Source organism: Lotus japonicus, chromosome 4 (genome assembly GCF_012489685.1).
Source record: "Lotus japonicus ecotype B-129 chromosome 4, LjGifu_v1.2".
NCBI lineage: Eukaryota > Viridiplantae > Streptophyta > Magnoliopsida > Fabales > Fabaceae > Lotus > Lotus japonicus.
In genome coordinates this window covers 82,261,516-82,380,344 of record NC_080044.1, presented here as the reverse complement: position 1 = coordinate 82,380,344, position 118,829 = coordinate 82,261,516, and the positions used below count along the sequence as shown (strand labels likewise).

General features: G+C 34.5%; 15 protein-coding genes and 3 long non-coding RNA genes across 42 annotated transcripts; 8 read left to right on the top strand and 10 right to left on the bottom strand.

The window, feature by feature from the left end:
- Positions 1-13,302: 13,302 nt before the first annotated feature.
- LOC130713614 (sugar transport protein 14-like) lies at positions 13,303-16,226 on the bottom strand. Its single transcript, XM_057563392.1, has 4 exons — positions 16,043-16,226; positions 15,479-15,801; positions 14,311-14,940; positions 13,303-14,003 (listed from the first exon to the last, which is right to left on the bottom strand). Exons 1-4 carry the CDS (start codon positions 16,182-16,184, stop codon positions 13,491-13,493), a joined length of 1,608 nt encoding a protein of 535 aa, XP_057419375.1. The 5' UTR covers positions 16,185-16,226; the 3' UTR covers positions 13,303-13,490.
- Positions 16,227-18,676: 2,450 nt separating this feature from the next.
- Positions 18,677-21,331, top strand: LOC130713463 (uncharacterized). Its single transcript, XM_057563229.1, has 11 exons — positions 18,677-18,817; positions 18,902-19,169; positions 19,257-19,341; positions 19,497-19,567; positions 19,667-19,757; positions 19,876-20,014; positions 20,114-20,271; positions 20,361-20,481; positions 20,563-20,733; positions 20,803-20,871; positions 20,965-21,331. Exons 1-11 carry the CDS (start codon positions 18,677-18,679, stop codon positions 21,127-21,129), a joined length of 1,479 nt encoding a protein of 492 aa, XP_057419212.1. The 3' UTR covers positions 21,130-21,331.
- Positions 21,332-22,221: 890 nt separating this feature from the next.
- On the top strand, positions 22,222-23,773 carry LOC130713462 (uncharacterized). Its single transcript, XM_057563227.1, has 4 exons — positions 22,222-22,427; positions 22,844-22,981; positions 23,076-23,531; positions 23,661-23,773. Exons 2-4 carry the CDS (start codon positions 22,846-22,848, stop codon positions 23,771-23,773), a joined length of 705 nt encoding a protein of 234 aa, XP_057419210.1. The 5' UTR covers positions 22,222-22,427; positions 22,844-22,845.
- A 119-nt stretch (positions 23,774-23,892) lies between these two features.
- On the top strand, positions 23,893-29,287 carry LOC130713954 (uncharacterized). Its single transcript, XM_057563781.1, has 9 exons — positions 23,893-23,932; positions 24,093-24,167; positions 24,239-24,680; positions 24,795-25,711; positions 25,809-27,029; positions 27,144-27,362; positions 27,454-28,892; positions 28,986-29,020; positions 29,235-29,287. The coding sequence occupies exons 1-7, from the start codon at positions 23,914-23,916 to the stop codon at positions 28,890-28,892; spliced, it is 4,332 nt and encodes a 1,443-aa protein (XP_057419764.1). The 5' UTR covers positions 23,893-23,913; the 3' UTR covers positions 28,986-29,020; positions 29,235-29,287.
- Positions 29,288-29,498: 211 nt separating this feature from the next.
- LOC130711980 (uncharacterized) lies at positions 29,499-29,941 on the top strand. The gene is made up of 3 exons (XR_009010843.1): positions 29,499-29,569; positions 29,651-29,715; positions 29,868-29,941. It is a non-coding gene; the product is annotated as an uncharacterized LOC130711980 (long non-coding RNA).
- Positions 29,942-31,615: 1,674 nt separating this feature from the next.
- Positions 31,616-32,449, top strand: LOC130713461 (F-box/kelch-repeat protein At3g06240-like). The gene has a single exon (XM_057563226.1). It carries the CDS (start codon positions 31,616-31,618, stop codon positions 32,447-32,449), a length of 834 nt encoding a protein of 277 aa, XP_057419209.1.
- Positions 32,450-32,882: 433 nt separating this feature from the next.
- Positions 32,883-34,901, bottom strand: LOC130709874 (protein ASPARTIC PROTEASE IN GUARD CELL 1-like). The gene has a single exon (XM_057559005.1). It carries the CDS (start codon positions 34,498-34,500, stop codon positions 33,010-33,012), a length of 1,491 nt encoding a protein of 496 aa, XP_057414988.1. The 5' UTR covers positions 34,501-34,901; the 3' UTR covers positions 32,883-33,009.
- Positions 34,902-36,602: 1,701 nt separating this feature from the next.
- On the top strand, positions 36,603-45,269 carry LOC130716118 (carbon catabolite repressor protein 4 homolog 3). Its single transcript, XM_057566315.1, has 12 exons — positions 36,603-37,046; positions 37,137-37,202; positions 37,910-37,962; positions 38,055-38,136; positions 38,735-38,821; positions 39,277-39,369; positions 39,466-39,498; positions 39,656-39,768; positions 43,888-43,996; positions 44,103-44,188; positions 44,311-44,395; positions 44,991-45,269. The coding sequence occupies exons 1-12, from the start codon at positions 36,675-36,677 to the stop codon at positions 45,111-45,113; spliced, it is 1,302 nt and encodes a 433-aa protein (XP_057422298.1). The 5' UTR covers positions 36,603-36,674; the 3' UTR covers positions 45,114-45,269.
- On the bottom strand, positions 45,258-47,003 carry LOC130713460 (F-box/kelch-repeat protein At3g23880-like). Its single transcript, XM_057563225.1, has 2 exons — positions 45,936-47,003; positions 45,258-45,308 (listed from the first exon to the last, which is right to left on the bottom strand). The coding sequence occupies exons 1-2, from the start codon at positions 47,001-47,003 to the stop codon at positions 45,258-45,260; spliced, it is 1,119 nt and encodes a 372-aa protein (XP_057419208.1).
- On the top strand, positions 45,409-53,453 carry LOC130716117 (uncharacterized). 3 transcript variants are annotated; one of them, XM_057566313.1, is made up of 11 exons: positions 45,409-46,981; positions 47,795-47,877; positions 48,682-49,029; positions 49,136-49,309; positions 49,906-50,302; positions 50,390-50,673; positions 50,764-50,832; positions 51,347-51,403; positions 51,988-52,040; positions 52,131-52,206; positions 52,295-53,453. In XM_057566313.1, the coding sequence occupies exons 3-11, from the start codon at positions 48,989-48,991 to the stop codon at positions 53,235-53,237; spliced, it is 2,094 nt and encodes a 697-aa protein (XP_057422296.1). In that variant the 5' UTR covers positions 45,409-46,981; positions 47,795-47,877; positions 48,682-48,988; the 3' UTR covers positions 53,238-53,453. The 3 variants fall into 3 exon arrangements, with proteins under 3 accessions (XP_057422296.1, XP_057422295.1, XP_057422297.1); XM_057566312.1 differs by lacking the exon at positions 47,795-47,877; XM_057566314.1 differs by lacking the exons at positions 47,795-47,877; positions 48,682-49,029.
- A 2,844-nt stretch (positions 53,454-56,297) lies between these two features.
- LOC130711416 (3-hydroxyisobutyryl-CoA hydrolase-like protein 3, mitochondrial) lies at positions 56,298-61,984 on the bottom strand. Of its 3 annotated transcripts, XM_057561016.1 has the most exons (11): positions 61,736-61,972; positions 61,283-61,384; positions 61,036-61,080; positions 60,732-60,784; positions 58,802-58,936; positions 58,593-58,689; positions 58,170-58,299; positions 57,715-57,893; positions 57,420-57,547; positions 57,226-57,327; positions 56,298-56,721 (listed from the first exon to the last, which is right to left on the bottom strand). In XM_057561016.1, the coding sequence occupies exons 1-11, from the start codon at positions 61,941-61,943 to the stop codon at positions 56,620-56,622; spliced, it is 1,281 nt and encodes a 426-aa protein (XP_057416999.1). In that variant the 5' UTR covers positions 61,944-61,972; the 3' UTR covers positions 56,298-56,619. The 3 variants fall into 3 exon arrangements, with proteins under 3 accessions (XP_057416999.1, XP_057416998.1, XP_057416997.1); XM_057561015.1 differs by lacking the exon at positions 61,036-61,080 and having other exon boundaries at positions 61,736-61,984; XM_057561014.1 differs by lacking the exon at positions 60,732-60,784 and having other exon boundaries at positions 61,016-61,080; positions 61,736-61,982.
- A 1,058-nt stretch (positions 61,985-63,042) lies between these two features.
- Positions 63,043-69,521, bottom strand: LOC130711129 (VIN3-like protein 1). Of its 2 annotated transcripts, none has more exons than XM_057560624.1 (7): positions 69,314-69,521; positions 68,589-68,651; positions 67,403-67,511; positions 65,519-66,146; positions 64,874-65,184; positions 63,582-64,776; positions 63,043-63,434 (listed from the first exon to the last, which is right to left on the bottom strand). In XM_057560624.1, the coding sequence occupies exons 4-6, from the start codon at positions 65,965-65,967 to the stop codon at positions 63,584-63,586; spliced, it is 1,953 nt and encodes a 650-aa protein (XP_057416607.1). In that variant the 5' UTR covers positions 65,968-66,146; positions 67,403-67,511; positions 68,589-68,651; positions 69,314-69,521; the 3' UTR covers positions 63,043-63,434; positions 63,582-63,583. The 2 variants fall into 2 exon arrangements, with proteins under 2 accessions (XP_057416607.1, XP_057416606.1); XM_057560623.1 differs by having other exon boundaries at positions 63,043-63,480; positions 69,314-69,516.
- A 2,133-nt stretch (positions 69,522-71,654) lies between these two features.
- On the bottom strand, positions 71,655-80,572 carry LOC130714531 (uncharacterized). 16 transcript variants are annotated; one of them, XR_009011326.1, is made up of 11 exons: positions 80,185-80,572; positions 79,685-79,771; positions 79,484-79,588; positions 79,259-79,375; positions 78,486-78,561; positions 77,464-77,631; positions 76,565-76,713; positions 76,338-76,392; positions 76,023-76,257; positions 75,148-75,287; positions 71,655-73,142 (listed from the first exon to the last, which is right to left on the bottom strand). It is a non-coding gene; the product is annotated as an uncharacterized LOC130714531 (long non-coding RNA). The 16 variants fall into 16 exon arrangements; XR_009011330.1 differs by having other exon boundaries at positions 75,148-75,252; XR_009011333.1 differs by having other exon boundaries at positions 75,148-75,231.
- Positions 80,573-82,622: 2,050 nt separating this feature from the next.
- LOC130715883 (protein SODIUM POTASSIUM ROOT DEFECTIVE 2-like) lies at positions 82,623-84,480 on the bottom strand. The gene is made up of 3 exons (XM_057566033.1): positions 83,723-84,480; positions 83,424-83,499; positions 82,623-82,909 (listed from the first exon to the last, which is right to left on the bottom strand). The coding sequence occupies exons 1-3, from the start codon at positions 83,915-83,917 to the stop codon at positions 82,779-82,781; spliced, it is 402 nt and encodes a 133-aa protein (XP_057422016.1). The 5' UTR covers positions 83,918-84,480; the 3' UTR covers positions 82,623-82,778.
- Positions 84,481-86,737: 2,257 nt separating this feature from the next.
- Positions 86,738-93,525, top strand: LOC130711651 (probable ADP-ribosylation factor GTPase-activating protein AGD14). Of its 2 annotated transcripts, none has more exons than XM_057561354.1 (15): positions 86,738-86,951; positions 87,214-87,322; positions 88,204-88,265; positions 88,699-88,786; positions 88,885-88,946; positions 89,027-89,120; positions 89,658-90,092; positions 90,699-91,014; positions 91,096-91,325; positions 91,406-91,576; positions 91,673-91,777; positions 91,879-91,962; positions 92,317-92,488; positions 92,577-92,622; positions 92,916-93,525. In XM_057561354.1, exons 2-15 carry the CDS (start codon positions 87,224-87,226, stop codon positions 93,052-93,054), a joined length of 2,103 nt encoding a protein of 700 aa, XP_057417337.1. In that variant the 5' UTR covers positions 86,738-86,951; positions 87,214-87,223; the 3' UTR covers positions 93,055-93,525. The 2 variants fall into 2 exon arrangements, with proteins under 2 accessions (XP_057417337.1, XP_057417338.1); XM_057561355.1 differs by having other exon boundaries at positions 86,739-86,951; positions 89,027-89,114.
- Positions 93,526-93,990: 465 nt separating this feature from the next.
- On the bottom strand, positions 93,991-95,098 carry LOC130711652 (uncharacterized). The gene is made up of 4 exons (XM_057561356.1): positions 94,661-95,098; positions 94,479-94,575; positions 94,322-94,410; positions 93,991-94,235 (listed from the first exon to the last, which is right to left on the bottom strand). Exons 1-4 carry the CDS (start codon positions 94,704-94,706, stop codon positions 94,123-94,125), a joined length of 345 nt encoding a protein of 114 aa, XP_057417339.1. The 5' UTR covers positions 94,707-95,098; the 3' UTR covers positions 93,991-94,122.
- An 11,126-nt stretch (positions 95,099-106,224) lies between these two features.
- Positions 106,225-110,124, bottom strand: LOC130715336 (uncharacterized). Of its 2 annotated transcripts, XR_009011627.1 has the most exons (4): positions 109,298-110,124; positions 108,140-108,431; positions 107,437-107,554; positions 106,225-106,486 (listed from the first exon to the last, which is right to left on the bottom strand). It is a non-coding gene; the product is annotated as an uncharacterized LOC130715336 (long non-coding RNA). The 2 variants fall into 2 exon arrangements; XR_009011626.1 differs by lacking the exon at positions 106,225-106,486 and having other exon boundaries at positions 107,313-107,554.
- A 1,531-nt stretch (positions 110,125-111,655) lies between these two features.
- On the bottom strand, positions 111,656-117,812 carry LOC130715012 (uncharacterized). Of its 3 annotated transcripts, none has more exons than XM_057564998.1 (13): positions 117,543-117,808; positions 116,139-116,424; positions 115,095-115,168; positions 114,691-114,850; positions 114,557-114,581; positions 114,374-114,463; positions 113,759-113,930; positions 113,594-113,667; positions 113,379-113,448; positions 112,947-113,018; positions 112,735-112,871; positions 112,282-112,355; positions 111,656-112,071 (listed from the first exon to the last, which is right to left on the bottom strand). In XM_057564998.1, exons 2-13 carry the CDS (start codon positions 116,329-116,331, stop codon positions 112,016-112,018), a joined length of 1,197 nt encoding a protein of 398 aa, XP_057420981.1. In that variant the 5' UTR covers positions 116,332-116,424; positions 117,543-117,808; the 3' UTR covers positions 111,656-112,015. The 3 variants fall into 3 exon arrangements, 2 of the variants coding, with proteins under 2 accessions (XP_057420981.1, XP_057420982.1); XM_057564999.1 differs by lacking the exon at positions 117,543-117,808 and adding an exon at positions 116,577-116,715; XR_009011541.1 differs by lacking the exon at positions 111,656-112,071 and having other exon boundaries at positions 112,338-112,355; positions 112,735-112,866; positions 117,543-117,812.
- Between the last annotated feature and the right edge of the window lie 1,017 nt (positions 117,813-118,829).

The window sequence follows — 118,829 nt, the reverse complement described above, 5'->3', positions numbered from 1 at the left end:
AATCTAATAATCCTAAACTAAACAACCTAACAATCTAATAAACCTAATTTAAAAATCTAATCTTCAACACCATCATCTTCATCATTCTCATCTTCAACACCCAACACCTTCATCTTCTAAACCCAGCAACATCCACCCCACCTGCAACCTCAACATCCACCTCTAACACCATCCCCAAACCTCAACCTCAACCTCCAACCCCCACCCCCAAACGGCCAAACCAAAACTCCACCCAACCCCCAACTCCACCTGCAACCGAAACTCCATCCCCACCCCACCTGCAACTGAAACCTCCACCCCCACCCCCACCCGAAACCAAAACCCCAAATCCCCAAATCCACCACCAGGCGATGCAAGGAGAAGGAGTGATCGAGAGAGAGAAAGAAAATCCCAACCTCCATGAGTCCCAAAACCCCGATTTGGATCTGACGAAGGAAGGACAGACAGATCTGGATCGAAGAAGGAAGGTTCGACCTCCTCACTCTCGATGACTCTCGAATCAGATCGCCGTCAGAGTATGTTGGAGCGGCGTTGGAGAAAAGGGAGTGGGAAAGCAAACGTCGATGATGTCGGCGTAACAGGAGCGAGGGTGGGAGTAGTTGGTTCAGGGTTGGAGGCCCAGTTGAAGATGAAGATGGCATGGTGTGGGTTGCTGTGAATCACAGAGGAAATTGCTCGCTGTCTCGACCCTGAATCTGGCCCTCTGCACGGCGTACGTCGAGGATGGTCGTATTTCAGGGAGAGTGAGGGAGTCTGAAGAAGAGGATGAGGATGAGGATGAGGTGGAGGGTTGAATCTGGGTTCAGGCAAGATGTTGGTTGGCTGATTCTTTTTGCCAACCCTTCACTGGAAAAGTTTGAAGAAGAATTCTGGGTTTCTTTAAGTTTATGGGTTTTGGTTGTGGGTTGGTGATGAGGTTCTGGGTTTATAGTTCTTGAATGTGATATAAAGGAATGGTAGTAAAAAAGTTCGATTAAGGTGCTGATGTTATGAAATAAATGGGGAATGAATTGTGAAATTAGGAATTACGTTGTGTGAGGGAGGAGTTGGTGGAAAGTGAAGGATGAAGGAATGAATTTACTGGGTTTGGAGTGGATTGGATTAGAAGCTAGAATACAATTATACTGGGTTTAATTAGAAATTAAAGGGTAACCTACAGATCTGGAGATGAAGAATGGATGATGAATAAGATGGGTGAAGGATTTAATTAGGAATTTGTTTATTACTGATTTAATTTAATTTAGTAATTAAAGTTTTTTTGTATTAGAGGATGAAGATACAGATTAAGATTAGATTAGGTTTTTTTAATTAGATTTAGGTTTTTATTTACATTAGAGATTTTATTAAGTTTTTATTTTTTTATTTATGCTTAAATATATGAGTTGGATTTAAAAATTAAGTTTTAGAATTTTTCAATTAAAAAAAATTTAAAATGCCACGTGGAAAAGCTGAGTAGGCTAAAATTGAAGCCACTTCAGCATCAGACACATTTTGGCCTTAATTGAATTAAAAAAAATTTCTTAGGGACCCAATTTGATGCAAAAATTTTACAGGCCCTGGAACTGATTCCCTTTACAATTTCAGGGGCCTTCTGATGTATTAAGCCTTTTTTTATTTTAATTTTTAATTGGGGGATGGATGGTGTCATGCTATGAAACCAATTAAATATAGAATCTGAGTAATCTTGAAGATGAAACAGTCTAATAAAATAATACATGCGGTCATGCACATGCTATTTGATGGTGACAAAATATATATATATATATATCAAACGGTTAACATTTGAAAAAAATAGAGAAAAATATGAATGTCAAACATATATACATTGTATGTAGGGTCGGCAACGGCCCCGTGGGTGTGGGTTTAGTCATTCCCACACTCAAATTCGAACATAACACCCAAATTCGAATCCAAACTCAAACAGTCAAACCCAATGTGAGTGTAAAAGTTAAATTCAAACTCAAACTCAAACGCAAAACCCAATGTGAGCACCGAACTCGCAAAAAGTTTCAAAAATTAGACCCGGAAACAACTTGTGCATAAGAGAACAACATGAACATAAGCAGATTAAACTTCATCATCTTTCAAATACAAAGGAAAAATATAGTTCATGAACATAAGCTTATATACAACATAATTCATAAATTTATAAACATCGCAATTCTAAATGTCTAATTAAAAAAAAAACCCTACTTGTCCCCGTATGATAGCTCAAGTGGTAGGAGCTGGAGGACATATGGGTTGGGTAGGGGAGGTCTAGGAATCGATTCCTAGCTGACGCAATTTATCTTTCCGATGTACCAAAAAAAAAAAGAAAACCATACTTATTAGTAACTTTAATAATATATATAAGGGCTGGTAATTACATGCATAAGGCTTCGGGTTTGGGTTTGGGTGCGAGTTTAATCAATCTCACACCTGAACCTTGTACCGTTATGGACTTTGGACCGGATGGTCAAGTCCCTACCGGAAGGCTAGGCTGCCCTCTGAAGTTTGGGCTGGACATGTGAGGTCTGGGCTTACATGCTAGATGACTAATGAAGAGGCACACTCTATTACGAAGGCATCCAACCGTTGATGAGGAAGCAACCCGACCGTTGATCACGCGCTTGGTCAAGGGTCATGATTGTCGCTGACCAACACAGCCTGACACCAAGTCAGTCGACCAGGTGATGAAGGGATTCCTTGATGGACGTGATTGATCCACAAGTCAATCGACACAGTAGAGATTACGCCCCATCAGCGGGGATGGTTGGTCAATTGTAATAAATATATCGGTTAGGGTTCAGAGGTCGACCTGCTATAAAAGGAAGACCTCCTCCTTCTATGTAAATCATCTTTTACACACTAAAATAACACTCTAAGTATTTTGCTCATTTGTCTAGAACTTAGGGTTTATATCAGAACAAACCCAAATAAGTTTTATAATTCGGGTGAAACCCAAATCCAACTCACACCCAAAAAAAAATGAGTTTCGCGTGTAATTTCGGGTTGGGTTTGGGTCGGGCTCTGCGGGTGTGGTTTTTTTGTCATTTCTAATTATATGTCAACACAGGCGCGTGGTAGGAGGTTGATGCGCGAGTAGGGTGGGAAGGAAAGGATAGCACGTGGATAAGGAAGAGGATGATTCGAATAATAAAAAATAAAAAATATCACTGTCGAATAAGAGTTTGTTGTGGTTGTGAAAAGTGTCCGTTTTTCTCGGAATAGTGGAGGTTCCTTCGCAATCATTATTTTTTTTCCCTGATGGTTACATTAAGCTAAGAGCATCTCCAATGCATAGTTGCTAGTTGGGTTGCTTAAAAACTATTTCGGTGGGTCCAGACTGACACATAGGATTTAAGCAACCCAAGCAAAATTCGCTCCAACCACGGTTGCTTAATTTACTTTTAGTTGGGTCCCATTATACCTCTTATATTTATATTATTTCAAGGTAATGGCACTATACAAGTACATGAATGAAAGAGAAAATATGATTTTTTAGTCAAAAAGTAAGGAGAGAGAAAATAAGCAATCGTTGCTTAAATAAGCAGTCGTTGCTTAAATTTAAGCAACCCAGCTGCCACGTCATGTTGCACTGGGCTACCCAAATGGACATTTTTTAAATACCTTCACATATAGTTACGGTTGATACTAGTAATTTAATTTGACCCTTGGATTTATCAATTGGCTATCAATCAATTGAAATGGAAAAAGGGACCGTCACTTTGCTATGTCAATAAAATTAGATCAAGATAAAATAGCATATTTATTTTAAGTTTATATTTATTTGAATATATTAAAATTTGAAACTTATTTGAATACGTTTTTTTTTTGTTACCTAAGGAATGAATGACTTATTTATTTGAATACGTTAAAATAAAATTTATGCATAAATAATATATTTTTTTATTCGAACTTATCTTTATTTATGGGTCTCTAATATGCACCACTTTTAGAGTGGTGCAATTTTACACCACTTACTTTGACCGGTTATAACAGGTCAACACATTATTTTTTTTGAAAAAAATATCATTAAAAATTTGTTATATATTAAATTTCTTTAAAAAAAAGATGGGTTGACCTATTATAGCAGGTTAAAAATAGTTGTGTAAAATTGCACCACTCTAAAAGTGGTGTATATTAGAGGTCACCTTATTTATGTGGTAAATTTTTCTTTATTGAACGGTCCCTTTTTTTATTTCCATCAAAATGCCTAATTGATTGATGGCCAATTGATAAATTCAATCCAAGGGTGCAAAGGAAGCAGGGAGGAGGGTCATGTGGGTGGTCCCCACCTGCAACCAACTTCCATTGTATTTTTATTTTTTATTTTTTTTAGGTGCTTGCTATAGTACCTTAAGTCAGCTTAAGCGTGGTATCCAAAATGAGTTCGTTCGATAATAAAGACTTAATATACCGATTCAAAGTTGGATTTTATTCTATCGTATTAATGCAGCATTACATTTTTAGGAACGTGAGATTTGCAAGTTATGTTTTCTGAGTTTTATTCATCTATCAACTATGGTCATTTTACGCGCATCTTCATCATTCGTTTCCACCACTCATTCATTTTTCATTAAAATATGAATTTCATAAGATAAAGTTAATTGATAAGTAAAGTCAAATCTAAAGATGTAGTATTTACCTTGAATAACATGATAATAATCTATTAAATTACTCAATACGGGTATCATACCCAAAAAAATTCAGGGTACCACAGAATTTACCTTTTTCTAACAGCAAATTTGTAACATCCTGACTTGACGACTGGCCTCACGGTAACAACACGAGTCTTTTCAGCGCGCTTTGTCCTCACTCGCGCGCTTCCTGAGAAAACTTCCCAGGAGGTCACCCATCATAGTATTGCTCCAAGGCTAGCACACTTAACCATGGAGTTCTTATGAGTTGGGCTCCCGAAAACTAGTTATTGTAACATCCTGACTTGACGACTGGCCTCACGGTAACAACACGAGTCTTTTCAGCGCGCTTTGTCCTCACTCGCGCGCTTCCCGAGAAAATTTCCCAGGAGGTCACCCATCATAATATTGCTCCAAGGCTAGCACACTTAATCATGGAGTTCTTATGAGTTGGGCTCCCGAAAAGAAGTTGCAACTTATTGTTATGGGTGGTACAATCAAATCATATATGCCCTCCTCAACTATATAGTCCATCCCTACACATTCTCGGAATACCTCTAGTTCGGGTGTGAGATCGGTTCATTCATGTGCTCCTCCGCCTAGAAGCCTGCCAGGAGTCGCTCCTTGTCCGTGTGATCGAGGTCGTACCCGATACAAATAATTAATTTAGAAAACTGTAGTAACTAGGAAGTGACTCCTAGGTCGTTTCCCATGGATTATCGTTTCAACAAAGACTCAATATTAAAAACGCACAAACGCACACACTCAAAGGGGGGTTTTGTGATTCAGTTTCAAGGACTAGCAGAAAGTAAAACAGATTAATAAAATCAAGTAAAGACGGACGAATCCCTTTGTTCAGTATATCGCTGCTCAATCACGGGTATCTAAAGATCAATTCTTATTATTAGTTTCCTAGTTCATGAGAATTAATTAACTAAGCGATAACTAATTCACAGATTCCTAAACTAAGCGATTAAGAATCGTTTACGCCCTAATATGAACTAAGCGAACATACATCATCTTCTATTTATATTCATAAGGAATTAAGCAAACCTAAGCCAGAAGTAGAGATGAAGAAAACTAATCAGGCGAATTCTATTAAGCACTATACCTCAAGAGCGCGATATACTTTGTAAAGTAATTCGTTCGAAGGGAATTAGCCTTCCATGGATGGGGCGAATTCAGCAATTAATTTGGAGGAAGCAGGGAATAAAAGCATAAACCCTAGCAGAGCTCTAATAATTACTGAAAAACGAAATTATATTAAATAATAGCAGAAGGCAAAAGGTAATTGTTTCTCTTAGCACAAACCCTTAAATAAGAGCTGAGATCACAAATCCTAATCAAAATCAAATCCTAAAAGATAACAACAAATCCTAAAGATAGAGTTTTAAAATAACAACCTAAATAAGTTTGAATCCTAAAGATATCAAACTTAATTTATTCCGAAATTAAATCATAATATTTCCTAAAATACAATCTTCACTCCAGCACAATTAAATCTTCATTCCGCAAATCTCCAAAATGCCCTTGATGTCAAATAAGACATGAAAATAAGAATAAACGTAATTAGACCAAATAATATAAATCATTGTCAAGCAAGGTCAATTAATTACGAATAATCATTAATAATGGCAAATTAAGGCTATGTAAAATGGGTAAAATATTGCTCATCACCGTGACTCACTGCACCGGCGATCACTCCCCGCCCTCGTCAGCCCCTGGCGTCACAGGCAATTGTAACATCCTGACTTGACGACTGGCCTCACGGTAACAACACGAGTCTTTTCAGCGCGCTTTGTCCTCACTCGCGCGCTTCCCGGGAAAACTTCCCAGGAGGTCACCCATCATAATATTGCTCCAAGGCTAGCACACTTAACCATGGAGTTATTATGAGTTGGGCTCCCGAAAAAAGTTGCAACTTGTTGTTATAGGTAGTAAAATCAAATCATATACGCCCTCCTCAACTGTATAGTCCATCCCTACACACTCTCGAAATACCTCTAGTTCGGGTGTGAGATCGGTTCATTCATGTGCCCCTCCGCCTAGAAGTCTTCCAGGAGCCGCTCCTTGTCCGTGCCTCACTGCACCGGCGATCACTCCCCGCCCTCATCAGCCCCGGGCGTCACAGGCCCACCAACTTCCGCTTGGTTCGTCCCCGAACCACACCGTACTGTGAGAGGTCAGCTCTGATACCAATTGTAACATCCTGACTTCGCTGAAAAGACTCGTGTTGTTACCGTGAGGCCAGTCGTCAAGTCAGGATGTTACAATGCCTGTGACGCCCGGGGCTGACGAGGGCGGGGAGTGATCGCCGGTGCAGTGAGGCACGGACAAGGAGCGGCTCCTGGCAGGCTTCTAGGCGGAGGGGCACATGAATGAACCGATCTCACACCCGAACTAGAGGTATTCCGAGATTGTGTAGGGATGGACTATACAGTTGAGGAGGGCATATATGATTTGATTGTACTACCCATAACAACAAGTTGCAACTTCTTTTCGGGAGCCCAACTCATAAGAACTCCATGGTTAAGTGTGCTAGCCTTGGAGCAATATTATGATGGGTGACCTCCTGGGAAGTTTTCTCGGGAAGCGTGCGAGTGAGGACAAAGCGCGCTGAAAAGACTCGTGTTGGTACCGTGAGGCCAGTCGTCAAGTCAGGATGTTACAAAATTACCAACACGCATTCGGCATTCTTCCCTCGCTTTCTTTCTCTATATAGAACTATTCATTTTCCTTCTACTACTCACACTGACACATCACAGAGAAAACCTTCTTCTTCTCTTCTTCTGTCATCAATCAATCAATCATGGCCGCCATTAAATTTTACCAAAAAACCTACTTCTGCTCTTCTGTCATGCTTCTGATTGTGGTCATAGGTCTGAGTTCGTTGTACTGAGTACTCCATGTGAAAGCTGCTACCCTCAAATCAGCCTACACCATCAATGTTGTCGTCACCCTCGTCGTCTCTGCATTTTTGGTCTGGATCTCTTTGCTTTGGAGTAGATGCGCTGAGTTTAAGACTATGTTCAACAAACCTGCTTGGAAAATTATCGGTAAGCTGTACATCTTTGGTCTAACCTACTTTTTTAAAGTGAGCACTGGTTATCTGTCTCTCCCACCTCCAGTAAGGGCATCATCTCCATTCCCACATAAACCAACAAATTGGGAATCTGATGCCTTGGATGAAGCTGTGATGGCATTTTTGTTCTTTTATGTTCCCACTAAAATTAAATATTGTATTGATAAATCATAAATTCAATCCAAGGGTGCAAAGGAAGCAGGAGCAGGGTCACGTGGGTGGTCCCCACCCGCAACCAACTTACATTGTATTTTTATTTTTATTTTTTATTTATTTTTAACAGCAAATTACCGACACGCATTCGACATTCTCCCCTCGCTTTCTTTCTCTATATAGAGGAACTATTCATTTTCCTTGTGTCTTGTACTCACACTGACACATCACAGAGAAAACCTTCTTCTGTCATCAATCAATCATGGCCACCATTAAATTTTACCAAAAAAATCTTTTTCTGCTCTTCTGTCATGCTTCTGATTGTGGTCATAGGTATGGGTTCGTTGTACCAACTACTCAATGTGAAAGCTGCTACCCTCAAATCAGCCTACACCATCAATGTTGTCGTCACCCTCGTTGCATTTTTTGTCTGGATCTCTTTGTTTTGGAGTAGATGCGCTGAGTTTAAGACTATGTTCAACAAACCTGCTTGGAAAATTATCGGTAAGCTGTACATCTTTGGTCTAACCTACTTTTTCAATGTGAACACTCGTTATCTGTCTCTCCCACCTCCAGTAAGGGCATCATCTCCATTCCCACATAAGCCAACAAATTGGGAATCTGATGCCTTGGATGAAGCTGAAATATGTCCTTCTACAAACGGTCCAAGCCCTCATAACTTAATATCAACACATTAAAAATATCAACATTGGGAAGCACTTTCAACTTTTCCAACTCATCTTCCCATGTTTTCATCTCTTGACCACAAAGCAGTGAGCCTAAAACTTTGAGAGCTAATGGAACCCCTTGAGCATATTGTAATACCTTTTCTACCAAGTCTGCATAACTCTCCAGGGGACAGATTTGTTTAAAGGCATTTAAACTGAAGAGCTGTCTAGAATCTTGGTAATCCATCTTCTTGACTTCATATGTTTTATCAGCTCCAGCATTCCTAAACACCTGCATGTCTCTGCTAGTCACAATGATTCTACTGCCCTGGCCGAAGTTTCCACGCCCCCAATTAATTCTTGAATTTGACACGAATTTTTGATGTCATCAAGAATAAGGAGAACCTTTTCCCGTTTGACCATTTCAATTGCATACTTTAATCCATTTGAGTGAATATCTTCCCCTAGAAGTTCTGATAAGTATTTTTTACGTAGGGAGTCTATTCCATCTCTGTCTATTTCTTGTTGAGCATTCATAATCAAGCGTATGGAACTGAATTGGCTCCCCAGAATGTTATGTACTGCCTGAGCCAGTGTAGATTTACATATTCCTCCCATGCCCCAAATTCCAATGATCCGAACATTTTCTGACTCAAGTTGCAACAAGGTCTTGATTTGTGCCATATGCTTCTCAATTCCAACCATTCCTTGAGTATCACTTGGAAAAGAACGATTCAATTTACTTAAAATATCTTCCACAATACTGTGAATAACCTTGGTTTTTGGTCTGGAATATATAAAAGTAACTAAAGCATTAGTCTTCCATTCTACGATATGAATGAAGAATCGAACAACATTTGGTAGGGAAATATAATGGTGTCATATTTGTTGCTTTTAATTTGTAAAATATAGATCACAATACTACTATACACATCAAAACTGTTGTGATAGCAAGCAAAACAATATTCAGATACAAAAATCAAACTATAACATACAAAAATATTCATACAAATGAATGAATTGGAAATATTGGGTTATTTAACTTTTAAACCTTCAAGTTTATACATTTCCCTAACTCATCATTGTCCTAAAATATTTTAATAATATGTAAATAATATATTAAAATTGATTAAAAGTGCAATATTAACTCTAAGTTTAATCAAGGCCAAAATTAGTCACCTCTTGTCATCTACACCCGTGCCTTTGAGTCCAGCTGAACGGGCTAGAGCATCCTTCCACTTGTTTATTTCTTCCAGACCATACCACTCATCAACATAAAAATCGGAACACCAATTGAAAGTACCATTTACGTACTGGTTCTCTAGAATTCATGTACTGGTACTTTCAATTGGTGCTCTGACTTTTATGTTAAAATTGCTTTTGTTGGAATGCCAAACACATGAAATTGTTAGAATCTAGCACCGCCTACCCACATGGAAAAAGTAAAGTATTTATTGCAGCAACAAAAACACTTGATTGGCGTTTCAACTTTCAAGTCAATAATATATATTTAACCTTACCATATTGACATTTCAATGGTATGTTTTACAGAAAATGTTTAGTTAATTGAAAAATGTGTATAAGTTAATAAATCAAAATGTACCGCGAACCCAAATGGTGTACCAACTATGTATACCTCCTCGTACCGAATACTTTACAAGTTGTGTACCACGTACCCGTTCCCATACCACGTACCAGAGCGTATGGCGAACCAGTAACTATGAAACATACACAAACTTGGAGTATATAGGGAGAAGCCACCTCCCAACAAAGCTACAATGTGTATGTAATATGGTGAATATCCCTGAATCGTCAGCGCATTAGCATCAGTTAACTTTGGTGAGAACGAGAATTCATATCCCATAGCAGCAACATGAATGGGCCCAAAAACTCCTGTCTTGAGCTTCTTCTCCAGGAGCTCAATAGTGATACCAAGGTAGGTGATGAACACGAAAAACACGAATGACATCACATCTTCATCAATAACGTCAGATTCCCAATTTGTTGCTTTTCGTGGAGATGGTGCCCGTTCTGGAGGTGGCTGAGAGAAAAAGCCGGTGTTGACGTTGTAGAAGTAGGTGAGAGCGAAGAAGTACAATTTTCTGATAATTTTTCAGCCAGTTGGGGTGTTGAACATGGTCTTAAAATTATCACACCTACTCCAAAGTAGAGAAATCCACACCAAAAAGGCAGCCACTGCAAGCGTGATGTACGCAAATCCGAGCGTAACAGCTCTGACACTGAGTGATCGATACAATGAACCCAGACCGATGACCACGTCCATAACCATAGTAGATGCACATAAGAAAGTTTTCTTGTGGAATTTGATCGCCATGATTGATTGACTATTGAATGAAATGAACAGTTCTATATATATGAAATGAAATCAATACTTTTTTGTTTTCTTTTTTCTGTTCGATACAATGAACCCAGGCCGATGACCAAACCATAGCAGATGCAGTCGTCGCGCTTGTAGTGGCTCCATTTTTTGTGTGGATTTCTCTACTTTGGAGTAGGTGTGATGATTTTAAGACCATGTTCAACACCCCAACTAGCTGGAAAATTATCAGAAAATTGTACTTCTTCGCTATGACCTACTTCTACAATGTCAAGACCGGCTATTTCTCTCTGTCACCTCCAAAACGGGCATCATCTCCATTCCCACGAAAAGAAACAAATTGGGAATCTGACGTTTCTTCAACAAATCATGTTTTTCGTGTTCGTCCCCTACCTTGGTATCGCTATTGAGCTCCTGGAGAAGAAGTTGAAGACCGAATTTCTAGGGCCGGTTCATGTTGCTGTCGTGGGATACAGATTCTCCTCCTCACCGAAACTAACTGATGTCAATGCGCTGACGATTCAGGGATATTCACCATATTACGTACACATTATAGCTTTGCTGGTAGGTGGCTTCTCCCTATTTACTCCAAGTTTGTGTATGTTCCATAGTTACCGGATTCGCCATACGCTCCGGTACGTGGTACGGAAACGAGTACGTGGTACGCAACTTGTAAAGTATTCGGTACGAGGAGGTATACATAGTTGGTACATCATTTGGGTTCGCGGTACGTTTTGATTTATTATCTGATACACATTTTTCAATTAACTAAACATTTTCTGTAAAACATACCATTGAAATGTCAATATGGTCGGACGAATGTACTGAAAAGTATAGGTACGTGCGTAAATCATCAAGTTATGTTCTCATCAAGTTATGTGGTTAATTTAATTACGGATCTGTTTTTTATTTCACTTTTACACATTTTATTTTTAGTGTGGTGACTGGTGACTTAGTTCATGGCGGTGGTAACGAGCTTGAGCGAGGTGGCTGCGGATTCATGGAGTTTATTAGTATTTTGATACTGCTTAGTATTTTCATCTTCATTTCACTATCTTCATCCTTCATTTCACTTTTACTGCTTAGTATTTTCATCTTCATTTCACTATCTTCATCCTTCATTTCACTTTTACTGCTTAGTATTATTGTAGTAGCTTATTAGTATTTTGATGTAATTTCACTTTTACTGCTTAGCATCACATCCATGGAGTTTATTAGTATTTTGATGTAATTTCACTTTTACTGCTTGGTATCACTATCTTCATCTTTCACTGTAGTAGCTGGGGATACATGGAGTTTATTAGTATTTTGATGTAATTTCACTTTTACTGCTTAGTAAAGCTGTATTGTTGCTTATTATTTGAGTACTTTTATTTTTAACTAGTGTTTTTCCCTTAATTGTTCTTCCCTCTTTTTTTTTTCAAAGCTTAATTGTTAATAGATTGTAAGCCCACTTCTGATGTATAAAAAAAAAACAAATAGAAAGCCCACTTCTTAAATAATATAAATATAATGTTTAATTGTTATCTTCTTAACAAATTGAAAGCCCACTTCTGATGTATAAAAAACAAACAAATAGAAAGCCATTCTAGATCTACAAAACACTGGTAAAACACTGTGGAGTTTAATTCCTTATGCCATGGTGTGGTCCTTATGGCTTTCGCGCAATGACTCTTGCTTCAATCAGAAACAATTTTCGGCTACTGAGGTGTGGGATGCGCATATTCTCAAGATTGGTTGGTGGGCTCTCCCTCTCTTGCAGACTTGTTCTTATTCTATTGATCAGTTGTCCAGGAATTTCGAGTCCATTAGATTCCCTGCGAGGCCACAGAAAATTCGAACTGCTGTTTGGGTTCCTCCGGATGCTGGTATAATTAAAATAAATGTGGACGGGGCTGCTAGGGGAAGTCCTGGTATTTGCGGTATTGGTGGTGTGCTTTTCAATTCTTTGAATGAAGTGGTGGCTTTCTTCTCTAAGAATATAGGGGAAGGATTTGCATTCGAAGCTGAGGTTAAAGCTGTTCATGAGGCTTTACTGTTCTGTGTTTCCAGAAATCTGAGGAATTTGGTTCTTGAAAGTGACTCTTCGCTTGCCGTCGGTTGGGTCAATAACCATTCCAATAGACCTTGGAAGCTTCTTAATCTCCTAAATCAAATTGACTGTTGGGTTGTGGAGGTAAATTGTCTCAAAGTCTCTCACATTTTCCGTGAAGCAAACACTAGCGCAGACAGATTGACGAAATGTGGTGCTGCTTTCACAAAAGAGCTTGTTTATTTTAATTCTTCCATTGTTATGTAACAGCCCAGTTGGGGGGGGGTTTGTCTCCATCTTTTTTCCTATTCAATAAATCTGCTTTGTTCTCAAAAAAAAAAGATCTACAAAAAAAAAAGTATTCCATTCTATTATATTATAAATAATTCGAAGAGTAGTAGCTGTTAACTAGTATTTTATTCCATTGTTCCTTTTTCTATCAATTTAAACATAGCTTAAATGGTCTTTTTAGTATTAACAGGTTCTCGTTGTTGAGGAAAATAGAGTCAATAATCATTAAACCGACCATATTTAAAAGAAATGCCTATAAAGAAAACATACACAATTGACCAAAAACAAAAGGAGAAACTAAAAATGTTCAATCTATCTTGTTGGGAATGTTAAAAAGTTGTTGGCATTCCATTTGATGCTCAAGATCTTGGTCTGTTTGTTGGCTTCCCATTTGATGCTTAAGATCTTGGTCTGTCCTCACAATTTTCTTCCAGAACCAGTGGTCTTCAAAAAGAAGATAAATCTCCTCGATCGGAACTTGTTTTGTTTCCGGCAAAAGGAAGAAGATAAAGCAACTCATGACCACAATTAAGCCACCAAACAGCAAAAAGATCCCATATTTGAGGTGACAGAGTGACACGAGAAACAATTGTGCAACAAGAGCAGTGAAGATCATGTTGACACAGACCACAATACTCTGTCCAGCTGACCTTATCTCCAATGGAAACAGCTCACTTGGAACCAACCACCCTAGGGGACCCCAAGATCTTCCATATGCCAACACAAACAAGAAAATCACCACAACAAGGAAGGTACTGACTCCTTTAGAGAGCTCTTTACCATGTCCAAACTCCAGAGCCAAAACCACAGCAATACAAATCTGCAAATCAACAAAAATAAAGTCACATAAACAATTCAATATAAGCACTGGTTAGTATAGCATTTGTTGAATGAGACTAATAGCATGTTTAGATCAACTTTTAAATCAGAATAAATTCTACCGTTAAATTGATTCTAACTTTAGAATCAATTGTAGAAGAATTTCCAAACATGCACTTAAAATCAATTCTAAAGTCAAAATCGATTATGGGTTGAAGCTTGTTTCTGGGAGTCAAACTTGTTTATGATGAAAAATAAGCTGATCCAAACATGCTATATACTATATAGGACAAAATGTAGTTAGTTACCATGCAGCATATCATTTCAAAACCAGCTTCCATAAAGAATTTTCTTCTACCAAACTTGTCAACTAAAAACATGGAGATCACAGTGGCAACAAGTAGAGCTCCAATGGTAATGAAAGATAAAAAGAGAGCTGCATTGTTACCAAATCCAAGACTCTGGAAAATGACAGGGGCAAGGAAGAGGATGGAATTGTTCCCAGTTAGTTGCTGGAATGCTGGAATTCCCAAGGCACCTATTACTAGTTGAGGCGTGTACTTCCTCTGAAGGAGTGTCCTAAATGGACTAGTGATGGCTCTTGCTTGTTCACTTGCATCCTTAAGATCTTCAAATTCAGCATCAACATTCTTGGTTCCTCTAACGTTCTCCAATACCCTCCTTGCTTCCTCTAACCATCCTTGTTCCACAAGGCTGTTAGGCGTCTCAGCACAAAGAATACCTCCCTTAAGCATAATCATTGCTGGAAAAGCTGCAAAACCCATTGATATTCTCCATCCACCGGGGTAGATTGTTTCAGTGGAATAATTCATGAGGCTTGCTATTAGAATTCCAGCACAGGTTGTCAACTGAAACAGTTGGTTCACAGCTCCACGGGTTTTAGCTGGAGCCATTTCAGATAGGTACAAAGGAATAGCCTGCATAATTAGGTGTGTCTGTAAGAAAATAAGTAACGAGATGCATATGTGTTATCACAATTGATTTTGGGAAAAGTGAGTTGAGAGTGAAGTGATTTCTGTTTGGATACATCATACATCCATGAAAAAAGTGATTTTTGTAGGGTAAATACCGTAAAATCCTGTTGTAAAATCTCACAACTGATTCTATCTAACACAAAAGCTACTCTCTCTAGCTTCTATAAAGAATTGATTCTTCTCCAGGAAGACTCTCAAGCCAAATCACTGTGCAAAATCACGGCGAAGCCAAAATCACGCAGGACAGAAACAACTTTCCTTAGCTTTTTGCGACGGTTCCCCGTGATTTTGGCCTCACCACCGTGGTTTTCCACGGAATATCCAAACATGCATATATCATCCAAAAGTGATTTTACTCGGTGAAAATAATTGATTCTGAGGCGAGGAACCAAGCATACACATGTTTATCATTAATTGGTTCAAGTAATTATTATGTCAATATCAATGATGATCTATATGTATTTTGCATCAATTCACTTACTTGGTTGCCAAATCCAATGCCTACACCAAGAAGGATCCTAGCAATGATCAGCGTTGCAATGCTCTTTGCACATGTACTGAGGATAGCTCCAACCAAGAAGCCATGTGCTGCCACTATGATACTGGCCTTTCTGCCCTTCTTTCTTGTTAAGTAGGATGCAAAGAATGTTGTGAAAAGTGCTGAGAAATAAAGTGATGATGTAAACAGTGTCAGAACTTGATCATGAAATTTACAATAATCAGTCTCCTTCAGATGCATGTTCTTCCTCTCCAACACTGTTGGGAAGAATTCCTGGAGGAAATCATCCCTTGAAGTCACCCCATCTGAAAAATGAGCACACCAGGTAAAGTAAATTTCTGTGCAGCAACATGAATATGAATAATAACATTAACATTCATGCGTAAGACTTATGGTGAATTTTCTAATAACAATACAATACTAACCATTAATCAGTGATAGTGAATAAATAAAAAGAAAGAGACAATGCAGAAACAGGGTTTGGTTTATTTTATTACTTTGAAAAGAAAAAAAATCTATAACCGAGAGAGATCATAGAAAACAGACCTGAAACACGGAGATTATAACCGAAAAGAAAGCCACCAAGAGATCCAAAGAAGCAATTGACAGCGCAATAGGGAGTGAACTTGTGCGTATAAAGATGAGCCCTTTTCCTTGGCCCTCCATCTGCTATTCCTCCACCAGCCATTTATGTTTGCTTGTCAGTGTTTTCTGAATGGGGAAAAGCATATGCTGCTGCTGCATATTTATAATGACGAGATATTAACGGTTAAGAAGACTATCAAACCAAAAAAAGGAAAAGATATTGACTATTCACTGTTAAATTGATACAGATCTTGTTAAATTAAAACTGTATATTTAAAATATTCATTTTAAAAATACATATAGTCACTTGCAAAAAAATGTTCAAATTTTATTTTTTTTATTTAAATATTTTGGTGTTTATGATGATGGATTGTGAATATCATATAAATTTAAGTAAGAGTAAAATTATTTGAGAACTTAATTGTAACAATTAAGTGGAACAGGATTTACACAAATTGTAGCAATTTTTAAAATTAGAAAATAACTTTCTTAAATTATTTTATTTTATCATTTCAATCTAAATACTACAACCAAACTATTATTTTCTGGAATTTATTAGGATTTGAATTAGTTTTATCTTTTATTTATTTTCTTTTTTTTGCAATGTATCTTTTATTTATTTTCATTACAATTTAAGATAAGTTTATTTTAGGTATTATCTCATTTTTATCTTCTAATTATTTTCTTTTATGATCTTCTCATGATTTTATTTTATTTCTATTGTTATATTAGTAGAAGATTTGGAAAAAGAAAGAAAATCAAAATTTAATTAAAAATTATGAGTCTGTGATCCTGTGCTGCGAGCGCGCGAGTTTACATGTACCGTGTAGCATGATCGCGCCACTTGTCAACTCTCTGAAATTAAACATATCAGATTTCGCGCGACTAACGCTTATAGTGTGCGCGACCGCGCTAGATAAACTCTTGCAGTATAAAAGACAAAAAACGTGGGTTATGGCTCCCTGCTTCGCGCACAGGATCTTACGGTGGACCATCACCCATCTGCCGCACCTTACTCGTATCGGACGCGCAAGATTTGCGAGGGTGCATGCTCTTAAGCTGCACACATCCACACCAAATTACAACCCCACCAGAACGTGAAAATAGTGTTTTTAACCTATTTTAGTTTTAGCATCTTCTCACCTCTTGGACGAATTTGAGCAAGCCAAAGGTACAATTTTGGGTCTTGGGAGACTTTCTTCTTAGATTTTGAATTATTCCTCATATTTATGAGGAACTAATATTTCCTCGCATTTAGAATGTGAATCTTTTTATTTCTCTATATTAAGTTTCAATCTATGAATCTGTTTCAAAACCGTCCCACCAATCACACCTCAGAGGAAATAAACATCGAACTCCTATAAAGAACATAACATATACAAGAACCCTAGATTACATTCGCTCCATTTAAATGCATGTATTAGAACAATATTCATAACAAGATTCAATGCATAAAATTCTAAAATCCTCCAGAATTAATAGAAAGTTACTTAAATAGTTAAATCCAACTTAATCGAAAAATTCTATATAAATTAATATGAAAACACAAGATCTTAGGTGCAAACATATATCACAGTAAACTAGAGATTCCCACAGTCAACCTAGTGCATACCTTCTTTCTCAACGTTGGTATTAGGCATCATTGTCCACGACTCTATTACAAATTACAAATTAAAGGAGAGAAAAACAAAAAAACTAATAGGTTGATAACATATTTGAAAATCAATATACTCTAAGAAAATCCTACCCTAACTGGTGACGTGTCGTGCTCTCATTTTTTTAGATTATTTTAAGTTCTCTTCTCTCCTTCATTCTTTGTTACCTCTCTTATTTTTTGTCTTATTCATGTTGCTTTTCATTTCATAGGTTCTCTAATTTATTTTCAATTCAAACCAATTTGATGTACTCTGACACTTTAGAAAGAGAAATAATAATAAAAATATAGGCAAAATCTTATCTATTCCAGATTTCTCTCTAACTTTTTACTCTGGATTCTGCCATCTTCATCCTATCTCATCACTTTGCCGGTACCGTATTTGTTTTCTTCTTCTCATCACTTTTCTGCAGCACAAGTACGGTATTGCTTTTCTTCCTCTCATCACTTTTCTTCCTCCCATCACTTTACATATTTCACATTTTTCACAATCTATTCATCACTTCTCTCCTGTAAAGAACCGGTGAATGCATTTGTTCTTCTTCTTCCTTAGTCTTCTACAACTCATCAAGGTTTGATTTTTTCCCCCTTTTTTTCACATGTAAATAAAAAAAATTCAAATCTTTTTCTTTGAAGATTTGTTTTTTTTTATCAAGAAAGATGATAGGTTTCCTTCAATATGTTTCCCTCTTTTTCTACTCTCTAAAGATTTGACTTTGCTTTGCTTTACACTTTTGAGGTGTGCACATTGTTCACCGTTTCACCTCTTATATTTAAAAAAAAAATCCCTTCACAAAACATTGTTCACACTTTTGAGTCAGATTTTGAAGATTGTGAAGATTTGAAGCTAAATATGATTTCCAAAAAATATTATTCTTTTATTTGGTTTTAGATTTAGAAGCCTTATTTGTGTTGCCATTCTCCCTGCAACTCTGCAAGGTATGGCACGTAAGACTAGCTTGATTGCTGAAGTTGATGATTCAAAAGAAACATGGAAATTGGGAGTAAGAATAACTAATCTTTGGGTTGTTGAGAAGTCATCGAAAGTGAATGCTATGGAAATGATATTTATGGATCAAAAGGTAGTTTCTTTAACTGAGGCTTCATGTTCATTTTCTAATACTACACTTATTGACTATGAGATTTTTATGTTCCTACTTTTGCAGGGAGGAAAAATTACAGCTGTAGTGAAAAAATTCGATATTGACAAGTGGAAGTCAATGCTTAAGGAGGACAACACTTATATTGTTCAAAACTTTGAGGTTAACCACAATGATGGTCAATTTAGGACTTCAAATCATCCTTACAAATTAGTTTTCATGAAAGGGACAATAGTGCAAGCGCGTCAAATTCCTGAAATACCTCATAATATTTATCACTTCACTCCCTTTGATGACATCTTAGCGGGAGGTGCATCTACTGAAGTGTTAGTAGGTAATGTGATATTTGGTGTGACAAAAGTTACTTTTTTAGGATTCTTTTTTAATAGAAGTTATGTTGTAACTTATGTTTTATTTGTAGATGTGATCGGTGAATTGTCAGATGTCGTACAAATTCAAAAAGAGAGTGTGCCAAAAAGGGTGGTATTGGTCTTAAAGGATGAAAGGTTATAAATTTATAGGATTATTAACTCTATTTTTTAGCAACTTATGTAATTGATTAGTACAATTTTAAATTCATTTATTTTTCTCTATTCTCTTGTGAAGGAACAATACTCTTCATTGTACTTTGTGGGAGAACTATGCAGCTAGGATGATAAAGTTTTCTGGAAACACATGTAGAAGGTCATGTTGTCATATTGCTTTCTCTTGCAAAGATAAAAGAGACAAATGGTTTGTTCTGTTATTTTATATTTAATTTAAATTCTCTTATGCTTTTTGACTTTGTTGTACTAACTTTTGAAATATGGAAATCACTATTTTTTTTTGCAGGGAAATATCCAACAACCATCCAAAACTCAATGTATTGTTCGAAATTGTTCATTGATGAACCTCTTGCGGAGATTCAGGAGTATAAAAATAGGTACAATTTTGTCATCTTTTATTAGATTCAGGTTATAGTTTTATCAAGATGATTTTTTTGTTATATTTATATTTTTGAGTCTATTACACATCTCTTTAAATTGCTAATAATTTTATAGGTTGGGCTCAATATGTGTCAATGAATCTTACAGTCAAAAAATGTCTCAATTCTCTTCATGCTCTCAATTTACAAGTGAAGAGAAATTTGTGCAAAATGATATTGTTAAAAGTTTGTCTCAGCTTAATGAGGTTCAGAAGGTATCTGGTTCAAACATAATTTTTTTTGCATTGTTTTTATGTCATCTTCAATTTTTTTAATACACAACTACAAATTTGATCATGAATTGTATTTGATAGGAATGCTATGTAGTAACTGTTGCCAAAATAGATAAAATGTGTGTTGGAAATGGTTGGAGCTATGAAGCATGCTTTAAGTGCAATAGGAAGGCAGATTGTTCAAGTCTACCATTCACTTGTCCAAAATGTGGGAAAAAAAACACTGAAACAGTTCCAAGGTTATATACTTTAATCACTATCTATGTTTTGATGAATGCGTTTTTGCATATGATATGCTTTACTAATTGTTTAATGTATGTATTTCCAGATTTAGGGTTGAAGTTATGGTATCCTATAACAATAATAGTTCAAAATTTGTGCTGTGGGATCGAGAGTGTATCCAATTAGTGAAGCAAACTGCTATTGATCTTAAGAAGCAACTTCTTGATGTTAGTATATACAATTACACAACTTACACTAAAGTCTTATGCATGTTTCTTTTGGAGATTAATTGTTTCGTCATTATGTAGGAAGGTGAATTTGATGCAATGGTTGTTCCAGAACCAATTGATTGCATTCTTGGAAAACTGTTTGCCTTTAAAGTTAAGGTTCAACCCGGCTACAAACAGTTTTCTGTCACAGGAGTTTCTGATAATGAAAAGACCATTGAAAGCATAAGGGACAAATTGCAAGTTGATGAGGTATCTTTTGATCCATCTTATGAAAAAAGTTTGGATTTATAAACTTTTAACACATGATTTTATCTGTAGGATTCCCTAATGAGCAAGAAAGGGAAATCAATTAGCTCCTTCCTCAAAGAAGATGATGCATATGAGATTGTAAGTGTCTTACTAAGATATAAAGCAAGATTGAAACCTGCTCCAATAATTTGGAAGTGTGCTGATTGGTATTTATTTCTCTTAAATTTTCAGCAATCATTGTCTGCAACAGCTGATTCTGATACTACATCAATAGGACATTGTACTCCTGCTAAGAGATTGTCAAAGGATACACTAGATGATGATTTTGCATGCCAAGATTTGCCTTCTGTTCAACTCTCTTCTTCAAAAGTCACAAAGCACATCAAAACTGAATGATATGCTTCATTTATTATTATTAAGATGAAGCTTATGAGTGAAACTTCTTTTTGCATCTTTTGGCTAGAATAGAAACTAACCATAGTTGTTAGAAACAGTTGAATCAGTAACTGTGGCTTTTTTGTAATTAGATGCTATATAATCTTTTTGTAATTAGATGCTATCTAAACTGTTTAGCCAGTATTGACTTCACTATGTGGAAGATGTTTTCCAGCTCACTTTATTATATGGAGTGAATATATGTCTTGGAACCTTGTATTAATTTTAATTTTAAGTTTGTATTATTTAATCTATTTCTTGAAAACAGTAAGGATCTAGCATTGGTTTGATTGGATATGAAATCATTTGAAAAAATAGAATTGGGCAAATTTTCTGTTCAACGTAATAACACAGTGCCAGATTGATTATGCTCTCAATTTTATTTTTTGTATCTTTGGTTGTTTTGTAAATAAACTGTTTTTAAAATAATTTTTAAAATTCTTTGGTCAAATTAAAATAAGTTTTAATCAGTTTTCCGATGCATCAATTTTTTTTTATCTTAAATGAGTTTTGTCCTAGAGAGGTTTCAATATGACACATACTACAGACAAGAGGTGGGGTGTTTTATGTTTCATCAGAGTGTTACTCTCATCAAGTTTATTTATAGTATCAATAAAGTATACCTTTTTTTTCCTGTAAACAATAAAATAAAATAATTCAAATCCAATCAAATATACTTTTTTAAGAAATCATATAATTGACATTACGTTCAAAAAAAAAGTAACTGACAATATATTTTGATATTAACCAAAATAAGCTTATCTTTTTCTTCAAAGAAGAAAAAAAAAAGTATATAATCATGATAGTATATCCGTGAAAAAAAATCATGATATAATAAAATCATTCAAATGCAAGATCACTTTAAAATAGTGACGTGGCCACATACCCACCATATATTGGTGGTTTTTTTTTTGAACTCTTTGTTTTTTTATTCTAATTCTAATTTTATTTTATATTCTACTCATAATCTTATTCCAATTGTAACCTTGCCAGTACCATATTTGTTTTCTTCCTCTCATCACTTTTCTGCAGCACAAGTACGGTATTGCTTTTCTTCCCCCCATCACTTTTGATCAGCACAAGTGACCCACCATGCCAGTTATACTCTTCTCCCACTTTTGCTTTCTTCCTTTCCTATCTCAAACCCTAGATGACTATTGTTCTTTTTGGTTCCCTCTACAAGCATACTCCTGCTGCTGATTGGAGCTCTGTTTGGGTTCGGTGAAGCTCCTTCGACAAACTCCTTTTCCCTCTGCAAGGTTAGTGTTGTTTTGGTTATTTTCCTGGGATGTTGGTGCTCCTGTTTGTATCCTATAAAATCTTGCCTTGATTCCAAGATTTTAAGTCAGACATATTTTTTTAATATGTTGATTTTCTTTCATTTTACTATATTGTGGATGAGTCTTTTCATAACATATTTTCTTTTCTCAGTACTTTTTTGCCTGCCATTAAATTTTTAATCCCCTTTGAAAAAAATCTCACCATTAATAAGTTTCTTCTTCCATTACCAACTTTAACTTTCTTTTGTCACCAACACATTCTTCCATTAATCACAATGTATTTGGGTTTTTGATTTCAGGACCTATTTCCTGCTTTCATCTCTCAAATATGTTTCCTGAACTTTCTTTTTGGGTCTTGATTTAAATTGACAATAGTAAACTACTTTCTTTTGAAGCCATGGACAAAGGACCAAATAACAAAGGTCAACATGAGGAAGCACGTTTGAAAAGGAAGTTAATATTAGAGGAGAAGAGAAGAAAAAGAATGGCATTTAGTCAACGTAATGAACAAATCTTGCTTCGGGCTCATCATGGTATTTTAAACCTTGATTATTTTGATACAGTCGTTGTTGTGATCAGTCTACCTTTTTCACATTTTAATAAGTTTCAAATGTTTTTTTTTTGTAGATATTGAAAATCATATGTCAATCGAGACTAATTCTATGAAGGCAGATAGAGAATGTTCCCTAAGAGCACTGCATAGTACACCTTTAACAGATATCTCATCCGCGATTCTTAACAAGGCAAATGATAGTGTTGTCACTCCCGATATAACTTCAAGTTCTAAATCCAATAGATGGAGTCAACCAAGCAATCAGGTCAAGCATGTGCAAAGAAATGCAGTTGACATTAATTTGTTGGGTGTCAACCTTTTTACCAAGTTCTCTAAATTCAATGACAACATCAACAATATAGTAGATGCAGAAAATTCTACTATGGAGAGAAAGAAAAGGCCTCAACAAAGAAAAACAACCTCAAGTGTGAAGCAATCATTGATGTCAGATACACATTTAATAAGAGAAACACATGTGTGTGATCAAGAACCACAGATCCCTGAGACTTCTCATTGTCATCCAGTTGATGGTAAAGTCATTCTTTTACAAAGATTTAATGTATCATTAGACTAGATAAGGTGATTTTTGTGCAGTATGACAAATCTTAAGGAGACAAGTTGCACAACTAATTATATCTTAGTTTTTCACTTAATGACAGATGATGATTCAAGTTCTGATGAAGAATACGGTCTTCAAGACGAACTTTGGCACGTTGATGGTAAAGTCATTCTTTTACAGCGATTTAATAAATTTAATGTATTATTAGACTGAATAGTATGCTTTTTGTGCAATATCACAATCTTGAGGAGACAAGTTGCACAAATAACATGCCTCGGTTTTTTCACTTAATGTCAGATGATGATTCGAGTTCTAATGAAGATTTTGTTCTCGAAGAGGATCTTGGGCATGATATGGCGCTATCTAGCACAGGTAATAGTACAAACTTTTAGTGTATTATTATGATTATGATTATGATGAAGTTGATGTTTATGTTTATTACATTCTTTTACAAACTTTTAGTGTATTATTAAACTAATATTATGCTTTTCCTTCCACAACTAACTTTGTCTTCGTTTTTCCTTAATATCAGATGATGATTCAAGTTCTTATGAAGAATATGTTATTGAAGATGATCTTGGGCGAGATATTGGGACATCTAATACAAGTATGTGAGAATACTATTAGTTCAAATTTTGTGTTGGCATATTATGTGCTTATCATTATTTCGTATACTAGGATATGCTGATATTGGAAATCCTGACTTTGAATGTCGGCATTGTGGAGCATATATGTGGTACCAAGAAAGAACTCAAAAAGACAAAAAGACAAAGAACCCCAAATTTAAAAAGTGTTGTGGTGATGGGAAGATTCAACTTCCACTTTTGAAAAGCCCCCCAAATGTGTTGAAGCATCTTATGTTTGATTGTGATTCCCCTGATAGCAAGAATTTTCAACAGCATATACGTGCATATAACATGATGTTTGCTTTCACATCACCTGGAGCAAAACTAGATACGTCAATAAATGATGGCAAAGGGCCGCCTACCATTAGAATACAAGGACAAACATGTCATCTGATTGGTAGCCTATTGCCTAAGCCTGGTGATTCTCCAAAATTTGCACAACTTTATATATATGACACTGAGAATGAGGTGCAAAATAGACTATCTACATTCAGGTATGTAGATAATAATTTTTTTTGGAGATTAAATTTATTAAATTAGTCATTTTAGTTATGATAGAAGTACATTTTTGTGTAAATAATAACAATCATTTATATTTGGCATAATAGGAATCAGGATCATCTCAAGCCAGAAATTATGAGGAGGTTGTCTGCTATGCTTGATCACGATAATGCATATGCAAAATCATTTAGAATGGCAAAGGAGAGATTTAAAGCTTCACATATACATGACTGCAAGTTAAAACTCATTTCTGATAGAGCTACCGATGGAAGAATATATAACTTACCGTCTGTTTCTGAAGTTGCTGCTCTTATTGTTGGTGATGTTGACGTGGGGTCAAACAGAGACATAATACTTGAATGGCAAAGTGGAAAATTGAAAAGAATAAATGAGTTATATCCGGGCTATTTAGGTTTGCAATATCCACTTTTATTTCCTTATGGTGAAGATGGATATAGGCATGACGTGCTACATAGAAATAGACCTGGCTCTAAAAAATCCAAACGAAACAAAGTTACTATTAGAGAGTGGATATCTTTCAGACTTCAAATGCGTAGAGATGAAGGGCAAACTTTGTTGAGAGCCAGGAGACTGTTTCAACAGTTTATAGTCGATGCATACACTATGATGGAGTCTGATCGGTTGTCTTATATTAGGAATCATCAAAAAGAGTTGAGAGTTGATAAATATAGCAGTTTGCAAACTTCTCAAGTTGATCATACTCAAAATCAGGGATCAAATAGAGGGAAAAGAATCATATTGCCCTCAACATTTGTAGGAGGTCGTAGGTTCATGGATCAGTTGTATTTTGATGGCATGGCAATCTGTAGTGTCGTTGGCTTTCCTGATTTGTTCCTTACATTCACATGCAATCCAAATTGGCCAGAAATTAAAAGGTTGCTTAAACCAATGAAGTTAACAGCACAAGATCGTCCTGATATTGTCTCTAGAGTTTTCAAGATTAAATTTGAAGAACTAATGACAGATTTAAAGAAGGGAAAAATATTTGGTCGTGTGCTTGCATGTAAAGAATATACCTTTACGTTTTTTTATCCAATTTTTTTTATCTTACTAAAATATGTTTTGAAAACTTTCTAACTACCTCTTTTTTTTCTATGCAGATATATATACAATTGAGTTTCAAAAGAGAGGGTTGCCACATGCGCACATTCTGGTTTTCTTGCATCCAGATAACAAGTATCCAAATCCAGAGGATATTGACAAAATTATTTCAGCTGAAATAACTAACCAAGAACATGAGAGAGAGTTATATCAAATAGTCAGTTCTCATATGATACATGGTCCTTGTGGTTCAGCTAATAAATCATCACCATGCATGAAAAATGGGAAATGTTCCAAGTACTTTCCTAAGCAATATCAGAGTGGTACTATTGTTGACAAGGATGGTTATCCAATATACAGGAGAAGAAATAATAGCAACACCGTTGAAAAAGGAGGTATCATTCTTGACAACCGTTATGTTGTTCCCTATAATCCAACACTCTTATTGAAGTATCAGACACATATGAATGTTGAATGGTGTAATCAAAGTACTTCTATAAAGTACTTATTCAAATACATCAACAAAGGGTATGATCGAATCACTGCAGCTATTGTCCCTACTAAAGATCAAAATGGAAATCAAGTTGATGTAATTGATGAAATTAAACAATATCTTGATTGTCGATATATCTCATCATGTGAGGCATGTTGGAGAGTTTTGGCATTTCCAATACATGGTAGATCCCCTGCGGTTGAAAGATGTTATTTTCATCTTCCCGGTGAACATTGTGTGTATTTTAATGATGATGATGATATTGGTTCCGTACTCTCTAAAGCAACTGTTAAAGAATCAATGTTTACATCATGGTTGAATGCAAATAAGATCTATCATGAAGGTAGAAATTTGACTTATGCACAGTTTGTGTCAAAGTTTGTTTACAAGGCAAAAAAAAGATGTTGGCAACTTAGGAAGCGGGGTTACACTGTTGGACGACTTAATTGGGTTCCTCCAATTTCTGGTGAACTTTTTTACTTGAGAATGATGTTAGCTGTTGTTAAGGGACCATGTAGCTATGAAGACATCAGAACTGTGGGCGATATTCTACATCCTACCTTTCGCGAGGCATGCTTTGCAATGGGATTCTTGGAAGATGATAGAGAGTATATTGCAGCTATTAAGGAAGCGAAAGATTGGGGACCAGGTCACTATTTAAGAAAGTTATTTTTAAGATTGCTAATCTCCAACAGCATTACGAGACCTGAGAAAGTGTGGCAGCAAACATGGCAATGGCTATCAGAAGATGTTCTTTATCAACAAAGAAAGCTATCAAATATCCAAGGTAAACAATTAGTCCTTTTATACTTCATATACCATATTGTAACACAATTATTTGCTTAAAGTTCATTATAAAATCTGATATAATTCATATTTATTTTCTGTTCTTTTTTGTTAGACTTGCAGCTTAGTGATAATGAATTGCAAAATATAACTCTTATGCTGATTGAAGAGTTACTGCAATCAAATAGAAGAAGTCTGAAGGATTTCCCATCAATGCCTTATCCACAAGGATATGTCACAAATCGTTTGGGAAACAAGCTCATATATGCTGAACGTGATTATGATACAACTAAATTGAATGAGGAGTTCCAGAATTACTTCAAGTCTCTCACAGGTTGTGCAATTTTATATCATGTTAAACTATTTATTTTTTATCTTTCATATTTTCGTAACACATATTTTAATTTGTTGTTCATACGTTGCACATGAGCAAAGGACTATATTTGACACAATCATGAAAGCAGTTTCTGACGAGCAGGGTGGGATGTATTTCTTATATGGTCATGGTGGTACCGGAAAAACATTTATGTGGAAGACACTAGCTTCAGCTTTACGTGCAAAAGGAGATATTGTTTTGACTGTAGCATCCAGTAGGATAGCATCTTTATTGATGCCAGGAGGAAGAACAGCACACTCTAAATTTGCTATCCCAGTGCCTACATCAGAGAACTCAACTTGCAATATTCACCAAGGAAGTGAATTGGCAGGATTACTGAAAGTGGCTAAGCTAATTATATGGGATGAGGCTCCAATGTCACACAAGTTTTGCTTTGAAGCATTAGATAAAAGTCTTAGAGATATCATGAATTGCTCTAATAATGTAAATGCTCCTTTTGCAGGAAAAGTGATTGTCTTTGGGGGTGACTTCAGACAAATTCTTCCAGTTATACCAAAAGGTAGTCGTTCTGATATTGTCAATGCAACAATTAATGCTTCATATCTTTGGGACTATTGCCATGTATTGAAACTCACAAAGAATATGCGTTTACAAAATGATCCAAATAATTTGAATGCAAATGAACTTCAACAATTTTCACAATGGTTATTAGATGTTGGTGATGGAAAACTTGGTGAGCCAAATGATGGTTATGCAACTATAGAGATTCCTGAATCATTCCTCATTGTTAATTTTGATGATCCTATATGTGCTATAGTGCAAAGCACTTATCCATATTTGGCAAGAAATTACTTGAAAGAAGAATATTTAAATTCTAGAGCTATTCTTGCATCAACAATTGAGGTTGTGGACAAGCTTAATGATTATGTTCTATCATTAATACCAGGTAATGAAAGAGAATATTTGAGCTCTAATTCAATTGACAAATCAGAAGCACTTCAAAATCCAATACTTCAGACTCTTACACCTGAGTTTCTGAATTCACTTAGAACTTCTGGTCTCCCTAATCACAAGATCAAATTGAAAATTGGTACACCAATCATGTTGATGAGAAATTTAGACCAATGTGAAGGATTATGCAATGGCACAAGAATGATTGTTACACACCTTTCAGATCATGTTATTGGAGCTAAGGAAATCTCTGGAAAGAACAAGGGAGTTGTGACTTACATTACTAGAATGTGCATGTCCCCATCTCAATCACCATGGCCTTTTAAACTTGTAAGGAGACAATTCCCCATTATTGTCTCATATGCTATGACTATCAACAAGTCACAGGGTCAATCACTAGCTAATGTTGGAGTGTATTTGCCTAAGCCAGTGTTTAGTCATGGTCAATTGTATGTGGCCTTTTCTAGAGTTCAAAGTAAACAAGGTTTGAAGATCTTAATACATGATAGTGAAGGAAAACCCTTAAACACAACTACTAATGTTGTGTTCAAGGAGGTCTTTCAAAATTTACAGTAGGTGAGTCTTTTATATATATATATATATAATTTAATTATATATATTATATATCGTTAGGGAACTAACTATTCCATATGAATATTTTTTTTTCAGGTTTTTGATATATATCATAATAAAACTTCATTCCGGTATGAAAGTTGTGCTAATATAACAGCCATATTTGCTTTAGTTTAGAATGGTTAAATATTTACATGTCACAATTATTTACCTGTGCAAATGCATTTTTTTTTTGCAACATTATCTACCAAGTTTGCTACTTTTTTGCACCATTGAAATTTGGAGACAGCTTTATTTGTTATAACTTTCCATAGCAAGTAATATTCATGTTTTCAAAATATATAGGGTTTAGGTGCACTTACATGATTACATGACGCGGAAGAAGTATTTTGTCCTCATTTGGGAGTTCTCAACTTTCTAATCCTGTAAGTTTATCTAAATCCATTATAAGATAACATGTTTTCCATTAAGAGAGTCTTTAAGAAACTTTATTACTAAAATTTTCTCTCATGGAGCTAGACCTCATTAAGTTTGTTTGAACTTTCCAAAGCAACATTATACAAGTTGCACTTTCCCTATTATTAATATTTATATTTGAATATGATATAGGCTTTTTGGTATGTTTACATATTGTGGAAGAAGTTTTTTTTTCATCTGGGAGTTCTCAACTTCCTCATCATGTAAGTGATTCTAAACCCATTATAAACTAGCATATTAATATTGAATGGCAAATTAATAACCACATTTCATATTATTTGCAGGGCCGATGCACCATTTTTGTTGTCCAAATTTACAACTTGCTGAAGTGTTACTTTTTGGAGATTTGGTTTGTATTTTGAACTCATTACAGCAAATGTTTTGTAATTTAGACTAATCAGTAAAATATAAAATATTCTTGCTAAAAAGTTTATAAATATGAGCTGACATTAAGTTTAAAGCTACTCCTTCTGACTTAAATAATTTATCTTATGTATTTAGCTTGCAATGGAAATACAAGTTTCAGCTCTTGATTCTACAAAGTCACAACAAATCATGTGAAATTCAAAATATTGTGAGTTATTTACTATTTCACTCATTACTTTATATCACTTCAAATCTTCTACTCTTTCTTTTGATCTTCTTATACTAGAAGTGTACTAAGTACTAACTCATTAAACCATAAAAGCATTTCTTTTGTTATTGCTTAATCAATTCATGGTTGCTAGCATCAATTCTACTTTACAAGTATCACTTGACTTAGGAGATTTATGTTCTAACATTGTTCAATGTTATCCCTTAATTATCACTTGCTTTCTTCATATTGTTTTTACCTTAGTTTAATATTTCTTTGGTTATTGTAGGGGTTGTGGATGCTCCAATCATCTACCAAGGTTCAACCTTTGTGTCGTCACTACTCGATTCAAGAAAGGTTCTTCTCAACGATTCAAGTGGCCACCGTATGCATATGGTGTTTGGATTTATCAAATCTAAATCAAAATTACAATTATTTGTTCTTTCACACATGTTTGCCTGGATTTTTAGTTTACATGGATATAACTATTTGTAAGGTTATAATGTATAATGTATTCTGTCATCAAATTTGGATAACTGACCTCATGGGTGTTGTGATTCAATCACTTTTGTTTCACGCAATATTTATAGTAGTAAGGCTGAATACCATGCTTTTGCTTAGAAGCAATGATTGTTAGTTAAGCTATTCTAATTTATTATGCTCGCTTATATTCAAGAATATCATTAGAAATACATATTTTAACGTAAAATTTACTTATTTTTTACAAATAAATATTTACAAATAAATAAATTTATGTATATTAATAATTATTGTTGGTTAAAATCACAGTGATCGTCGTGCAGACCCATGCAACGGCACGGGTACCTTACTAGTATTTTTTTAAAGTAATAACTTCTCTCACGGTCAACGTACTTAATGATAGAGGTACAGTTGACCAAAATTTAAACTACTACTTACTATTAAATATAATTGATATATTAATAATGAAAATATTATAAGATATATTTTGATAGGACAACTTTAAATTACAACTAGGATGAGATTGAGTATATTAGATTTTAAACAGTTCAATGGGATAATAAAATTAGAAAAAAAGAAGAAGATAAGATTTAGTTAGATTTAACTTCAAATTAATCAAAACTTGGTGTGCCCCAAGTTTATTACTTCCTCCGTTCCTATTTATCTGTCCAGGAAGAGAAGGTTCACACAAATTAAGGAAAACAATTAATTGGGTTGATTTTCATAAAAGTATTATTTGTTTTCCTATATCCCCCTTTAGAATGTATTTTATCTTTCTTCATTTATTGCTTATGTAAGGACATTTCTTGGAAAAACATCAATTAATGCTCTCTTGAAACTCTAAGTAGACAGTTATATATGAACAAAAAAATTTCTTCAAAGTGGACCGTTAATAAGGAACGGAGAGAGTAAGAAATATAAAACAAAACAAAAGTGAAAAGGAGGCAATGGAGAATTTTCCTTATCTGCCTCAAGAGTTGGTGGAGAAGATCCTTGTGAGACTACCATGCAAGTCGTTGATGCGCTTCAAGTGTGTGTGCAAACATTGGTGTGCTCTTTTTCACAAAGACACTAAATTCTTGTTTCGCCACGTTTCACACTTCCTCAAAAACCAAAACTCTGCTGCCAATGACGTGCTTCTCACGGACTCACGCTTCCATCGAAACTATTTTCCTTGTCTGCCACAGGAATTGGCATGGAAGCCCCGATACCTTCATTCAAATCTCATTCAAAAAAATTCCAAATTTGTGGTCACTCTAATGGTATAGTGTGCTTGTCCACCGATGATCATGCGCGGGTTCTTTTGTATAACCCATTAACCAGAGAATTTAGAGACCTTCCTAACGATGGTGAGTGGTTGGGAGTTTGGTATTCATCACCTTCAGATGTAGCAGTTGGAATGGGGTATGATTCTTCCATTAATGATTTTAAGGTTATAAGGATTCGGGAAACTGGTAGAATGACTTGGGCTGAGCAATATACTTTAGGCTTAAATACAAATTCATGGACAGTGATGCCTAATAGCAATTCTGAGCTTTTTGATTTTGATAGTGATAGTTTTGCACTGTGCTTTAATAGAACTTTCTACTGGTGGGCTTGGTACTTTGAAGGCAGTTCCTTTGTTATTGTGGCATTGAATATGGATGATGATGGGGTTTTCCAAATTGTGCCAAAGCCACCACGTGCTTGTATTGGTGAACCTCATGATAGATCTCTAACTGTGTGGAATGACTCCATCTCACTGGTTTGCTATAATTATGATTTCGATGTTGACATATGGGTGATGGATGGGTTTTGTTCTTGGAAGCCCATGAGAACTATAAAACATCTAACGAAAGTACCTAAACCTTTGGTTTTCTGGAAGGGGAATGAACTTCTTATGGAGATGGTGTCTTGGGGAGAAATCAAGTCCTACAATGTTGATACAAAAGAAATTAAGGATGTCCTGCAGACAGATGGATTAATCTCAGATTTTCAAGCTGTAAATTATGTGGCAAGTCTAGTTCAACTTAAAGGAGAGTACCTTTGATTAAAGCATATAAATATGCACTCTCCTTTATCACTTCTCCAATGTCAAATATACTCTCATTTATCTTATATACTTTGCTTTGTGATTTTTATTATTTGGTGGAATTAGTAAATTTCTTCGTTCTTCCTTGCATTGCATCATGCTTCTGGAATAAAGTGTTAGTTTTGTCCCTAAAAGTATGAGATTAGTTATTTTTTTCTTAAAATACAAAGTACTTAAATTAACACACTATACTTATTAGAGAGCTAGGTAGAGAAAATAGAGTTTACAGGAAGCATGATCCATGATTTGGGGGTTGTTAATTTCAAGGATTTGGGTCCTTAACTCATTATTTTTATCAAAAATTTTGAAGAATGGAAAGAAAGTACTTCTAGTCTGTGGCTCAGTGACATGGATGGGTTAAAATTTCAACTAACTTTTAAAGTTATCTCATTCACATATGATGCATGCTACATAAATTTCACACTTAGAATATTCAGTAACTTTTTTATAGTATTATTCTAACACTGGGGTAAATTAGATATTCCCATGTGTTTATATGATGTTTAATACAGGTTTAGCTAGCTACACTTATCAGTAGAGAAACCAATAACAGAATTCACAAGATCAAAGCTGACACGTGTCCCTTGCTGTTGCACGTTCCCTATGATCGATACCGGCTCCACAGATGGGGCGAAAGCAAAGCAGAAAGTTCCCTTATCATCCACCGGAATCAGATACCCCAACACTGGCAACCTCCACGACCCGCCACCGCTCAACTCAAACGACACCGTAGGCACCGTCGCCACAGTCACCGATGAAAAATCATAGCACGTGTCTAGTATCAAGAATCCCTTGGCGCGTCGCAAGTGCCGAGTCAACTCCACGAACGCGTCGCGCATCGCGTTGAACGCCGGAGTCGGCAACCGAGTCACGGTGGTGCCCGAGTCCACGATGATTCCTCCCATCCCCGACGGTTTAATAGCGAACGTCGACGACGGAATAGAGACCCTCCTCCCTCCGACGCTAACTCCGGTAACCCCTACGTAGTAGAACGTTTTAAGCTTCGGGTTACTCAGCAACGGAGCAGTCACTGAGTCTCCGGGTCGGGGCGAGTTGAACTCAAGCGTCGACGATTTGTTCGTGTCGCGGTACACCAAGCAATACGAAAACGACGACGCTTTGATATGGGCCTGGAAAGACAAAGCCCCACGACCCAATCCGAGTATCCCCGCCGCACCGGCGAACGTGCCATGGTTCAAGTGCCCGCAACCTATCGGGACCCGTTTGACCGACCCGTTCTTTCCCAGCGACAACGTTTCCGTCACGAGAACCCCGCTTGAAAACGACCCATCACCGTAAAACACGTCGTACTCGCACCCGTTCTTATAACAACCCGTCAATTCAGAGTCCTTACACTGTTTTGCCTTGCAGGGGACGAGAGCGTAGGAAGATGATGTAGACGGGTCGAAAATCGGGTCGGATTGTTTGTAGCATTGGTTGCAGGGCTTGCACTGGATCCAGTTGATGTCGCTTCCTGTGTCGGGAACTATGTAGAAGTGTTGCGTGGGTTGGCCTACTCCGATTCTGGCAAAGTACTCGCCGGTTCCCTGTGAGACGCCGGAGGTCACCGGTGCTGATAGGTGTTCGGGTCGGAGGTTCGATTTGTTTAGATGGGAGGTGATCCAGCTGACACGGGCTGAGTCACGTCTGAGCCGAGTGAGGACTAAGCTGCGGTAGTTGTGGTGATGGGCATTGAAGAGAGATTCTCTGGGGTGCAATTGGAATGAGAAGGAAGAGGAGGAAGAAGGAGATAGGGTGTGTTGCGTTTGTTGTTGTTGTTGTTCATGGTTTTGGTGGAGGTGGAAAGAGGGTTTAAGGGAGAGGACATGGTGGACTTGGTTGAGTGCTGTTGTGACGTTGAGAACAGAGGTGGAGAATTCAGGGGAAGTTGTTGTTGCTGCAGTAATGTTAGCAGCATCATGAGGAAGAAAATTAAGGGAGAAGATCAGAATTGTGAAGGCAAGGTTCATGAGAATAAAGGATGAGTTGTTGTTGAGAATGAGAGGCATGTCGAAGTTGAAAGTTCATGAGCTGGGGCCTGGGGGAAGATGAACATTGAACACAGCATAGGAATGTATATATAGTTGCATGGAGCGTGAGAATTGAGGTAGTATATAGGAAGTAACATGTGAGGTTCTGGGGTTTCTCATGTGCACTCACGCAGGCCTTACTTCTACTTGGTGCATTGCATGTACTAAAGAGACAGAAAAGGCTACTTATAATATGCGTCAGTTATAATTCAAGGAGAGACAGAGAAATATAGAACTAAATCTCAAATTGAATTTTAGTTGCTAAGGTTATTTACTTTATTTCCATCCACATCTATAGTAAGAAAATAGGAAAATGAAAAGATATGATCGATGAGTGATGTAATGAAAAGAAATGAGAGATATTAAAAATATTGAATTAAGATAAAGAGAAAGTAAATATGAATTATGAGGTCTATCTCTTCTAAATGTAAAGCGGGTCATCTTTGTTATTGATTGAGTTAGTTTATTCACTTTTTAAAGTAGATAATCATTATTAATGATTTTCATGATTTATTTTATAGAGTAATGATATACCCTCTACTTCATCCTCCTAGATACTAAATGAAGCACAATTAAATTTTTTTTTACACTTCTAAAATACCACATGCAGTTTAAACTTTAAAGAGAGTCTCACATGTTAGAGAGGTGAAATTCAAATGTATGAATGTTATTTAGTTGTTTAATGTGAATTTGGTTGTTTATATGTAGCTAGAAGTGGCACCTAAATGTTCAAAAGATGGTCCTAAACACTTGCCCAACACGTGATCCTTCCTGACTATTACTAAATGGGTCAGGGCAGAAGCTCAATATCCTATCTTATGTGGGTAAAAAAAAAAAGCTCTAAAATACCATCCAAAGTCAAAGGCTAACCTAAATCCCTAACTAGGCTTGTATAAAAGCTCAAAACAAAAACATATTGAAAATAGGGGAATACTATCTATATTCGAGTCTAACACTCCGTTTGGATGAAGGAAATTTGTAAAGAGAGAGATAGAGAAGAGGGAGATTGCAAAGAGAGAAGTCAACCACCCTCGTTTGATAACTCCATCGATTTGTTGTGAAGAGAGAATTATTTGTCGCGCTCATTTTTCTCCTCTCTCCAATTTACGAAGAGATAGCATGTGGGTGGTGTTGACTTGTTTTCTCTTTTTGTCCTTGTTCGCTCTCTCTCTCCAAAGTCGTTGGAAGTTGAAAACTTTTATTTTTATTTTGTCGGCACTAAGGTCTTTTCTATAAATTTATTTTATTTTATATTATCCACTTCATTCTTTCTCTCCTCTTTCTCTTTCATCTCTATCATACCAAACAATTAAAAAATCTACTATATTTCCTACCTCTTTTTCTCTACTAATTTTCTCTCTTGTCTATCTCTCATTTATCTACCAAACAGACTGTAAGACTTAATAAAGTACTCTGAGAAACTCTCCATAAAAACTCTCATGTCCAAGTCTGACCTTCATAGATAATATTGCATCATTTTTCCCATACCAAAATTCCTATATAAATTGTGTCAATTCCAATTAGTGAAAGTGGTGGAAGAGATTTGAACGAGTTATGATGCATTCATACCTCATTATGGGCCTATTTGATTGCAATTTTAGTTTTCAGTTTTTAAAATAATTTTTAGAAACAATTTTTAAAAATAGTTTTCAAAAGAAGAAAATAATTTGAATGATGACATGTTTCCTACATTTAGAAAACTAATATATGAAAACTAAAAACTAAAAACATCTTTTTAGTTGTTTTGATTTTTTAGTTGTAAAAACTGAAAATGAGAAATGTTCTAGAAAACAGTTTCTAAAAACAAGTCGTATCAAAAAAACTGAAAACTGTTTTAAAGATTGCAAACAAACAGACCCTGACTCACTCATCTAATTTCTTATTCTTTTTTTTTCTTTCTATCTCTTACTTCTATTTCTATCACATTATTAATCATTATTAATCATATTACTCATTTCTCACCCTATTAAAGCTAGAAGTGTCCTTTTTAATTGTGAACAAATCTTATTGGATCAAGACATGTCACTAATTCACTACTACCACTCATTCAATTTTCTAGATAGAAATTGGACAAACAAAACAAGTTTTGCTATGTAGAAAGAAAAAAAAGAGGATGATTTGAAGCTCTTGATTGATTGCGTAATGTTAAACTAATGGCCTCTTCAACTTCAACTCGTTCCTCTTGCCTCATCGCCTCCTTCTCCTCCTTCACCAACACCGCAAACCGCCACGACCCCTTCTCCTCCTCCTTCAAATTCACCGCTTCACAACAACCTCACTTCCACCGCCGTCGTGGTCACCCTCCCCAATTCCAACGCCACTGGGTTGAAGCACTTGATCATCAATCCCTCGCATTTTCAGAGAGATTCACGGTGGCGTCATACAACATACTAGCAGATAGAAATGCTTTTCACCACCGCGATTTGTACCTCAACGTTCCTTACCCTTTCATCAAATGGGATCGCCGGAAAACCGTTATTTGCCATGAACTCTTTGGATGGAACCCTGATATTATCTGTTTACAAGTATGATGTAACTTTTCTTTCTCCTTTTGTTCCCTCAGCTATTTAGCTAGGATACTTGCTTCAATAATCAAAATGTTTTTCTGTTGACAGGAAGTGGACAAGTATCTTGAACTCTCAAACATTTTGGTCAAAGCAGGATACACTGGATACTATAAGGTATGATGATCTTTTCATTTTCTGAGGCTCATCATGCTGGTTTTGACAAATTATTATAATGTGCATTCAAATTATATGTAATGGCTGTATTTGGATATCCGTTCGCACCGGTGTTAGCACACAGTTTAAGATTTTTGCCCTGTTTGGAAGAACTTATTTAGCATAATTGCATAAGCGCTTGTGTAAGTGTTTGAGAGAGCTTATGCAAACAACTTATGGCCTACCATAAGCTGTTTTGAGCTTATTTTCATAAGCTACTCAGGATAGCTTATGAAAAAGAGTTTATGCTTATATAAAGCTTATTTTCAATTTATTTCAATAAATATTTTAAAATAGCTTATGAATAAGCGCTTATGTCATAAGCGATCCATAAGCGCTTAATTAAGCTGTTTTCCCAAACGGGGCCGTGAATGAAACTTTTCTTATGAATTGAGTTTTGATGAAAGTTTGTCCAAGTTGCACTCAACTGATATCAAAATACACACTAGGACTTCAACTTTTGGTTGATGGGTTTCTACTTTTCTCGATCAACTCTTGGTTCATTGAAGAAAATAACAATAATAATAACAATTCAACATTAAACATGCTGACTTATCTCTTCTAGTGTGAATTTTATTGTTAGCCTGTGCATGTTGGTGGTGGTAGTAGTAGTAGTAAACCATGCTATATGGGTCAGAACCTAATGGATTGTGTACTTGGAGCTGTAGAGGCGCACTGGAGATTCAGTTGATGGTTGTGCCATGTTTTGGAAAGCTGATAAGTAATCTACTAATTGCTCACCTTGCTTTGTTACATAAATATTGATAGATCTAAATCATTTACTTTTGTAAGTCTTTCCTTTCCATCTATCAGATTCAGGTTGTTAGATGGAGAGAGCATTCAATTTAAGGACATTGGTCTTCGTGATAATGTTGCTCAACTTCTAGTTTTTGAGGTATAAGTTCTTTGATGTCAGCTAATATCTTGTAATGATATATAAGTATATAACAATAGTTGTTAATCCTTTTTGGTGTTTTAAAGATTTCCTCATGTTCTTATATTCTATACTTTTGTTTAAAAAAATTATGCGGTTACTTATTAGACACAATTAAACAATATCAATGTCAGGAAATTCTTTGCCTACACCAAACAATTAGGAGCAAATATTGGAGATTATTTGTTCCATGGAACCCTGAAACAAGGAAATGCAAGATTCGCACATAACTTTTCCTGTTTCATAATTTATCCTCATTGGAGGACTGAAAACACCTCATGTTTGCACTCTCCTTACCGCAAGTCAAGGTCCAGAGCATGATCATTTCTTTGCATGACTTTCAATAAGTTATAAAGTTGCATGTACACACAGCATATTATATTATATGATAAGAGATATTGATTATCAGCGGCATTGCAAGAATATTTATTAAACATAAAAGTTTATGTAATATGATCCTCTTATTTTAGTTGGAATGTAACCTCTATTTAGTAAAAATTGTTATACTGTACATCTATTAGCCATCCTTTGCATTTCTAACTTCATTCTGTACAGGCAGATGTGTGAATCTGACTCGAGAAGATTGTTAGTTGGTAACATCCATGTACTTTATAATCCAAACAGGGGAGACGTTAAATTAGGTCAAGTAAGTCTTTTTAATCCCCCCGGCTTCTCCAATGAAGGCACTTTTATTGCACTATAGCTTCTAAATTTTTATAGCATATTCAATAATTCATTTAATATGAGAGGTTAAAAACAATAGTAGTAGGATGAAAATTAAGTATAAAAAGTAAAAAGCAAGTAATATCAGTGTTATGTGAATTGGGAATGGTGTTTGCACGTGGTGCTTTTTGTTATCTTTCCATGCGCTCTTCCTCCTTTTTTCATGAGAGTTCCATTCTATTACCTTCTCAGTTGACCGCTTTTTTGTCTAATATTAAACTCCTGGCTGATCTGTTGGGATAATAATGCCTGATCCGTAAAGAGTTTATGGGCTATGCATTTCATTTTACATTTCAACATTCATTATAAAATATTTAGTCACTTTCTTGCCCTTGCTGTACTCCTGAGTCCTGACAATTGAAATATTTAATATTCCAGATTCGGTTTCTCTTGTCAAGAGCACATACCCTCTCAGAGAAATGGGGTAATGCCCCTGTTGTCCTAGCTGGTGATTTTAATTGTACTCCTCAGGTGCCATTTTCCAGAAAATAGATAGCAGTTTGTCATTTATTTTGTGTTCTTCTTTTTTTTATGTATTGATTTCTCTTTATAATCGTTCATTAACAGAGTGGAATATACAAGTTCTTGTCATCATCGGAGGTGAATCACTTTGAAATTTGTATATCACATTCACGTGATCTTGGTATTGCAAATTCATTCTATACTGAAGACAGATAATAAGATTGATCATTCTAATAATCTAAGTGGTTTATGTTTAAGAATCTTACTTGAAATTGGATGTGTTTTTCGATTGCAGCTTAATATCATGCTATATGACAGAAAGGAGTTATCTGGACAGAAACGATGTCGTCCTGCTCAAGTTTTAGATGAGAAAAAAGATACAGTTGGTCCGCTTAGCTTACCAGATGGGTAATTTTCCATTTTTTTATGATTAATGATACTACTTATGTTCCTATTTATTTGTCAAGTCAAGAAAGAGAAGAAAACACGCCGACCAAGGAAACCAATTATTTTAGGGTTAATCGTCTACTTGGTCCCTGTCTTTGTCTCGCCGTCTGAAATTAGTCCCTCCCCGGAAAATTTACAAATCTAGGTCCTCTCGTTTGCAATAAGTCTGGAGCAGGTCCTCGTCGGAGCCCGGAGCTCCGGCGAGTGATGAAGTGGCACGCTGACTGTGTTAATAATGCTTACGTGGATTTAAACAAAATTAAAAAATAAATAACAAGTCATATTTATTAATCAAATTAACTAATAATAAATCTATTAACAAATCAAACCCTAATCTAATTAACAAAATCAATTTCCCCCAAATAAAAAAATTCCTAAATCAATTTGGGATTTATCAGAAGCATACCCACCCAGAAAATCAACCATAACCCAGAAAAACATACCCACCCATCAAGATTCTTCTTTATCAATTAATCTCTCCACTCACAAATATTTCTCCCTCCACCGTCCACCCCTTATTTTTCATTCTCTTCCTTCTTTCTCAAACCTCAAGATTGCCTCACCCACACATGCTCTTCTTTCATTGATTTTCCTTCTATCTCCAAGAAAACCGAGACATCTCCAACCTCCCTCACCCTTCATCTTCTTCCTCTCAACAAATCAGAAACCCAGAACCACCGAAACTCGCGCCTGCATGCCCACACCACCACCTCCGTCCTCCACCGCCAAGATCCACACACGGTTTCTAGATCTGAGCATCAATCTGCGAATCGTCTTTGTGTTTTTGTCCTAAGCGATTTGTTCTAGGTCCTTTCAGAGTTGCGAATCGTCTTCCACCGCCCAGTTCTGTTGCTGCATAATTTGGAGGAGCTCTTGGGGTGGCGGCGTTGGTTGTCCTGGGTGCGCATGATGGCGGACATGAGGGAGTTAGATACTGAAGGGTCGTAGTCTCCGCCGTTGCAAGGGAGACGCCGATCTGAGTCTCCTGAATTTTTCTCCTGAATCTGGGTTCGATACTGGGTACGGTTTTCTGAAATTGAAAGAAGAAGAAATAAATTTGGGTTTGTTGGCTTTATGAGTTTTTGGTTTGGGGTGAGGTTGGGGTTAAGGGTGGCGGTGGGGAGTGGGTGGGTATGGTGGGAGAGGGTGGAAGGTGAAAAGATGGAGAAATCATGACTTCCCTGCTCTCGATCTCGTCTCTCTCTGTTGGACTTCTGGGTTTTGAAAGTTTAGGAATTTTGTGTTTTGTGTTGTGTTCTGGGATGTTTTGGTGGTTTGGGATTTGATGTGTGAAATATGGTTTCTATAGGTAGATGATGAAGATGAAAATGATGAAGTATATGACTTTTGAGGGTTTATTTTCTGGGGTTTTATTGTTTCTGGGTTTGAGGAGTTGATTTTATGAAAATGGTGAAGAGCTTGATGAACATGGAAGGATGATTTGCTGGTTTCTGCAACAGTAAGGCTGAGACTATTTGTGCCATGCCGTGTGTGCATTTTTTCTTTTCCTGTACCTCTTTTTCCAATTAAACTGGGTTTGTAGCACCACTGGTGCATCTCTTTATTAAACTTGGAATGATGATTATTGATGATGTTGGGGGCTTGGGGCCAACGTATCCTGGGCAATTATTTAGCCATTGTGTTTGCTTTTTCTGGCTGCGGGTTGCTCTTCATGTGGGGGGATTTGGATCTGGTTTTTGGTTCTAGGTGGAAATGTTGCTTCATAGCTTATTGGATTTATGTTTTTTAATTGGTACCTGTTTCGTGTTCTGATAGGTTCTAGATTTTAATTTTTTTCAATTTGGGTATTGTAAAAGGAGGATGAAGATGATGGGATGGAGAAGATGAAGATATTTGTGAGATGATAAAGATGATGAACAAGGAGATGAAGATTTTTTATTTTCTGGAAATAGAAAAAAATTATGATGTGTAATTTAATTTAATTTAGTTTGGGGTTTTAACTTAATTTAATTTTCTGATGTGTAATTTTTATTTTTATTCTTTAAATCCACGTAAGCATTATTAACACAGTCATCGTGCCACTTCATCACTCGCCGGAGCTCCGGGCTCCGGCGAGGACCTGCTCCAGACTTATTGCAAACGAGAGGACCCAGATTTGCAAATTTTCCGGGGAGGAACTAATTTCAGACGGCGAGACAAAGACAGGGACCAAGTAGACGATTAACCCATTATTTTATTATAATTGTTTTACAAACTTCCTGTTTTACCCTTTAACCTCTGGACTACTCAATAGTGAAGATTTTATTGTACTTCAAAATTACTAGTTGGGCATCAAAGTATAATGGTGCAAATGATAATTTATGTTATCTTGAACAAATAATCAGTAACAATTTTTTTTTTCTTTGAATAAATATTCTTTCACACCTCAAAAATGAGGTGGAAAGAGGTGGAGGAGGAGAGAGATAGGAAGAAAAGAAAAAGTAAGAGAGAGAAAGTATAAGATGTGATAGATGATAAGAGGAGAGAGATAGAAATAAAAATAGGTGAAAATGAAGTGGAGAAAAAATGAGGTGTGAGTATATCATTATTGGTTTTTCTTTTTATCTGCAGAGATAAATAGGACTGGATGCAACATATTATAAGCCAAGCAGTTTGCATGTGTAGTTTATAGCTTTATATAGTAATGAATTACTGTTTGATATAAGCTGTCAGTTATCACAAACCTAAGCTGACAGTGTATTAGTGTAAAATCATCAGTTTGATTACATTTTTGAGATTAGGCAGTTTTGCATTTTCACTGTTTATAAAACATTCACTTCACTCGTGCATTTTTGTGTGTGTTTTCTACATTAAGGGTTGATTGTATTAATCTCTTTTCTCTGTTCACTTCCATTATTTCCTTAAGAATATTTTATTTTTTCTTAAATTTTCTAAAAGAGACCCGTAGAAGCACCGGTAAGGTAAGCTGGCTAGATGGAGAACGGTTCAATAGTTAGAGGTAGAACTGTAGAAGGATACCATGAAAAAATCGTAGTAGTCAATCCCGGATAGCGGCACGTAGTGGCCGCCTCCAAAAGTGGGACAGCGGGATGGCCTACGCTAATCTTTTATATATAATATTATATAATTAGTAGTTTAATACTATATACATATAAATACTAAAAACTGATGAATATTACCTAAAATTCATAACATTCGTAATAGCAATAAAAGTCATAAGTCTTGAACAATAGCATACAACTAAAAACCACTCAAAAGCAAGATAAAAAGAAGTTCAAGCCTCTAAGGCTTAAAGTAACAAAACATCAACATTGAAATAAGAGTTCCTAGCTAGTAGCAACAATTAAGGGGTGGTCGCCACCAGAGAGGAGACTTCAAGTAAGAGGGGCAAAGGCAGAGTGCGGAATGCAATTAAAGAAGCAAAGGCTTTCAAGTTTAATCTAAATTGCTCTTGAAAGTCCTATTATACCCCTAAAAAGGGTGCCCAACAGTTTAAAACCTTAAACCTGGGGCTGTATGTCTTTTTTCCCATCGTCCATATAGCGCTGTTACTTCCCGCTTTTAACCGCTATTGGGGCTGCTTTGGCTGCTATTCGTGCCGCTATTTCATCTCAACAGCGGCAGGGAGCCACTCCGCTCCGGTACACCGCTATAGCGCTATTGACCAATATGGAAAAAATAATATCAAACCATTAAGAGGGATTGAAAAGTAAACGGTCCTTATAAGGTATTATAGTGTCATTTGATCTATATAGCGGACTTCATCTGGTAGGAATAAAGACTTGGTTTTTCGTTGTTAACTTTTATTTTTGAAGGTTTTAGAAAGAAAGAACCTTGACCTTTTATTTTAATTGAATTTGCTAAAATCTATTCATTAAAACTGTTGTATATGATACCTGCATTTTGTGGCAATTTTTGTATGATATAAATTGTAACATTTTCTGACCTTTTTTTTGTGTTTAATATTTTACGACCTTTAATTGTGCTATGTATCACTTTCTCCGCTTCTGCTGTTTGGAACTTCCTCCTGTTTATTAATTGAAGAAGGCATGTTTCTGGAAATTGTTTGTGCTATTCAGTGTTATCTCTGTATATTGCTCTCAAGCTTTACTGTTCCAGGTTGTTGGATTGCTGGACAGATGAAGAGGTAAAAATTGCTACTGGTGATTCTGAGCGTCATTTGGCTATGCATCCATTAAAGCTGAAAAGTTCATACGCCACAGTGAATGTACCTAATCATTCTTTTGTAGCATACTTTTTTGATGAATTTTCATATACCTCCTCACCCCCTCGGGTCCATACCAATAGAATAATAAAATGATATACCTTTTCAGGGTTCAACTGGTACACGGGGACTCAATGGTGAACCCGTGGCAACTTCCTATCACTCAAAGTTTCTTGGTTCTGTAGATTACTTATGGTAATCAAATCAATGCCTTTTACTAAGCTCTGATGCAGATTTTGGATATGAGAATTATGATGGTTGTGGCTTTCGTGATGACTATTACCTTATAACTATAAGGTTTATTGCACTTGATGCAGGTACTCTGATGGTATTGTACCTACAAAAGTTCTTGATACCGTTCCAATGAACGATCTTCTGAGGGCAGGTGGTCTCCCATGCAAGGTATTACTGCTTGGCTTTTGCTACTAGATGCCAATTTCAAGTTAAAATTCTTGAAGAGTTGAATTGCCTTAATGATTCAGCATGCACTATAAAGGGGTTGTAGAAGTTTTCACGATATAATAATGGAAAACTAGCAATTAAGAAATATAAGATATATTTTTGGAGATCCTAGATGTGGACCCATAATTTAGTGGCTCCGAAGGTTTCCTTTGTGGGTTTTCAAACCACCAACTTGCACCCACTTGGAGAAAAAGGAAAACAGGATTGAAGGTTGAATCTTTAACTTGTTGCTACTGGGAATTGGACAAAGTTAATGATGATGCCTGGATTATAGGACAAATAAGCTTAAATTAAGTGCTTATCACATGAGAACTATATCATAAGCTGATTTGAGAAGCTTAATGAAGCACAAAAGAGTTTATGGATTGCTTTTATAATCTAAGTGAAGAGGAGTTAATATTAAAACTAACTTGTGGAGGTTTCAGGGTATATTAAATCATAATGATCCTTGGCCAAATGTCTCGACTCTCGACACATTTTTGTTTTTTACACTGCAATTCTTTCCAATCTAACTAGTCTTTTTCTTGATCAATAGAAAGTGGGAAGCGACCATTTGGCTTTGGTTTCTGAATTTTCCTTCTCAGTTACCCATAATAAATCAACTGACACAGCATCCTCTAGAGTAGATATTGAAGAGAATGGCGATCTGCAGTCTTAAGAAAAAAACTCAGCATTTGTGTTAAAAGATTATTTGCTTTTGATATTTATATTTGTTGTTGATGTATATGAGCTGAAATATATATTAGATGGCTCTTCAAAGATTATTTGCTTTTGATATTTATATTTGAATGCTTAAATGCATTCAAATTCCAAATGTTTCCTTAATTTTAGTGACAACTTTCATCAACCTAGTCTAAAGAAAACAGAAAAAAACAATATCCTAAAGGAAAACGAACTCCTAAAACTCTATATCCATTCTAGTAATATGCAGATATTTAGCCACACTTTCAACAACACTGTTTCGGTGGTTTACTCAGCATAGCTCAAATTAGTTGAATTCGGGTTGCAACTTGCAATCTGCGTATCACTTGAAGTTCAAGCTGTGGTAAATTTTCTTAATGTAAATCAAGAAATTATAAATTAGAAGACAATTCCTTTTCTAATTAGTTGAATAAAGCATTACAATGCAAAAATTAGTTCAACATCACTACATCAGGAACATTAGAGGAAGTTAAATGAGTTCATATGATATATAGAAACAAATCCTCATAATATACAAATGAAAGCGTGTCTGGAAATCCGACAAGTTTTCACGCTAGATAGAAGTGTGATTTTGAAAGGTTTAAATATGAAACCAAACATTATATTCAAGAGGCGAAACCTCGCATTAGCAAGAAGAGACAAGTGCATGCATTAAACAAGGTAATTTATCTCTCCTTTTTTTTTGGGTAAAGAAATAAGGTAAATTAATCTCTCCTTTCCTTTTTTTTGTCAAGAAACAAGGTAAACTAATCTCTCCTTTCAATGGAACTAGACTTGCCACATAATTCACAGCTTGAAAACATGAGATTCCATCTGTATGCATCATCTTTATTAGGACATCCTTAGATTCTTTTGTATCAACATTGTAGGACGTGATCTTTCCACAAGACACCATCTCCATAAGAAGCTCATTCCCCTTCCAGAAAACCCAAGGTTTAGGCACTTCTTCTGTCAAATGTTTTATAGTTCTCATGTGGGTCCAAGAACCAAATCCACCCATCACCCATATGTCAAAATTGGACGGGGATTGATAACTACAGCAGACCAGTGAGATGGAGTCATTCCACACAGTTAGAGTACTACCATTGCGTTCGATAATATTGACACCCGGTGGCTTTGGCACCATTTGGAAAACCCCATCATCCATATTCAATGCCACAATTACAATGGAATAGTCTTCACGGTACCGTGCCCACCAGTAGAAAGTTCTATTAAAGCACATTGCAAAATCATTATAATTTAAATACAAAAGCTCAACATTGGTATTAGGCATCACTGCCCACGAATCTGTACTTAAAGTATATTGCTCAACAACCCTAGCATAATAATCTGTGGCGTTCTGCCTTTTCCGAATGCTTATAACTTTAAAATCATCAGTGAAGGAATCATACCCCATTCCAACTGCTACACGTGAGCTATGCTCAATAGTGAAAGGAGGAAGTTTTCTAAATTCTCTGGTTAATGGGTTATACAAAAGAATATAATCAAGTGAAGACAAGCACACTATACCATTAGAGTGACCACAAATTTGGTAGCACCTTGAAAAATATTTGGATGGCCATGGGGGTATTGGGGTTTCCATGCCAATGCCAGTGGCAGACAAGGAAAAGAGTTTGTATATTTCCAATTTCAGGTCATTCACTATGTGGGAGGGAAGCTTGAGAAGCACGTCATTCGCAGCAGAGTTTTGGTTTTTGATAAAGTGGCGAGACAAGAACTTGGTGTCATAGTGTAAAAGAGCAAACCAGTGTTTGCACACACACTTGAAGCGCATCAACGACTTGCACGGCAGTCTCACAAGGATATTCTCCACCAACTCTTGAGGTAGATTTCGAACCTTCTCCATTACCTCCTAGCTACTCCTGCTCTTCTCTTTTGTTCCATCTCGCTTATTGGAATTGATATATTAGGATTTGGAGTAAAAACTCACTCAAACTTAACTTTTTTATTTTATTTTATTTTATTATCCGATTTAATCTACTTAAATTTTAATTTGATTCTATTTTTCAAGTGCCCAATCTTATCACGTCTAAAGTTGTAAGATGAAAATATAGCTTGTTTATATATAAGTATCCTATAATATCTTCACGATATTTCAAAATAATGTAAAGTATTCTTTAGATTGAGTTCTTATTTTTTTATTTAACTGGGATTATGAATCTTAATTAATTTTCTTATTTAACTATAATTAAGAGTTTATTCATTACTATAATTTGTAAGATTACATACAATAATACATTAGTAACTTAAATTTTTTTAAAAAAGTTGTTATCAATGAATTTAAAAATTGATTCAATCCAATTGTTTTGTGGTTATGGGAGGAATTTTTTGTGGGACTCCATTCGAAGAAGGTGCTGTTCTTTGTTGCTAAAATTGCCTTGCATAAGTTCTGTATGAGCTCTCTTTTTTTCTCTTATGCTGGTTTGGAATGCAGTCCACCCTGTGTTGGTGTACTGAACTACTGATGTAATTTTTTCTTCCTTTTCTCTTGTACAAATGGGTTGTAGGCTTGTAGCACCCTTATTGCTACTATTAATTCATTCATTTTGGCTTTCCAAAAAAAATCCAAACATGAAAACAGTAACAACAATATCCTAAAGGAAAACAAAATCCTAAACCTAAATGTCCATATTCCAGTCCGGTATGCAGATATTTCACTATCAAAACCAAAAAGCTCAACGTTGGTATTATGCAGCACAGTCCATGAATCAGCACTTAAGGTATATTGCTCAACTGAATTCACCCTTTTTCCAATCCTTATGACCTTAACACTATGTTTGGTAGGGAAGAGAGAGATAGAAAAGAGAGAGTAGAGAAGAGAGAAGTTGAGTAGAGAGAAATATGTGAGAAATATAGTTGATTTGTAAGTTGTTTGGTATGGTAGAGATAAAGAAGAGAGAGATGAGTAATAATGAGGTGGAAGAGAGAGAAAAAGTTAACTTTTAATTAAAAAATCATTTTTAAATACAAAGAAAATAAAATTTACTGAGAGATTGCAGATAGTGGCGGTTCTAACCGCCACTAACTGCACAGAATAGAAAAAAAAGCCGCCAGCCACTTTCTCTTCGCAAAACGCGAAGAACTCAAAAAGGCAAAAAATCCCACCCTCTATCTCTCTCTTGTCTACAGTACATGCTTACCAAACAAATGTACATCATCAACCTCTCTCTTATCTCTCTCTCTTCCCTCAATCTCTTCTCAACCTCTCTCCTGCCAAACACACCGTAAAATCATCAGTGAAGGAATCGTACCCCTTTTTTCTTTTAAATCAGTTCTCAAAAAACATTTTCTTTACACCGTCCATGAATCGGATTTTAGTGATACGGGATATCAATTTTTTTATTTAATTTAATTAGTTCACCTAGTACATTCTTAAAATCTGAATGTTCAATTATGTTTAAAGAAAATTAAATTATGGTACATCAAGTTTTTCTCTCATATTTATAAAAAAAAAAAACTTTTTCTCTCATAAAAATAGTCAGTATTTTATAGTGACCGTTGATCAGTCCCACTTGATTCAACAGACGAGATATTCCCGCACAGAATTTAGTAACCGTATTACACGAAGCACGCTCTCGTATCCGCCACGTGGCATCCACCGACTCAACCTTCAGAGAGAAAGAGAAAGAGAACGAAAGAAAGAAGAAGAAGAACCAGAAAACAATGCAATGCAATGCAATTCAATATTTGTGTTTGTTTCATTGAATTGATTTCTAAGAAGAAGATAAAACGAAGAAGAATCATCATCTAATCTAACAACTACCTCCATAAATTTTCTTGATTTCGCAACATTTCATCGAATCGAATCGAATCTCCTCCGATCGATTGAGAATGCAACGCGTTGTTGACAACGTCCTCGCCGTCACTAAAGAGTAAGCGCCGCGTTTCTCATCATCTTCTTTGTTTCGAACTTGGAACCTTCAATTCAATTTTGCAGACTTCGGATTTGAATTTGAATTTGAATTTGGGTTCGTACAGGTCGGTGAAGACCTTTACTTATGAGTCGTTGAACAATATTGTGAGGTTGATCAATGGAGTTTCAGCTCTTTTGTTGACATTGTTACCTGGTAAAGCTACTATACTTGAAGGCATTCAGGGTTGGGAGCTCAGACCTACTTTCCGTGGACCGCGATTTCCTCGTTGGATGGAAAAGTATGTGGATACTTCTTTTCAGATTCTTTACATTTTGCAACTTACCATGTTTCGATTGTGTTGTTAATCCTTTTAAAATTGATTATGAAGTCAGAGAAGAAGATTATGAGTAGCTTCTCGGTGTCAGAATTGATTTTGAGTAAAAATAAGTTAATACAAACATGCTATAATTCAAATATGATGTTAGAATGTAATACATCTTTGTCCCCGAATGATAGCTCAAGTGGTAAGAGCCGAGAGGCATGTTGGTTGGGTGGGGGAGGTCCAGGATCCCTCACGGGTGCAATTTATCTTTCTGATGTACCAAAAAAAAGAATGTAATACAACTTTAATATAGTTATTGGAGTCATCCTGCTTTGGATTGTGTTCCTTCCCACCCCTACATGTTAATAGCATGTTTGTAAATCCTTCTAAAATTGATTTTGAAGCTAGAATCAATCGTGGGAAGAAGCTTATGTGAGTAGCTTCTCAGTAGCAAAGTTAATTAAGTAAAAGTAAGCTAATCCAAACATGCTAGAATTCGAGCGTGCTGGTTGAATGTGCTACATCATTTTTTATCTAGTTGGCTGTTCTTGACATTGTTTTCCTGTTTCTAGTGGTGTATCTTCTTTCAACCACTTTATTCATGAGCTTGCTGTGGATTCGGATACTTCAAGCCTCGAATACTCATCTGGAGAAGAAGATATGGACGGGTGTGAATATCTTTCATCTCCCTCGTCTCAGGGTTCTAGGGCCTCTAGAGATAGTTTTGCAGATTACGGTAGGCGTCAGGTAGATTGGATCCAGTATATCTTACTCTGGATTTGGGTTCCTATCAAGTTTTTGCTGGGGATTCCTTTTTATCTTTTCCAGTTAGTTTGTTCTGGAGTGTCAAGGCCAATTTCTATCTCTGGAAATCAGAACTCTTCACAAGAACATTCAAATAACAGAGTCCAAAGCCTCAAGGACCAAATTATCCATCGCGCTACTGATAGGAGACGTGGTATCATAGAGGTTGTGCAACAATTTCTATCCTTATTAATTTGTGATGTGTCTTACTTATCAATTATAATTTATTTGTAGTTTTTTTTTGTTAATCAGGATCTTAATTTAGGCATAGAGATATGTATAGAAGCCGTGTTTGATATGGTTCACAAGGCAGTACATCTTCTTCTTTCCCCATCAGAAGCTTTTGCTGCATTACATAGGTTGTTTTCATCTCATGAAAGAAGTGTCATAGATGATAATGATGGTGCTGAGGATGCCTCCATTTCTACAGCTACACTTGGAGAGAATGACCCAACACCTACAGAGAGGAATACCAATTATCGCCAGTCCTTGAACACAGATGCCCGTACATGTCAGGATGTCATAACAGAACTTGGGTAAAGGCTATTGTGTAACTACCTTTGTGATTATTCATTGTGTTGACTCTTGTTTGTCCGCTTCATAATTTATTCTTCTACCTCTGGCAGGTATCCATACGAAGCTATTCATGTGATCACTAATGATGGATATGTTCTTCTTTTAGAAAGAATACCTAGGTAAATTATATATTTTTCAGCCAAATTGTATGGAACTTTATAAATGTAATGATCTAGACTTTGATTTTTGAACTCATAATGATCTTTCGATATTATAATTAAATGCATTGCTTCTGGTTTTCCATCGCCAGTAGGCAATCACTTCAGAAATAAAGACATCATGTATTAATCATGATACTACATGATTATTTGATTTGATATCTTTTGATCTCTTAGCTATTTTTTGTTGTATGAAATGAAGACAACTGATATCTAAAATGAAATTATTACGTTTGACTTGTGCCCCTTTCATTGTAGTCATGTTGTGTCTTTTCATTCTTAAGTTGTGACTCATTCCTGACATAAATATAGCACATACGAAATTCATAACTCAGAAAATATCTGAGAAAGCTATACCACAATGTATTTGATTATCACTAATGGTTAGCAGTGTGTGGTAACAATGGGAAGGTTGCTGTACTGTTGTAATTTATTTCATTGTGTACAGTCTAATGCCTGTAATCTGACTTCATAGGCGAGATGCTAGAAAGGCTGTTTATCTTCAGCATGGAGTTATGGATTCATCAATGGGGTGAGTTACTGCTGTCTCTATCTTGCTTACTTCTGATCTTGAATCTGTTATCATTATTGCTATTATTTTGTTGTTTTTGCTTGACTATTATTGCTACAGGAGATAAACATATTTTGTGAAGCAGCCTGGGTAAATTTTTTTGTTGCATATATCATCGCATATAGGATAGGAGCATATTGCAACTGGAATTGGTTTTATTACCAAAGGATAGCTATTTGAATATATGCGTGCTAACAGAAGCAACTTCATTAGGCCCTCCGCGTAGTTTTTCTCCTTGAGAGTTGAGAGGTGTGTAGGGAAGTGGGAGTCCCCTTATAAGCCTTAAAACTATCTTGACTTGGGAGGCTTTGTGTGTGAGTTGTGATCTCGTCAAGACATGTACGGTGGACTTATGAGCTATAAGTTTTGATTTTATCCTGATTTTTCTGTTTTGTCCTTTATTTATCTTCTATGAATTATGAACTTTTTTCTATTATGGAAATGATTTAAAAGTTCAATTATTTGTACGTCAAAGTTTTCTTCTCTGGCCTTCATGTTGTGATCTTAGTTTTATTAGTCTAACAAGTTAAACTTTTCTGGTTCAGTTGGGTGTCGAACGGTGTTGTTGGCTCTCCAGCTTTTGCAGCCTATGATCAAGGTTTGTTATATTTTTCAAAGATAGGATTTCTGCTCAACAAAAAATCAGTCTTTTGGCATTATCACATGTATAAGTTTCTTTTATTTTCAGGGTATGATGTGTTTCTGGGAAACTTGCGCGGTTTGGTTTCTAGGGAACATATCAACAAGAACATATCCTCACGTGAGTAAGTTCTCAAAGCGAACCCTTCTGTGTTAGACTACTTACCAACGAAAATCAATGGATAATATTGTCATGGAATTAATGTAATGCAGGTACTGGCGGTACTCCATCAATGAACATGGAACTGAGGATATCCCTGCTATGATAGAGAAAATCCATCAAGTAAAAACTGCTGAGTTGAGGCTTAGTAAACCCGACATCGAGGAGGATAACAATGATGATCAGCTTTACAAGCTTTGTGCAATTTCCCATAGTTTGGGAGGGGCATCTGTGTTGATGTATGTCATCACGCGTAGGATAGAAAGGAAACGCCATAGACTTTCTAGATTGATTTTGTTATCACCTGCTGGTTTTCATCAAGACTCTAACCTGGTTTTCTCTGTGGTTGAGCATGTAGTATTTTTGCTGGCTCCTATTCTTTCTCGTATTTGCCCCGCCTTCTATATTCCGACCCGGTTTTTCCGAATGCTTGTTAACAAGTTAGCTAGGGACCTGCAAAACCTGCCTGCAGTTGGAGGTTTGGTTCAAACCTTAGTGAGTTATGTTGTTGGTGGGGACAGTTCAAATTGGGTTGGAGCATTAGGATTACCTCATTACAACATGAATGATATGCCAGGAGTGTCATTCTATGTTGCTCTTCATCTTGCACAGATAAAGAGAACCAGAAGATTCAGAATGTTCGATTATGGGAGTGCTTCTGCTAACATGGAGGTGTATGGTTCACCTGAGCCTTTGGACTTGGCTGAAAACTACAGGCTCATTGACGTTCCTGTTGATCTTGTTGCTGGCCAGAAAGACAAGGTGATAAGGCCTTCAATGGTGAAGAGACACTATAAACTGATGAAGGAAGCTGGTGTGGATGTTTCATTCAATGAGTTTGAATATGCTCATTTGGATTTCACCTTCTCCCACCGTGAAGAACTTTTGTCATATGTTATGTCACGTTTGCTGCTTGTGGAGCCAAATTCAAAGTATCAACTAAATCAAAGGGGTGTAAGATTGAGGAAGAAAGTGCAGGCTTCAGTTAATGGGTAGAATAGAATGTGAGAGAATGTATATATTATAATTTTCTACTGAAGTGTGTGTGTATATGTGTGTTCTCTTCCTTCAAATCATCCTTTTGCATTTGATTGGATTTTTTCTTCCGTTTGGAGGAAGGATAGATGTTGGAACATTGTAAAATAGTGTTAAATTATCTGAATAGAACAATAGGAGTCAATAGAATCTTTTATGGAACTGTGTTATTATTAATTGTCCACTTAGAGAAAATAATTATGTTCTAATATATCTGTTCACTTGGAATTTTTAGAGAATATTAGTTCATGTATAACTAAATACATTTTAAAGGGTAATATGGGAAAATAATAGTATTTTTAAAAAATTAAAAAATATTAATTATGTTCTTTCTCTTTTTAGACAATTAATAAGGGGTAGTACTAGATTTTCTCAGGTTCATGATGATAGATTGAATAAAGTACTGTAGCATTTTTATTTGCAAATGACCAAGATATTGAGGATTATTATAGTTTATCACTGCCTCTATAGTCGGGGCTTGAGAGGCTTACTGATGATCCGAGATTTAAAGTTATTTTTCTAGTTTATTTGCATGTAGTTTAATATGGTTCTTAGGATATTTCGGTCATTTTATGACATTTTAGGTTTATTTCATGCATTTTAATGTTTTTATTTGGTTTTAGTATTTTTCTACATTTTATATTATTTTTCTAGATATTATTAGGATTTGAATTAGTTTTATCTTTTATTTATTTTTATTAGGATTTAGTTGCTTTAACTTGGGATTACATAAGTTCACTTTAAGGTGTTATCTTATTTTTATCTCTTATATATTTTTATTTACTTTATTTTAGGAGTAAAATTGGAGAAAAAGAGAAAAATCCAGAGCTGTTGTCTTACCAGCGCAACAATTTGCTGCGATAGCACCGGTTTGCGTCTGCTGTTTTACGCAGCACAATAAACCGCCGCGAAAGGACCTGCACTGTCAAGAACGAAAAAATTCACTATAAAATCCGTTTTTAACCTACTTTTTTATGATCCCTTCATCTTTCTCTTATTCTAAACCTAATAAACATTTTTTGGAATACTCTTGGAGTATTTGTTTGGTGGAGAGGAAGGCTAGGCCCTTGAGGGTCAGTGTCGCACCATGGAAGAAGGTGACAACTTATCTGAACGCACATGACTTCGTTCTATCTTTTGCTTTTCTATTTACCCATTTTGTGTTGTAACTCTCTTTGCAATTATATTTATGAGTTTTCATTATTTGGTGTCTCTCTTTACGCTTAATGTTTCTATTGGGGGATTGATGATTTTAAGGGTTTATATTAATTAATAAATAGATTGGAAAATTGATATGAATTGATTATGCTTAGTTCATATTGATGCAAAATCCACTTTTCAAAAACCAACTTTTCAATATGACAATGGAAAAGTGAGTTTTGCATCAATATGAACTAAACATACATAAATTCATATCAATTGTTCAATATATTTATGAATTAATATAAACCCTTAAAATTATCGATCGGCCAATAGAAACATTAAGCGTAAAAAAAGATAAACTCTTAAATATAATTGCATAAAAGTATTACCAAATTGTCACCTACCTTCCTGACACCGACACTCAAGGGTGTAGCCTTCCTCTCCACCAAGCAATTGCCTTCAAGAATCTCCCCAAAAGTGTTTATTAGGTTTAGAATAAGAAAAAGATGAAAAGATCTAAAAAATTATGTTAAAAACGGATTTTGTAGTGATTTTTTCGTTCTTGTCCGTGCATCTCCTTTCGCGGCGGTTTATTGCGCTACCTTAAACAGCAGACGCAAACTGACGCTATCACAGCTGTTTGTTGCGCATGTAAGACCACAGCTCCGAATTTCTCTCTTTTCCCCCCTTTTCTCCAAATCTTCTCCTAAAATAAAGCAAAAAATATATATAGAAGATAAAAATAAGATAACGCCTTAAAATGAACTTATATAATCCTAAGTTAAATCAACTAAATCCTAATAAAAATATATAGAAGATAAAACTAATTCAAATCCTAATAATATCTAGAAAAATAATATAAAATGTAGAAAAAATACTAAAACCAAATAAAAAACATTAAAATGCATGAAATAAGCCTAAAGTGTTTTAAAATGACTGAAATATCCTAAAGATTATATTAAACTACATGCAAATAAACTAGGAAAATAGTCTTAAATCTCGGGTCATTATTGACCAAGTGATGGATGTCAGGCGCTCTGGAATGCTTATATCTAACTCATGAACTTAACTGATCGAAAGTTCTATGATAACACCATTTTTTTTGCGTTTGGCAGTAAATAAAAGTCAATTAATGAAAATGCATAAATAAGAAGCATATAACTCACATAAGCCCAGAGCCCATAATTGTTGATTGTTAAGTGGAGCTGTTTAACTGCAAGTTGAAGCAGTTTTTCGAGACAATCTAAGTGATCTTCAATGCGTGTTTCTCAGAAATGAGGCTATGTTTGGATCATATACAGTAAGATTCTAGGAGGCATCCTCGGATTCTATGTTCTCTCTTTTGGTCAAATGTGAATGTAGTAGTAGGTTTTTGAAACTATTCAACGTATGATCAACAACATAATTTGTAGTCTTTGATTGCAGAAGAAAATGAGTGGAAGATACAGAAATTATGAAGCCGAGTTGAATAGGAAAAAGCTGGAAAGAGAAAGGTTGAGTGATTTTGAGGAATGGTCTTAGGCTCTTAGCCTTCAAGCGTGCAACTTTCATTGGTGTACTTTCTCTTCCTTCCCTCTTCATTCCTTCTAATGTTATCTTCATTTTTGATATTTGGGTTCTGAGAAAAATCAAGGGGAATTGCATTACAATATCAAATCTCCTATGTTGAGAATATTAGCCGAGATTGAGTGGATAATTGTATTTCAGAAATTACAAAATTTTCATTTTTCTATCACTACGTTAAACACTCATCTTTTCTATACTTGATTCCTAGATGGTCAGTCTAACAAAATCTTTATAAGTCTATCAAACATATTGATAAACTTACATAATAACATTTTAGTCATAGTATTCTCTTAAATATCATTCCCAAAAAGATGATAAAACAAACACAACCTTATTTTAGACCTACATGAGATAAGGTCTCATGAAGGCATTAAATGCACTCGCCCATCTATTCCATGTAAAGTCTTGGACATTTCAAAGTTTCCAAAAATTACAAAAATAAGATAAATTTTCGAAACCATAGCCTTCATTTTTACAGATGTGGGTATACTAGTTGGAACATCGACCTATCCAAGGTCATGGAGTTCCCTGACACTTGCATGGACCCATTGATAACACCATCTGTTTATTTGATGCAGTCCCTGTAATTCTACAATGCATTTGTAGAAACGAGAAGACTACATTTTCCTTCTAATTACACAGACAACTCCCCAACCTGGGGTCCTAGTGGTTTAAGAACTTCTTCCACCTCACCTGGATCAACTTCTTCCAATCTTGATGGTTTCCACTTAGGGTTCTGCAGGAGAATAGTAATTGAATCTATTACTCAAGCAGGAAACAAAATTTACCAAATATTGAAGGATAAATAACTTCATGGATTAAAGAGAACATATAAAAGATTCATAGCACTAGAAAGATAGCACACAGAAGGAACTATATGAAGACAGAACCAAATTTAAATACTTTAAACTGTAGATTCATATGCAGATAAATCAGACACGTGTACTTTCAACGGAAGATTCAAGTATTTGTGAAGCTAGGGAAGAAAGGAAGTATAAGTATAAAGTATAAACACAGAAGAAACATATGTTCACATGATTTCACTTCACCGACAATAAGTCCCCCCCCCCCCAAGGTAAAACAGATAGTATTAACTATTAGTATTAGTAATAGAGTAATACATACACTAGCCTTCTGCAGACATATCAATTGTATCTATCATTTCCTAGTTTAGGGAAAACTAGAATTGAAGTTTGACTACCAGATAAAAAGTATAAAAATCATGAGAAAAAGAGAAAACCTGATCCTTGTCAACCAATACTGCTCGGACACCTTCTGCAAAATCATGTCGCAGTGAAGACCTCAAGGCAATCCGATACTCAGTTTTCATTACGGCATTAAGCTGGATTATTTCAAATGTAGAGAATAGACATTGAATTAATTTTGAAACATGGAAACCTTAACCCACCCAATCCCCCCAAAAAAAGTGCTTACTGTGGATAATTCAACGTCATTTTTCGCTACTGCGGAGGCAACTGCAGAGAAGTGCTTATTGGTCAAGAAAAGGGAAAAAGGAGCACCTTTTCCAAGGCCTTGGAGAGCTTCATTAGCCCACTCCACAACTAGAAATAGAAAAATACAAGAAAATTACAACGACTAGACAAGCAATTTACAACAAATTCAAACATACAATTTCAAGCATAAATATTTGATATACGAAACAAGCCAACAACAGCTGTATCTGGACATTTCAGAATAATGTAAATAAATAATAGATCAATAAGTATACCGTTAGAGTCAGCACTTGACTGGTGTTTTTTAAGCTCATCAACAGTCTTAGTAACAGATTTATTTCCTCCAAATGAAGAAATTATCTCGGGTAAAAGCAATTTCAATTGTGCCTCAGACTCTGGGTTGGACTCATATCTTGCTAAGAGTACTTTGATGTCCTGATGGGGGTCCTGGGAACTGAATAATCAATGAGTTTGTTAGATAATTATGTATGCCCTCATTGCAATTATGTACTTCTTAACAAAGTAAATACTATGATAGATTATTTCAACAAACATCCAAGATGACCATGAGTGAAATGCATGCTGCAGAAAGTAAATGACTTGTGTCTACACAAACAAGTCAATGTATTATTTTCATTTCAGGGGTCCAACTCAATCAAAATGATGAGGTTAAAGGGAGATATCTTGAGTAAGAGTCTCAATAACGAATAAAAAGTTCAAGCTGACATACAAGTTAGTTGCCAAAAGAGCCTCCTTGAATAAACCTAACTTTCCAGATGTCACATAATGTGTTCCAAGGCCAACATATATTGCATCTGAAGGAGTAGAAATCCTCTTTCCAGTCAATCCAAGATAAGCACCTGCAATCAGTAAAAATTTCAATATATCGGAATTCAGATATTCCATAGAAAAGAAGTCGAAGAACCTTCAAACCATATTTAAGAAAATTAATAAGCTGTGTAACAGGAGCTGAGACCACATCTAGATGCTTCAGTAGTGCAGCACACATGTATTCATCAGGCAAATTATGACAGAATAATGCACAAAAAGAAGAACATGAAGGGTTTGTACTTTAAAAACCCTTAAATCCTTATCAGCACGTCTAATAAAAGCAATAAAAACTACACACGCTGTGTTATATTAAGAAAAATACCAACAGATCCTTCTCCTGGACTTTGAGCCGCGATATAAGCAAAACCTACATCTGGGAACAAGCCAATTCCATTTTCGGGCATTGCAAGAACAGTTCTCTGGAAATATGTTAAAGTAAAAGAAAGTCATAAACAAGATCTAGAATGGCTATTTATGAGTTCATTAAATATATATAATAAAACGAGGCAACTAATTACATGTTGAGCTTACCTCTGTTATGATACGATAGCGGCCATGACCAGATAAGCCAATTCCAAAACCCATTGTAATTCCATCCATGAAGCTTATATATGGCTTCTTGTACTCAGCAATTTTGCATATCAAAGAATACTCAGCCGTGAAGACCTAAAATATGCAGCATAATAGATATATTATTTCAACACAGTACAAGCAACTAATGCAAAAATATAAAATGCAGCAAAACACACAATCCAACATAGTTCTGACAGCAATCAGTATGAAACCAGCAACACACATGGACATTTTAAACAAGGTGGAGTCCGTTACAAGAGCCATGCAATCCCATAATGCTATGTGTTAAGTTTAAACATAGACAGTTTACCAATAAATCTCTCTTAATTGTTTGACTTACAGTTTTCCCTGGTCTCCCTCTACTAATTATTGGACTATCTTCCATTTGATCAACCATCCTAGCCAGTGCTTTCCCACATACCTTACCACTAACGAAGATACTTTACATGTTTACCATCTTTCCTACAACAGGAGCTACTCTAATTTTGTCTCTAATAATTGTATTCCTAATTCAATTTCATCTTATTTAACCTCTCATCCAGCATAAGTCAAAATATTCTCATCCTTACAACACTTAGTTTACTTTCTCATTGGCTCTTAACAACTCAGCATTTAGTCACATATGACATTGCAGGTTATATGCAATAAAATTTCCTTTAAGTTTGAGTGGTATTTTTCTATATGAGATCACTCAGCAGGTAATTCTAAAACCTAACTGAGAAAAGAACCTGTCTAAGGTCAGCCAAACGGTAATTCATGAACCAACATCCCAAAATCTTAACCAGTTGAGTGAAGACACTGGATGATTTTATATTCTATTTCTAACATTCCCCATTACGCAAGAGCTTGTTGGGCTTGAAGCATGGATAATGCACAAGCTCCCCTACCTTGTGCTAAATTTAACTTTTTTACTATAAATAATTATGGCAACAATGATCGAACTCTAGACCACTCTGATACCATGTTAAGAACCAACTATCTCAAAACTGTAAGTTTTGAGTGAAAACATGAATTATTTTATATTATATTACATTTCTAACACTACAGATGTAATTCTAGCAGTACAAACAATAAAACACCCAAAAGAAATTCAACATCGAGGGGCAAAAGACTGTCAAAATGGTGGTCTTGAAATGAAAGAAACTAGTACATTTGCAACATATGGGGAATTAGTAGGACCTCCACTTGAAACACCTTGTGGCCAAGGGAAAACCAACACCCAAGCAGTTATTAGTCCCACACATCTTTGGGTGTGGGATTACCTTGTGGCTTAACAAAAACAATGTCGCAGTGATGACTTCTTCAATCATAGAGTAAGAGTTGCATATCTTATACACTTCATTTTGGATTAACGTTAGTATGAAACTTCCTCAATAACTAGATATTACAAATCATTTTAAAATGTCGAAGTTTTTAAAAGCCATCAATGCTGACACGAGCAAAATTTGACATGGATGAGTGTTTGACAACTTGATTGTTGATCTTGATTTTACAAGTTGATTTTGACTGGAATTAAGTTTCAAGTGATATAATGTGTTTGGAAGCTTTTATCTTAAAAGTAAGCTAGAAATATAAATTAGTACAAAAATCTAAACTCAACGTAAAAGTATCATCTTTACATTTCAACACAACCATGCTTTCAAGACAACTTAGTTTTGGTTTTAGAAAAGACATAATTTTCGTGTAAAATCACATTAAATGCTTCCAAAATCATGTTTGGGTTGTTCTATTGCATATCCAAACATACTAGTGATTAAGTAAAGAGATTATAGTTTATAAATGCAAAATATTCCAACAAAAAATATATTCATCTAGTATTGGCATGGTTTTAATAAAGCAAAGGGGGTATGAGTCTGATAGCATTTAATTTCAAAGGACACAACTAGACCTCAATCATATCTGACAGGTGGTTCTTGGTTATTATCTGCTTCACATCACCGCCTGCAGATAAACTAAGATCTCGGTCACCAAGAAAGAAGATTTGGGGATAGAGAAAAAAATTATTTAACAAAACATAAACTATAAAACAGCAGGCAGTGTAGCATCCAAAGAAGATGTTGATGTTGACAGAAAAGCAAACTATATATCCAATGAAGCACATCAAAACTGCAACTGGACATGCATGCATTGCATTAATACACTTGAGGTTGAAAACAAATAATATAATGAGACCTTCTGCACTAAAGGTGTGCTTTTGTCCTTTTGTATTTCAGCAACAACCCCTTTAATATCCATACCTGCATTGACCATCAGAGGTGACTCTCAAAACCTTACCCAGCACTCTAAACCAAAATAATCTCAAATCTAAAACAGAACATCTGCAAAAGAAGTTAATTCATAATCTATCCAAGCTAGAAGCATGCTTTCCATAAAATGTTGCATTAAAAGATAGACGAACTACGCATTATTTCTCACAACGACGACTCTCAAAAACCATACCAGCACAAAAGGCGCGAGGCGAGCTGCTGTCAACCAGCACACATTTGACCCTCGGGTCCAATTCCCATTGATCAAGATAACTTTTATACTTTACATCCATATCTGCACCATTAAGATTGTCAAGTCAAAATCAACAGGAGGTAAGGTAACTACTTACACAGAGAAATCCTCATTTCCCCCCTTCAAATCCTACATAATTAACTCAAAACTATTTCAAAAAAATGAACTAATTTACAACATATACATCACCAGAAACCCTAGTTTTCTCAACAATCAATTTCTATGATCATCATTGATTCCCATCAAATTGAATGAAAATTGACCTAAATTGTACTGGACCTAATGACACTAATCTGAAACAGCAATTTCCAAGTAATCGAGAAGCTCGAGCAATTGTTCTAGAGAGAACACACAACACAGCATGCATAATAATTAGAGGGATGAGGAAAAAACCTAGGTTCATGGCGTTGAGAGCTTTGGGGCGATCGAGCGTGATGACAGCGACGCCGTTGGAATGAACAGTGCCCTTGACGAAATCATCTTCGGCGGCCATGGCGGAGAATGATCGGAAAGTGATGGAGGAAGAAGAAGAAGAAGAAGAAGGTTTGGTGAGAGAGAAAGTGAGTAAGCTCAGAATTCGATTAGTTCCTCCTACACGCATTCTATTCTCTTCTGTCACTGAATCACAACCAGCATGCCATGTTAACCCACACACACAGTACCTACTTAATATTGTTGTGACATTTTAGCCCCTCCATTTTCCTGCCTATTTACTTCAATTACTAAACTGCAAATTACCACCCAATTTCTTTTTTAATACGGAGATAATCATGTTCAAGCTATGAACATTCATGTTTTTAGTGAGGCGAGCCCTTTAAGAGGGTGTGTTTATCAATTCATAAATCTTAAACTCGAGACATTACTTAAGGAGAATTAAATATGTATCACTTGAACCAATCACTCATTGCTCTCTAATATGTATGAATTTTTTTCTTTCACAATTACCTTGTATAGATCTTTAATTTCGGTTGTAATAAATAAAACTATTTACCAAAAACTATAATTTTAAAACAAATTACCAACACGGGTTATTTGCGACAAAAATTAATCCATCACAAGATCTTTGGTTTGAAGCGAAACTAGTGACTGAGAGAAATTTCGTCGCACAGTCCGTCACAGTTTCACAAACAATGGATATTGCGACAGAAGAAATCCGTCGCAAAGGCATTATGGATATGATCAATTAAATACCGTACGAATTCCTTTTTTTCTGAAATTAATTACAAATTGATAGTTTTTTTTTGTGCATCGGAAAGATAAATTAACCCCGCCAGGAATTGATTCCTGGACTTCCCCCAACCCAACCCATATGTCCCCCAACTCCTACCACTTGAACTATCATACGGGAACACAAATTGATAGTTTATTGCACTGATTGTTTTACAATGCTACACTATTGATAGTGATAATATTATAGGGGTACATATGTAATTAATTGTATGGTTATGTTCTCTTTGTGTTGTATTTACCAAACGCAGTACATGTAACATTATTGTCTTGTTCTATCATATTCGGTTCCGTTACCAAAGGCTACCTAAGATTTGACAATCACATTCTTTCACAATCACATTCTTTATTTGTTACTAATTACCATTAACATCGCTAAGAGGAGTAGCAGTGTAGCACTCATGTTATGAAACACCATATCGTTAAGAAGAGTAGCACTCCCCTGTCTCCAATACCATTTAAGAGTAATCAGGTGAATAAACACAGGCTGCATCCATATTAGGTAAACGCTTCATCTCGAAAGTCACAGCAAACCCCAGTGTATTGAAGCAAGCATTTTCATTTGCGCAACAGTGTGGGGTAAAACAAAGATTACAGATGAATTACAGGTATGAATGAAATCAGCAATTCAATCATGTACCTTTTTCAAATAAAGGTCATGATAAGAAAGATTAAATTCTAATATCTTAAGGGATTAAATATTTAAATTCATTACTGAAAAGAATTGCAGTAATTTAAGTAATAGCCCAATGCAATGCCTTCCACGTCCTGAAACTTCACGTCCAAAGATCCTCCCTCCCAGGAAAAATGACTTACTGTTTCTGTGATCATCAATGCCGATCCTTTTAGCAAGACAAAAACTTGTCTGCAATAAAAATGAATCCCTTCAAAGGTGATTAATTAAAAAATGCCTGTACATGGAAGGCAAAAACAATCAGAGGGTGATTTTTTTACAATTAAAATGTTAAATAATAAGCTTGGAGAAAATAATAAACTTGTTAAATAAGATCACCCTTAATTTGATGCAACAGCTTTACTACAGAATCCATTTCTTGGTCTCTTGCTGGATATAATGTCAGAAAAAGAGTCAACAAGTTGCCCTGCCAAACTACTTGGATCATCTATTAGAGTTTGAATAAAGGTATTAACCACCCTGCGTTCTTGCTCTGTCGACCGTAGACTAAACCATGTTAGCAATTTCAACCTAAATTCCTGCTTGATGTGACCCTCACATTCTAGCCAACGAATTACTTTCACACAATACTCAAAGTTCTCATCCAAGGAGTATGAAACATCGGAAATGCGTACAGGAGAACCATTTATCAAAGTGCTGTCACAATCATGTGTCTCTTCATTTGTGCTCGCTATCCTTTTCCTGCATATATTTGCGCGAGAGTCGACAGTTGAAACTTCACCAGTTGGCCCGTGCACCCAGGTTTGGGAGCCACCACTCCCATGTGATCGTGCAAAACCATTTTTCTCTAGATCATGAGAAGCAGCATCATCATCTGCCTCAACAGCCTGCAGCAAAGTGCAACCATTATCTTCATCCCTGGAAGACTCAAAAGGAGGTGTTAGCTCTTCATTTAAATCAGGCACTGAAACAACATTTAAATCAAGGCCTCGTGAATCTGAAGGCAACTGTGCTTCTGGAATTTTTGGCTTGTTCATTTCACTTTGTGCACAGCATTTTTTAATATCAGCACAGCAAAGCTTTTCAAGGTGACCTTGTTCTTGAGCCCAAGCAAGACGCAAAAATCTCCCAAGGTCTCGAACTTTAAATCCAGTACCATTTATTGTGGGATTGAACTCCTTCCTGGAGCCAGAAGAATTGCCCCCTGTTTGAAGGTTCTCTTTCTTTAGATTCATAGCAACAGATGAAGATGGATTGTTTTGAATTATCTCGACGCTCTTCGTAAAACACTTAGCCTCCGAATGACCAAGGTCACCTGTTTCAGTATAGGATATGATCCGAAAAGTATATTCTGTGCAGGACTGAAGGTTAGATATCAAAATCCTCCTCTGAGATTTAGGAAACACAGAAACAGGATCTTTTGAATGTGATTCATCCCTACTCTTGTGATACCACAACTTGTACCCCTTGATTTCCTCAGAGCATACATTTGACATTTCAATTAGAATGATTGTGACGGATGAGGCTGTTGTCTCTTCAAAAACAAACTTGCAAGCAGCAGGAAGTGAACCCTCTGAGAGTTAGAAAATGTAATGTGCCAAATAAATGAGATTGATTGATAAGCAAAAAAGAAATTTAAACAATAAACTTAAAATAGCATTAAATCCAACCTCTGTAATCTGGATTTACAGTTGGAGCAATGGCCAGCCAGCAATCAGCTTTTTCAATAGCAAGAGAGCAGAGTTTCTGTACATCACCGGCAATAGGCAGTCTGCTGACAATGCCTCGTGCCATCTTGGCAGAAACCCCATTAACAGGACCAACTTCTGTCTCCAATTTAGTCTTTGCCTCTTGTACTATTTGATGCAAGTCTTTGTATTTCGAAGTTCCATCCAAGAGCCTGTAACTCAAATATATCCTATAACAAAGTACATCTACACGGCGGGCATCTTTTGCTAAACTTAGCTGCTTCTTCCAGCATCTGTCATTATTAAACATGAACAACCAAGGTCATCAATATAGGGCTGGATATCTTTTTACTAGCATATTGCAAATGGTTTGAATGTAAAATCCAAGGAACTGAACAATGCCCCAATGAATTTCCACTCTCTTCAAAATGACACATCAAGAGTAGGAAAAATTGCAATGCTATGTTCAACTTATTGCTGCAAACCTATCAAGTTAGCGAGTGATTGACAGAAATGAGGCAGAAAATTAAAGTTATTAAGTGATTTAACTGTCAAAACAACAGAAGTACGGTAGGAGGGATATCATTTATCATCCACAGCATAACAGACGTAAAAGAAACTACTTACTCAAGTATCCCTGTGACTTTACCACAGGATGCACAACAATAACCACCATCTAGTTGCATCAGTTGCCCATTATCAATAACTCCCACTTTTTCATGTTGAAGGCCACACTCGATATGGCAAGACAACCCGCACGAGTCCCCTTGAGCATATTCAGATGTGCAAACCAACCAAAGACTAGGATCCTTGTTATCGTCAAAAAGGTGACAAATACAGCAAGAGCATCGTCTACAAAACGCATCATCTATAGATAAAACTGCTCTACAAGCAGCATTTTTACAGACCCAAGTGTTTGAATGTCCAAAATCAGAAGATTGATCAGGAGGAGGTACGAGACGTGTGGGGTTTTCACCCTTCCGATGTTGCTTCCTGGAGGGCTGATGGCTGAGACTAGAAACCTTTTTTGTATCTTGTTTTTTAATAATCTTACCAGTTGACTTAGTTTCAGTCATCCTGTTTTTTGATGAAATGTTCTTTTTGTTCTTTTCAGAGCACGCTCGAAGAAGTTCCTTCTTTGAACCACATTTCAGGAACTCCTGAAGGAGTTCTGAACTTCTTGAAGCATCATCTGAATGGCCATTTTTCTGTGGAGTACTGTGCACACTGGAAGAAAGGCTTTGAACACCAGAAACTGGATAGAAATAAGTCAAATATCAACCAATTGTAAATTAAATCTTTGGAGGAAAACAAAGGACATTAAACAAATATAAACAATAGAACTAACACTCAAATAAAAACAACGATGAACAGAAATAACAAAGGTAGTAGACTATATAGGAATATGTAAATGCAATGAACAAATGATTAGTTAGCGACTGCTTTCTACAACATTCTATATTATTCAGACGAAGTTATTCGGGTCAGGTACAAAAGAGCTTATCTGCGTTCTATTCATTAATAAAATGAAGGTCCTACTTTTCATGTGTGTGTAAGTATTGATAGATAATACTTTTTCATATTGTTAAATTTGTAAGATTCGAGAAACCAGGACCAATTTTGTAGGGAACTTGTAAGCCTCAGACTAAAGCATGATACACAGATGAAAGACCCAATCCAAAATTAGGGCATCTTACCCAAAATAGTATACTAAAATATTGAAAGTTGAAACACAGGACAAAGAGAGTGTGAGACATAAGAGGTTGGAAAAATAAGAGCAATTCAAAGGAGTACAATGTAAATAATTTGAAGAACTGGAAATAATTGTATGAAAAAGATTATGAGTATGAGCACAAGTAAGAGCTAATTCAGGAGACAACAATCAATAAATATTCATGTGCAAACTCAGGAAAATGGGAAGCATTAACATGTTATCCAAGTATGCATTAAGCTGGTTTGATGCTATTGTAAATTAAAATCAGTTGGAGAATTGTTTTACAAAACATTGCACTGTGATTGACTTCAGAAAAGTTAGATCAATCAAATATCAAATTTGTAATCTTTTGAAATTTCAAAACAGTAATTTTGAAATCATGAAATGCTAATACCGAACCACACTAGGCAAAAAAATGATTTAAGATAACTAGCCAGAACAACACAAATTTGAATCAACTATGGCAGATCTGCTTCTAAATGAACATACATGAAAGACCTGGAATCAGATTCCTCCAGTCAGATTGCACAGATTTTGAACAAAACAACTAGATTACAAGCTACCATTCAATAGGAGAGATAAAAGCCTCAAGCTATCATGAAATTAATAAATACATAACATGATTTTCACAAAATTGCAAACAATAAGATCAGATTTTCTCACCGAAGTAAGAACATTCACAATGAGGACTAGCAAAGCAGCAAAAGTTTGCAAACAATAGGCTTTAATAATTCAGATGCCTATAAAATTAAATAGAAGAAAGTTCACATGGAAATTGAGATTGCTAAAGCCAATACCTCAAAACACCAGATTCCAGAACCTCCCCACCACTGGGAAAAAAGAGAGAGATGTCTTAAAAGATTTCACACCAGGAAAGCATCGCTATGGCCGACAACATGAAAACTCCTGCAGGAGCATCTAAGTGTAATGAGTGGAGGATAAGATTGGAAAAATCCTTTCTAGAGAATGGGTATTTTTAAAATATTTGTGCATGTTCCAATCAAAGTTCAAAATTCTATACATTTAAACCATTCAGATATGGAATGAAATCACTGATCAATCCTACCATTGATTTATTAGCAATCACCATCTTCACATTTCATGCCAGATGTCAGAGATATTTCTCCTCAATGATCACATAAAAAGTTGATACTTACTTATATTTGAAGATTATTATTTGAAGCTGATCTTAAATGCATGAATAAATTAGAAATCACTCTCATTGATTAAAAATATGAAAATTAACAAACTTAATTGACATTGTGTAAATTGATTATTCAATGGTATATTCCATGAAGCCATTTGTTCTGTAAAAAGTTAGTGTAAGAGTATATACAGCGGCGCGGTCATGTAAGTGGAGGATGAGGTAGATTATGTGAAATAAGCCAATTACTGTGTTCATCCAACAAATTTGAATACAATAACCTAATTCCATCAGTCAAAGATGCAGGACAGGCCTTATTATGATTTCCCTCAATACAATACCATTGAGCCTTTCACTATAGCAAAGATAATCTGTGGTTTTTAGACCGTATTGTACTATTCTAATTTAAAAAACAAAATGGAAGGGAAGAGTACCACTCTATCGGATATTACCCTTGTGCAAATCATTGTCACAACTACATTCCACGACTATACCAGAAAAAGGGGGAGACTGAAAATACTAGTTAGCAACCATATTTATTCAGCATTTATCAAAACATCACAAGCTTATCCTGACACAATATTGATCCTTTACAGCAGATTTTAACTCAACCATATGTACTAGCAGGGTATATCACATTCACAGCATTACTTCATGTGAGCACATAATCACAATATATTTCATCAAGATAAAGTTCCTCAAAACTAAGCTTATCTGTAAAGTGAGAAAGTAAGGATGCATATAAGCTAGCTAATACTCAGCTATATATACACCACGTAGAGAAAACGTTGAAACTAAATTTTGAAAGAGCAAACTCAAGAAGAAGCTTATAACCATACCTTTAGCAAGTAATTTGTCTTCTGAATCCATTTCCAAACAAACTATAACTGAATGGCCCTTGCCTGACAAGCAGAGAGAAATAGCGTTATAAGGAAACATGATAAACCAGTAATAAATGGAATTATAATGCAACACAAGAAAATTAAATTAAATGATTCTTAACTACAATATTAACAGAGATCATTGAAGGAAAAATAAAATAAAATCAGACTCAAATTCATCCATTTTTCATTCCCCATTGCAGCACAGCTCATAATGCCTCATAGAGAAGATCAAAACAAACAAAATCAAATAGCATAAAGTCAAAGACCTACCATCAAGTCATCAACAACCCAAAGACCCAATTGTGATGACCAAATTTATTTTTAACAAAAAAATGCCAAAGTTAAAGCGAGTTTAACTACTCTACCCCATCCACATTGTGTTCTCCGCAATGGTAAGAAGTGAAATCAAAGCAAGTTTTTCCTTCTTTTTTTTGTTATTCCCAAAAGAAGAAACAATTCCAAAAATGGAATATAAATGAAGAAAAACGTGTGTTTTATCTTCTTGTTACAGAATTACAGAGCATGATAACATAAAAACAAAACCCAACAAAAAAAAAATAACAGTGTTGAGAGAAGAAAGAAGGAATCTGCAGGAAAAAAGCAAAAAAAAAAAAAAATAGAAAGGAATTTTCAGAAGAAAAAAAAAGTAGAGGATAGAATCTGAAAGAAGAGGCACGCACCTTATTGATTTGAAGAGGAGGGAATGGGAGAAGAAGAAGAGGGTGAGATTTGCAGAGAAGGAGCATCAATGAATGAATCGAAGGCACAGAGAAATGAACTCCATCTTCTTCTTCTTCGTGATAGTTGGTGAGAGAGAAACTTGTACGAGTTGTTTACGCTTTATTAGAACAGAGAGAGAAGGTGGAGATAATCACGCGCGAAGAGGCGCGTGAATAGGAGGAAGCGGGGTTTACTAATTACTACTGCAGTTGCACGGTTAACTCCACACTGTGCTGTCTTCTCTGCTTTGATTTATTTATGCTAACATGCAGACCTAGTACAGTACTTGCCCTTTCTATTATAACTTTCCTTTCCTGTTTTATAATTTTCACTTCAATGCCCATAAATGCCCCGGCCCCTCAATAATTCAAAATTTACAATTTTCTTTTTTATGAAACAACATAAGATGTACATCAAGTTAGTTGCATCTCGTAATCATCTAAGTGTGTGTTTGGAAAACTCATTCACGATCCACGTTTGGCCCCGATCCACGTTTACAGAAGCAAGAAATAGTTGCTTTTAGATTTCTTGATCCACGTTTGGCCTCTCCAGATTTGAAACCAAACACACACTAAAAGTAAAGAGGTTTCGTATTGGATTGATCAGGTGATTTCTAGATTCAGGGGTTTGATATCTTCATGGAACGACTTAGGTTTTTGTTGGGCTACCACTACGTGGTCAGTTGGGCCCTTTATGACCTTAACGAATTTTCTATGTAATGTGGCGGGGAATGACTCGCCCATATCCTTTTACCTTAAAATTTTTTTTTTCGAGTTTTAGAGTTTGTCTATGTAGATAATTTGCTTAGGTATTGTTTAATGCATGTATGGACTATTGAGCTGCTTGCTCAATGGTCCAATAAGAAATTAGGCTTAGGTTTACATCTTTCCTACTACAAAAGAAAAGTGTTTACTTGTAATCATCATGTTCACTTGACTTAATACAAAAGTAACAATCTTAACAATTCATACTTTTACTAGGGTTTTGATCTAATTAGGTTTTTAGTTTATTCTATATAAACACATACATTTTATCTTAATTTGTTACTCCCTCCGTCCCTAATTATAAGCTAACATTGAGACTTTTTTTGTGTCACTAAATATAAGCTAACCTTGCAAAAGTTAATATTTCTTTCCATATTCACCCTTGCATTTATTGGTAGTGGAGCACCACCATTAGTAGTACAATGATGAAAAATTGTTATCATAAATAGGGGTAAACATAGAAAGTTGTACATTTTTTTTGAAAACCAATGCATCAATTAAGGCTTTCTTAATAAGTGTGATTTTTACAACTTTAGCTTATAATTAGGGACGGATGGAGTACTATACTTTTTTTCATAATAAATTTAATAGGAAGAGTTTCAAACCCTCTTATTTTAATGAGTACTTACTTTTTTTTTATGTATATGAGACCAAACTTGCAAAATTTCAAATATGATAATACATGAAATCATTTTTTAAAATTAAAAAGGCGATTATTGTAATCTGAAAAATTCCAAATGAAATAAGGGCACGTGAAGGGTAAAATTGTCCATTTGCGTTTTCTTTTTTGGTCAAAGTTATTTTAATAACCTAAAAATATAAAAGCTTGTGATGGTGAAAAGCGAATAGCTGGGTTCTGCTGCCTGCAGGTAAAGTACATAAAGCATGGATTCCCCTTGCCATTGGTACGTGAACTCACGGTTCCATTATCTGCGCGTGAGGGAAACATTATCCAGAAATTAATATATTTTATTTTATTCATTATTTTCAGAAAGTACTTTGGAGATTGAAAGCGTTGTTGGGAGACTTCAGAATTTATTAGTGAACAAAAGTAGACGCATCTAATTTTCGTATACATGAACATATATTAAATTAATTATTGAAATCTCGAATATTTTTTCAACGTTTTTAATTTCTTCTTGCTGTAGCATTTCAAACGTGAATATGTAAAATGGTTAAATATCTAAATAATTGCATATCAACGAGATAAGATTACCATGTCGGGCAACCTCTTAATTATATTTTGGCATTTAACATCAAAAAGTCAGAAAACATCTCAAGTATCCTTTCAAAAGTCACGATTGCATTTACTAGTTAACTATCAATTTTACTACATCAATCCATACCTAGCTAGCATGTTTTGATCAGTATTTTTATAAATTTTAGGTGTATGCTATCAAAACTCTTTTTATTGGTTTGAAATTTATGTATGTGTCACTAAATTATAGAGTGTATTTTAAATAATACAAACAGAACGTAAACGTTGAACTTGAAAAAGAATAGTATAATGTAAAACTGAGTGTTTTAAACTCATAGGTTAATCATAAAAGTTAATTTAATTTTTTCCCAAAATTAAATATTCCTTTACAAAGATGCACTAATGGGGTAAGATGTGCATATGCAGAGTCTTCGAAACACTTGCAAAAGGAATTGATCAAATATTAAAGAAAGATAAAATGCATGATAGTTTTAACACTTTATAATTTTTGATGACTCATTTGCACTTTTTCTTGTGCTTTGGATTCACTTTGGGCGCAGCCACATATCAGCTAAGCCGTCCCAGTAGCAGCATTGGTTGGTGTGTGTGATTTGACAACGCTCTGACTCTCATCCCTCTCCTTTGGCTCTCAGCGCTCATATTCACTGTTCACATGCCAACTCAAACAATAATGAAATGGAAGGAATAATGTTTTGTTTCCCTTCTCATCTCCCTTCCACCTTGGATAAATATGAAAAAAAATAGATAAATGAGTGAAATGATATTTCATGGAACAGAAAATGTAGAAAGATATAAGAAGAAAAACGTGTGTAAATGAAATGAGAGAGAAAATAAGATGTGATTGAATGATTACTCAATAGAAAAGTTATGTTCATGTGAATTACACCCACCTATATTATGTATAAACATAAGAGTACAGTGAAAAATGAGTGTTACTATATATTATACTAGTTTTATACCCGTTTGTCCGTGCGATGCACAGATAATTTTTACTCAAATCAATTGTTAATTATTACCATTGTGTGTTTTTTCTTTTGACTATTAATTAATTACTTAGTGTTTGATATATATGAAATAATATGATATATTTACTAAAACATATAATTTTAATTAGTAAAACACTTATATGTTGTTATTATCTTTCGTTTTGTCTCGATATTTCATCTTACTTATGGACATTAATTGGATAACTCTACAATATTAAGTTTGGTTCGCCCTTTACGGTTAATATGAACTTGTGGTGTAATCTCCAGCGCAATCTTACATGTAAAAGATAAACAAATAATAAATACAAAGAGGTACGAATAAGGTATATAATATATGTTGCTCAAATGTTGGTTAATTGAATTAGCACCCAACTTTAGAGAAAAAAATTAGGAAATCATACAAACTAATCCTTGTAATTTTTTTGGAAAACTTCCTTGAAGACAATGTTCTTGAGGAGCCTTTTTAATTTCAAATTAAAAAGACATAATAACAATAACCAATTTTACTTTTAGGACATAGATACTCTTTCTCGTTCATCAATGTATCATTAGGAAAGGACTTCAGTAATAAAATAGTGATGTCAAATTTGAATTTTTAGTACTTTAAGAGCTTGATAAGTGATTCAGGGCTACATTTTATAATGCAAATATTTTCTTTCACATCTAATGATCTAGACTGTGAAAACAAAAAGAGCCGTAAAAGGAGGAGCGCTTTTAGGTTGTATTTTTTTCCATGTGTTAGTTCCATCGTGCTAAAGCCATACCACAATATTGAATACAATTCTCTTGCAGGGTTGAAATTCCTTTGAGCAGTAGGTTGCTGACAATGATAAAAGATGTATAAGTAATCATGGATAGAAGAAAATGGATTTTATACATCGTTCTGAAACATGAATACATACTTGCAATAGTATGACTCTTCTATGTGCAGGGTTGGACTTAAATGCTATAAGATGGATAAGTAATCATGGATAGAAGAAAATGAATTTTATAAATTGTTTTGAAACATGAATACATACTTGTAAGAGTATGACTCTTCTATGTGTGACCTTTGATGTATCTGTAAGCATATATATCATTTCAAGCTGAGGACACCTAAGCTTGGTTTTCATCTTAGCATGACTTGACACTCAAAAATAAAAAAAAAATACTTTCCAGAGTATCATGCTTATAAACAACTATGGCTAATTCCTGAGCCAGATTATAACTCTGGATGAATTCTTGTACCAAGGAGATTGCTAACATAATTACAGAAACACATTTTTGTATTGAGTCTTAATTTGGCCAAGACCCTTCAATTTCTCATATCTTAATCTCCAAGTAATTCTCTATGCAAAAAAGTGTTAACCCGTACGCACAGAGCAACCATTATACAATTTGTTAAAATGATTTGAGATCTGAGCCTTTAAAATAAGAGTTGTTAATATTTTTACATTGGATCCCAATGTAAGAATTTTAGTTCTTGAAAAAATAGATGCATCACCCATGATTCAATATCAGCTCCAACAAAACATTAAGAATGTCAGATTCTGATAGGCCCCCAAGTCAGGAATGGGCTGAGATAGCTAACCCAAGGCCCAAGGTTTGGCGCGTGTATCCAAGGAGGGGAAAGAATAGAAGCACCTAGAATGTAATGAGCTGGCAGTGTGAGAAAGAGGGCTAAGGAAGTTAGTTACGGGAATCAGGGGAACAGGTGTATAAAGGGGAATTTATGTTAGCTAGAGATAGGCATCTGAGAATCATATTGTTGTAATAGAGAATGGAGAAATGCATTCTCTATAGGAGCTTAGCTCTAGAGTAGTAGTGACTATTGTATCTTTTTTCTCAATTCTATTAATCAAATCAATCTGTTTTCCTTCATCCACTTATCAATTCTAGTTTACTGTTGCATTGGTTTACATCAGATTCTCATAAATCAAACACAGATAGTTTCTATACTTATTAATCTTCAAAAGTAAACACCAATCCACAACTAAGACAGCGAAAGTCTCCCTATAGGCCTAGGCACACAATTGAGATCAATAGAAAGTCTTTAAGGCATAAAAGCAAAACCATACCTCCTAGTATCTTTTAATTCTAAGGGTATAAAAACCTACTCCTGGAAAATGGGAAAAGAGACGTGACAATGACTCCTACAAAGATGGTGACCTTCATATTAACAATTACAGTTTTTCTTACCCTCATGCTAAATAAATATTTGGCATGGCTATCATAATCAATCAATAGAAGTACTAAGTACCAACCTTAATTATCTTTTAATGGAAATTTTGACAGTCTATCTGATTCTGCTAACCAAGACTTGAAACTAATAACGTTTAATAGCTCAAAAAAAAACTTCAATGGAAGATTTGATAGGTCCTATTCTAGTGTTGCAGCAATTTGCAGGGCCCTTATAACTTTCTACATTCAAGATGAAAGACTATAGTGAAATCTTCTGAGCAAGTTTATCAATATTTAAGTAATCTTCATTCTCTTTTCTTAATGTATATATACAACAGATGAAAGGATATATCATTATACTTTTCATTCTATTTCATTCCTTTATATTAATTCAAATCATACATTCAATGAGTTTGAATAAGTTCTTCAAAAATTTAAATAAATACACACACAAATCTTCTGAGCAAGTTTATCAATATTTAATCAATCTTCATTCTCATTTCTTAATGTATATATACAATAGATGAAACTTGAAAGGATATATCATTGAACTTTTCATTATGTTTCATTCCTTTATATTAATTCAAATCATCCATTTAATGAGTTTAAAAAAGTTCATCAAAAATTCAAATCATATATATGCATGCATGCTGTTATAACCGTACCTGTGATAAGTGCAAAAAAAAAATGTAGTTATTTGTTGCATTTGGATTGTGATTGTCTTGTCATTCTGTCCAACAGTAGCGTACCTATATGGTTTAGAACCATTGCTGTTAAATGAATGGAAAGGTCACCATCATCATTTCTGTAATAAGCACATAAATTAGTTTTAAATAGTATTTAAAGCATGTTCATGGGGCACAAAAATCATAAATTTCTTCGCTTGACTTGAATAAACTAACCACAACCCCTAATTCATATGGATAAAACTAAGAGTTAAACATTTAAATCTCATTCATAATGACATGAGAGCTGGTTTCAGGTTCTGTTTTATCTAAAAAAATGTCATATGTATTATGTAATCAGTCAACCAAATAGGTTTAACAAATGAGAAACATGGAGATGCATAATAAAAATTATCAGAATATAAAATTAGATTTGTCTACTAAACAAATTAATAAAACAAATAACACGTGTGTCAGTATAGTTTCAAATACTAAGTCTATTGTGTCCTTTTAAAATCAATGTATAGAGTTTCAATGGATCCTTAGTTTCCCTAGTTTCTTTTTAAAATCAAGTCCATTCTGTATACTATCTATACACATCCAACTTAAACATGAAATCCAAAAATAAAGACAAATAAAAATCACAATAGATTTGAGCAAACTATGCAATTTCTGAACCATTAAGATAAATGTTTTCCAGCCCCTTACTAAGCAAGAATTATCTCCATTTAGCATGAATAAGCCCCTTACTAAGCAAGAATTATCTCCATTTAGCATGAATAGTTTTCACTTCTTGACCCACTTCAATATCATTGTCCATTAAGATTGTGACTACATGCTAATGCAGGTAACCAATATGTGAAATAAAAAAATACCATATGAGATCTTTGCTCTCTTAGACAACCTTAAATTTTAGGCTTAGTGAGGTCCATTGTATTCACAAGAAGAGAATGCATTGAGGAAGTAAAGTCTGCAGTTGTTTCAGAGCCAGCAAGAAGGCCATCATGTCGTTTAGTGATTGGAATGAATGATATTTGATTTGGGTGGAGATGAAAGCTCCAATTTGGGTATAGTATTTCTACGCATCAGAAATGGAACATTATATGCAGCCTGCAAAGACAAAGCAAGCAGATAGGCCTAAGATTTCATCCTTCAATGACTTTCAGCTGGCTACTCTTTTAAGTTCTTACCTTCAAGAGAAGGAATCTAACACCAAATTTGAGCATGGTTTTCAGAAGAAACTGACTACAAAATAGATCGATAAAATAATCAATTCAACAAAAAATATAATTAAAACTGATTGAAAAGAATACGTCACCCATAATTTTGAACCCATAATTAAAACATGTTGGTTGCATGGTCCATAGGAATAGGATTTCAATTTGCTTCAAGCATTCAAAAAGCACAGGGCCATTACCTTGAAGATCAACACTTGAGATGACAATTATGATCTTGAGAAGATTGCAGTGTCTTTAAGCATCTCATTTTCACTGGAAAATGTTAAATCTTTTAACTTTCACTCAACTTCTATTTGGTAGCGAAGATACTGCCTATCCTTCTTCGAAGCTGAAATTAGTTAAGAGGTAAAGGTCATCTTAGATATGATCCACATCAAAAAGGACAATGGGTAAGACAAATCCATAAAAAGTAATCCATTAAGCTTAAGCCTGACACTCAACTTATTGACATCTTAACAGCAGAAAACTTATTCATCCTAATCATTTATTTTGTAGATGTTAAAAGCAGAAAATTTAACCCATTAAAAAACTCTTGTTCCATTGCTTTTATCATAGTTCTAAAAGCATAACCAAAAGAAAAGGAAAAATAAATCAAAACATTTCATGATAGCATAAAACAAAAGACCAGAGTAGAGAAGATGAATGGGTACACTTTTGCAATTGAGCACCATTCTAGTAGCACTTAAACCAGAGACTCTCAATTATTTTTGTCAGAACAAACTTCTTATTGGATAGGTAATGTCATAGTACTCCACACAGATAAAATTAATGTTCCCTGAATATAAGATCAACACAACATCACCACATATAACAAAAGTAAATATTTTCATATGCACTCAGTAACACTACCAAGACTGATATAACAACCACACTCTAAAGCATGATTTTCCAATGATCCCCTAGATAGATTATAATGGAACAATGAAAAAGCATCATATTTGGGACCAAATTGAGATAGTTATCCTGTTTTTGAATCAATCAAGCAGGACAAAACAGATCACATATGCTCCACGTCCAACAGAAAAATACACATCTTTCAAAAGCTCTAATAATTAAAGATGCCTAAAGAAAATAGCACCTTCTATGCAGTTCCCAAAACTTTGAGGACTTTCACGACGCCTTTAGTTTTCTACAATCTGCTTCATTCTTTGTCACCATATCTTCCCTTAACAAATCAAAATTTTATTTTGACATTGCAACTCCTTAGAGTGAAAGACACATAATGTCCATTCCTGGTAAACAATCCCTGTCATATAAAAAATAAGAACCATAAAAATTCAAATAAGAACTATACGTTCTCTCTTCATCTCATTATTGCCGATCCAAATTATCTTAGTTGCTCCCAACAACTTGGCTCCACAAATAGATTGCAGGTCAGGCAAATGCTAAGAAAAACAAACAGACCATAGATGATCCTTTCAAAATATGGCATTAATACAGATTGTTTATGCCTTGAGAGTGATTGGACCCTTGATTATCCTATTCTAATTTGTAGATTCTTCATGAAAAATCTGGAAAAGTCTTAAAATCCCTTAGCACAATCTCATGGATACAAAAATTATCAAGACAATAAACGAAGGGTCTTGAACATTAATTAAGAAACACTTATAAGTAATGTTTCTCATCTTTTCCAACTCCAGCATATGGTGATAAGCAGCATATATGATGCATCTAAAAACTGTGGTTCTTATTTTTGCATGCTATAACACTTTTTTGATGGTCCAATACAGAAGTTGGGAGACAAACTGCTGAGCAACATCTTAGCAAAATTAAAATTAGTCAAAATAAGCCTCTCTTTGCCCTCTTCTTTCTTCCTTTTAGGTTGAGGATGAGGTATTCTATCTACTCCCTCTTCTAGCATGGCTTTACTCAGATATTAAATGCTATCAAAATGTATATATAAACTACAGACTTCTTGACACCCTGAACTTATAGCTGCAAAAGCAGACTGCAAGACCAGGATTGAACTCGTATCCTCAAAGGTTGAAATATATGTGACTTTGATCAATCCAAGCACCGTAAAGTGTAAAGCAACAAAGTGTGATTCAGTACAGGGTTAGGAAAATCCAAGAAACTCCCATGTAGAAAGATAGAGAATACCATTATTTCCATAAAACTGCACTAAAACATGTCCATCACTGACAGGGTCAGATAATGCAGGTCTTTCTTCCATGATCTGGAAAAGTTATGTTTATAATTAATATAAATGACGGGGTTATGAAATTTGAAAAATAAAAAGGACACAGAAAAACCAGCAAGTTTTTAATTTGCATTCTGTTACATTCATCCTTCTCTGTTTCTTACGCTTCTGTAACTGCTGATCCAAGGCTGGGAAAAGGGGCATTTGGATTTAAATGGGTTGTGGGTATCTGATTAGCTTGGTCTAGGAGTAGATTTTGTTACTCTCAAGCTGGTTTTCTTCCTTAACTCAATTCTGTTTTCTGTATTGGTTTGTTATTTTCTATCTCTTGTACTTCCTTTTATATAAAGTTTTCTTATCCAAAAAAACAATTAAAAAGGAAAAATTAAAAGATCATAAGGTATAACATTCTATAGTTTATATCAAGTCATTTTAAATTTCAAATGCAAGTTCTCCAATTTGAAAGAAAGGATGCCATACAATATCCAATTGCCTGAGTATTACGCACTAAACAATTTGTATGGATAATTGGCTGCACTTTAATCCCCTTTTGATCTGTAGTGTAGAGATGATACACAATCACTTAGTGAAAAAACACAAATCAATTTAAGCATATATCTTCAAATTACAAAGCTTAATATTTAGTTTCCTCATGAAAAGTTATTTCACAATCTTATAACAACCATAAACAAAAAGAAAATTGAAAAATAATGAAAAGATGTTTTCTTCTTACTTTCATGTAGGAAGATATTATATGAGCTCTCAAATCATCAGCAAGTTCCCTTACAATGCTTTTTCTCAATGCTTGCTTCTACTCCTTGTTTTGTGAGAGATCCATGAGCTATTATTGCTGTAATAGGAACAAACCATGAGTAGGTACAACTACAACATTCAGTGACAAATGAATAAACACAATATTTAGGCCACATTTTAGTATCTCAGTGCTAATTAAACTCACCATCAAACACTCATAAAGAAGAAAATTGAACAACAACTGAATAAAGGCCATAACATTAATCAGTCCAGAATGCCCTTTCACATCCCTAAATTCTTCTTGAAGAATCTAAACAAATGAAAATAACAAATATGAATTAAAGAAGCTAGATATGGACACAATCAAGTCATTACAGAATTCAAAATTTAGAGGGGGGTAATTTACCATATCATAAAATTTGGCTTCAAAATTTCCAGCATGATGATCAGTAGTGCTAACGGCTGATGCAACCTGACCACCTCTAAGTACCTCCTACATAAAACACAAGGTATGTAATTCAGAAAACATAAAAGGAGAAAACAAAAAATAGATAGAAGATTATCATCTGGAACTATCAAGTATGAACTATTTGGAATTAATTTCATGAGTCAGTGACCAGCTAACTGGAAGGGGAGGTGAAGTGTGGTTGAAAGAGAAATCAAACAAATCAGTAGGAGTTCACAACATGGGGTATTTATAGCCAAAATTTGAAACTACAGTGACAAAACCACACATCTAGCAGATGGAGGTAATCATAGTACATAAATTTTAAAAAAAATTGATTTTCAAAAAAACAAAATCTACAATACAGATAAGAGGATTGAGTAGTACAAAATATATACAACACAATGGAGATAATTAATGGAGCCTTGGATTGACATTGACCATTTGATTAGAGAGTCAACCTTTGTTGATGCATTCAAACCTACAATTTCAGTTTTGCAGGAGAAGGAATGACGCATGAACATGGGATGGTTTGAGATGTAGAGATGTGAATGGTAAGACCATAAACGGCGGCAAAGAAATTGTGAGGCAAACATCAACCAGCGGCCAAAATCAAACCATCATCACATCAATCTGATAGGACACAATTGATGGGTTGGTGAAAAGGGGATGGAAAGTTGAACGAAAACACGGCATCACAGTTAGGGTTTCGGATTGAAGTGAAGATGAAGAAAACTTTGGAAGAAAGATGAATAAATCAGAAGAGCGTGACTTGTACTTCAGAGTTGGTAGAAAGGGGGAGATGACAGGCCAAAGCAATCTAGGGTTCGTCATGGTAGGGGAGGAACAATGAAGAGTTCAGAACGACGTCGTTTGCAAGGCTGAAGCTGAGAAAAAAAAATTGCGTTAAAGCAGTGGACACGTGGCGAGCCGTGATTGGAGGTCTTTTAGCTACAGTAGTGGAAGAATAAGAAGTAGTAGATGATATTAGGATGGAAGAGAAAATGCAATGTTAATGTAAGAGAAATATATGCATTTCTTTGACTTTTGTATAGTGTATTGTTAGAAAAAATTACCAAAGTAGTGATTTTTTAATTATACAATCATTATAAATCGTCATTTAGAGGGATGATTTTTTTTCATGAAATCGCTGGTGACAGTGGCGATAAGTTTTTTTTCTTTTTATCAATTCTTCAAAAATATACTTCATTTTTAGTGACGGAAAATAATCCGTCGCAAAATCAAAGTATATAATATAAAAGAAACTAGTGACGGAATATGGAGAAAGAAATTAACGTCGCGAAGTATTTAGCAACAGAATACAATTTGCGACGAAGTTTAGTCCGTCATAAATTCCTAGTGAATAGTAAAAAATTGCTTAGCCACGGAAATTTTCAGTGAATGTTTTTGTCGCAAAAGGAGCGATGTAATATAGTTTGTGACGGAAATTCTCTCTCCCAATTCCGTCACTAGTTCCTTTAATATTATATACTATAATTTTGTGACGGATTTATTTCGTCACTAATAAAGAAAGTTAAAAAAAAAAATTTGTGTCGCCTCTTTCCGTGGAGATTTCAAATGAACTAAGTTTTCTATTATTATCAAAATTAAAATGAATGTAAAGAGAAGCTTTTGTAACCAAAATGAAAAGAAAATAAAACCAATCAATTGAACTATTGCAAAAAAAAACTCAAAACCAATACTCTTGTATTGTGGGGGTATTGTGGAGATTTTGTGTTTTCTATTCTATCCTTTCTATCCACTTAAGAGGATTAAACTTATGGTGGATCTCATCTAAATTTTTTCCTTCCTTTTCATTCAGCAACCAACATTCATTTGTTCTAGAGATTAAACATCCTCCTAGTGATTGGTCAGATTGATCCGAACATGTAATTATATTATATGCTACTCGATCAGGCACATAAATAGTTCATTAAAATCTTCTTACAAACCAACAAAGTGGCCATGGTCTTCTAAACTTCTGACATCCCCTTAAGTAGCTTTGAGCAATAAACATAGATCTTATCATGGCTTAAAGTATAAATCTCCAACCAACCAAGTAGAGCTTTAAGTCAAACTTGAACCATTGTTATTTCTTTAGACAGAACTCTGTATACCAATAATATTCCAATTTTGGTCATGACTACGAACTTCCATTAGCACTATGTGTTATCTAGGAACAAGGTTTGAGCCGAAAGCTCCAAAATTGAATGTAACAAATGAAGAAGACAATTTGTTATAGTTTCTCTAGAGCGAATTGATGGCGGTCAACTTTATAGTGTGTGTTTGAATTTCAGTTTGTGAAACAGAATTTAAGTGAATGTGGGTTTGAAAAACAAAGTTTGAGTCAAAGTAAGTTAGTTGTAATGTGATTTATGTCTAGATGTTTTTATTTCGAAACAGTTTGATATCATGAATCATGTTTAGATAATATTAATGGAAAACACTTTTAGGTTGACATTGTGAAGATTAATTATCCTCAACTGCTCAAAGCTAAAGTAAAAGTGATGGTTTTGTTAAGTTGGGTGAAAGTGGGTTTTGGACCAAAACTGAGTTAGGATGAAAATGAGTTCAAACTACTCAAACATAATGGCACAGTGTTCAGTGCAGGTCAAAAGCACATTGAGGGGTGCAAACAAAAAAACAAACATAGCCATAGCTGTTAATGTTTAACATAGCTTTACATTCTGGTCAGGTGTGTAACTTTGATAACAGTCACATCATCAATGGTTTTTAAGTCTCTTCAATGTAGTATGGTGGTCGAATAAATCTGCATTTATCTCCAATTCAACGTAATCGCATAATTTTAAACCTAGATGATGCTGATGTCTTTCATCATAACCTCAACCTTGATTTAAAAGATGTGCAGTCACATAGCAGAAACATCAATGGAAGAGTATTGCTGGAACATGGCACAGGATATTAATATTTATTATATATTTATAATAACAACAAAATGGCATAGTGAAATTTGAGTTCCTTCCTTTTATGACAACTTTTTTGTCTTGGTCCAATCAGCTGAGGCTGGTGGTGGTTTGCACAGAAATTTTCCCCCTTAGCATGATGTAGGATTCCAAAGCTGTGCATTTTTCACTTTAGACACACTTTCCAACACTTCCATAGGGAGAATGTCACCAATAACAACTACAGTTTTATTAACCAGATCTACCTTGTATGAGCTCACTCCTGTTGATAAGTAGAAAGAAGCAGTTATTAGAAATAGTTTCAAAGCAAACAAAATACTAGCATTATATATAACACATAAGTACTTCCTGATAATGAGGGAAATCAATAATAATGTTGACTGTTTCTTAGCATTTATCAGGACTCAGGAGCACTAAAAATAATTTTCTCTCCTTTGATGGATAGTCTCAACAATAACCAAACGAATTTGGTTCAGCTTCAGATGAATTGTTGAAACTTAGAAGTAAACACAACAGAGGCACAAATAGAGCAAGTTTAAGGAAAATAATATAAACCTCACATGCTCTATTTAAGTAATCTTCTATAATTAATTCTAAAAGCAAGATCAGTTATAGGAAGAGCTTTTTCTTAGTAGCTTCGAGGTGCCAGAATTGATCATAATGAAAATAAGTTGGTCCAAAGATACTGCTAAATTAGTTTGTTATGGCCTGAATTGACAGAAGAAAAAAATGCAGCTACATTTTTAAATGAAAAAAAGAAGTTGGATTATCCTCACCTTCCAGCTTTGAGATATGTTTCTCAACTTTCCTTGCACAGGCATGGCAATGCATTGACACCCTCAATATCACAATCTGCATATTTGAGGAACAAGATGATATCAGATTACACCCAACAAGTGGTCTAATAAATTATAGGCTTGATTACATTGTTGCTCCCCCTAGTTGGCGAATAAATGTGCTCAAAATTTTATTTGAGGAGTAAAATCACACAGTACAAATTAGAGGATCTAAAGTGCATATAAGAGTGGTGTTGCTAAAGAAACATCAATGCTGAAAAAGAGAAGAAAAACCTCACCTTGGGCTTCAATTGAAAACCCAATGTTTGCTTTCCAGCAACAACATCCTTCAGTCTCAGTTTATGATCACTGCCATTTGCAATCAAAGGCTTGCTCTCAAATTCATCTTCAAATTCTATGGAATTTACACAGAAGCAGGGATTTGAACAAGAAGAAAGACAGAAAGTGTCCAACATTCTACCAATTTTCCCCATCTGAGCTGAAAGAAGTTCTTTTTTATGTCACTACTCTAAGTCTCTAACCTCTAGCTCAAGTCTCAACCAAATACTTGTTATAATACTCAATGAAAAGGTTGAAAGTGACTACAACCATAGGGAAAACAAAGAAGCTTAAGGCCAAATTTTATTGGGAAAACCAAACTTCACAGAACCAATGAGTTTTATCCAGAACAATACAAAAAATAGACCAAGTGCTATTAGAGTTTGTTTGTAATGTGATAAACTTCTTGAATACTGACCAAATTAAAGTCTACTATAGACAGATACAAACCATAAAAGTGCCATGAAAGGGGAAATTAACATAGTTTGAGAAGGGCCTCACTGACTACTTTAGCAATGGAAGAAACAGAATTGTATTAAAAGAGGAGATTATGTGATCAGAAGAGAGAGATAAGAAAAGGAAGAAACAGTGAGTGATCATGGATGGAAAGAAGGAATTACAAACTTTATATGTGAATGTGATGGGGTTTAAGCCCAGGCTGGAGGAAAATAATATGCATATATTTCCATGTGGATAAGCATAACATCTAAATTAATGAACAATAAGCACGGAGAAGAGGTCAAATATAAAGGAACAATGTCAAGGCATATTTGGTATAATACAACTGTGATGCAAATAGAAAACAAAAGACAAAAGAAAATGGATATCTTAATAGATCATGGCATGCCTCAAATTGTTAAATAGTTTTGAGCATCATGTTACTTCCCCCTAAAGGCATATATGCATAGTTGATTGACATATGGAAACAGTGCAAAATGCTAGATTGGCATCACTGTTGAATAAAAAAATGTATAAAAACATTTTAAAGCAACTTATAATTAAGCAACAGGTGACAAATCACACTCTATATTGTAAACTGCATGATTAGAAAATGTTGCATGGTTCTTAGCCATAAGTGCTGAGGGGGGAAATGATAGAAAAAATGTGACCCATTGAGACCTGAAGAAGCCGAATCTATTGATGTCTTTATATGCCTTGAATTATAATAGTGCAAAATGGGACAGGCTCCTTTGCATTATTGGACACTCAGAGCTCAAGCGTTTTTGAATTATTGCATCATTGAATAATTGTGTTAAATAAAGGTTCTTTTTCTATCTACAGGTTGGTCCATGTGAAAGTGGAATATCCTTTTAAAAAATGGAGCGGATGGAGGAATTTGACAAGGGTAAGAGCAAATACACTTCACACTTGTCAGGAGCGTTAGTCACAACTCACATGAGCTTTGCTTATGCGGCGATAAAAGTAGAGTGAGTATAAGCCTATAAGGAGTTTCTTGTGCTGCATTTATAATTTATACAATGTTCTGACAGTAGAGTGAGTATAAGCCTATAAGGAGTTGCTTGTGCTGCATTTATAGTTGATTTCAACACATGCTTTTTTTTATGACATTTTCATGCATACCACTTTGCGGTGGTTTTAATCGTGACAAAATATTGATTGTAGGAAAATGTGTTCCAACTTCTAAAGATTTACTGCAATATGATTATTTTAACTGCCCAAAAAATTTCATTAATAGTATTCTGTTAATTTTTACATGGTATGCTTTTTCAATGTTAGTATTTTCATAATATTCATATTTTTCTAAAATATTATTTTTAAATCAAAAAAATATGAATAGTGGTAATGGATACAAGTATAAATATATTGTACCCAATGGATAATTGTTAATAACAAAAAAATATATATTCAGTATAAATATTTAAAATACAAATTAAATAAGGCCCACAGATATACTTGTGTGATCGAGTGAAAATTACTGGCCTTTTTTCTAGTCCAACACAAGTTTTTTTTTTCAAACAAATTCAACACAAGTCTGCAAGTTATGTTTTTCTTTTTAACAAAAAAAGGCCTGCTTTTTTATATTCAGGTGATAGTGATTCTGCTAGTAAACGACAAAAACAAGTATTGTCATTAGTTTAACGGTTTTACATGCGCTAAGGAGAGAAATGGTTTTTTTTTTCTTTTCAAATATTGTAAAAAGAACTTTTATCAAAAATTGCAGTTTGAATATAAATCCAGTAGTTTTTACATGCTTTGTTGCCGATAAAACTGTGGATGATTTAGAGTAAATTACTTAGGTGTTTCAAGTTGGAATTTTTCTTCACACTATACATACATTAATTGAGAACAATTAGATCAACAAACTAAATTTCATGTCTAGATGTGTTTGGAACTTGAAGATTGGCGAAGAGTTATATGTAGATCTACGGTTTGAATCCAAACATCTAAAGTACTTAAGATGGACGAGAAATTGATGGAAACAAATAACCGAATAACAGAAAAGAAGGTGAACCAAAACAAGAGTACCCTAGAATAGCTTAAGAAGTATATATGAAAATATAGAAGTGAAGAAGAAAGAGTCACCCTAATTTTGAATTAATAAACTTTTCCTCTAATAATGATGACAACAAGCTTGGGGATTGAGCAATTCATTAAATGAACGACTACAATTGCACGACATAGAAGTTATGGCATTAAGTCAAGCGGAAAGAATCATTCGACTTGAAACATTTTATTAAAAGACATGGCCGGATGAAAATTGGCGACGTTTAATTGCAGAATCACTTTTTAACTAGAAGTTATGAATTACACGAGAAAGAAGTTGAGTTGAAATTGTCACTATAATTATTAATATTTATTACTATTTATTTTTATTTCTAATATAAAATATAAAGAAAAATGGTAACTATTTTGGTATATTAAAGAAATGTGGATAATGCATGTGTCAATTTTGTTTATCTAGAAGTTGGAAAAAATGGGAATGTGATGGTGATAGTCGCATAGAAGGAAGTTTAGTCTTTAGCCAACCATGTATGACCGAGACTGAGACTGAGACTGAGACTGAGACTGCGACTGACTGTCCTAAAATCAAATTCAACTTTTATTCAAATCAAAACAAACAACAATCCTTCATTTCATTTCTCGCTCTTTCTTCTTTTTCTCTTTCGCGCTCTCTCAGTTGAACGCAGCAGATAACTGTTTCTTCTTCTTCGCCTACTGCAAAACCAGGTAGATTGCTTCGCATTCCGTAACTGCTTGCTTAGGGTTTCAACCTGCACGTTTAGCCAGCTGTTTGTTTCTCAGATCTGCTTTTCCTGCATTCTTCTTTCAAATTGCCTGCTCAATTGTCTCTTACTTCATTTCTCTGTAGATTCTGATGCTCATTTGTGATTTGTTTTCATTGGATCATGTTATTATGCTATGTTTTGCTGGTTTTTCTTGTAAGTCATTGACGTCTTATATCATTGTGTGATGTGATTATGTGTAACAGAAGTTGAGAGATGACTAGTCGACTCAAGGAAGATGAGAAAAACGAACGAAAGATACGAGGTCTTCTCAAACTTACACCAAATCGTAGATGTGTTAACTGCAACAGTTTGGTAGGATGCTTCCTTCCATCTTCTTCTGAATTTAGCAAATTGAATGATTCTTATGTGTAGTTTGTACCGCTCCATATCAGTTTATAATCAATCTATAACCTTAGAAATATGTTTAAAATGGAAGATATTGATGACTCACAAAGTTGACTTGATATTCATTAGTGATAGTTTTTGTGATGTTTTTGAATGAATGAATGTGCAGTGGTGAACTTGATTTTGGATCATTGGCCGTGTCCTCTTCAATTTCATTTTCTGCTTTCAGATTTGTTCAAAGGAAATGTTGAAAACAATAAAATTTGGTTTTCGCGGTTTCCAGTATAAAACTTTGAAAATAGGAAACAATAAAAATAAAAGATTAAATTAATGAGATGCAGTTTGCAATCTGTTCAAGTGAGGCTTTAATCAGTTAATAATATTTTGTTTTTCAGAGTTTTCATTATTAGACAAGGAACTTCTATGTCAAATAATTTACAAACTTCTGCCTTATACTTTCATTATTAATATTGACTGTAGCCTGTAGGCAAGTTTTTGCAATATGTTGATATGTATATGATAGTATTCATGAAGTGTCAGGAAAATTAAGACATGCTCATATTTTCATTAATGCCATGGTTGTAGAATATTAAAATTGCAGGGATGTTTGCTGTACTGAAACCGAACACTTATCAAGAGTCTTTAGATTCCATGCAAAAATAGGATCCTTAAACAAAAAGACAAATTCAAGTATTAAATAGAATGCTTCTGTTGGCAATGTTTATAGTCATTTTTTAGACTTAAATTTAAATGCTGGTAATCTCTACCAGACATTATTCTGAACCTAGGTAGGAAATGGTTGATTTTGATACTGAAACAATAAATCTTTTTTCTTTCTCTCTTGTTAGGGACCACAATATGTGTGCACAAATTTCTGGACGTTTGTTTGCACAAACTGCAGTGGAATACAGTAAGTACTTATAATCTTTTTGCTCATCATGTTGTCAAAATGCATTGGCTATGAAGATTGTTGAATAGATGTTTTCTAAGTTGCATGGAAACCTACGATACTAACTATAGTATTGCTCATTTTAATGGACTCGAGTTTTTCCATGTGCGTTTAATTTACATGTTTTCCATAATCCTTATGTTTTTCTCATAAAACTTCTGCTCCACTGACTATGAAACTTGAAGTGTCTGTATACTGAATGTATTTTTCCTGTATTTTTGTGTATTGAGTGTTGTTTTTTATGGATTGGAGTTCATCAATTTATATCTACAAAGATCTGATTTATCTTTGGTAGGGTTTCCAACTACAATTTGTTTAAAATATATTATGTTTTACTGTCAATAAGACAATAGTGTTTCCTTTCTTCTCAACTGCTTTTTGTGCTAATTTTCAGCCGAGAATTTACACATCGAGTAAAATCAGTTTCAATGGCAAAATTTACTGCACAAGAAGTTAGCGCACTTCAAGAAGGAGGAAATCAGGTATAGGTTGGATGCTTGTAAGCTTGCACAAGATATCTCCAGTCTCACTGATGTTACATATTTTTTATGTTGGTTTTCATTGTATATAATACTTGCAGCATGCAAAAGAAATCTATTTTAAAGAATGGGATCCACAACGTCATTCTTTGCCTGATAGCCAGTAAGCATTTTCTTGTTAGCTGTAACAGTTTTATTTATAATTGATGAGTGCATTATTCTGATTGTCATGTTTGGTGATAGTAATGTTGACAGGCTCCGGGAGTTTATTAAGCACATTTATGTGGATAGGAGATTCACTGGTGAGAGAACCTATGACAAACCTCCAAGAGTAAGGGTGATTGAATCTCTGTTGTCCTCTTTCGATCGTCTATTTTAAGCAGATACGAAGTAGTATCACAAGTTCAATTTTAACCTATGAAACACAGAAACGCGGCACACCAGATTTTAAAAATTATAAAACATAACATGTGTCAGAGTATATGAAATTGGAATTTTATGGAAAAAAGTACATAATTCATAATGTCTTGTATATAACCTTCAAGATTTACAAAATCTTGATACATGTCATATATGATGAAATGAATATGATGGGAGGGAAATGAAATTCATACCTGACAAAATATCCCTACTTTATTTTCTTTTTTTATCAATAAGGTTTGCTTAAAAGTCTAAAGGAGGTTCAACCTTTTTTAAGAAAAATGTCCTGTCCTACTGTGTCAAAGCCACGTTGCGGCCAAAAAAAAAAATTAGATTTTCGAATTGCACATGTATGATTCATGAACATGCTATCAGTATGTTTTGTTGGATATGTATCTGTGGCTCTGTGCTTCATTTATTCTAACCACCTTTTCTCATGCTGCATGTTATACAGAGTGACAAGGATGATTCCTATGAAAACAGGAGGATTGAGACATACCAGGGAGGACCTAAAAGCCCTCCATATGAAGACACAGATGAACGTCGTTACCCTGACAGGTCTAGTCCCGGTGGAAGAAGTCCTGGATATGATCAAGAAAATAGGCAATATGATTACAAGAGAAGCCCTGGTCGTCCTCCAGTAATCAATGATTGGCGCCGTGAAGATAGATTTAGAGATGGACGGAAATTCGAAAATCATAGACTATCTGATGGAGATAATAAGGTGGAAAGCCAATCTCCTGAGCAAGCCCAAGAACAAGATTCTTCAAGCCCACCCGTAGGTCGACCTGTTAGAGATATTTTGGGAGATAATGTAGTAGCTCCTCGAATCAGTGGACCCCCCAAAACAAACAATGGACAGGCTGCTAATGGATCAGCACTCTCGCAGGTGAAATTATTATCAATGATGTTCCATATCCTTCAACCATCTGGTTTTTATGCTACTTGATCTCCCTTTTCCCTGAGGTTTCTTTTGTGTTTGTAAGTGGATAATAGCCTTGCTTTTCTTAACTGGGAGTGAAATTTTTAAAAAAATACCAATGGGCTATAAGCACCAGCTCAAGTCTTTAAGGCTTGGGTGTGATGCTGTTGGAGGTTCAGACCTCCACAATGCCACATTTCCCTTTTTCTTACCCAGGTACAAGAACCTTCAGCAAAACTTCATAGAAATTTTGGTGTGTTTACAGAGAAAGTGATATTTTGTTGCATTTATGATTTTGTAGTTCTGAAAAGCATTTTAGTTGTGATGCTTTTATTTTTACTTGTTTTCGATATGTAATCTTTTATTTGTGAAAATAAAAGTGGTGCTGGCAAATATCAAAATTTCTAATCAGTTAAGGTCTATATACGCTATACTTTAGGGGGTTTTCCTAGTGGGATGGGCTTTCGTTGTTATCCCTGACCTCTCCTTTCCCTCCCCCTTTTTCTTTGTAAGGTTCCCAAATTTGATATTCTACAAAAAATATATTATTATAATTGACTATTATGATTGTAGAGAACTGCATCTTCCAGTAGCTTGGCATCCAGCAACGGAACCCCAGCAGAAGTTAAGATTGAAACTATTAAGAGCCTTATTGATTTTGATGATGATCCTGAACCACCTGCTGCTCCAGCAATTCCTCAAGCCCAACAAACTACTGTGGCTCAACTTATGATGCCAGCAAATTCCAGTGATAATAATTGGGCCTCCTTTGATGTTGCTCCTGAGGTAAAAGTATCTCAGGGTCCTTCAAATGTAAATCCACTTGAATCTGTGCTGTCCCAATTGTCAGTACCAGCATCTTTACCTGGTCATACTTCTGGAGTCCAAGGTGGTTCCCATCATGCAACAGCTATTCCTAGTAGCTGGGTGACACCGTTAATAATCAATGACTCATCTGCTTCACTTGCAGGGCCTGTGACAGGATCAACTCTTAGTGCTACTGCTGCTGGAGCTCCAACTGTTATCAGCTTCTCTACATTCCCAGCTAATGGTGTGTCAGTAACATCTCATGCATCACTTCTCAATGATGCAGGACTGCAAGCCAGTTTGCAGTATCAACAACCTTTGTTCACCACTAATGCTAGTCAGCCCATTATTCAACAATCTACGCTGCCAGTAGGTGGAGCTTTGAATAATCAGGTTTGTAGTTTCTCACATGTTCTGTCTATTATCAATTCAGATGTGATGTTTGTTCACCCTTTCCTGGAAATATCTGGCAGCCGTGGCATATACCTTCTGTACCCACAGTACAGGGGTATCCAAGTGCACCATTGCCACATGCATCTCATCATATCTCAAACGCAAAGTCGGTCAATCAGGATACACCCAGTGTTGTTTCACAATCTTCTACTGTAGACATAAAACCAAGTGGGAGGAATGAACTTCCTCAGGTATTCTTTACTCCTTATTAGTTATTTTACTTCATAAATCATCTATATTGTGTGCATCAGTGCATGTCTATTGTTTATTAATTGTGATTTCTGCAGGATCTATTCTCTATGAATTATTCATCCTTTCCTGCTCCAGCTCCAGGTTGGCAAATGGGTCCACCACATGGCATGGGTATCTCAGTTCAACATAATAATTTGGTGGTACTGTTAAAATCCAAATTATCAGCTTCCAACTTATCTTCATGTATGGCTAGTTCAAATAGTATGATGTATTTCTCATATATTTCTTCCCACTGTTACAGCCCATGCCAAGTTTACCGCTGCCATCGAAGTCAATGAATCCATTTGATGTCAGCAACGAACCAACTCCAGTTCAAGCCCCAACTGTATGTAATCGATAAACTAGTGTTAATATTTCTCATGATAGTTTGTACAATTTTGTATAGGACTGTAGGTCATCCGTGAGTACTGTATTGATGCTATTGAATAATTAATATTGATAATTGGGAAATTTGGTAACCATTAATATTACTAATTGGGGACTTGGCTCTTTTGAAGTGCTTGATGTGTTTTATGGCGAAGGGCTAACCATTGGTGGAAGATAACATGATTTGGATTTTGTCCACTATGGATTAGTTATTTTGCCATAATTAATATAATAGCATAATCTTCTCTTCCATTTCTTAAATTAATTGCACATTTATTTTGATGCTTTTATGGTTGGTGTTCCTTGGTTGCAGTTTCCTTCCATGTCATCTTTACAAGGTGCTCTGCCTAGTGTAACACCTTCAGCCACATTGCACCCTTCAAACATGGGTAATCTATCTATTCCCTGGAATCCGCCGTCATCATCATCATATGTATCAGTGCTTCCTCCACAAGCACAAACTCTTTCATCAACAATGGGACCAAGTACACCTTCACACCATTTCCTCAATTTTTATTTTATGCTGAGGCTATTTGCTCTTTATCTGTATTCTAAACCTTCTAAAAACTTCAGGGGCACACATGGGGCAACATATGCCAAATAATGTTCCAATGCCAAGGTAGCTATTTCTTTGTCCTGATAATGTCAACTTTTTGCATAGGCTGTTTTAGGTTCGGTTATTTCTTTGTCTGACTATCCATGTTAAGAGAGTCCTTTATTCGTAATCAATTTTTTAGCATCTCATTTCCATAGCTTCACCAACATTGTTTCTTGAATGGGCTGCTATTGGATATGTACTGAAAACTCTTTTACTTGTCGTGGTGTGTGAAGTGATCTGTGCAAGTATCAATTCATTATGGTAATATGGTTAATGTTGATAATTATTGCCACTTATTATAATTGAATATGTAGGCATCAAGGATTTGGGAGCTTTGGAAATGATGGTGCTGCATTTGGTTTCTCAAGTCCAGATCAGCACCTGACTAGTAGGTTGTCAACCCCTGCTACCTCAAACCCCTTTCCTGCAGTAGGAGGAAACCCATTTGGATGATTTTGTTTGCTCGGACTCTTTAGTCAAGTATGAAGTTGTTCTACCCTGTATAAATATGGTTGAAGTGTTTGTATCGTTTGTTTGCACGGACTCTTTAGTCAAGCACCAAGCATATTGAGAAATTTACGGTCAGTCATCTGCGGTGTGGGGAAAGATGAATGCGAGAAATCTGCCTACCAAAAAGAGGGGTCTTACAGGATTGAGATAATTAGTTTATTTGAAGGGGTCAATAGAGCCCTGCGCGGTGACTAATAAATTTTAGGTGCAGCAACGTGCGGCAATTGTGGTGTCATTTGGGTAATGGTGCGTTTTTTATTTGGTGCCCCTTAATTGCATTAATTTTTTTTTCCGATTTTGCCTTGTATTATTTTGTAATCTCATTAATTTTTTTAAGATCTACGTGAAAGTATATGAAATCTGTAAACTGTTAAATTATGAGTAGTTGAGTTCTACTGAAATTATTGAAATTTATTATGATAGTTGATTTTTCTTTTATATAAGAGTTCTACTCTCAATATTCAATAATTCAATCTCTATTATTAACAATGTAGGACATTGTACCAAAAAAAACAAATGTAGGACATTCACGTTCAAAAAAAACATTGGTTGAGATTTTCTTGACACAGTATATTCTTCTTTTCACCAAGAAGAATGACGAAATGTGGCAACAAAAGAAAGATTCAAAGAATGCAGGAAATGACATGAAAGAGGGAAATGCAAAAAATGGTTGAGATTTTCTTGACTCAATATATTCCCAAATTGAATACATCATGTTTTACTTGAAATTAGAAAATTACTCCATTGAAAGCCGAGTACCAGTTTTGACTTTTAATTTCCACCAAAATAAAGATTTTCAAATCATTTTGTACACATGAATGAATCCTAGTGTGTGTTTAATTAAATAGAAAATGAGTAATAAGAGGTGCATAAAGCATAGAAAGGTAATAGGCATGGTTGTTATTTCCATCCACAAAATAATATCAATAAGAACCAATTCATCAACAAAACCAATTAAGGTCAGCATTACAATATGAGTTGTAAATTTATTCAAAGAGAAGTCTGTTGAATTCAATCAATTAGCGCCTTGTCAGGAGGAAAATAGGATAGGTTGATTGGGGCCGGGCCGGGCGGGGAGGGGAAAGGTTTGAACTGGGGGCAAACCTGAATAACGCTGGGATGCTCTGGAAATTAAAACAGCAAGCAAGCATTATGCATGTATTTGTGTGAATTTAGAAAATCAAGAATCAAAGAATAGAACAAAGCAAACCTTGAAGTAGATCAGCCTTGTCAAGAGGAAAATAGGCAAAGAAGCCAGTAGGGTTATGAAAAAGGTAAGCCCCTTCTGCAGCATCATCACTGCAAATGCAATTGATTAATGAATGAATGAAAAGTGAATTAATTTTCAGAAATTAACAAACACGCACCTGCCAAGGACGTTAGAGAGAATTCCGATGCAGTAAGCCTTAAGGTCCTTGACGCCGTGGTCGGGCTGACGAGTGAAGATGTAGTAAAGTTCATGCCCTGGCGAGCGAATCAATCAATCGCAAGAACAAAAGTGAATGCGAAAAATAAAATATAACGGTGAGAGAGAATCAAAGAAACCTACCTGGCGGGAGGGAGGGAAAGAAAGCGCCAAGGAAACCCCATTGCATAAAATAGATGAGGGAAACGAGCCAGGAAATTGGGAAACAAAAAGCTCTACAGTACCGAACAATCGAAATATGCAAACAGAGAAAGAAAATCGCGAGACGGCGGTGGAAGAGAGAGACCGAGAAAGTGCAATTGGGGGAAGAAATTAGGGCTTGTGAGAGGGCGAGTGAGTGAAATCAGATTGGGGAATATATATATATATATATATATATATATATATATATATATATATATAAGGGAAAGAAAGAACCAACGAGAAGAACGCACAGGGAGGGAGAGAAGAAGAATGCGTGACTCTGCTCTGCTCACTGATTCCAGGCCCATATTCTGTTTGATTAATTCTCATTTGAGAATTAATCTGCTATATAAGATATGTTAGTTTGAATTGTGGGGGGTTTATCACTAATTTTGATTTTGACACCATGTCCCCCTGACTTCTCATCTGGCATGCGATATGTCCTCCAACCTCTCTGATCAAATATTTGCCTACATTATGACATTCACTTAAAATCTATAACAAAAGAAAGAATTCAAAACCAACTTGAAGGACATATAATAACACAAGTTCAGAATTAGACATCACATGCCTTAGTCCTTAAGCCTACAAATGGAAGAGAAGAGACTTTTTATTCCTGGAATTATCATTTGGTAATCGGTAACTTGATAAACTTTGCTGACCCTCCAAAAGGGTACTAAGTATTAATTATTAATACCATGTTTCGATAAGCTTATTTTTGCTTAGAATCAATTCTGAAACCAGAAGTCTAGAAGTTCTCATAATTGATTTTAGATATAGAATCAATTTTATAAGGGTTTCCAAATGCATGTTTGGAAACCCTTCCATAATTGATTCTGAAGCCAGAATCAATTCTACAGAGAAGTTTCCATGTGTAGCTTATGGGTTTCAAAATTGATTATGATGAAAAGAAAAAATTTGATCCAAACATGCCACATATAATTTTTTTACCTTTGAATAATCATTTGGTATTAATTAATTTTTATGGTATTTTTATTGAATTTTTGGATTATTATTTAATTCATAATTTTATGATTTTTTATTGTGATTTGATAGATTTTGATAGTTTTTATTAATTAAATTTTATGCTATTTTTTATTTTATTTAATCTAGGTAAATCTTAGACAATTAGGGCAAATCTTTTAAAATTCAATCAAAAATAAAACAGAAAAAATCATGAAATAAACAACCTAAATCCTAATCAAATCTAAAATTTAAAAAGGTACTAAATAAATATAGATAAAAACGATCAAAATCTAACATATCACAATAAAAACTCATAAAATCCTGAATTAATTAAAAATTCGAAAATTCAAAAAAAAATACGATAAAAATTAATTAATACTCATAAAATAAATCAAAAATAAATAAAGAAATAAACAACCAAAATCCTAATCAAATATAAAATTTAAAAATTTATTTTTTTATGAGAATTATCCTGAGAGCCTTAATTATGATTTCTCCTTTTATTATTTCTAATGATTTATAATATAAAAATAAAATATGTAGTTCTTTGATTATAAAAAATTAAAATTTTAAAATATTTTTCATAATTATCTAAAATACTGCATTAACCATCTCGTCCCCTATAGGTAATAATTTTTGTTTTCATTATCAGGTTAATTCTCAATGACGTGTCATTCTCAGGTTAATTATCATAAAAAAAATTCCACGTGTCATTCTATTAGATAGCCTCTCTCATATGTTGTGTTATTTTATCTTGAAACCGAATTTTAAAATATTTGCCCTAATTATCTAAGATTTACCTAGATGACTCCTTTTTTATTTTTGATTTATTTTTTGAGTATTAATTAATTTTTATGGTATTTTTATTGGATTTTTGGATTTTTATTTAATTCAAGATTTTATGAGTTTTTATTGTGATTTGCTAGATTTTAATAGTTTTTATGTATCTTTGATCATTACCTTTTAAAATTTTAGATTTGATTAGGATTTAGGTTGTTTATTTCTTGATTTTATCTTGGGTCTTTTATTTTATTTTTGATTTCTTTTTAGAGCATTAATTAATTTTTATGATATTTTTATTGAATTTTCGAATTTTTATTTAATTCAGGATTTTATGAGTTTTTATTGTGACTTGCAACATTTTGGTATTTTTTATATATCTTTAGTTAATACCTTCTTAAATTTTAGATTTGATTATGATTTAAGTTGTTTATTTCTTGATTTTATCTTAATTTATCTTATTATTTATTTAATGTTAATTTCATAAAAAGGAAACTGATCTGGTGCTGAGGGTCCACAGAGCTATCAGATATTTGATGACTCAACTCTGAATAATCAATGAAGTATGAGATAAAGAAGAAATTAAGAAAACTTCTTTTGATTATTTTCTTTGTTCATTCATTTGATATAATCTACGTTTGTTATTAATTTTTTCGTTCTGATCTAGTGTATAATTTTTATTTTATTTTTGAAATCTAGTGTATAATTTTCAAGGTGATAGTGACATCCATTAAGAAAATGGGTTATTTCAATAATACGATTCCCAAATCCGTATATATTTGTGGACTAAAGTTTAAATATTCCCGAATAAATACTATTTGTAGCACTGTGATGGTAAAATAATTTATATAACTGCTTAATTGGAAGAGAAGATGTGTGATTGGTTTTTTTTTTTTGTGTAAATTTTATACCCTCAATTTAGAGAGTTAAATTTTAGAAAGAAAAGAGAATCTGATTACTATCTCAAAGAAAAATGAAACTATGACAAGATAATTTTACATATCACGTCTTCTTTCAAGTTTATTCACTAAGATTGAAATAAGAGAGAGATATGAGAATAGAAAGAAATGAGTGATATGAAATCTATTCGTTGATGTTTAAATTAAGGATTAAGTTCCCACGAGGATGAACATTTTACATGAAAATATTTTCATGTAAAAATTAATTTTAATAAAATTTCACCTTTTAAAAATTATATAACAATATAGTATATTTTTATTTTATTTTTTACAAATTACAGGACAAAAAGTCTTAACAGGGAAGAACATCTATCTATATCTATATCTATATCTATCTATATCTATATCTATATCTATATATATATCTATCTATCTATATATCTATCTATCTATCTATTTATATCTATCTATATCTATCTATCTATACTATACTATATATAAAAGAAGAGTTTTTTAAGCTTGGAGGGCAACTTTGTAATTTAATAATGAAATGCACAACAATCTAATTTTTAACATGGACATTTTAGTAAAAGTGAAATTATATTCTAAAGATGCAATCACAGCCGTCCATTCCTTTGCAACCTCTCATCTTCTGTCTGTTCACATTCATAGTTGTTTTTTTTGTTACTTTTGTAACTCTTTATTGTGGTTACAAAAATAAGTGCAAGAGTCCCTTCCTTTTCTCTCATATATGAAACGTCTTTTCATTCTCCTTATAAATTCTTTTCATCTTTTCTATCTTGATCTTCATAACCTCTATTCCTATGCAAGAAATTTCTTATGTCTGGATTCTCCAATAGCATGATCCATCCACAAGAAGATCTTCCACCAGGTTAGAAAATTTTCTTCTTCGTCTTTTCTACTTCATCAACCACTTCTTCTTCATCACTTTTCATTCTTAGGCTTTGATGTTCTTCTCAACTAACTTTGTCCATCAGGTAAGAGGCCATTTTTTTCTCCCTTTTGGTTTATTTATTTTGATTTCACCATCATTTTTTCTTCACATTTCATTCTTAGGCTATGTTCTTTTCAGCCGAACTTTTTTCTTCTCATTCCTAATCTTTCACCGGGGTAAAATTCAGTGTTTATTCGTAATTTGCATGTTGTTGCCGCTAATTCAATCAGTGAAAGCTATCCATTTTATTTTACTTTCGTCATTGATGCATGTTTTGTTCTTATGGATTATTAAAATTATTATGATATTTTATTAACTTATATTTTGTATTAAAAATGTGTTTTCTTCACTGTCAATTGTAACATTAAACGGTTAAAGTCATCTCCTTTATCATTCTCTAATCGTGTTTCATTGTTTTTCACCCTCAATTTCATGATGTTGCTTCCCTTTGTTTGATAGTTTAATGTCCAATTAATGTAAGTTTCTTGCTTTTTTTCATTGTTTTATTATCAACTAAATCAACTAAATAATTTTCTTTTCTTCTAAACTAATACAATGAAGCCTCCGTTCTCCTTTAACATTTAACTGATTTCGTTTCAATATTTTTTCTTTCAAACTTTGCCGCTATTGTTTCCTTCTACTAATGTATTATTTTGAAAACATATAAGTTTCTTGCACTTTTTGTATGTCTTAAAGATAAATTAATATAGTGAATTCCAATGAAGCATTTGCACTCCACAATATGTTGCATCTGTTAAAATATTTGTATACAACTCTTTATCTTCTCTAAGATGCTGATTTTTTTTAAAGGATCCATCATATAATAAATTTCGTTATTCGATGTTGTTACATTAAATTTCATATCAATGTGGAAAAAAACATTCCATTAACATTTTTCCCTACAATATCTATCTATCTATAAACTATATAAAGGGAGAGTTTGAGCAACTTTGGGGGCAAACCAGTCATTCAACAATTAATTTCAAAAACTATGTAAGTTGGGCATGGGTATTTTAGTAAAAGCAGTCATTTATTTCACTTGGATTGAATCTCAGCCGTTGATTCACAAGCATTTGATTTACCAAAGTGCCTAATAGTGAATTATGAGAAGTTAAAAAATTAAGGCAATTTAGGAGTTACATACATTTAAGAAATTAATTTATAAGAAGTTAAAAAATATAAACCTTTAATATCCCACTTTAAATTACCTAATGATGTTACAACAACCATTCATATTCTACAATCATATTCTCATATGCTTTCTATTATTGCATAGAAAATAAAAAATGTCTTAAATGTGCATATAGGCTACATCTATCTATCTATCTATCTATCTATCTATCTATAATATATATAAAGGAGAAGTTTATGCAGTTTTAGGGGCAATTTAGTGAATCAATAAATCATGATACATGAATTGAAGTTTCTAGATGGGTAATTCAGTAAATCCAAATGCAATTATTTAGAGATCAAATCTTGGTCGTTGATTTCAATCTTGACCATTTGTTTCCCTTCAGCATTTCATTGTTTTACGTTTTTGTTTTTGTTTTTCCTCTTCCGTTTCGGTTCAATTCATCAATAACGCATCCATTGTGATTTATTTGCCAGACTCTTCGTTTCTTCATCCTTCAAGTCACCTAAAAAGCGCAAGTTTGGACAGCCGCTGAGAATTCTCCTGTCGTGGTTGTTGATGCTGCGGAGAATGAACGGATCTTCGAATCTCTGGTGCGGCTCAGGTTTGACGTTGTTGCAAAGATTTGAAGGAAAAAGGTTAGTTTCATTGATTAATATTCTTAATTATTATTTCATTTTAGACTCTTATTCTAATTCTAATTGAATTAATTAGATTATAATAATAAAGGAATTGCCGGTACAGAGTCAAAAAGAGATTTAGGGCTAACACCACTGATCAAACAATCCAATAATCTAATTAGAACATCTAACAAGTTCTGATCTCATTTCTAATAGAATCGGAAAATAGTAAGCAACATAAAGATAATGCAGGTTGATGTTTTGACATTAAATCTTATATGGATGCAAAAATTACTCACTAAAATAAAAATATTAGTTATGGTATTCCATAGGATATTTTAGACTTTCTAAATTTTAGAGAATATACAATTAATATTAATATTAATCTCTATAAAGTGAATACCTATGACAAAATTTCATAGCCCGGATAACATATTTGGTTTATTGTGTATTAAGTTAATATTAGTTATTTTTTTTTTTTTGAAAGATGAAGGAATATCTATTAATATCCACAAAAAACCCCTAAGGACAACACCCTCAGGGAGAAAAGATAACCCAAAAAAACGAGTTATCTCAACGAACAAAAGAGAACCCAACTAGGCCGAAAAAAGGAACAAAACCGGGTTAAAAACCAAACCGTACAGCAATGGAAAAACCAACAGCACACCCAAAGAAATCCCAAAATATAGCCCGGAAAACTACACAAATCAAGCATTGGAATGATCCTCGTACACCTTTTCCAAACCTCGAATAGCCTCTAGGTCGGTTCCCTCAAACTCAAGCCCCAAGACTTTGCCGAGAAGCCACGTCTTTTTCGACCGCGTGAAGTAAGGGCCACCGCTCGCCGGAAGAGATGCGACGCTGCCAAGAGAGAAAAGCCCTCAACATCATCCTGCACCTCCACGCAAGCCAGAGGCTGAGCAGCACTCACGCAGGAAGGGGGGATCTTTTTGGGACGACCACGCCGACGGGGCTGGAGAGCAGGCTCCACAGCAGACAAGCCCTCGACAGACACAGAGCCAGCGCCTTCCGCCCCCCCTAGCAAAGGGCACCGCCGAGGAAGGAAGAGGCCCTGGCAGAGCCAGCATGATCTCAAGAAGTGAAGAGGTCCCAACTGCGACTGAACCAGAATCTGAGGAGACGGAATCGACAGGCTTGGGGCTAACCCAACATCCACCACTCCAACCAGCCGGAGGCAGATGCAAGAGAGGGAAAGACCTCACAGCCGCCAAACTCCAAGAAGCCAAAGACACCGACAGAAGAGAGGGAGCAGGAGGAACTCTTAAGCGAAGACCAGAAGAGAGGTTTCGTTTCCATCTCCCAGCCGAGAGGCCAAGGAGAAGAAAAGACAAGCCATTCTCCCAAAATCCACGCATGTCTGAAAGATTTGCAACACCCCACTGAGCTACATCCTCATCAACCGCCTCATCAACATCTAAACCGTCACTGTGCCACCACTCCTCTCGAGCCACATCCAACGCCAACCTACCAACAACGGCATCAGAAAACCCTTCTCCTACCTTCGCATCACCACCCAAATCGGAGCTCAGGCAAGAAATCTCTGGGAAGAGTAATTTATCCGGAAGCCTCGACAACCCTTCAGTCCTCCAACCAACGCCACCAAGCATCCTAACCTCGTCCTCTGGAAAAGGAAGCAGACCACTAAGCTTCCTCTGCCCCAAGACCGCATCTCGCCAAGAGAGAGCAGAAGCAGGGGACCTCTGTTCCTGACCAGGAGCAGCCTGATTCCCCAGCCCAAGAACGCAAGAGGGAGAGCCACAAACCCGAGGGGACCTAGCCAAGGAAACCGACAGAGAGGCATCCCCCAATCTAAACCCGTTCAAACCTTGAATAGCCTTCATCGCTTGTTCTTTCAAACCATAACGAACAAAGCCAAAACGAAAAAATCTACCAATCTTTCTCTGTCGTTGTACAAAAAGATTGAGAACCTTGCCAAACTTCGAGCAAATCTCGCGAAGATGGAGGTAATCGATCTTCTCTTCAATCCCGTCGATGAACACAGAGAAGCAGCTTCTTCTCCTGGCGCTGTATCTGACCAATCCACCGTCTGCTTCGCCGTCAAGCTCGCCGCCTTCCGCCTCGCCATCCACGACGCCATCGCCGCGAGCACCCGTCGAGCCCTGCTGGCCCGCCGCCGCCGTCCTTGGGGCGTGAGACCCAGAAACCCTAGCAGAGGGGTTCATATGAAACAAAAGTTGTAATTTTGCAATAAAGTACGAAGATATAACAAAAATTACGTTTTCTATTTTTAATGAACATGCACAACAGGTAAGTTAATATTAGTTATAGAACTCAATAGGACATGTATTTTTTATTTATAGAATATTTCAATTGATATTAGTATTAATATGTAACAATTAAAGGTAGGAATTTTATCATTAAATTAGATTTCAAAAGAGTGTTAAATTTGATATGAGAATAACAAAATAAATATTGGACTAGCCCCTTTCACCTTCACAAAATTTTGTTTTTAAAACCATATTTAATATTAGTTACCCACCAAATAATGAGGTCTACGTCGGTTACATAATACATAGGACACGTATAATAACTTTGAATTTATAGAATTATTAATTAAATAATATAATATTAACACTAATATTAGTCCATAAAAGTTAAAGGTGGCAGTGAAAATAATATTAAATATAAAAAATAACTTTTCCACTATCCATTTTCCTCGCAACTATATAAATATTAAGTATTATTGTAACAATTAAATTATACATATCTTTCTTTAAAATGTCAAATATAAAAAATAACCTTCCCACTATCCGTTTATTATTATTCGGCTCATCCCAATTTAGTTAATATGAGTTATAGAATTCCATATGACACAATTAATTATTTTTTATCTAGAGAATTATTAATTAGTTAATAATTGATATTAATATTAATTCATAAAAGTTAGAGATGGTGGTTTTAATGCTAAATACAATATCACTCCAAAAAAATAAAATTTTCACTAACAACTTTTCCTATAATTATATGATTTAGTAACACATACATTTCTCATAGTCCATGATAAGGTATATGCATTAGATTAAGGCACAAACTTTTAGTCATTTGGCATATATACGCAGGAGTTTGATAGTGAAGTACTGCCTTAAAATATCCAAATTTGCTATAACTTTCTCTTTGATATCCTAATGATTTCCTCTTTGATTCCAAGATGGCTTTCATGTATAACTAAATGTTCCTCATTTGGCATATATACGCAGGAGTTTGATAGTGAAGTACTACCTTAAAAATATCTAAATTTGCTATAACTTTCTCTTTGATATCCATATCCTAATGATTTCCTCTTTGATTCCAAGGTGGCTTTCATGTATAACTAAATGTTCCTAATTTTTCATGGTTTGCAAATAGGATTTTTTGCGTTATTTCACGGTAAAAAAACAAATTTATGATATCTTATATCTATGATGAATTTTATTCTTTTAATTCATAAACTGTTTTTTGATAGATGCAACAAAATAACATAGATTTTGAGGAATTATAGAGTATAAAAAAGTGAATATTATCTAAAATTATTGCTAAATTTCACCAAGGGGCTTCATTCATTTCCAAGCATAAGAAAAGCGTATGAAGTTACATATGACATCTTGAGGGTAGAATAGTGATTCAACAGTTCATTACACTATATTTAAATTTTGACTATGATCATTTTGGTAAAAATGCAAATTATTCTCCCTGATTCAATCACAGTCGTCCACTTTATAACACTCTCCTTGCCTTTTTGCATTCCCGCATTCACTAAAAATCAGTGCTCCATACTTTTGCCTTTTTGTAAAAGTCAATGTTCTCATTCATAGGGGATCCTAAGAACCTTTGAAGAGACCTTCAATATTCTTCAGTTTTTTAGACCCTCAATCTTCATCAGTTTTTTAGACCTCCAATCTTCTTCAAAGCTTAAGCCACATGTAAAAATCCTAATTACATGTACTTCAAATATAGTTTATAAAGAAGACTTTCGCAATGTCATATGAAGATATTTTCACAAGAAATGTGCAACCATACACTCACAATTTTATTCTCAATGTAATTATTTCAATTGTAAGAAAAACATTTCGTGGCTATTTTTAGTACATACATGTTACTTCAACCCCTTAAATTAAACTATTCAATAAATATAAAAAGCTATCAATCAAGCATTTTGGAAAACAAGTACAAAAGATAAAAGTAAAATAATAACTAAAAAAATAAAAGGAAGCATTAAGTAAAAAAAAATACAAATTTATGATTTCGTATATCTAAAATAAATTTAGTTCTCTTAATCCATAAAATATATTTATAGAAGCATACACAAAATCAAAATGAATAACCCCCGTGCATCGCACGGGTCAAAGTACTAGTATTATATAAAAGAAACTAGTACTTTTTACTCGTGCGATGCACGGGGATAGTCATTTTTATTTATCGTGTGTTCTTTTTTTATAAATTTGTGCTAGATTTATTATGTTTATTCAAAAAAGAAGAAGAAATTGGATTAGTTATAAACCATGAGGCAAATAGAGTAGGATATCAGTTACAAATCTTAATTGATAATAAGGCAAATAAAATAGGTTATAAATCTTTTATTAGATATTTCTGACTTTATAATCATGATAATGTTTTGATCACAGTAATTAAATTGGGATGATTTACATCATAAATTAATCTTATTTTTCATGTTTTTTTATGTCTTCCATTTAATAATTTATGGAATCTTTGTGGGGCAATTCTCCTTCAAGGTGGATCCGCTCTTATCTGTATCTAACATGTGGGTATATGTACCTGTAAAGTTATTAAAGATCGAGCCTTTTTGAAATCTAATGCAAATACCTCAACACAAACTATGTGAAGTGCACATTTTGAATGAGCATTGATACTAATTTATATAGTTTTGGGGAAAAGAGTTTGTGAAAATATTATTTATCACATGTATCTTCTCTTCATGTAATTGACCTAGTTCTAGTGCTATAAATAAAGGAGGCTGCATCAAGCAGCCACACCCCATTTCACAACATTTACTTTTCTGATTTCTTTTTCTCTTCTCCTCTCTGACCCTCTCACTTGTATTGCCTTCATTTCATAACAATAGTATCTTTTCTCTTAGTACTAAATTTTCTCAAATTCCATATGATAAAGTTATATTCTATAGCGTTATATTTCTCAAATTCCATATAGTATATTTAATTTAGTAAAGTTCACACTCAATCATATTATGCCACATAAGACAAACGGTTATATTATTTTTTATTTTAATTAAAATAAAAACATAATTACTGATGTAGCAAAAATCAATTAAATCCATATGTAAATAAATTAAATTGAGATTAAAATCTAGGCTTAATAGCTCTTTTAGTCCCTCACTTATCATGATTTTGCATTTTTGGACCCCAATAAAAAAATTAGCACTTTTGGTCCTTCACATTGCTTATTTATTTGCAAAAGTGATCCCTATTTGGACTAAAACGGCAAAAGTGTGTAAATGGGAGGGACTAATTTTGCTAATTTTTTCCTAAAGGGACCAAAAGTGTAAGATCGTGATAAGTGAGAGACCAAAAGAGCTATTAAGCCTAAAATCTATGCAGTGACAATGTAAAACGTTTAACACAGTCATTCAATCACAACATTTTATTTTATATTTTAAGTATTCTTAAATTTAAAATAAATTATGAACTACGATGTGATTGAATAATTATGTAAAACTTATTTACAGTTCATACAAATTAATCTCAATTAAATTTACGGTGACAATACATCATTTCACCAAAAAAATTTATTATTTTTAATTTTCATTGAAGACATCTATGTAGTGTGTTATAGTTCAAAATAGGAACTAACAGAACCCGTAAATTCTTCTTTTTAAAAACATGTTAAGTAAACTACTTATTTAATTGTGATTTTATTTAAACATTTACCATTTATTTGGTTTTTTGGTACATTAAGTTACCACTTATTTTGTTAGAGTTTAGTCATTTTTAAAATTTTCATTTTTAAAAAAATAGGCAAATGATGAAAAGTAAAATTTTAAAGTTTAAATTTTGATTATTGAAACTACCCAGATCAGGTTAAATAGAGATAATTTAATAATTAGTTTAATGGAAGAATTAATACCAAATTTTAATTTTGATAATTTCAAATGCACAATAGTAAACAGTACTCAAACAATGGGATTAAAGGTCTATGCACCGAAAGTGTAATTTTTGTTTACACAAAGTTAATTATAAAAGAACTGAAATTGTGCTCTCACTCAGTTCACTTGCTTTACCGCTCTTAATTTACTCTTTCATATCCCTTCTCTAGCCTTGCAGTGGTTCTAATTCCAGCTAGAAGAGTTGCTCATAATGAGGGTTGAAGCAGATCTCATCTTTGTTACTTTGTAAAGGAGACAGTTTGAAAGCAACATTTCTGAAAATAAGCACATAAAGGTAATGGTTTATGAAGATTTAAACTGAGTACATATCTAGTACTCTTTGAGGCCCTCTTTATCCTTCTTAGCATATTTCAATTTAAGTTTCATTTTGCAAGTTTCCAAACTGATGTATACAATAAGAAAAGGTAGAATTGAAATACATGATTAATCTCTTCAAGGAAGCCACATTTATTTTAAACCTTCTACAGACTGCTATAGCAAGATACAACTCAAAATTATCTATTATTTTATATAAAATATTAGTTAAGTTTAGAATCATGAGATGTATTATATATTTGACAAAGCAACATAGACCAAGGTGATGAAGTTCACATATGTTAATGTAACTTTAGCCTTCAAATATAAAATTCACATTCTATATGTTCATCATACACACACACACATATATATATATATATATATATACTAAGTGACTTATAAAAAAAAACATATATATACTAAGTTGCAGATGTGATCACTAACTATTATGTTATTATCCCTTAATTTTTCCTGCTAAAATATAAAATTAAACATTGTGTACAATATGATGTATGTTTCCAATCTCATGTATACAATAAGAAAAGGTAGAATTGGAATGGAGGGTTAATCTCTTCAAGAAAGCTGCTTTTATTTTAAAGGTTCCACAGACTCCTATAGCAAGATACAACTTAAAATTATCTGATAAACAATCTTTCCCATAATGATGCAATGTACAAAATCTCATGATACTGGCTAAAATCTCTTAAAATATGTTATAAGCAGAACCACTATTACGGACTAAACAACTTTAAGCTAACAAAGCAATCATAAAGGAGAAGCATATGAAAAAGAAAGAAAAAAAAAACAAATTAAAAATGATATCTTTCAAAACATTAGAACAGAGGGTGTTATTTTTTTTTCTTTTTTACAAATCACAACTTTAAACACAAAACGTTGATCATGTTACCATTTTAAATCCGCTTTTCTTCCTAAGGTGCTGCTTGCAACCTTTTGCTCAGACTGAGCCTTCACTCCCACGCACGGCCAGTGAAGGAACTGCTAAACTTTACAGTCCAGCATCGAACCTGCAATTGAAAGAGCACCCACCATCTTATCTCACTAAGCCAACCTCAACAACAGCTCCTCTCTAAAACACACCTCAGTGGGAAGTGTTCTCGAAGAGAAAATGAAACACAATAAGTAAATTAATGCTAGAACTGCTGTCCAATATAAAGGTAATTTCATGCACATAAGCTTGGATCTAGTTGGATTTAATTTAGACTTGAAGCAACCAAATATTTCCCTCAATGATGCAAATGATAGAAAATAAATTAGAAATTGATACCTGCGCACAAAGCAGTGGGAATGCCACCAAAAATTTGGAACAAAATTATTTCTAAATGGAAACTCTCATTATAGCAGATAAGTGCCATTTTTTTACATGAAAACTCTCACTATAGCAGGTAAGTGCTCAATTCAGTACCAATTTATATGCTTTACTCAACATTTGTTACCAAACTAATGAATTCTACCTTTATATTTGCATCTCTTGTTCCATGGCGAGTTTCAAATTCCGACAAATTGATAATAAGAATTAATAATTAAGGATAAAAGAACTAAGCTTATTTTCTAATTCACCTTCAAACAACAACACCTCAAAGGAACTATACCTTACCATAGCAGAACTACTGCAACTCTGCATAATGAGGGGGCTGCTGCACAACTGCTGAAGGAGAGGCTGTGAACGAAACTCACCAAGAGAGCAAAAAGCAGCAACTCTTGAAAGAGTATATTCAACAAAATTCCTCTTATTGGGGAAAGAAATCTGTTTATTCCTCTTATTAATGACTGCAATGGGTAGGTGTTCAATATACCCATTTTGCAAATATCAGAAGAACAAATATCAATATTCAATTATTCATTGGGGGTTTCTAATGCTTTAGAAGGTTGTGCAGGTAGGACCTGCCAAAAAATATTTTAAGAAGCCACCATTAAATTATACCCTAGAATGAGAAGGATTGAAATCAAGAGTAACCACACATTTAATAGAACAATAACCCAAAGAATGAACAGTATAGCCAGAGTCAATTTTCATAACAATACTGTCTTCAAATGAACATCCAACAAATGCACTTGCTAGTAATATAATTGTCAAATACTATCCGGGAGGAGTTAATCCAACCTCACCCAGAAGAAGAAAAAACCCAAACTGACTCAAATCAAATCATCAAGCCAAAAATTCCAAAATAAGAGAAACAACCATGAAGTTCAATCAACATAAATGAGGTTCAGGTCTAAGATTTAGAGGTTACACTATTAACTTCCAAACCTCGACTGAGAACTTGAGCTAGACTGGCTTAAAGAAATTTCATTTGCAGCATGCTTGTTCCTTATTAATAGTTTTCATGTCTTTTTTCTTAGTCAAATCCAATTCAGCCTGCTAGGGCGTCCACATTGAAACCCATTTTAATCATCATATGACAGTGAAATCTAAAGAGTGTATGCAGAGTAAAAATTAAAAGAAAAACAGAAAGGAGAAAACTGCTGATTTGCTTTGATATATACTGCAAAGGAAATTAATTAAGAAGTTGAGCTAAATGAGATTATCTGCCATCGTAAGCTCCTCAAGTGAGGCTGCTCCTAGACATAAAACAGTACAACATCAATGATATAAGCAAAGCAACTTCAGTTTGGATAATAAAATTGGTCATGGTGGATTTGGAGCTATCTATTATGCAGAATTGAGAGGCAAGGTTCTGTTTATTGGTAAAAAAAACTAAAACTGAAAAACAAAATCAGCAAAATATAGTGTTGTGGTATTCACATACCTTTCAAGAAATTGAAAGGCTCCACGCCATAGCTTTGTATTGGCATAATAACCTTTCCTAGATCACGTTTTGCACGGCTCATTGCACACATGATATTCACTTAACAGCAATCTGAGATCACATGACTGGATATTGATGGACATGACATGAAATTTCATGAGTTATTCAATGCCTTGCACCGAAACAATTGTACCTTAATAGTTAAAATATTAAAAATCCATATGAATAACAGTGGTGATAAAGTCAGGTATATATTCGCTTGTCCAAACACTGAAATCTAAACAACCAATTTTCTCTAATTTTTGTTACTGGAAGGCTTCCACCAGCAATGCCCTGATTTTATATTCCCATGCTTGAAGTCATCCTTCATTAAGCTGCTGTTGATAGCGGTATGAAAGGTAGCGCCACAGAGCGAGCTTCCAATCAGAGGCACGATCGGCGATGCATGTCGATCGGAGCTTGTCGCCCTTCCTATCCCAATGCACGCCGTGTAACGCTGAAGACTTCACCAACGACGACAACTATTTCGTCGCCGATGGGAGCAACATAATCCGGTGCCAATGGTATCATTAGTAAGAATCTGAAGCTGCATCCACCGAACCTTCGATGCAAATCCTTCCAGTGCTAAAAAAAAGAGTGCTTTAATGAGGAAAAGAAGTGAAAGAAATTAATAAGGGGTAGTGAAGAGAATGTGAAAGATCTAGTGGCTAAGAAACTGATGAAGGATTGAAGGGTAGTGAAGAGACGAAGGAAAACCAAAAGTCAAGAGGAGAGTGAGAGACGGTAAAGCATTAATGTGTGCACTATCTATCAGATGGAATGGAACGAAAGAGTGAATATGATCCAATTAGAAACCTAAATTCTTGTAATGAATGAATGAGAATAAAATGCATTATTACTAAAATATCCATGCCCAACTTTCATAGTTTGTGAAATTAATTGTTAAATGACAGGTTTATCCCTAAGGCTGCACAAACTCTCCCTTTATAGAGTTTATAGATAGAAGTTTGGCAACAAGCAGGGTAAAATAGTCATACAATAAACTATGACTTATGAATAAATATTTTACCATGGGTCTTTATGTAATTTTGTAGAATCTTTTCTTGGAAATCAATCATGATCGTTGATTAGTTTTGATCGTGACCGTCCTTACAATTTATTTAAATAAATTTATTATCATTTAAATCATATAAGTTATGGAATTCTATAGGGCAAAAATAATTAGTTTTGATTCATTGAATTATTAATTCAAACTTAACTAAATTTAACGTTTTAAATTTAAATATTAGTTAATGTGTGATTTTAAAAACATTGATTTTTCATATTCCATTATTTTAATCAACAATTCAACTTCAAAAAAAATCAAAAATTCTCTAAAAAGCATGCATACTTATTTTAAAATAATATTTTTATTTTCTATGTAATTTTTGTGAGTGATACAAATATATTGTTTTATTAGAATTTTTTTTTCTTTATTCTAAATTTTTAGAAATTAAGTAGTTTTGTTTCCATATGTCCAATCAAATATTTATATTTTTTAAAATTTGAGAACACTTTAATGATTTTATGACTTTAAAAAAATTATTGATTTTATAATATTCTAATTGTTTCAAATTTTCTAAATTAATGATTCATGACTTTTCATTTTCCAAAACTCTTCTTCCAATTTCAATTAATTCTAAAATTAATACTATTCAATGAATGGAATGAGGAAGATAATTGTTAAGACTTTCCATATCCTTCATAGTTTAGTCTCTAGGTATAAATATTCTTCATCTGTTTGATTTGTCCTCATCTTTCCTTTAACCTCATATACACTTTTGAGCTGCAGAGTTGTCAGTGACCGCAAATCATAATTCTATGCAGAGTTCGTTTTATTGCTGTGAAATTGGTGAGCTACTAACTTATGTTTTAGGTTTCAAGTTTTGTAAATCCTGCACATAAAATAATGCGATTTTTAGATAGTTTACATATTATGTTATGCTCTTTAGATTTTCTATAAGGATGTAAGATTAGGATTTCTGGAACCCTGACTTTTTATGTGATTTATTTTTCTATCTTTGTGCATGTCAATATGTTTTTAATGTGCATTCTTCTTGGTTCAGAAACCAATTCTAGATGTGAAGTCAATATCTTCTTATATGAGGTCACTCATTGTTGTTGATCTACTCTCTAAGGTATAATGTAACCGATGTGAAATTTCTCATGCTAGGCTTGGTGTTAGCCATTAAAAAGTTGTATATATCAAGGTAGCCAACTAATTAAACTTTATGAACTCTCACACAAACTCAATTGCATGCCCTCTTATTGTAGCGGAGTCCGCCTAAATTTCTCTATCAATTAGACGACAATGGTCGATAACTCCAAAAATTATGATTGAAAAATCTAATGAGCATCTATTAAATCATTTTGAATTACATTATGCTCCCTCTTTGACACATGTACAGGTAAAAGGTGTATTTCTTTGTTAATCCCTAAAACCCTAAATCCTAAACAAATCCAACCAGTACACCGCATTTGTTTGAGGACCATTGCTTTTGTGCAGTAGCCATCTAAAGAACCATTTCTTCTGCCTTAGAGTTTCCTCGGATGCTGAAACTACTTTTTTGAGTATCTGGCAGTGTTGGAGGAGTGCACTACAGCTCAGATATGGGAATATCTGAAGATCTTAATCCTCAACCAAATATTAAAAACTAGAATGGTGACATTTGGGAGTTCTCAAGTAGAATCGGTTTGTCGGCTCTTCCATATTATTGGTGCTACGAGCATCCATACTGTCAAAACATTCAAACTTTATTTAGTTGTGCTGCATTTGTTCAAGAAATATACAGGAAGAGTTACTAAATCTCTTTATGAGTTTAAAACGCATGAGTTGTTTTATTATGTCAATTTAAAACTCAGATGTTCATGCTAGACTTGGTTCTATTAAAAGGAGAATGGTTAAGAAGTACTCTTAAAGCACTAGTCAAACTCAAAATACTTACAATAAACACAGACTGCCAACCATTCATTTACTATTCTGACCCAGGTGCTGGTCCAGCCCACATCAATTGTCCATCTGAAGAAGAATAAGGTATTTCATCATACGAACTTGATATTATATTATGTGTGCACTCAAAGAAAGACAGAACAAACTCGGAATGAACCTATATAAGTGAGAAGCAGGAAAAAATATCGATTGCAGTAACATTCTCTTATCCAGAATGGTATCGTGTCATGCAAATAAGTTACCTCTAAACTATATGAGAACCATATTTATTGGGTTCTATGCCACCTGGATTTCTATGATCATTGTAAGATTAACTGACAGGAAATGCATCTGCTTTGTTTACCCCTCATTATTTTTTTTCATATTGGAGAACAAATCAAAACAAGAAACACGAGTAAGATGCAGACAACATGATATGGACCAAATACAGGAGGGAAGGGGGCCATACTTTCTCATAGAATGATGACTATTCCATCCAATCAATAGCATAGCAAAGTACATTGCTCCTGTGGCAAAAACAAAATGGAAGAAGCCATAACCATATGGTACATCATCCTCTGCTGGTATATCATCATCCTTCCTGAACTGCAGGGAACTGTCAGATGTGTACTGGAGAACCTAATATTGAAATTCAAGAAAAGTTCAGGGATTATAACTAACCTGGAAGCACTTGGAGTCTATGCCTGTTGAAAATGTCGCAATAACAATTGCCAGTATTGCAATAATAAAGCTCTGCCAACAAGAGCCATTGTCACATGTCAACCAGCAATGAAAATAAAATGAAGTTCAAAGATTTCCAAATTAGCCACAGAGCAATCATAAAGGGGATATGACAATATGCACAACCATAAGGCAAAATATATTTTGACTTAAAATGTGCTTAAATTTTTTCATAATTAGACAAGAAATATTGAACTTGATTTTTCTGGGAACAATATCAGATTTTCCTGGTACATATTAAATGGATATATGTACATGAAAATGGTAATGAGCATATATTTGTAAATTCACAACTATCAGTTTAAAAAACTGTTCTAACACAGTTCAAATTTCAGTTAAACAAGAATAGACAAATATATAGATATATATTACAATGATGCTTAGCCAGTCTGTTTTGGTGGAAGAGTCTGACTTTCTGATGCAGCTTCCTCCATCAGGTTCACTGCATACAAAAATATTCTAAATCTAATTCAAAAGAAATGAAAATGGGAAGTCAAGAGGGGTTGCATGAATAGAAATCAAAAGATAAAGACAACATCAACATCAATTTAAGTCCAAAACTATCAGGTAAAAGTCGGTAGTCATGCCTTCTAATAGCGTTCCAGCAAAGGAAGACAACATAAAGCCCCATAAGCCCTGGAGTTAGAATGCCAGCATTCACCTATTGCAGATGAAGAAATTCCACTTCAAGTTCTGATATACGATGAAGTGAATTGAGCAAGCAAAGATCTTGCTACAAAAATAGAACTTACTTTTGGGTGCAGAGACACACTTGTCATAAGTTGGAGAAGTACTAGTGTCCAAGCAATGAAGAAAATATTGAGCAGACAAGATGGCTTTGGTGCATACCAAATGAACATCAAAATGATCCCCACCAAACAGACAACATATGCAGTCGTTGCGAATAACATCACATGGATTTGGCTGCATGAAATATTGATAATTAGTGCAAACATTTCAAGATATAGATATCCTATACAATTAGATCAGCTTGTTTGTCAGCTTATCAAAGCATTGCAAGTGGAAAAGGGATAAAATGCACAAAAGCATAATTTTAGGTTTGTTGCCCCATTGCTGGCCACATAATGCTAAACTGCTAGATAAGTTCAAATAATATAGATCAGACAATAGCTGGTAATCCCACTCTAGCTCTTGATTACTTTCAATGCTCTCGGAAAGCTAATATGAATTTAGAAAATTCGAGAAACATTTTCTCCTTTCCACTTTATATAAGCAGAATACTGAATTATTCAATTTCTAAAAGAATATACCTTACTAAAACATTAAATTAACCAATTTTAAAAATTTATATAGCCCATGCTTGGAAGCAGGTGTTTCTAATAGTTCTCTAACTGATAAAATCTTACCATTTTGCAGCATATTTTTCTGACTCACAGCAATCATTTAGCCAAGTAATGAAGCTGATAATGCTTATTAGTTGAATTAGGAGGAAAACCCTGAAAAGGAAATACAGAAACACTTCAAAAAATCACAGATTAGTTTGGGAAAAATGGCATGAGAAAATAATTTGTGAGAGATCAAAACTATACCCGGCACCAAAATGCGCCACCTCCCCTGGCAAAAAAAAAAAATGTGCATCAAATGAATGACAATGTTACAACTTTTGATATCATGGAGGATGCATTAATACTTGGAGGCTAGCTGGCAGAAAAAACTTACTAACCATAAATCTGTATAAATTCTGAAGGGAGTAAAAATGGGATGACAGTCATGCCAACCCAGAGAACAATCTTGACTGACCACCATCCAGAGTGCCATGTATCTCTCACTTCATTTAGTTTAGAAGTGCGGGCAGTTGTCAAAAACATTATGAAATAAAATATCTGAATTCGTATTAAGGTTCATCTTAAATGCTAAAGGACTATGAAATTGACCTAAGATAAGTGACTAAATTATGATAAAACACATATGTCAATGTGTAAACATACGTTTTTGTTTTTTATTTTACCCCTAGCAGAAATCAATAGAATTACTGGCTGATAATATTCTTAAAGCTTTCTTTTCTTGGCTACAAACTTATATGAAGTCTTGAGCAAATATTTTCATGCATATAATTGAAAAGGATACAAAGCAACCCAAACTCACACGCAAAACACCTTCAGCACCCAAACAGTCCTTTCCACCATTGCATCCTTTTAATCCTGTAGGTTCAGTTCAATACATTAGATTTGAAGTCAATGGCATGATATGGATTATGGAGATAACAACCTTAGATGAAAACAGCTTTAAGTTCGAAGGAAAATGATCTAGTCGTCCCATATGTGTACATGAGGACACCCAACAATTTCTATTGATTGAAGTGAACGATTTGCCAACATTGATAGACGGATAGACAAACCCCTCTAATGTTCAGAATTTGTAAATTAATGCTTTTTCATTCCACTTTGGTCATCAAACAATTTCAATGGATAGCATTATGTACATTGTGAACTTTTGAATATTCTTCATAATATCTAATCCAGCATATTGTTATAGAATAAAGTGTGCATTCAGATGAGACATCAGATTTTCTGGCTAAGACGGTGAATTTTAAGGAGAAAACTATTTCAATATAGATGTATGTAGTGAGAGGGCCATTTCTATATGAAAGTGAGATATATAAATCTCAAGCATATATTAAGCTTAAAAGTTATTTAATAGTCACATAAATCATTTAAATAATCATGATTTAATGCTTTAATCTTAACTATTAATTGTTAGCTACTTAGCTCACTTTCAAATGAAAAATTCCATCCCATTTGCTACATTCCCTGTAAAAATGAGGTCATGTAAATTGTTTAGAAAGTCAAATGACATTTCAAGTGGTTATATAACCATTAAATGATTTATGATTGTATGATTATATTATTCATCATTTGCTAACATACTACTCTGAAAAAAAAGTGCTCGACTTATTTTTTAAAAGGAGTATCGTACTCATTCTATAAAACAAGTGAGTATATTAGGAACCTCCAATATATATACACACATATAAATTTTAATTATTAGACCTAACCATAAATAACTAAGATTAAGACATAAATTCAAAGGTTTTTCCAAAATAATCACGGGTTCACTCTCACATATATAGGATATGAAAGTTCATCAATGTGAGGGTTTTAGCAATCTTACTCTCCATTTCAGTTAAAGCACCACGACCATAATCACGGGCAGCCCATGCCAACAGATTTGCCACAAGAAACATCAAGGCATAGACATATCTTGCCATCCCAGGATTGGATGCATTACGGAATTGACCCCACCATGAGGTATCCTTGGATATGGTACACGCCTCATTACCATTGTTGCTTACCCCAGTTTCCATCTTTTCTTCAATTCACAGCAATGCTACGCAGATCATGAATGGAGCACTGAAGAAATGGGTGTCATTCAACCAGAGATGTCATACTCTAGTCCCCTGTATTGTAATTCAGGAAAAAATATCATGTGAGATTCAAAACTGTTACCTAAACCTTGAATTAAATAAAAGAACAACTTAAATCTTGGGGGGTTTGGGCAGCTCTCTAGGCCAAAATGAACATATTACTTATGGTATAATCTTCACCTAACTGGAGATAATAGTAGTTTCACTGCTTCTTTTTTCTTTGAAAGTGATCATTATTTCACTTGGTACACGCCATAAATTTTGGAGGAAAATTATATTCTCCTGCAAACATTCGCAGCGTTGTTTGTATTTTATGATTTGAATATTTATATGATGAAATGGGGGAAAAATTGATTTCATAAACCCTAAATTGATGGGGAGAAAAAGTGAAAAATTGGATGAAATAAAATCAATGGCATGTAATATCATTTAGTTAAATTCCATTGCATGTTATCTTATCCTTAGCAAACCAAACAATGGCATATGAATATAACTTTATTAAAATTTTTTAATATCATTTAGTTAGTCACTGAGAATTAAAAAAAAATGAAATGAAAAACAACGCAGGATCTGGATGAGAAAATAAATGAGAACCTGCATTTTATCTTCAATTTTGTTAGTGGAAAAAAAAAAGCGAAACACAATTATTATTTTTTGGTACACAATTATCATGCATGATGATGGAGAGTTTTCTTTTTCTTTTTTAATTATTATGTGAAGCGGTTGAGTGCAGTGCAGGGGAGTGATTAGTTTTCCTTTGCCTCGAAGTAAGCGTCTAAACTTTAACTTTACTAATTTTCTCCGCAAACAAACATCAAAACCATCGATCATGAATCATGATGCATATACATTCAGCAATTGTATCCAGAAAACGAAAATGCATACGAACTAACTACTACATTAGATGCAGATAAATCTGATGAACACAGAAACAGAATTTTCAAATTCTTCAAAGTCAACACGATTACAGTTATATAATGCTAATTAGAATGAATCATCGATCGGAACAGTTAATTAAGTCACAAGCAAATGCCGATCGAGAAAACGAAACGAGAATCTAAGAAATGAAGGCTTGCAGAAATGGAACTGAAAATGAGAATCACTTGATGATAAAGCGAAAGAAGAATCTAGAAATGGAGAAGTGCGATTACCTGAGAGAGAAGAAGAAGAAGAAGAAGAAGAAGAAGAAGATGGAAGCAATGGTGAAGAAGAAGAAGAAGCAGATCTGAGTCAGTTCATGACTGTTTGGTTCGGCGGTTTCACTCTCTTTTTCAAAAGAAATAACAGAATGAGATCGTGAATTGGGGGTTGGTGTGTTTCTTTGCTTTGCTTTTGGCTCTCAAATCAATTATTTAAGATCTGAGAGAGAGAGGTTGGACTTTCTGGTTCGCTTTTCTCCGCTTTTGCTACTTTTATTTTCCCGCCGTATGCTTCTTGTACCCACTTTTACCCTCCACATTGCTGTTCCTTTCAACCCTCATTTATATACTTTTTTTCCCAACTTTTATTCATACTACTATTATTTTACACTATTAAAATTCTTTTTTTGGGTAATAAAATTAAAATTCACATTAACCTTGTGTGAAATTTTTTTTTGAACTCTTGTGTGAAATTATTAAGTCTAGTAATAATCGTTTTATAAATAAATATTAAATAGGTAAGGTTCTATCAGTATTTTAAATAAATGCAAAAGTTGAAATAATAATGTAATATCTATCTTTTCGAAGAGAAAATAATGTAATATATCTATTTTAACAGAAATAATTATTCCCCACGAATATGTTATATTAATATACTTAATTATTTTATGGGTTTTGGAAAAGGCTATAGTATTAAATTAATAAAAAATTGAAAATTATTAAATATTGAGTATTAAATGTTTTAAAATTATAAAATTTCATTGACCTTGAAAGAACGAAAATTATTAAATGTTGAGATTGGAAGGTTTTAAAAATTGCCCATATGTTCTAAAAGCATGCAGTATTTTTTTTTTGGTTACTAAAGCATGCAGTATTTAATAACTCATGAATTTGAGATACCAAGTATTTAATGTTTAATGTCTATCTACATAATTTGATTGTCCAAATTATTTACAAATATTTAATATTCTAAAAGCATGCAATAGAACATATTTAAGTTTTTATTATCTTAGAAAGATGATATTAGAAAAATAATTAAGTGTTCATTAAAATAATTTAAAAACTATTACCATATACTCCGGTACTTAAAAATAGCCCATATTCTAAAAGCATGCAGTATTTAATGTCTTAGAAATATTTCATTAACTCACATTAATATGGTTCATGCGCCTGACTAGCAATAATTATTTTTTTCTTTCAAAAAAATTATGGGTAATGTTTAGCCAATTGATGGTCTTTTTTTTTTTTTGATGGAAGCCAATTGATGGTCTTTGGAATAGTTAGAAAATGATACTGTAT

Excerpts from the sequence above, each read along its gene's own strand:
- LOC130713954 (XM_057563781.1), top strand. Across the intron at positions 27,030-27,143 it reads AAAGCTATCAAATATCCAAG|ACTTGCAGCTTAGTGATAAT; the intron begins GTAAACAATTAG and ends CTTTTTTGTTAG. Across the intron at positions 27,363-27,453 it reads TTACTTCAAGTCTCTCACAG|ATGAGCAAAGGACTATATTT; the intron begins GTTGTGCAATTT and ends CATACGTTGCAC.
- LOC130711652 (XM_057561356.1), bottom strand. The coding sequence starts at position 94,706 with ATGCAATGGGGTTTCCTTGGCGCTTTCTTTCCCTCCCTCCCGCCAG. Across the intron at positions 94,411-94,478 it reads CTCTCTAACGTCCTTGGCAG|TGATGATGCTGCAGAAGGGG; the intron begins GTGCGTGTTTGT and ends TTGCATTTGCAG. Across the intron at positions 94,236-94,321 it reads CAAGGCTGATCTACTTCAAG|AGCATCCCAGCGTTATTCAG; the intron begins GTTTGCTTTGTT and ends TTTAATTTCCAG.
- LOC130716117 (XM_057566312.1), top strand. The coding sequence starts at position 48,989 with ATGCAACGCGTTGTTGACAACGTCCTCGCCGTCACTAAAGA. Across the intron at positions 51,404-51,987 it reads GTTATGGATTCATCAATGGG|TTGGGTGTCGAACGGTGTTG; the intron begins GTGAGTTACTGC and ends TTTCTGGTTCAG. Across the intron at positions 52,207-52,294 it reads AAGAACATATCCTCACGTGA|GTACTGGCGGTACTCCATCA; the intron begins GTAAGTTCTCAA and ends AATGTAATGCAG.
- LOC130709874 (XM_057559005.1), bottom strand. The coding sequence starts at position 34,500 with ATGCCTCTCATTCTCAACAACAACTCATCCTTTATTCTCATGAACCTT.
- LOC130713461 (XM_057563226.1), top strand. The coding sequence starts at position 31,616 with ATGGAAGCCCCGATACCTTCATTCAAATCTCATTCAAAAAAATTCCAA.
- LOC130715883 (XM_057566033.1), bottom strand. The coding sequence starts at position 83,917 with ATGGGGAAAATTGGTAGAATGTTGGACACTTTCTGTCTTTCTTCTTGT. Across the intron at positions 83,500-83,722 it reads GTTTTCAATTGAAGCCCAAG|ATTGTGATATTGAGGGTGTC; the intron begins GTGAGGTTTTTC and ends TCAAATATGCAG. Across the intron at positions 82,910-83,423 it reads ACATATCTCAAAGCTGGAAG|GAGTGAGCTCATACAAGGTA; the intron begins GTGAGGATAATC and ends ACTTATCAACAG.
- LOC130711129 (XM_057560624.1), bottom strand. The coding sequence starts at position 65,967 with ATGACTGAAACTAAGTCAACTGGTAAGATTATTAAAAAACAAGATACA. Across the intron at positions 65,185-65,518 it reads AAAGTCACAGGGATACTTGA|ATGCTGGAAGAAGCAGCTAA; the intron begins GTAAGTAGTTTC and ends TAATAATGACAG. Across the intron at positions 64,777-64,873 it reads TGTAAATCCAGATTACAGAG|AGGGTTCACTTCCTGCTGCT; the intron begins GTTGGATTTAAT and ends TCTAACTCTCAG.
- LOC130713460 (XM_057563225.1), bottom strand. The coding sequence starts at position 47,003 with ATGGAGAAGGTTCGAAATCTACCTCAAGAGTTGGTGGAGAATATCCTT. Across the intron at positions 45,309-45,935 it reads TTCAAGCTGTGAATTATGTG|ACTAGGTTGATGAAAGTTGT; the intron begins GCAAGTCTAGTT and ends TGTTTTCTTTAG.
- LOC130713462 (XM_057563227.1), top strand. The coding sequence starts at position 22,846 with ATGGACAAAGGACCAAATAACAAAGGTCAACATGAGGAAGCACGTTTG. Across the intron at positions 22,982-23,075 it reads CTTGCTTCGGGCTCATCATG|ATATTGAAAATCATATGTCA; the intron begins GTATTTTAAACC and ends TTTTTTTTGTAG. Across the intron at positions 23,532-23,660 it reads TCATTGTCATCCAGTTGATG|ATGATGATTCAAGTTCTGAT; the intron begins GTAAAGTCATTC and ends ACTTAATGACAG.
- LOC130715012 (XM_057564998.1), bottom strand. The coding sequence starts at position 116,331 with ATGGAAACTGGGGTAAGCAACAATGGTAATGAGGCGTGTACCATATCC. Across the intron at positions 115,169-116,138 it reads TGCTTTAACTGAAATGGAGA|GATTAAAAGGATGCAATGGT; the intron begins GTAAGATTGCTA and ends CTGAACCTACAG. Across the intron at positions 112,356-112,734 it reads AGTCATCATTCTATGAGAAA|ATGGACAATTGATGTGGGCT; the intron begins GTATGGCCCCCT and ends ATTCTTCTTCAG.
- LOC130713463 (XM_057563229.1), top strand. The coding sequence starts at position 18,677 with ATGGCACGTAAGACTAGCTTGATTGCTGAAGTTGATGATTCAAAAGAA. Across the intron at positions 19,568-19,666 it reads AAAGATAAAAGAGACAAATG|GGAAATATCCAACAACCATC; the intron begins GTTTGTTCTGTT and ends TTTTTTTTGCAG. Across the intron at positions 20,015-20,113 it reads AGCTTAATGAGGTTCAGAAG|GAATGCTATGTAGTAACTGT; the intron begins GTATCTGGTTCA and ends TGTATTTGATAG.
- LOC130711651 (XM_057561354.1), top strand. The coding sequence starts at position 87,224 with ATGACTAGTCGACTCAAGGAAGATGAGAAAAACGAACGAAAGATACGA. Across the intron at positions 88,787-88,884 it reads TTCAAGAAGGAGGAAATCAG|CATGCAAAAGAAATCTATTT; the intron begins GTATAGGTTGGA and ends TAATACTTGCAG. Across the intron at positions 91,577-91,672 it reads GGAGGAATGAACTTCCTCAG|GATCTATTCTCTATGAATTA; the intron begins GTATTCTTTACT and ends TGATTTCTGCAG.
- LOC130713614 (XM_057563392.1), bottom strand. The coding sequence starts at position 16,184 with ATGGCTGGTGGAGGAATAGCAGATGGAGGGCCAAGGAAAAGGGCTCAT. Across the intron at positions 15,802-16,042 it reads TTATAATCTCCGTGTTTCAG|ATGGGGTGACTTCAAGGGAT; the intron begins GTCTGTTTTCTA and ends CTCATTTTTCAG. Across the intron at positions 14,004-14,310 it reads TTGAAATGATATGCTGCATG|ATTTGTATTGCTGTGGTTTT; the intron begins GTAACTAACTAC and ends GTTGATTTGCAG.
- LOC130716118 (XM_057566315.1), top strand. The coding sequence starts at position 36,675 with ATGGCCTCTTCAACTTCAACTCGTTCCTCTTGCCTCATCGCCTCCTTC. Across the intron at positions 38,137-38,734 it reads CTCAACTTCTAGTTTTTGAG|ATGTGTGAATCTGACTCGAG; the intron begins GTATAAGTTCTT and ends CTGTACAGGCAG. Across the intron at positions 39,370-39,465 it reads ATTTTAATTGTACTCCTCAG|AGTGGAATATACAAGTTCTT; the intron begins GTGCCATTTTCC and ends GTTCATTAACAG.
- LOC130711416 (XM_057561016.1), bottom strand. The coding sequence starts at position 61,943 with ATGCGTGTAGGAGGAACTAATCGAATTCTGAGCTTACTCACTTTCTCT. Across the intron at positions 61,385-61,735 it reads TCTCAACGCCATGAACCTAG|ATATGGATGTAAAGTATAAA; the intron begins GTTTTTTCCTCA and ends TTAATGGTGCAG. Across the intron at positions 57,548-57,714 it reads GTCAAGTGCTGACTCTAACG|TTGTGGAGTGGGCTAATGAA; the intron begins GTATACTTATTG and ends TTCTATTTCTAG.